Source organism: Alligator mississippiensis, chromosome 14, assembly GCF_030867095.1.
Source record: "Alligator mississippiensis isolate rAllMis1 chromosome 14, rAllMis1, whole genome shotgun sequence".
NCBI classification, from domain to species: domain Eukaryota; kingdom Metazoa; phylum Chordata; order Crocodylia; family Alligatoridae; genus Alligator; species Alligator mississippiensis.
The window spans coordinates 43,537,963-43,671,749 of NC_081837.1; the positions used below are offsets into that span (position 1 = coordinate 43,537,963).

A 133,787-nucleotide genomic window follows, 5' to 3' on the forward strand; every position below is an offset into this window, starting at 1 on the left:
CAACACAGCTCTTCCCATATTCCAGGTTGTTCAAGCCACCCCTTAAAATGGTCTGGGGTATAAAACAGAAGCACATTACCTCCTGAAGTACCCATATTCTTCAGCCCTGAATTGGGGTTTGCAACTGGATCTGCCCCAGAAGGGGTTGGGTCTATGTGGTTCTGGCACAAGGCATTTGATCCATTCTAGTGTCTTGCCAAAACTTCAACCAGACAAACCCCAATGAAGCGGGCAGGAGGTGAGAACTACTTTCCCCTGTTGAGCTGCTGTATTTGTAAAGTTAGTCCTTACAGGCCTTACAAATACAGATGCTGTCTGTCTACCTCTATAGTTAAGGGCCTATATATGGAGGGAGGGTTGGCTTTTTTAATACTCCAGCCCTAGGAGTCTCAGAGTTTGACTTCATCACTTAACTCCTGTTTGCAAACCATTAGCATATAGAACTGAGAAGCATCAAGTGATGAAGCCAAATTTCCTTTTGGAACAGGTGAAAGCAGTTAGAGAGGTCTGCAAGGGAGTCAGCAGGTGAGGAAGGTGGTTCCCTATTGAATTAATTACAGGAAGTGATAAAAGGCCCCTTGAGAGGCAGGGTAGGGTTGCTGCAGTCAGAACTTGAGGTAGCTAGCTAGCTTCCCCGTGGTGTTACTCGTGAGTGATCCCATCTCCTTTTCTGGTGGTAGCAAAACCTGAGCAGGGAGAGTCAAGAGTCAGATTTCAGTCTGGTATCCAGGTTGTAGCCATACTGGTCTAGAGGAAAAAGCAATTAGGACTTGTGGACAGAGGTGAGATCTTTAATTAGACCAACAAGATTTTTGCAAAAAAAGATGCTTAAATTGCATAGGCAGAGAAGGTTCTTTGGGTGAATCGGACATCTTTTATTAGACCAACTTAAAAATCTGATAAAAGATATCTGATTCACCCAAAGAACCTCGTCTGCCTATGTCCTTAGACCAACACAGCTACAGCCTACACTTCTTTAATTGCAAGCTTTTGGGCACAAACACCCTTCATCAGGCATTAGAGAAAAGGTTGTAAAAGTTCTCCTAGGGAGGTTTCAGTCTCTTCTTTCAGCGTCTCCAGCTGCTCAAAGCCCTAAGTAGTTTCAAGCTTTCCCTCTTCTCTGAATACATTCCTTGCTAAAGTGCAGCGAACGGAGCAGCTCACTGGTGTAGCCCCTGTGGCTTCAAGGAGAGAGGAATTTAGTCCAGGGAGTTTGTAGCTCATACACCTGCTGAGGTTGGCCAAAAGCATCCCCACAGCAGAATAACAGGGTTTTTCACAGGATGAATTTGTCTCGGTGGGTTTATATCTTTGTTCCTGCTGGCTCCGCTTCTCCTTTCATTGAGCTTTGAGAACAAAGAGCCATTCATTCAGTGGAAAACGTCATTACTGTACCAAATATCTTTACTGGATTTCACTTGGTTGTAGGCACTGCTAATTTAATAGAATACTCTACCAACTTAACCTTTTAAAAGGGGGTGGGGGGTGATTATTGACAGACTAGTACACAGTCATTTACATTTCTTGGAGGGAGGAGAAAGAGGAAGAAAATTAAATTACTTTGCTTAGCGATCTTAATTATCTGGAATAATTACCTCTAGTCAATTCTCAAACAGGAGCTCTCCAGAGAACATAGTGGTTTAGTTTGTATAAAGAAAAAGGAATTTAGTCCAAAGGAACCAGTTTTATAACTTAATTAGAAATCCTAATTAACCCTCTCTGTGAAGAATTCAACCACAGCTTTTCTATTAGATTCAATAATTTTGTTTAACAGAAAAAAAACTCTCGTTTGTGCTATAAAAGCTGTACATGTCTACGCTCCCCAAGCTGAGCCTTGCAGAAAACTGAACACGGGAGATATTATTAGTATAAACTGCTGTATAGAGGCAACTTGGTCCCTAGCCACTTCCCCGGACTCTGAGTTTGGCATACAGTTGTGCTAAGAACCGAATCCAAAGTCCTCTAGACTTTCCCAGAAGCTGGATAGACCAGCGCTGCATACTTCACTATTGAAAAGCAAAACCCTGTTCCAAACTAGAGATAATGGCTACATAGGCTTGCCAGCCTAAGGTACTAACCCCATTGCTACCTTAAAGAAGGTAACGAAAGGTATCCTGATAACTGTGCATGTGAATCTTTGCTCCGACTACAGCCTTAGGTTTCCAGGGAGAGTGTGACCACTTGTGGTAGCTAGATGTGATTTGCTTGCTTAGCTGTAGCAATTATTAGGCACAGGGGATGGGAAGATTTTAGGCAAGGGTTATTAGCCTCTGTTCTGAGTCACAAGAGCAAGGCAATGTATACCTGGGTAGCTTTTTCTTTGTTTCAATCAGTTTTTGAAATAGAAGCATAGCTCTTCCTTCCCCCTTGTATTCCCCCCTGGCCTTCCAGAGAGACGGTTGGTGGCAGAAAAAAGCATTGTTTTTATTTGTACTTTCATGCTTGAATACATTTAGCAAGACGAACCCTTTCCACATATGTAACAGATTCACATAGGCAGCAGGGTGTGTCAATTCCAACTCCTACTCAGTGGGTGTGTCTACACATGCATTTACGCTGGCTTAAATTGACTGCACGGTAAGTTACTGTGCAGTAAGCAGGAATAGGCCGGCATCTACACATGCAGGCATTAGGGTGCATTAACGCTGTGTGTGGGCTGTGACTTGGGACTAAAGTTAGTTCCAAGTCAGCCCACACACAGTGTTACTGTGCAGTGTGTCTACACGTGCGTTACTGCACAGTAATTAATTAGGCGTAAATTTGATACCTGCATGATGCAGGTATCAAATTTATACTCGAGTTGGCATGTCACCATTGTTACTGTGCAGCATGGGCATGCATGTGTAGACGTGTGCCTGTACTGCGCAAGAATTTTGGTTACTGCGTAGTAAATGCGCACATGTAGACACGTGCAGAGTCTCTGAGTTAAAGCTTGGCCCTCTCTCCACATCCTGTATGGAGGAGGACTAGCTCAATAGTAAATGAGAGCTGGGCTGGATTCACAGTCCATCTGCAACAGGGAGCTAATCATAAGAGCACCACTTTTAAGCAGAAAGGTGCAAGGGGGTTGTACAAGCTCATTAGAATAAAAAGGCCAGGATAAATATGTCTGTTGCCCCCACACAAAGGGGAGTGTGCCTGCTTTCAGACTAGGAGAGGCAAAAGCATTGACTCTGCTTTTTTTCCAAGTTGCAAGAAGAACTCGGGCTCTACAATTAATATGGGAATGTTTTGCATCACAGGTGATAGTCTACACATTCATTAATGTGCTGCATGCCGGCATGCTACTGCTCAGTGTTATTAGGCTACTGTGCAGTTAGCGTCTCGTATAGATGTGCCCAGCATCAAACGGCTGCAACTCTCTTCAGATGCAAACTGCTTTCCTAACAGACAAGCGTGTGTCCCAAGTCACAAAAAGGGTCACCCTAGCTGTGCAGAATCATCAGGGTGGGTCATGTTCACAGAGTCCTAGAAAAGTAGATCTTGTAGGGATTCCTAATCTAGTCTCCCGCACAGAAGTAGAAGCAATATTCCAAATTACACTACTTCCCCATTCTCAATTAAAACCTACCCATACTCCCCAAAAGCTCAGCCTGGATCTAAAACTTGTGGGTTAGGAAATGTTGTCCAAACACTTGAGTGCATGCACCAAGCAGATATTTATCTCCGGGTCCGTGGCGCTGCTTCTGCTTCTGCCCTTCGGGAGAGCTTTGCTTAGTGTTTAGAGGTCTGGAGCCAACATTCAGTCCCCTTCCTCCTATCGTCCCTTTTGCAAACAGGATAACAATTCATGGGCATGGGCAACAGCTAATATATGTAAAGTGCTTGCAGATGCCTAGCTGAAGGTGTCATAGATGTGCAGAGCAGTGGAGGTGTTATACACCGGAGGAAGTCCACTTCAGCCTTGGTTACTCTTTGCCAGGCCTCCCCTTCTGCCCTGCATGCAGGCTTTTACTCTTGAATATACTTTTTCAGAGAGCTCCGAGCCAAACTGATTAGTCTCCGAGGTAGTTCAAGGGCTTAAATGCAGGATGCTTTTTTAAGGGTTCACTCAAAGCAAACAAACTGCTAAAAATAAATTGGCATCCCATCTGCTGCTGGGAAAGGAATGTAGCCTTAGCATTCAGCGGAGGAGATGAAAGGCTGGGAATAGGCACCTTGAAAAGGATATTCTTGAAATGCTCTGGCCTGGGAAAGGGAGTCTGAATTTTTTTCCCTTTATCATGTTACATAAAAAGGCCTTTATTTTTTTTTTCCAAGAGAAACACAAGTCTTTGCAGTGTGGGAAGGGAAAAGAACAAATATTGAATCTTGAAAGGTTAATAATTTACAAATGAACTATAGCTGATAAACTTGATTTTACTGGCAGAATGTGAAACACCAGCGAGGGTGTGATCTGAATGCAAGGCAAGCTGGACTAGCAGGTTGTATCTGCAGATGGAATATATCAAAGGGCATAGCTGGTGACTTATATAAATCACATTCCCATGACACCCTGGGAGATTCCTTTCCTTATCCTTTCTGCTCTGGCAGTAAAAGCAATTCTATGGCAAAATATTTGCCCAGAGAATAAATATTTTGTAAGCCAATACAATTCTGATGGAATCTGGCCTGCTCCAACAGAACATACAGCCTGTGCGGACATTGGTCTGTCATGGGGACACAGGTAGCAAAGACAAGGAAGTTCCACTAGAGCTGGGACGAAAATAACCAGCTGTGCCAGATACCTCTGAAACAGCAAAGCAAAGACCACAGAAGCTAATTTAGGGCCAGCTGAAAGGTGTCAACCTGAAAACAGACAAATGCCCCAAAACGCAACGACTGCTCAGCAAAACACAACATTGCACGTTAGTTTGGGACAGGAAGTGAAGCAAACTCCCTCTTCTCCACACATCAGCCCAACTGGAGAAGGGAATATTTGCAAAGGCATGTGTATAGCAATAAAGGAGTTGGTATGCCAGGGCCAAATTCCAATACCTATACAGTACGAAGACATTTTTCAGTGACGGTGTCTGATCTGCATTTAGGAATACAGCCCTACTTAACAGCTTGCAGGGTGCTAGGTCTAGTGCAGAGTGAAAGAGAGATGCCATTGCAAAAGCATGAGGCAGTGGAGGTGCCTGTCTCTCTTCTACTTTCTTCCTGTGGTGCACTAGCACTTCTTGAGGCCCTGGGGTGTCCTGGACTGAAGACTGAAGGCCCCATTCAGCCCTGTATTCCCAATTCTCTCTGCTGTACCAACTCACACAGAGCTGCACCTAACATCTCTCTAAATGTCTCATGCGCAAGTCTAACCGAGCTCAACCTTGCTTAACTCTACTTAGGAGGCTAGAGTCTGATCCAAAACTCAAATGAAGGGTCTACTGCCTACATATGGGTTTTGAATCAAGGCTTTACGCTGAAAAACAAGCTGTCCATTTTGGTTGTAATGCTCCAAGTACATCACTAATCTATTCACTCGGATGCACCAGACAGCCTGAATTCCATCCCATTGCAGCACTTTGATTAGTGACATGCCATTTCATATGTCATTCCTGTAATGAGAACATATTAAAAACCATCTTTCATATCTGTAAGGTTTTTATGACCTGATGTACACTTCTCACAAAGTCATTTAATGATATATATATTGGTCGGAGATAATTATGCTTCTATATAAATGATGCATCTGCCCACATTTGTATTTTAAGTATGACTAATGCCTTGTCCAAGCTCAGCTTTATGAGGAATAGGCAAATAATATGTAATAAATAATGAACACTTTACGTGTTAGAATCTAAATTTTATAATTCACTGCAGATGATGAGGAGGAAAGTCTAGGTAATACGTTAAGAATGATGGAAGAGAGGCTTGGTGACGGGTGGAAAGCTCAGCTTTCTCCATGCAGTACAAACTTAGCTTAAGACAGCTATTTTATTAAGCAAAATAAATACAAGTGCTTTGTACTGAGCCACTGGGAAAAATAGGAATACAACAGGGAAATGGCTTTTAGACTGGTGAGATGTCTGGACATTTCAGTGGGGGATGTCTCTGTAAGTTCATCTCGGGGTTCAGAAAAATCTCTTTCCAGTGAGCCTCCTCTGCTCTAGTGATTAGTCTGCCATTATCTGTATTGATGTGGAATATTCCTGAATATTGGTTTGATCATTATATAGTGGTGAATCCTGGGTTATCCCCCCTTGTATTCTTGATTCATTCACGTATTGATGTAATATGCTAAATCTTTTAAGTATTGCCTCCAATTAAATTAGCACATGCAAAACCTATTCAATTTTAACCTCCTCCTGCCATCCCCTATCTTTCTCCAACGAAACCAACTGGCCAATTTTGTTTTCCCTAGCCCTGCATCTCACGTCTTGATCCACCTACAGGTGTCCTTCTGGCTTTTGACCATCTGCCAAGGTCCCTTATTCACAACATACCATGCAGGACGATAGTAATGGCTTAGATCACAAAACAGTCATTGTGCAAAGTGTTCACACTAAAACTACACGTGGCTGGTTTGGTGTGGAGCTTTCTAACAAGGACAGCATAAAGCGCGTGTATGCCAAGCTTGGTGAACCTCTAACAGCAAACTTAGCTTAAGTTTGGGTGAACCTACAGTACATTGGGTTTTTTCAACACGTGCAAAATTTCCCTGTCATTATTTTAATACCAGCCCAAGTGAGGTATGGTCATGGCTCTGTTTGGATTTGTGGGACGAGCGTGAATTATATGCCTGAATGCATTATACAGCTGTGCAAGCCCCAAGGTGTTCTGATATCTAAATGATCAGTGGAATTCAAAACATAGACACTGTCTTCAAATTAAAGAAACCAAAGCACTAAATTCCTTGGAGCTATCTAGGAGCGTAGGGGCAGTGATTTGTGGTAGGAAGACTACAGCCCTGTTTTCTTTATTATTCTAGCTGCAGAGATCAAGTTTCTGAACACCTTCTTGGGTATAAATAACACATCATAAACTTCTTCTTTTGTTCCCATCTAAAATGGCATCTTGGATGATCCCCATGCCTCATATCTCCTCCTTTGATAAGGAGGCTTGGTGAATGTTGCCTTGCTTTGCCAGTGTCAGCTGTCTGGAAATGGACATCTATTCCTGCAGCTTGCCAATATAAGTAACGAAGGATTTTTATTTTGGGTGGAATCCAATGGCATTGGAGGACTCTAGCAATAAATAAGACGACAGCCGGTGGTCTCTTGGCTGGCATCTCAAAGCTGATGTGCAGCTTTTATAAGGAAGGAGGTGGCTCTGCTAAGAAAACCCATCAGTATAAATCTTAGCTGCTTAGAAGTTACAGCATTTGGCAATGCCATTTGCAGGCCCTGTTGTAACTCAGGCTTTATAATGAAATGTCCTGGGTGGGAAGATGAATTTATACACTCCTGTGAACTACCCGAACTCTTGTTTTTATTTGCATAATTGTACACTAAATTAAATGTAGTTTAATTCACCAGGACAGCACTCGCTTATTGCTAATCTAACCAAAAGAAAGCTCCAGTAAATATCCAAGCATTTGCCAGTGGAAAACTGGACTGAAAAATAAAATAACTACATCCACTCCACCCCAGGGGATCTCTTGGAGAAGAAATGTGGAGCACATGAGCTCTGTGTGCATGGGTGCTACTGCCCTCTGCACAACAGCTGCAAACCTGGTCAGCGCGAGGATGCTACTGGAGTTAGCGTAGGGTCTGCTGATGTCCTTTGTTATTCCATACCCACGGTTGCACAAGCAGATCAACCCTTAAAAAGTTGCAGATGACCCCTGGAGCTGTGAGGTGCTGGATTTTGAACTCTTGTGATCTCCAGATAACCCTCACCCTCCCATCACTTAGAGGGAAAAAACCCATCAGCTAAATGAATGGTAAAAAACTGGGGGCCGTGTGTCATTCGTGCTGTACTGGTGAGAACTGAAGAAAACTCTCCAAATGGAAGGATCGCGTGCCATTTAGAAAAGGATGACAACTGTCATTTGATTTGGGCAGCACAGAGGCTACCGTTGATTAAGATGAGGTTTGATGCAGCATCTTCAGCTGCATGGGAAAAGCAGCTTCATAATTACAAATTTTCCTTTGTTTTGGACTCCTGAAAAGAATGTGAGATTCTGCAGTGGCCACATGTGTCCTTTCTAAACTGCCATAAATAATGATGAGAAACTACAGCAGATGAACTGTTTTTCTATTGAGCGTTGTGGTTTGTATGCTCTAGCTAGCCATGCTGAGTTCTGATTCTTCCCATCCCAGTGACATTCAGCACATGCCTCTATGATTTTTTCCTGCCCTCCTTCAGTTACTCCATCAAATTCTCTAAGCTACTTAGACTGCATTTTCAAAGGAAAAGAAATATTTAAGATGTCACAATCTCAATTATCCATTTACGCAGTGTAATTTAAGGGAATGTCAGGTCACCTTAACATGTACAGTCATTATCTGTCTTGTATGCTGTCAGATTTTATAGGAGGGAGGCAGGAAGATTACTGCAGGAAGGTAAGAGGTGTTGATTTAATGATGCTATAACTAACTGGATATTTGAAAGCTGACACACTACCTGTAAGGATAACAGCAGTCTATTTAAACAGTGCAGAGAAGAAATAACTTAAACAGACTTGGATGTGCTCCTTATGCCCTAGCTGATATGCTAGCTGCCAAAAAGTATCCCGGAAAAATGTCTAGATGAACGAAGAGCAGATATTGTGAATAATTACTCCTGTCTAGCAGTAACTGAGGGGAGGTAGAATTCTCCAAGCACCAAATAGCAATAGGGGTTAATTATGAAGACTGCCACCTTGGAAACCATTTGGATATGTCTATGTGCTTTTCTTGCACATACATGAATAAACTGAATGGTCCCAAAGGCTGATGGCCAACTAGATACCATAGGGGATGTGCAGGGATAATGCTCATGAAGCTTCAGTCCTGGCTGCTAAAATGCAGTTTACAACTACAGGCAGACCTAGGTTTTATCAGTACTCTTACAAGCTGAGTGATGGACTCTGCTACTGTCTATAAAATGTTTTGTCATGGATCTTGTAGCTATCAGTAGGCTGCTGAGAAGAAGCATAAATCCATCAGATGAGTTGTCTCACCACCTATTGATACGTGTTGGCGACTTGCACAGAATAAGACATTTTTCAGAGCAAGATGTAAAACTCTGATCTTGTTTGTCATCCTGCCCACACGCATCAAATGGGGATGATCTCATAAACATTCAATCCTTATGTCCCACCCAGAATCCAAAGGGCTAATAATTTCCTGCCTTCTTGTCTTGCCTGTGCAGCTTTAATTTTTAAAAAGTTGTCATTCCTTTCAATTCATAAATACTGCCTGTGCCTTTTTATCCACCTACCGTATCCTGGCACACAGAGGTCTGTATTGCAGTAGTGAGCAATAGGGGTGTGCGAAGCGGGCCCCATTTGATTCGGATTCAGATTCGGCCCAAATCAGGGACAGTGATTCAATTCATTGATTTGGATCGCTGTCCCTGATTCGATTCGGCCGAATCCGAATCTGAAGCTTCAATGCTGATGTGGCGAATCAGCGATTTGGACACAGGCACAGCTTTAAAAGTTTTTTCTACATACCTTGACGTAGCAGGCACAGCTTGTGATCACTGCGATGCTGGGGCGCATGGAGAGTCCCACAGGAGTGTGGGGGGTCTCCAAGTGCTCGGCGGTGGACCCGAAAGTGCTTCTGGTTCACTTCCAGGTCTGCTGCCAAGCACATGCTCCTGCGAGATGCTCCATCCACCCAGCATCACAGCGTTCACGAGCCCCTGCTACCTAGAGGTATGTAGAAAAAACATTTAAAGTTGGGTCTATGGCCGAATCTCCAGATCTTTCCAAATCTCTCCGAATCGATTCAGAAGGTTCCAATTTGATTCAGAGAGATCAAAGGGTCTCCTGATTCGATTCAGATTCGGAGATTCAGCCACCGAATTGGTCTGAATCTCTGCCAAATTGAATCAGGTACCGAAGCTTCGCACAGCCCTAGTGAGCTATGTGATTATTATAAATTGGTGCATGAATGTGTATTTGTTAGAAACTCTTGGGGTGGAAAATAATTAGAATTATTGTAAATAATTATTTATTGGAATTATTGGAAAATAAATGTAAAATGTCACGTTGGCAACATATATCTTATGGTAGGTAGAGCTTGAAACAAGCTTACTTCAGAGTTGTCAGGAGCAAACCAAATATAAGATGCACATAAAATAATTGTAACTGCAATTTGTAGACTGGGTAAGGAGCCCTTTCACTGTTTTCAAGAATCTCTTCCATGTGGAAAGCATCCCTAAAGCAATTTATTATGCCGTGGTAGAATTTCAGGAACCTAAACATGTGCAAAGAGGACAAAGAGATTAAATCACAAATGGTCAGAAATTCCTGCCCATTAACCGTTTGTGCCCTGCAGATTTTGGATGCATTTCTGGGGTACGGACGTCATTAGTTTCCTTCAATCAAGAGAGACAGAAAGAACTGAAGTGATATCTGCTCTTTGCCTGCCAATTTGTAGATACGTTTAAAGCAAACAGTCTCATAGGCCACTGTAAGTCTCCATTGCCTTTTCAGTGCTTCAGCATATAGATCTGCTTCTCAGAGTCACTGTACTTGTGCTGAGCAGCCCCGGCCATACCCAGGTGTCTCCTACATGTAAAGCTCTCTTTTTGTACACCCCACGGTCTCCTCTAGCATGATCAGGTGTTAGCATCAGAGAATCACTTGTTTTGGTTTTTTTGGGTTACTGTATTCACCATGTAGCCTCTTGTAATTACTGTTGTAATAGCGTTTAGCTTCAAACTGATTTTTCTATCTTGAAGAGAAAACAGCTGGACTAAACAGGCAAGTTTCTCCCCTCCCAAATAAGCACCAAACAACCTCCATCTAATTAAAGCTCATCCAAACTTTGCAACTCTGTTAGCTTTCCAACCATCTATTTGCACACTTCAGACAAAATACTATTTAAGTGCTTTTGTGCAGATTTCAGTTGCCTAAAAGAGTTTTGCTACTGAAAAAATGAATCTTGACTGGGAACTTCCTTAATTTTGTGGTTTCTAATAAATGCTTGTAACCTCACCACTTTGCAGGAAGAGTAGCCCGGCAGAATTGATATTTCCGAAATAGCTGCCAGGGGTTATAAGTTATTGTACATATACAGATATAATTTAATCAAAGGATGTCTTCTCCACATGATGACTGCAGAGCATATAGGTGTAGTCTTGAGGTACAAAACAGGTGAACTTTCCTTTTTAATAGTAATTTTCTTGCTGCATTTTGAAAGATGCTGATATAAATAGCCCCTCTGTTTGAAATATGCTACTATATAAACTCCAAGCTGAAAGGAATCTCAAGATGAGTTTCTAAATGACCTATCTTTCTAGGAGTAAAAAAAGGCTCTTTTCAAAAGCAACCTCATTGCAGATTTTAAATTTCTCATGTATCCACGTGGGGGAGCAGCAGACTAAGGAATATCCACAGCTAGTTGGCGATGGATACTCAGAAAGATTAAGTCATCAGGCTATTGAGTGAGTACAATAAATGGAGTTTACAATTGCATTTGGGCCACTTTATGTGCTTTTGGGGCATCCATAGATTAAGGAATCTCTGCAAGGGTGGAAATTGTAAGGAAAAAAGCCTATAACCTTCTGTACTTTGGTTACCACATTATTTTCTGACCATAGTTTCTAGCACTGTCCAGGCAAACAGATTGTATTGCTAATCAAGGACAGATTTGGGTGGGCATCCCATGGGCAGCAGCCTCCACCATGGTGTATTGTATTGCTTGGGATTCCCTCCCGTTGTGGTTCAGCGGCAGAGAATCCAACTCTCGGCATCTGCTTCTATTTATGACTTGGTCTACCACGCTTGTAAACCACGTCTATTTTCCTTATTTTCATATCTCCTGCATCCCCATCCAGTGCCTCCTCCCAGTGATGGAGCATATTCATCATCTCTCATCTCTTAGCAGCCAGAGCACTGTAATAGAGACCTTTGCAAAGAGGGCAAAGAGCATTAGCTCTCATCATAATATGACTGTGCATGCTGTACATTAGATAGCCCAAATTGTATATCTTCCAGAGCAGATAATCTACATACTCCCATACAAACACATGCACGTTTTCAAACTCCTAATGCCTATCACCAAAAACACTACGCAGCAGCACATTCCCTCAAGTGAATGTATGGCCAAAACTTAACTAAAGAAATTCTAGCTTCATTTCTTAATCAGTGTACACCCTTGCTCCCTGTGGAAGGCTGTGTGGCCACAGTTCAATGCAGATAAGGGAGTGCATGTGTACAGTAGTTCTTCTTTAACATGCTTTGGCAGATGGGTGAGATTGGATTTGCATAGCACCAGACACAGACTGCTATGTCTCTGTTGTGCTAGAATCAGTGGTTTCTTCCTCTTGGTTTATTTTGTTTGATACATTCAGCTCATGTAAGAGGGGCAGATGCCTTTCAATGCACACTATTGTAATGGAAAGTGGAGGCAAAGATATGGGGCAATGGTGAACTGTGTGATAAAAACATATTGCTAGTCTCACATCATGTGAAGTGGGTCGGGGTTGCAAAAGCTAAATCATCCAACATATATCCACTATAGGCTGGCATGATTTTCTGATGGTTTAAAGTGAGAGGTAGCAGGAAGACAGCAGTGAATCAATAGCCCTGGTTCTAAAAGTCCCTGAAGGGAGAAGTACTTACCCCAAGTAAAAATGAAATGTTGGGGGCAGGGGGTTAACAATGTAGATATTTTCTACCAACTAAAAACAGAAAATGCAGGGGTCAGCAGGACAAGACTATTCTGAATCAGCATACACAAAAGAGAAATCAGCTTAAGAGGCCGATATCTGGTATTTCAGCTGATGGAGCTTCAAGTCATTTATAGCATAGTTTTTCAACCTGTGGTCTGCATACCCCTGAGGAAACACAGGCAGGGGGTACACGGGTACCCCAACACTCTCTCTCTTGCCCTCTTTTCCTCTCTCTCTTGCCCCTCTCAAAACTATGGCAAAAAAATTCAATTCCCTGGTAATAATTTGGTGTGCCACGTTTTGGGCAGCACTGGGGTCAGCTCTCCTAGCTTTGGCCAACATCACCTCTAGCCCAGGTACTCACTTAAGTTGTGCATCCCTGGTGTAAAAGGTGGCAACTCTACCCACACCAGATCAGACATCTGTCATATCACGGCCTTATATGCACAGCCCTTCTCCCAACATATGGCACACATTAGTCTGTAAATATAAAATCCCCTGGAAACATTGAGTGTTGGAGTACTTATTAAAATTTTCAGAAGTTGGGGGGTACTTACTACTTAAAAGGTTGAGAAACACTGATTTATAGGACTTTTATTTCACTGCTATCCAATGAACTTTCCTTTGAATGAATGCCCAAAAAATCAGTGCTGTGTACAAACACCAGAATGGTAATCTTTGTGCTTTGAGCATCTTGCTGGTGTCAATATGATAACGGCAAGGTCAGTTTAAAAATGGCACATCAGAGGTTCACTCTCCCTCTGGGAAGGAGAGGAAATAAATAAGCTTGATGAAACTTTAAACGTGGCTGTAAGGTAATTTCTTTCTTCAAAGGCATATTCAGGCTCTTCAAAGATATTGATTTACTTGGGCTGAACAAAATGTCTATACTTTTAAAGCACTTTTGGCACATTTTTCTTTTACTAACTTGGTGCTAATCAAGAGGCAATTGTTAGTGCCAGTTTGAATTAATACAGCCTGACAGGTGACTCTTTCATGGTGCTCCATTCACACTGAAGGAGCTCATGTGTTCTCCTTCACAGTATTAGGTTCGCGGTGTACGTCTTTTCCCAGAGGGGGAAGGGCCCAGGCATTATCCCAGCATCAGACAGTTACTTACTCCATGTACCTGACCTGTTTAAAATTCTTAATTTTGAAAAGTCCCTTAATTTTAAAACCCCTCAGTCCAAGCTCAGTCCAGGCACTGGCTTATAGATGGACACTAGCCTCAGAAAGAGCCACTCAGGATGTTTTAGGCAATGTATATGCTTTCATGGATATATATACACTTTGCTTCAAGGTAAATGAACAGCTTCGTTCCCAGCCCAGAACATGGAGATGACCCTCACAGAGCTGTCTCCATCTAATTTCCAAGTTACACAGCAAAACATCATATGTGGCCTGGTCTGTCGCAGGTATTCTAGTCCATTGATGTACATTTTAAATTGATTAGACTTGATGATGTGTTATATTTTACTATGGGTAATTAACTCCAAAACACTTATCCTAGCAAACGTGGAGAATTCAGTGAGAGAGAGGCTAATAAGTGAAATGACTGATTTGACTTGACACTCTATTGCTAAAGGAAATGGCAAGCTACAGGTCGTGATTTTTGCAGGACAGTAAAATTGGAGCTGGGGATGCACCTTTCGCAGAAAGGAGCTGTGCTTGCTCCCTTTGAAAGCCAGGTTAAACTGATGTTTTCAGGTAGCCTTTGCTCAAATGATGTTCCTTGCACACTTCCCCTCTGCCACCTCTTCAGCATGTCTATCGTCAGCCTCTGCAAGTCATCTGTTCATCTAGGCTGGCTGTTTTGAAGCCGGTCATCCCTCTATCTCTGACAACCACGGGGATGCAAATGCCTTTGACATTGTAGTCCCTGACCCAGGTACTATGTATTTCCCTATCAGCTTTGTCAGCTTTTTTTTTGGATTTACAATCCTAAACATTTACTTGCAAGTTGGGCAGAGCCATGTCCGTAGGCAGGTTGTTCTTAGACTGCTATGAGGGTGTTTCCTTATCTTTCCCGTCCAAACTGGAGATGGCCGTAAAACGTAGTGAATCAGAAGCCAGCACCAGGCAAATTCCTTCAGTTCTTGTGCCTTTAAAACTACTCTGTGAGCTGGTTGTATGTTTCTAATGAGTCACATCCTCCTGTACACTGAAGTCTCAGGAGCCAAGATGCAGAAGTCCCATTTGCACAAGTAGGAGTTGGAATGAAATATATATTATAAGCCCCTGCACATGAATTTCTTATTGCTAATGAAAAATAAATGATCGCCATGTTTTAAAACATAACAAGCAACCTGTTTTCAAAGGGACTGCTCACATCTCACAGGGCTTCCCATTTTACACCGTTACTGGGTCATGCAGTCCTCCAGCTCATTTGAATTGCAGGTCAGCCTGCTGGGAATCACAGTCGTCAAAGCGGGTCCTGGCAACTGTATGATCTGAAGCAGAGCTAGCATCCATTCATTTCCCCGGGGTCCTCTGGCTAGTACCGGCAGAGGCAGTAGTAGGATGCTGCTGCAATTTCCAGTAGGAAACAGCCACCACAATCATCTACCCTGATCTTTTTGCTTGAGGGAGATCATAGCGGCTGATTGAGGCAATACCTATAGACCAGTGCCATAGTTCATGGAAGGAAAGGACGAAAACTGAATGAGAGGAGAGATGGGAGACCCATGTAATGATACAAGATGACCTCATTTGTGCCTGCTGATACCTAGGTATGTTCAACTAGCGTGTGTGAAGAAAGAACCAAGCGAGAGGCAGATCCTGAGCTGGAAGCTGCAGCACACACTGGTCTAAGTTATGCATAAACTTCCGTCCTTCACCTTATTCCTGTATAAGAAAGACCCATGTCCCATAGCAATGGCTGTAGTGGCTACAGAAGTTATTGTGCTACTAGGGCAGTGCAAGTCGCACCCCAGCCCTGGGTGAGAATAGTGCCTAATGGCACAACCCGGATCTAAACATCTCATATTCTGTCCCTTGCCAGCTGTATTGGAGCTTAGCTCCCTGCCTGCTGCAGCTCCCACCTGCCATGAGTGCAGTGCTATAAGAAACAGTCCTTCACAGAGATCATGCACATCTCCACGGGGAAGGCAGCGCAGAACAACGTGCTTCATCCTTTACACCATTGTTTCCTGCTGCCTTCCCCCTGTGCCTCTCCAAACCAGTGGAAGGAGAAGCCGCAAAGAAAGTTAAGAGAAAATAAACTTTAGAAGCTCCTCATCATGTGTCTGAGTCGACTGCAGATAATATTTGGATTTCATGAGCCTTTGCTCCCCAGGCGCACAAAATCCACTTCTGGTTTTTAATGAAGCCATAATTAACCCCTGGAGTCGGCATCTGCTTAAACCTCCATAATTAGTACTTAAATTCTCAAAAGGTAATGAAAGGCCCTTTTAGGTTCCTAATTGGCTGCTCCTTCTCATCCGAGTTTGCTTTGAACATGAATGATCAACATGGGAAATAAGTTACTTCCATCGAAGTAATTCAGTAGCTGGAGAAGTGAGCTGCTTCTCGGGCTGTAAGTAGCCTGTGAGGGCTTCTGATCAAGGCTGTTTCATGTGCTACAGCCGCAGAAGACAAACTGGACTTGCTGCAATGGGTCCACTCTAGGCATGAGTGTAAACTGTGTTTAGCCACGTGCTGTAAACCCTGTCAGGGACATATATACTGGGTCAGTGAGAGATGGTGGAAGTTAAACGCTTGCACCTAAAAGAACTTGAGGAATCCTGCAACCTATATTGCCAAGTCCTCCTCCTTCACGATTCACCCCACAGCAGCAGCAATTTCCCAGGATTTGGGCTTAAGAAGGAACTTGTTAGAAAAGTGCCAATTATGGGGAATTTGGGGAAAAAAAACAGTTTTTCTAGTACAGCTACTCATTCTGCAGGAAACTGAGAGTTTTCCAGAGAAAGTTGATTTTGGAAGCTAAACTTAACAAGAATTTTACCTGTTGGTGTGCTAAGCCATTTTTCATTTGAAAATTTAAAAACTTTGACCTGGAATCTACTTTTGCCCTGAGTTAATGCATACCAATAACCAAATCAAGATAAAGTGCTAAATACTGATAATAGTTTTTGAATGAAAATAGATAGTAACATATAGATAGCATACGTGTTTCTGCTTGCAAGGAAAAGGTCACAGACCAGGTGAAAGTTAATTGGCCCTCAAATCACTACCTAATTTACCTCCCAATAACTCCAAATCCTGCCCAATATTCCCTCTGACTGTGTGAACTATGACTCTGTGTCAGACATTATCCAATTAGCTATACAATCATTAGGCCAGATACCTTTAAAACCTTGCTTTGTAACGCACTTTGAAATGGCTGGTGCTTCAAAGGTGCTAGAGAAAACGAACTCTGTATTAATGATCTGTGCAGGTAGGGTAGGGATTGATAATGGATGCAAACACACGCAGCGCTGAAAACTATCTTAGCATTTTCCACAGGAGGTCAAGCACTATGGATGTTAGCATTTCTTCAGAAAGGGTTGTTTTAATAGCACTGAAATGAAACCTTCTCAGCACCTAAGAGAGATTAATCTAGTCCAAGCTTCAGTGACTCTTTAATGCACTGATTCAGGTTGCAATGGCATTTTCTGGCCTCCCCCAAAAAGAAGCTAAACTGAGCAAGCTTGTTCTTCATAAATAAGCATCGCTCTTGCAAGTCAGGGCTTGCAAGGCCTCCGCAAACAGAGTGGCATCAGAAGAGAAACACTATTTAGATTTATTTAGAGAGACTTAATTAAGCTCTAGAGTAAATGTACCATCCAACAGCTTAATTAGCAGCATGTGTTTATTAAGAGCTAATTACATGATCCCATAGCATTTTTAATTAATGATTGCCACTTAGCCCATTGAATTTAATTGACCAAGGGTAAGGAGAATATGCAAAATCTGTTGCCAAGACCTTTGGATAATAGAATTAACCATTTGCTGTTGTTTTCATGATACAACCGGAGTCACAGAAAGAGCTGCATATTCCAACAGACAGAAGTGAGAAAAGGACCTGATTAATGCAGGTCACTGTGGAAATAAATGAACTAGCTTTTGCTGTTCGTTAGCATCTAAACATTTGGGGGGTTTCCACGTTCTTTTTAAAATTACTTCTCATAACTAACGTGCAAGTGGTGATGCCCTGCTTTACTAGAAAGTTGAGAGCTAAAATGTTTTCTTTACAATGTTGGATAAGACAATCGATGTTACAAGACATTGAAATGCCCATGGGGTGGAAAAAATAGTACAAGATTATTTTAGCTTTTACAGTAAAAGCTATGAAATTCCCAGCTATTTTTCAGTCCTGCCCCCTCCGCAGGGTTCCTAGATACTACCACAAAATATATAAAAATACCTGCCGCCTTAGGTATGTGCTTAGAAAAAGGAAGTAAGCAACATGCTTGCAAACCCAAATGTTCTCCTAATAGCAACTAAACAGCAGACCTCCTCCCCACCTCAGCAACACAAGTGGCACATGTTAGTCTGAACAAAAGTTGGAAGCATGATCTCAGGTTTGGACTCTTATCAAGTCTTTGCCTCTCAGCTTCCTCTGTGAGCAGATGAGAATTAAATTCCGTATCACAGAAGACAGATTGGAGTATTAGTATCCCAGTATTAGGAGTACAAACTCTTTTAAAACATAGTCCATGTCTGGCTATAGTTGTCTCTAAGAACCTGGACTAAGAGTTCAATTACTTTCATATGTGCACGTTGTCCAAAGCAAGTTGCAGAAAGGATTCTGGAAAGTTGATTCTCATCCAAATGCTGCTTCTCCAGCTGCCCCCCAAGAAACGTCTTGTACATGTTTAACCAAGATCTCTCTGCTCACCTCGGGCTCTGGAATCTCCTTTCGTGTTCCTATAGAGTAATGCGGTATCATCTTGCCCTTTTCCTATTCAGCACTAGATGCTTCAGAGTCGCTTAATACATCAGGAGGAAGCTAGAGCAGCCCTCAATGAAAGGGCACGGCATGTTCCTATGTACAACCAAAAGAACAAAGCTGTGGGATGGACAGGACCTCTGGATGCAAAAGATTACTAGTTCTGTTCCTGTGATTCACAAGCCATGACATCTCTGCTCTCCGCCTTGCATGGGCATTTGCCAGCTGGTTGTAGATTTAAATGTGGCATTTGATTTTTTTAAACTTTTTTTTAAGTTAAAATAAAATGGAAACTAACTACAGTATTTGAATTATCTGAACTATCATCTGGCCCAGGCATCGATCCAACTACGCCCACATAACAGAGTACATGGGATTAATACCTCACACTTGAACTCTCGGTGGAATTACCTGGGGTGGGAGTGGGGGAAGGAATATAAAGAGGAACCTGTCTTGTTCAGGCTCCATTCTCACAGCTGGGACTCATGAGGAGGAAGAGATAAATGAAACAAGAGCCTCTTTATCATTTCCTAGAGAGACAGGTATTGTAGAATAATATTAAATATTGCATTGAATATTGTGGCTGTCAGGTAACTTTCATGCATGTCCTGTTTTCAGTGTCCATACGGCCTCTCTTGAAAAGGCTCTGACCATTTTGAATACTATTTTTTCTAACACAAGCAAGAATATTATTGGCTTACACACACAGATGCACACACAGACACACGGATCCAATCCTGCTACAAGATATTGAGTGTCCTCCTCAACTCTTAAGATTTAAACAGAAGTGGAAGGGACTCAAGTATTTTGACTTGGGCCTTTGAGCTATACTCTGAGCTATGCTGCCTTCTCAGAAGGGGGCAGGTCTACAACTCTTGGACATTTGAAGCATTCAGGATGCAATAAAGAGGGGTGTATTCCTATATCTAGTCATGGTTGTTCCTTTTACCAGTAATCTGCAGAGTACTTTTTGATGGAAAGGCACCTGGAAGCTCTGTGCACAGCAAGGCCAAATCACTAACTTTAACAAAGCTAAGGCCTCTTCAACATCCCTCCCCCACCATAATTACAAAATATCTGTGTTAATGCAGTGGGAGCATCTATATAAGATGCTGTGAATATCTATTCTACATTAAGGAACACATTGTTAGAACCATTACTGGATGCTAGTATTAGCGTCCGATATGCATAACATGTACTGTGTACATATTTGTCCTCTGCTGCTACAACACGTGCGTGCTGCAAAGCATTTGGTTGTGAAAGGCCCAGGGAACCTTATGCTTGTGCACATATCCTTAACTGTGCTCTGTAGACTAAAACATTATGTTTGGGGGTGTTTTCGTTTTTAAACCTTACGTAGATCTTTTTTTTTTTTTTAGTATTTTTCAAATGCCTCCCTCCTTCCTCAAACACCAGATTCGGTGTTTGCTTCTTTTGTATTCATCCGAGTTACCTGAAAATTACTATAATGAACTCTTACCCCTGAGGATCTGAATGCTATTTCGGCAGCTTGTGCTATCTTTGCATACGGTTGCTCCAGCTCTGGTAAATTAACCTTCTTGAAATTGGTGTTGCTGGGTAAGAAGATGGAGGCAGACATACTAAAATAGCACGTTTCCTGCAGAAACTTGACTCTCTGCACTGGAACAACCTGAAACATTTCTGCCTATCATGTCTGTCTTTGCAAGAATATTAGCAAAGCCCAGGCTATTGTGTCTAAGGGTTTTAGTGAGTGCATTCTCATGTTTGCTCTGGAGCTTTTTACCTTCATCATTAAACAATACACCTTAATCCCTTTTGATTCAGTTCAAAGTCCTGTTCCTGACACAACTGTTTTCAGATTTCACAGGATCTAGCTGCTCGCCCACTCCTCAAACCATGTCGGTATGCTAAGAGACTTACACACAGGCTTTGATCTTCGCTTGGCAGGTGTTCAAACAACAGCTGGAGGGAATATATTCCCTTGTGCAGAAACGGCTGTCGGGATGAGGCAGCGTGTGCTGAAAGAGGGAGTTGAGGATGATTCCCCTCTTACTCCATGGCTGTGAACCAGTCACTCTGGCTCGCCAATGCTCATTCCCCATAAGAGCCATGAGGCTAATCTCAGTTGCCTTTCAGGGCTGTAATGTGAATTTAACTCATTAGAGTGCTATGGAGATGATCATTTATTTGACAGTTGCATACTCTATTTCAGTCTGTGGTGGTTAGCACTCTGCAAGAATCTGCATACAGATTGCATTAATTAATTGTGCCAGGTGGGTGTTGGCATTATGTCCAACACATAATAAGGCTCCCTACTAAGAGAGAGGCTCAAGCCTTCTCTGAATGATGACTCCTGCTATTTTCTCACCTGGTGACCACTGCTACGGAGAGCTGAAACCATTTTCTGCTAACAGTTAAGCAGATCAAAGTCTGTCTGAATTTAGGTTATGCACTGTCCCCCTGAGGACCTGCATCCAAGCTTGAACCCACAACCTTCAGGACTGAACCTCAACCTGAGTTTTAATGCACAAATTAAAGAAGCAACTCCATGAACCAGTAGCACGAATAAGTCACCTTCCTTTAGTTGTGCCAAATGCATGCCTTGCTAACCTTGTAGTTCTTCAGTTTCTAATGCACGGTGCCGTTGCCTTGCAGAATACGCACACGCAATTGCGTTCTTCCACCTGCCAGACTGATGGGGGCCCAGTTCATCTTTGACATACTTGGCTTCATTTTCCTGGACATGGTTGGGATCCCAGGGAATGTGGTCATCCTCTATGCCTTCGTTCACACGTTAGCGTGCCACCGGAAAGTCACGCTCTCGGAAATCATCCTGAGCAAACTCGCCCTTTCCAACCTCCTGGTGATCCTGAGCCAGGGGATTCCCTTCACGCTCAAAATATTTTGGACCCAGAACGTGTTCAACAACCTGGGGTGCAAAATTACCCTTTATGTTTATTGTGTAGGAAGAGCCATGACCATCTGCGTCACCTCCTTGCTGGGCTGTTTCCAGTGTCTCCTCATCATCCCCTTCCCTTGCAGGTGGCTGCATTGGAGAGAGAGCCTGTTGAAAAATCTCTCTTCCATCATGATTTCCCTGTGGTGCTTCAACCTCTTTGTGTGTAGCACCCGTCTGACTTACGGCTCTGCCCAGGGTGATGAAAACTCCTCCACTCTTGGAAATTACACCGAGCTTTACAACTTCTGCTATGTGATGTTCCCCACCCGCTACTTTTACCTGGGAAATAGGCTGGTGTTGGTCATCAGGGACTTGTTCTTCCTTGGGGCAATGACTCTTTCCAGCTGCTACCTTCTGTATATGTTTTATCAGCATGGGAAGCAAGCAAAACACCTTACAGGGTTGCATGTGAAGCATGCAGAGATCCAGGCAGCCAAAGCTGTGGTGGCCCTGTTAGTCCTGTATCTTTTCAGCTTTGGGATGGATAGCATCTTCTGGATCTTTACCCTCTGTGTGGCCCCAGGCTCAATGAGGCTTGTTGATGCTCAGATGTTCTTTGCTTCCTGCTACTCGGCCATCGGCCCACTGGTGATTATCCTGACCAACAAGAAGGTGCAAACAGGCTTGAAGTCTACACCCAACAGGAGGGAGTTTGCAGTGGCAGAAAGTATCTCAAAGCATATCCATTGAGTAGCAAAATGGGAAAACTAGCAGCTTCCAGTCCCAGGCTGGGGTCTGCTCTGTTTGACTAGTATAGCCATTGCTGTGTTTCCAAACCATCTAGGACATTAGCCTTTAGACTCCAAACATCCCAGAGAATAATAAAACAAGAAAGAAGAAAAGTAAAGTCTCTATCAGCTTCCTGCTGGGCGTAGGGACAAGAATCTGTATGTGATGGCACAGCCCAGCAACGACAGGGGAGGAACAATGATTTTTTGATTTAAGGAGCTGCATGCGAGAGAGCCCGATTCAATTCACCATCCTATCAAATCCATCTGTGACCTTGTGAAGTCCGTCGGTCTCTCTGGACCTCGGTTTCCTGCCTTTAACAAAGGAAGAATTGTTTCTTCTGCCACAGGGCTGTTTGTGATGTGGAAGGATTCAGATTCAGAGATACAACTTGCAAGCAAAGCTGATTCTCAACATTTCGGTTTTTTTAAATACAAGCTGATATTTAAGATTATCCTGGTTTTCGTTACTGGGAACGTAGGCTTCTTGAAACTGCACTTTAAAATATTTTTCTCCCCCAATCAAACACATGCCAGTTTCAATAAATGTACCTAGAAACATTTATGGGTTTTATGAAAAAGAAAATCAGAAAGTAATGTATTGCAAACAACCTTGCTACAAAACTCATTTTCAGATTGACCCTCAATGCCTGGCAAAGGTGCATTTTATCTTTGTCTCAAAGGCCTGAACCCCACAGAAAATGTAACAAGCTTAACGGGCATCATCTTACAATGTAATATATGCCACGTACGTATTTTGACATCTAGCAATGAAAAGGCAAAAGCAAAATCCAGTGTGTGCAACCTGTGCAGCATTGCAATGTATAATGTTTACAGCAACAGCCTTATTTTCAGGTACCAGACTCTAAGCTGTAACCTGTGGCTCTGAGGCCTCATTTTCAGAAGGACTGAGTATCTGCAGCTCTCCCTATATTGATATGTGGATGCACAGCACAACTCAAAATGAGACCTGATTGCATGTCAGCACTGTGAATCAGCTCTGTGGTATGTGATTCTTCTGAAAGATTAAAACAAATCCAACAAAACATCCCTACCAGACCAAAAATTCTGTTCTATTAGAAAGTACACAGACAACCCCCTAATACACTCTTGTGTTACTATAACTAAATTCCCATTTCTTTTAAGCAAAAGACTTTGGTGCATTAATCATCTTCGATTACAGATTGGAAAGCAAATCTACCCATTTTTTTCATACTAGCTCTGATGAATCAACTTGCATCTCAGTGCAGTTGTAGGCTTTACTAAACTGCCTTCTTAAGCTCCTTGTGCAATATCTGAAGGTTGCTGACTCTGCCTCTCCGTGCTTTTCCCCATTATACTTAGTGTTCAGATAACGACGCTAATTTAAACGTTGAAAAACGGGGTGTCTTGCTGCAGCAGGCTGCTGTGATTGCAACGCCATCCCCTTTGGGGGTATGGCTAAGAACAGAAACGTTGGCCCAACCTCAGTGAGATGCACGGTATGGGGGCATCTGCTTGCATATTATTCTACAGCAAGGAGAAATGTCCATGCCCCTTCCCAGCGATGTGACCAGCTGCCTAGCTGAGTGCTGTAAGTTTTAATGGTGAGCTCTTTAAAGTCCTCAAGGGAGATGGTCTCATGCAATAACTTAAATGTAAGTGCTGTCTTCAGGAAAGAAGCATACTGTACAGGGGTTGCGTTCCAAAACCTGTCAGAGAGTATTCATGATAACTTTTATTTATATGTCTAAAAAATTATTTGTAGGAGCTGCATCAGGCTTTTGGAAATAAATGGTGATGTTTGGGAAGTTTTCTGCTTATGATTTATTAATAAATCTGTAAAAATGTCTGGAGTGTGATGGTTCAATCCAGAACATAAGCAATTCCTAAGCAGTCTCCAAGTCTGACTGAATTTTTCTGCCGGCCTCCAGCCTATTAATATGGACGCAAGATAACTGTTAAATCTGAGAGTATCCTTCTCCTTGCCTGTCAAGCGTACAAATACTTCCACATTCAGGACTCACTATTTGAAGAAAAGCCTTTGCAGATGTGACTGCAGGATATCAGTCTAACTGAATCCACTCACAACACCACCAAAGCTTTTGGCAATAGTGGTGGTGAGGGAGACACCAAAAAGGGATCCGGTCAAAATAGCGCTGCCCACAGTGACCATCTGAAATACGAAACACAAAGTGTCCCTGCTTTGCTCAGACAGTAAGACCTTTGCTCAGTGTGATCAGCCGTCTGAAAGCATGAGCCCATGGGATGTCCTCTTCCTCCAAACTCAGATGTCCTGCCACAAGATAAAGCCCTTACAGATGTCAGCGTAGACCACCTGACATTTGTCAACACCTCAGAGTCCCTCATGAGAGTAATTCTGGAGACAACCACAGTTTTCAAGCTGCAGAAAACATAGATATGGCAGCTTCTTGACAATGGTTTGAAAATAATGATTTGCCTTTAGAGGCACCTTTCCTCTCTGCTACCTGAGTGCAATTCATGCAATAACGATCAAGTCCAAACGCCAGCAAGTGCCCAATCCTGGGGGGTCGAGCTCCCAGTGTACAGCTCTGCTGTCTTTTGGCTAATGGGTTTATATCCTCTTGAGTCCTCCTGTGACTCACTTTAGAGCTGTGAAGAATGACACCAGGTCAGGACTGCTCTTAAATTAGATGCTCTTTCCTTCACCACTGGCAAATGCAGTCTTTACTGCACTCATTCATGCTGTTTGGGGACCTTCCGTCTGTGGCCTTCGCTGAGTTTTCCCAATGGTAACGAGTGGTGGATCCTCTTACATGGGCATCACAAATAAGTTTGACTGAATTTCTCTGCTAGTCTGTGTCAGGCATATTGTGCCCCACTCCACTCCCATGGTCACCAGTCCTGAGTAACATTACTCCCCTTCACCTCCGCTACACACATGCTGAAGTAAACGTACTAGCCAGACTCCGTGATAACCCTACACTGACAGTGTATTGGGACATATTCCACCCACTGATGGATGTCTTGAGAGGAGCCATTTATTATGGTCCACCCTTCCAAAACCTTTTGACTTTTCCTTGCTTGGTGGCATGAAGAACGGTCAGCACAAGCACCACTCGGTCACCACATCGTCTCAGACCCTATAGTCAATCAACTAGAATTTAACTGGCCATGCTGCTTTTAGGCACTTCTCCACTGTTTTCCAACTGAACAGGGGTCACTGTGCCTCACACCTATACCAATAGGGCCTTCACAATGACAACAAATGTCCTGATGAACAAGTTCAAACCATGCCCCACGCAGTTGACTCGTGTCCATTTCCTATGTGACCCAGCAGCTTTCAAGCTCTTCACGCTGGTGACGGCAGAAACAATACGCCAAAACCACGTACACTGAATAAAATCAGAAACAAGTGCAATGCATTTGCAGTATGGCCTTCAGGCTGAAAACAATCCCTGCAATAAAAGCATCTCCAGTAGTCATTACAGTGATGACTCTCTGTTTCTATGGAGCTGAGGCTGTCTTGATATATTTTCTCTTTCCACAAGGAAGATTTCACCTCTGATTAACGAATAACCAAATATTTTTGGCTTTCTGCTACTCTGCCAATTATCCTTTCCTGATGATTTGCAGTAACAATATAATGACTAGGCTACAGGGCTACTGTAGGGAGCACAGAGAAGTCTCCATGACACTATTTTTATCCTCTGGGCAATAATCTTCTTTCTACCTGCTTTGACAAAGCAAGCTGCTGTTTTATTGGGGGGTGGGAGGGGGTGTTAGTAGTTCACTATATGCATGCATTTTGTTAATCAGCTCAAACGTTACAAGGGGGTGTAATAAAATCTAATGTAATAAAAAATAAAATCACCCAGGCCGAGCAGCACACAATAGTTTCCAAGGATGTTAGCATGCCCCTTGCAAAATATGTAGAGAGTGAAATCCACGGTAGTCCTGGATTCACGATTCTCTGAGCATGGCCAGAAGCAGGAACAAAAATGGAGAACTTCACATTCTTCCTATAGTCAGTATTTGCTGCAAGAAGAGAAACCGAGGAACTAATGCTAAGAGAAAAAGGTGAAATGGAAAATAGGAGATTTTTTTTTTCCTTGTCACTATGTGCTTTTCTTGAGATGAAGTTGCATTTGTTTTTTTCTTCATTTGTTGCTTTCCTTAATATGAAATAAATGTCCTAAATGACTGAGCAATAACATGTGTGTGGCTCCTTGTACTTGGATGCAGAGGAAACTTTAACGATTTACATACCGTTTTGCTGGGGTGAAACATGCAATCTCAGCTGCTGCTTCTACCTCCTAGAAGTTTTGGGAGCAGGGCAAGAATAACTATCAAACAAGAGTCTTTCTCCTGTTCCTTCCTGTTGCACAACATAGGTATCCACTAAGTTAGTTAGTGGAATGGGAGTTAAGGATGAAACACAGATGGCCAGCCTGACTCTTCCCCTCCCCTCCAAAACAACTGACACTGGAGGAGAGTCTCTACTGTGCTTCCAGGATAACAGAGGTAACTTTATAGCTCTTCACTTCTGGATACAAAGCCCCCAGGCCGGGGCGGGGGCAAGGAATAACAAAATATCTGAAATGGATTTAGATTAGATTTGCTTCTCACAGACAGTGATGCTTACAGGAAGCAGATCCAACCACCCCATCCCTTTCTTCAAATCCAAGGTGTTCAAAATACCTAGCCTCATGTGGGGAAACCCCAACCTCAGTGCGATATCCAGGGCCCACTCTGAAACGGACTGTGCAATCAGCACTTGGCTACAGGTCTTCAGGCAATTAACTCATAGGCACCGTGAGTACATGCTTGACTTTATAACTTGCAGTTAGCTCTGGGTCCTAGCCAGGGAAGCCTGATTTATTGCATGCTCAAGTAAGGATCTGCATGTGAGATTGTGCTTTCCAGGCATTAAAGATCTCACAAGAGCCTCTATGTGATATCACTGGGTTTTCCAGTGAATAGATAACACATCCAAATTGTGGTTCTCAGTGGCACGTGTTGCTTTATCACTCAGCCACCATTATCTGATAAGCTGAACTTCAAGGAGGGAGCGAGCTGTGACCAGAAGGAGGTGCAGACACCTCTATGGGCAGCTCAGTGGCCTTGCTGACCAGGTGCTGAGAAGCACTGCTTTTCAGAAGCAGCATAAAACATAAGAGCTTTAACACCTGTAGTGAATAAAAATCTCAAGGCATTTTTCACAACTGTGCATACAAATCCAGGCAACCCCTGCCCAAGTCTCTCTGGGCATGGCATTCTGCCTCCTTAAATCTCCCCAGAAGTTTCCCACGTATAAAACATCCGTTCTTCCTGTTTTTCCACTATCTAGGCCTTGGATTTGAGTGGCAGCTCAGCCTGGTCCAGATCATTTGTACCTGTAACTCTCTACCTCCTCTCCCTCTTCTGTAACATATATAGGAAGACGTAACCCACCTATTCAGTAGCATCCTCTGTACCTTAGGAGCACAGCCTCTGTTGGAGTAAATCAGGGCTTAACTGATGCCAGCTGAGGACCACAACGTGCTACAAAGGGTCTTACATGTCATCACGGTGGCTGCTTCGTGTCCTTTTAGAACCACAAAGGAAGGACAACGTGAAATTAAAAAGAGAGCGAGAGAGAACGATTAACCTTCTTGGACCCTCTCTAGTACAGCTGGGGGTGCTGCCTTTGCGACCACAGACGCATAAGCATCTTCTCTTCATTTTTCAATGCAAGGCTATTGGAGCGACAGAGGGATATCAATCATGCTTATAAAAATATTTTATTTTGTAAGAAGCCCATAATTAAATTAGACTTCACACAGAGGAATTGATTTAGAGCCATAAAATCTCCCTGCCAACTCCTCTAGAAATCTCACATGCATTCTTGATAAAGGTCCTGATTTTTGTCCCCCCCAAAATGCTTGTTTCATTGGTTGTCCCACACTGCTCTCTGCTGGCACCAAGCTGGGATTTCCTGTAGAGATGCAGCTAAATAATGATGATGTGACCCACAACCCAAGTGTATGCTTTCAGTCCACCAGCTCTTGTAGGGCAGGGAGAGTTGGCTTGGACGGACTCAGGTAGGACCGGTCAGGAGCTGCCGGAAGGATTTGTGGCACTGCGCCTCGAGTGCGAATAAACAGAGGGCTCACTTCCCTTCACAAAGGTCAGATACTTTCACCAGTTACAGATGTGTCAAATAAGGAAAGTATTTGAAATAAGGAAAGAATTTTTCCGACTCTTTGAGTTGGTCTAATAAAAGATATTGGATTTACCCAAAGAAGCTTGTTTGAAATAAGTAAACACAGACATCCACCAAGCCCAGTATCCAACTACAGAAATTGCCATCAATTGGGAAAGCAGGAATAAAAATGGCTTTGGGCTGGGGTATAGATCTAAAAGAAATAATTGGCATCACTGCCCATATTCTGAATGGTGACTGAGATGTTGGGATAGTCCTTTCCCTAGCACACAGTATTTCTACTTTCTGTTTGTTAGCATGGCAGTGAACCGTGGCTGACACAGCTATCCTCAGCTCCCTGTTGCCAAATGCTCAGGCTTCTCTGCAGAAAGTCAGATCTGGTTCTGAAGGCTGCAGCTGGCTTCCACCTCCAAAACGGACATGCATGAGCTCCAGCAGGCACCCCAGAGTCCAAAAAACAGCTAGCAACACTTCTGCTATGCTTTGTAAACCACAGTCAATCCCTGCATGACACCAATTGAGGCAACTTTCAAACTTCACAGCATTGTCCAGATCCAAGGATGGGGTCTGACCTCCTTTATTACAGGCAAAATTTGTGTACGGTTTGTGTGTTCACCTGGAGAAAGGAGGCATTTCTACTCCCCAAAGTAGAAGTAGGCTTTGAAAAAAGCAATGGAGTATGAAATAGAGAGAATGGTGGAGGAAGTTTCTTGTGAATGTCATAGTTTGGGGGGGCTAATTTTGTTCTCCACAGTTACTTACACAGCCCTTATCACCAAGTGTATCCAAGTGCCTTGCAGTCTTGCATTAAGCAGTGTGACTAAATGACTATCGCGTGTGATTCCCTTTCTCCTAACCTATCCTCAGTGCAAGAATTGTGTATGCAATGTCAGGTTTGGTTTATACATGTTGCTTTGTTCTGGAGTGCACGAGGGAAGGTGGCAGGAGATGTGTGTGGCCATGAAGTTTGAAATGGTCCTTCACTCCTATGGGAATTTGTTCCACCTTTAAGTTCCAGCAAAGATCCAGCAGCAGTTGCCTTCTCAGTGGTGCTATCTCCTGCTAGCGCGCGCTGCTGTCCCACTGCATTTCTGTTAATATAAATTCATATTGGCTTCTAGGAGAAAGTGACATCAGCAGCAGAATAAGTATTCTGCTGGGGTCCTTAACAAGCAAATTACTGCCGTCACCATAAATACTGATAACCAAAGCTGAGAGGGGTTTTGGACTAATTATCAGCTAATTATAAACAATTCTGTATTCTGTTGATTAGAAAATCAATCAACCGTAAGGAAACACAATTTTGGAGTGACATCTTTGTAATAGACTGCTTCAAATTACAAAACTTTAAATACAGATGATGGATGATGGTCACAATAAGTAATGTACTAAACCTTGCTTCCTGCAGCCTCATTCCTGGAGTGCCCTCATGGTTGGGAATTAGCTTCTCAAGCTTGAGTAACTAATAGGACAGACAAATCCTACAGGTGTTCACTTGAATTAGCCTTTACGTGCCCAAAACGAGCAATCTGGGGGCTCCTCTCTTGGAATGCCCATGCCTGAAATTGGACCTGATATTCTGAAACGTGGACAGACTGGCACATCCAGAGACGTGTGGACACAGCTGTATACCTAACTTGCAAACTCAAAAACCACAGCCTGTACTTATAGCTGTGGCCACAGAGTATATAAATTTACTCTCTGTGTTTAACAGTTCACTTAAGGAGTGCAGGTGGTGGTTTCCATGCACAACTATGGGTTCCCTCTTGGTGTGTCTAAATCTGAGGTCTGTGGTCATGCTAACTGTATCCCCCTTGAAAAGGTTGGGCCTCCTGATTCCTCTGATGCTTTTCAAGTAGCAGCATAGTAGAATTAAATGGCCCAACAAGAGACTTGAGGGGCCTGTTGAACTGGGGATGAAAAAGTACTCTGAAATTTCTGTAGCAAGGAAATGCAGTGTTCCTGTGACTGCAAGGTCAGGTCATCCCTTTGACAAACACAGCACAAGCTGCTGACAACAACGGAGAATGCAGGCCTTAGAAAGTGCTTGGTACCTGGAAAGACGTTGGCTGCATAGGTGATATTTTGGCAGGAATGCCTCATTTCTGAGTCCTGTGTACACTATGGGCCCTCTCCCCAGACCAGGCTGTACGGGCAACTGTGCTTTGCTTTCAGTGCCAGTATGTTCAAACCCATGGATGAAAGGTGACTTTTCCTAAGGTCAGGTGAGGAGTATGCTGAGAAGCCCAATCCTTCTCCAGTCACACGGGCCAAACTAGACCTTCACATCATGACGGCGAAGCCAGGAATTGCTGCCGTTTCATACATGGGGCTGCCTCGCTCATCACCCCCTTTGCTATTCCTCATTCAATCCTTTCACCAAAGTTGTTTAGAGAAAGTAACACACTGAAACAGTCAAGTTTCTTTTAACAACTGCTATTTTTACTTAAGCCTACTTACTGCTCAGCCAATGTCCCTGACTTCAACTGCCTATTGTCCTCGATTTCTATGATGCGGGGGTGAGAATCGTCATCTTGATTTCATTCCTTTCATAATAAAGCACTCACCCTGTATTACTGGTGCTTGTCTTGACCCATCTCTGGGAGCCAAACTTGAATACAGATGTTGTTGAGAACCTTGTATCTCTTGTGCACTGAGTCTAAATAGACCCATTCTGCTTATTTTTTATTTAATCGGCTTTGTTCCTACTTTCAACTAATGACTGTCGCTAATGTTCCCTTGGTGCATTCTTGCTTCTCTTATACTAGCTATGATAGCTCCATCGTGGTCCACACAAAGGAAACACAGGTTGATCATGTGCACACTGTTCAGTGTCATCATGGTTTCTGCATTGTTTCTGAATACCAGAAGCCCCAAAGACTGCACTGCGGCAAACGTTTGCTTCTTGCCTGCTGCCTTGATCCTATCTTTTATCTGTGTTCCAAGGCAATTGCATTAGTGCAACTTTTAATTGCATTCGCCCTTCATTGCCATAAAATTCAAGTGCTGGCCTGACTCAATGCCCTGCAATACAGGGCACTCTGCCCATCAATCTGCAATGACATGAAAGCAGCACCAGACCCCCTCCAGGCAAGGACAGCAGGTACAGACTGAAGCCAGAGAGGAGGTCTGTTGCCCCCATCCAAGAAGAGATGGACAGGTGAAACCCGGGCTGTCTCGGGGGTGTTATTTGTTCTGGCTTGCCATGGCTTGCTGTGAAAGGGGACTTCCAAAGAGTTGCTCCTGATAAATGACCTTGCTGCTTTGCTCCTTCGTCTCAATTCTTACATGTCCACCTGTCAGCTTTACTTAAGCATTTATAGGACACTTAATGCTGTGGTGTCTGAGACTACAGCTAAGCACTCCCTCCATCGCAAGCTGTCCTCATCTTAAGCAGAGCATCGGCTCAGGAAAGCTAATCCCAGCCAGTCCAGGACAGGGGCTGAGGCGCCAAGCAGTGTCCTGTAGGTTGCACTTTTACATTTTTCTGCTCCTTTTCCTGCACATATGGACTGTGCAAAGCTCTGTGATTCTCTAGCTTCACTGACTACACCCCCTTCCGTTGCCACAAACATATAAGGAGCCATGAGTATGTCTCCAAGGTCTGCAGGGAACTAGACCACACGCCCCTGTGATGTAAATCTCAGTGTGCATGGCAAGCTTTCTATTCCTTCTTCACAGTGTAAGATCTCTTGAGATCCCAGTCTAAAGCAAGGCCCCATATGCTGGGGGCTGTACATGCATGAAATCAGAGACAGTCTGTGTCTTAAAGAAAACTAAGAAAAGAGCAATGGTGTTAGGAGCTCTTTACAGTTGGGGAACTAAGGTTCAGGGGTTGTAAGTGACTTGCCCAGGGCCACTCAGAAATGTCCTTGGATCTTTGGGCAAGTATCCAGGTTGTAGTCATAATGGTCTAGAGGAAAAAGCAATCAGGACTCGCAACTTTTACAATCTTTTCTCCGATGCCTGATGAAGGGTGTTTGTGCCTCAAAGCTTGCAAATAAAGATTTTATTTTTTTTCAAAAATCTAGTTGGTCTAATAAAAGATACCACCTCTACCACGAGTCCTGATTCCTGGATCTGCTGAGCCTTCATGACCCAATCATCCGGTCTGAGCTGGTTTTGAAATATATAGTTAATCAGAGCAGGGCTTCTGCCTTGTCTTTCCTTTCATGAAAAATCAAACTTCCAAATGAGTAAACCAATCATAAAAAATAAGTCCAGAGAGGAGAATCGGGAGCTGAGCCAACAACTGAACACACTCGAGATAAATGGCAATTAATAATGGCATCGATCTCTTCTCTTGAAGATGAGATTAAGTGAGGGGGAAAGCAGCATGAAAAGCGGGAGCTGGCAGCGTTTGCTCACACCTCCTTCTTCTGATGGAAATGAGGTGCAATAAGGAAGGACACATTTTAGGCCAGTTGCTCGCCGAATCAAAGCAGTTATGCGGATTTGCCCCATCCGAGCCATCTGGCTTTTCACTGAAAATGTCCGGCTGGAACTTGGCCAGCATCTGACACTAGAGGGCAACCTGTGCTCACATTTAAAGAGTGAGAGAGTCTGCAGTCACAGGTGGGAGGTTTCTAGTAGGAAACCCATCTTCCTTTTATTATCGGCATGAGGTAAATCTGTGCGCTAAAGTGCGACTTATTTTAGATTAAAATACAAATGCTCCTGATGGAATCCCCCCCAGCCCAGCTGAAACCCAGCGAGGATCTTCTGGCATTGACATACGGTCCAGAGCTGTGAGTTCAGGAAGGAGGGCTTGGGATGGACTTGGGACGGTCTTAGCTTTCTGTACACGCATGTTTCTGCTGCTGGAAGACTTGCACGGTGGTGGAGAGCGCTGGGCCTGAATTGTGCTTTTGGAGCATCTCTGTATCAAACCTGACTACTGAGAGCAAGGAGTGCTGGGGTCCCGCAGCAGTCATTGCAACGGGCTCCTCATACCGGAAGAGGAGTTGGCTACTGGGCTACTGTACAGAGCACAAGGTTGGGGCCAAACCCTGGACTCCAATCCCATCTCTGTCACCGAGACCCTTTGTGACCTTGGGCAAACCACTGCTCTATTTACGAGCCTCTGTTTTCTTACCCAATCTTTACCTCATTTTAATTTGTGAGTTTCTTGAAGCAGAGACGGTCTCTTCCCATATGTATATACAGTAGCCAGTAGAAGAAGAGCACTGGTCTTGTGTAGAGCCACAAGGCTGCTGAACTGATGTAATAGTTTGGGAAGCTTTCAAGATTAGATCCATGCAAATTCTACCTCAAACTGAACACACCTACACATTCATTAATTCACTGTAATGATGGTTCATTCAATTTAGTACCTGTAAGTATAGGCACTAAATGTACCATAATTGGTGCTACTGTGCAGTAGTGCTGGCGCATGCTTTTTTGGTGATGCCAAGTCACAGTAGACTAATTCTGCTGTGCATTAGTGCATTAGCATGGTTTTTGCCGGCCACACTAATGCATAGGAGAATTAGTCTACTGTATCTTCAGCATCTCATGTAGATGTGCCCATGGAGACACGTAAGGCAGAGATGCCAGATTCAGAGGTGCATTCAGAAATGAACTTCATGTTGTGAGAGGCTACAGAGCTGGGGTTCAGTCGCCTCCGAGACCATTTCCTAAATGCAAAGGACCAATTCACAGCATTTGATATGGAGTTTAGACCTTACGTAAAACCCCTCCATCATTGGGGTTGCAGTGGAAAATATTTCCTTGTCTTTCAGGTCCATCTCTGCTATGGCACGTTGAATTATGTCGTCCAGAAAGGCACTCGTTATTCCTGAGGGTGTTTCCTTATGCTTGGCCGTTATGAAACGCCTTGTTAGAAAAGTGCTTTGAGCCCATTAACCTGTTGCTTGACAAGGACACAGGAAGACAAGGCTGATCCCATAGATATGAGGGTCTGTTTTCTTTGTGCATCAGAGGCAAAGAGAAACAAAGAAACTGTAAACCGAAGCAAGAGAAGCAGCAAATGAAGACAAAAGGAGAATGACTCAGAAGCTCAGAGGGTGGAATCAGCCACTATCCCAGCTTCTTCCACAGGGGTCAAGCCTTGTGTAGAGCAGGACTTGTGGTGTTAACATGGGCCACCGTGCTGTACGTCTTGGTGTAGAACAGCCACCGCAGCTCTAACCTGGGATAGCCAGGCTGCTGCTTGGGATTTAACTCAACTGCATTCACCTTCCAGGCCTTCAGGGTACTGAATTTACCAGCTGAGCAAGGGTGGGGTTCAGGTGGTTTTCTGGAGTTGCCAACTTGTCTGAAATCTAGACCCATATGAGAGTGGGGAGGGCAGAGGTTTTCCACTTGACTCTGTGCGTCTCAGCACCAGTTCAAATAAAGGTGGAAGAGAGCTGAGACCATCTTGACCTCTGCTGGGGTCCTGGCTCAGTCGGAGTAGCAGTAGGGTAAATTATACAAGGGCAGAATAGTGTGACTGACGAATAGCGATATTGCAAGTGTGCATGAGAGACAAGCATGGTGGTCACGACGGGGAGGGGCAGGAAAAGCATCACAGCAGCATGAACCTGGTAAGAAGAAAAGGGAAGGCTCTGAGCCCGGGACTCCTCCTTAGCATGGGTCTTTGCAGTGCTTTGCACAATGGGGTCACAGTCCTCAGGGGAACCACTCCCATCCTGGGCTAACAAATAATTATGGGAGAAAAGGAGGGTGTTTAATGGAAGCCTTTAAGTTTGTCATGGACTGAAGTGATTAGTACTAAACAAAGGAAAATAATGTGACTAGCCTGCCTTAGAGTTGATTTATTCCTGAGACGGGGCCAGAACTATGCCCTGGTCCATAACCTGTTTGTCCAAGCAGTCCCAGTCCCTGAAATTAGGGCACAGATCAGTTGGGATGCCAGCCGTACGTGTGTTTCACTATCTTCCCCAAATAGTCTAAACTAGCTGAAACATTTAAACAACAGCGAATGTGCCCTGTTTTTCTATTCACTATTCAAGATTAAAATATACTGGAGGGCTTCTCCAGGGGTGCAGAGCTCTCATTGATAATAGCTGGCTCCAGCTTAAAGCCCTTTCTGCCCATTCGTATCAGAGGGCTCTATTAGGGGGCCAAGGTGGCTACCCCAAACTCACAAGTGTGCCTCAGAGGGACAGAGGACTTGCCTAAGGTTCGCTGGTGAGTCGGGAAAAGCCAGGTCTCCTGAATCTCAGTCCCTAGCCATTGCGTTACGTTGCCTGTCCCTCCAACCTTTCCACATGGAAGGAGAAGTAGGTGGGGCTACATTTCCCCGGACAAGTGTTTGGGAAAACCAAATTACTTTGCATTTGAGACAGAAAAGCTTTGCTACTTCATGTTTTCCTTGAGAAAGGCACTGCTGCTACCACAGCCGATCCGTTTGAATCCCCGGTGCACAGAAGGAGGGGAGGTTTTAATAAACTTGTGTCTGCTGTTTGCTCTGGGGTCCTCAGAGGAAAGATGCCAGGTACCGTTGCTGGCACTGACAGCACAAGCAGGAGGGAGCGAGCGTGGAAGAGATACTCACACCCACGAGAAGCATATTCCAGTGTCGATTTACTCCCCTTTAAGTGCTGCCTAGTTACCATCTCATGTAAGAAATCTCCTGCATTCCTCCCCTTTAATCTCCATTGATGGTTAGCACCAAACCCGTCTCTAATCCCCACAGACCTGTAGGAGCTGAACAGGAGAGTCAGAGAACAGTTGCTGCTCCATTTGCGGTTCCTTGGGTAAGCTAAATGTATTTCCTTAATAACCAGATGTTTTTCTTGGCTGTTCAATGCAAGCTGGGGTCTGGCTAGTCGAGTTTGAAATTACCCTTACTCCTATGTTTATAGCAGCAAAATACTAGAGTACCGCTTTGCAGAGACCCCTTGATGAGTACGGCATAGCGATCCCATGTGATGTATTTCTTATAGTATGTGAGTTTTTTACTCTTCAAAGTATTTTAAATGGATATTAAAATGTTTACCTGGAAAAAATGTAATTCTGCATGAGTTCATCCCTGACTCCAGGTGAATGCACTGCTTCCGTATCGGCACAGTAGCTGGGTGAATACACAGGGCTTTCATGTGTGTTTGGTTTTAACTGCTTCCCTTTCTTCTGCTGGCCCCTAAAACACATCAAAGTCTGCATTAGTTTCTCCATTCACAAGCAGAGTGCTTGCTTTGTTGCATTCTGCAGCATCAGTCTTTTAACACTGTATTCCCTCCTTCCTTTTATTTTTTTTTTAAAGAACTTCTTGCTAGTCTTAAAGACAAAGCCATAAAAAAGCTTTTGTCATACCCTCCTCATGTAACTTGGCAAGATCATTAATCGCACCGTAGAGCAATTTTGCCAATGCAGTGTATCCATTCAGAAGCAGAAATGCCTGTCTGCAGATGGATCTGCTACTGGGGGATATGAAAGCTGAACAAAGGTCATAATGATACTCATTAAATTCTAAGCAGCGATGTGTCGTTGCCCAGATCTGACAGAACAAAGCGGCAGTCACGTTTATTGATCTAGTCTCTGATAAATCCCTAAGGTTAGATGTGAATATTGAAACTACTTGCCACTTAAAGGACAGATGCTTGTCAGTCTGAAGTAGCATAAGTGATCCAAGTGATACAGTCCTGCATGCCGCTTCCTTCACTGTTGTGGAGGGGGCTAAACAAATGAAAATCCTTTGCATTTTTTTCAATAGCCAAGCATTGAGTGGGGAGCAGATCCATTTTATTAGGCAAAACCAAGACACAGTAAATAAAAAGAGGCAGAGGAGCCTGATTAAGACAAACATGCTTGGTCTTTCCTCCTCCTGCCTTGTAGGGTTCTCTAAGTCTGTGGGTTTCAAGCACTAGCTGAGTCCTGGGCAGTCCAGCGAGGTACCTGGAAGAGCTACATGTGAAACACATGCTAATTGCATGTCAAGACACAATGGACAAATGAGGTCTGCTTTTTCAGTCAAGCATGCATAAGGATATGGAGAGAAGACACTCAGGAAAGACTGTTGGGCAAATATGCCCGTCTGAGCCCCAAATCGACTGATCTGACCTCTACTATGAAATTCTGCTTCCCTGCAAAACATACTGGAATCATTAGACCCAGTCATTGGGGTTGGGGGAGGTAGAAGACCTCATAAAGGAAAGGTCACCACAGTGCCAAGCTCTGAATAAGCCATTAAAACAAAGGCAAGCCCTGTCCCAAGCACACTGTTCTCTAGACTTCCAGCAAACAGCAACAGGTGGATAAATGGGCCAGTGGTAGGGGATAAGGAAATGCAGAAAGGTGTCTGAAAAGCATTCTGTGCCGGGAAGAGGAAGGCAGGCAGCTGCTTATCACTGCGGTTCTTATATGCCCCTATACATAGGCACTTCAAGTCTTCGACCCTCGCAATAACCCCATGTCTGTCGCTACTTATCCCCGTCCCTGTTTTTGTAAAGCAGGGGACTGAGAGGCGAAGGGATTTGCTTAGGGGCAGAGATAGTCCATAGGAAAGAGGGAACTAAACCCAGATCTTTGATCCCAGTGACTACGTGCCCCACATGGAAGTAGGGGGCAGCAAGGGAAGCTGCACTATGAACCAATAAATAAATGCATGAATGCCTGGTATTGGAAAGCTGTATCCATTTACAGGAAGAACGGCTGTCCGTGGACACGTAAGCCAGCGTCAAACTACTGTAAGGTTTCATCTGCGTTCAGAAATACCCGACCCTACTGTACTTGTGTTCTAACGGAGCAAAGCAATGTGGCGAGCACAGTTCACACAGCTGTTGACTTGATCTGTTAACAGAGAGACTGTTAAGTGGAGCGGGCAGTGTATGAGCACAGAGAGATCAGACATGGCAGAGGTGCCTTCCCATGCCATACCTTCTGCGGTTCTTGGTAGGTAGGAATGAGACTATGGCTGGGAATCACGGGGAGCCCCCGGGCTCTTGTGAAGATCACCATCATCCTTTGTCTGGCTTCTGTTTCTTGCTTGGGGGGTTGTCTCTCTTGCTGTCTGTCGCATGCTGCTGGGGCCTGCAGGGAGGGCCCCTTCTGTGTTGCATGGTTCTTTCTCCCATCCTGGTGCCATCTCCCACATTTTTCAACAACTAAATGGAGGAAAAACTTGAATTGCTGTTCCTGGGCTGTTGCTTTTGATGGCTTGGTCCATCCAGCTCTGCTTAGCTCTTACCCGCTGCCATGTGACCTGGCTGGTTTCTCCATGTCGTAGGATAAAGCGTGCTGGGTAAGACCAGTTTGCATAGATGCTTCTCATACGCTAGCTGGTCAGTGGCCTGTGCGCAAAGGAATTAGTAGCTGTCAGTCTACTCCCCTTACGGATAGGTGGCAACATCTCAAAAGATCTTCTTTATAGCTGGAGCCAGCTGACACATTTGCAGCACATTGACTGGATAGGACTGGAGACAGAATCGCCTTGCCCTTAGAGGTAGGTTGCTCCAGGATGGATCTGACCATACTGGAAGGCATGATGGCAAGGAAGCTTGAATTGCTGCTGGCCAGCAAGTATCTGACCTGTTGTGGAAAAGGGGTTTCATTCCAGTTCCATACCAAATAGTTCAGAGCAAATTTGTGCGTGCTGTGAATTGTGGGCATGTGTGAACTGGCTGGAAAGAGATCATTGTATCACTTATATCTATTCCTTGGAATTTATTCTGGCATCTGAAATGTTGCCTTTGGATACAAAACTCACTTTCAGCCAACACCTGAGTGTCTGTGCTTGACAACCGATTCTTGCGCGTGAGTTGAGCTCACGAGTTTGCGGAGAATGAAAGTGTTAGGGTGGAGGGAATGGTCTGGAAGGAAAACTTGCTTTCAGACGCAATCCAGGCAGAGGATGGTTTTCACCATTTCTGTGACTTTGATTAGCTTTGATAGGAAGTTCTTAGTAAACAGCCAACTGGAGCACCTTTCCATCAAGGCTTGCATTTCCAGCGGTCACAGGCACATCAGAATCCAGAAAGTAGCTAAAGGTCAATTCTGACTTGGCCTTTAAAGACCTTGTAGACCAAAGCTGACTTTTTATTTTTTGCAGCTGAGTCAATTCCTCTTTCAACGAAGTAGAATTAACCTTTGGGATGCTATGCTGGGGATCCCAAAATAATACAACCATGATCATAAAGGTGACAAATTAGGCACCGTGAGAATTAAAAATCAACTCTGTGTGTTGTAAGACATAGGCTTTCAGCTTTGTTTCAGCTCCAGTGCTTTCTGCCTCTTCTAAGCACTTTGTTTTCCACACAAAATTTGCTTTTTGTCTCCCAGCGACTCAGCCGTGTCTTAAGGGCTTTTCTAGGATGGTATAATTGCTCCCAAGAAGCAAGATGTTGAGTGTCCAAAACAGTGTTATCAGCATCCAATCCCATTCTATTTAAATGAAGAATTTTCCTTATATCCAGGCGAGAAAAGCCTCCTCCAGGGTCTAAAACTAATATTGTTTCCAAATACCTCTTCTCAGCTAAGTCAAGAGCTTCTGAGAGGGAGAGCGGGGTTCACCTTTCAATATATATTCCAGCTCTGCATTGTTAGATTTCCTATTAAGAGTGCTCAGATTTAGTGTTAATATGGCCTTTCATAAGTGGTGGTGTTATTTGTCTTGCAACAGTGCTGTACAGCCTCTGCCCTAATGAATTTAAGGACAAGAAGGAAAGGGACTTGTCCAAGTCGTGGAGCCTAGGTCTTCTGAGCCCCAGCCAAGTGAACTGGAGAAATAGAGTCAGAGAGGTGAAGTCCAGCGTCTTCAGCCATGGGTGATAAGGTTAAGCACTTGAATCAATGGCCTGATCTTTTGGATGACCAGAGCACCCACAGCTCCCAGCAAAATGTCTGGGCACACCTCAAAGATTATAGACCCAAGTCTACACATGCTAGACACAGTGCTGGCAGGCCATCCAGAAAGCTCATGGCAGAGCTGGCTTTAGAGCGCAAGAGTTGCTGGTTCATAAGAAAGTAGGGCTGGAAGGGACCTCACAAAGTTGTCTAGTCCAGCCCTGTGCTCAATGCAGGATCATCCCTGTTCATGTTCTGGCCAGGAGAAGGTGCTGCCTACTTGAAGTTTACAGACCGACAGCAGAGCAGAAGTTTATAGACCTCCGTGGGGATCAAAGTTAGGTCTTTCACTTTGCATGGGTCCATGCAGGCAGCAGCTGATGCAGCAGATGAGGACTGAGCTGCATGGGGGGCAGCAGTGGAGTGGAGTAGGGTCAGGGGGTTATGGTGGCAGTGGGTTTCAAAGGAGCTATTGATCCACCAGTGAACACCAAAAAACTCCCAGAGGGACCGCTATGAGTAGATACTGTGCCAAGTACAGCGTGTTTGCTGTGCTGCCTGTGTGGAATAGGAGCGACAGCTGTTTTCCATCCTGCCTTTGTGCTGTGACTAAATGCAGTCAATGCAACACCTTTCATCAGCACCAAATTCAAACCAACTCTGAGAAAAAACAACCCTATTTCTCCTTGGGACATCACAGTCTCCCCTGTAGCCAGCACTGTGAGGCTATAAGAATAATCACAGTCCTAAGCAACAGCTATCCAGTTTCCACATGCATGATAAGGTCAGAGAGAGAGAGAGAGAAGTAATGTACTAGCTAAACCAGCAAAATGCCTGATGTGAACTTCCTTTGAGGCAACCTTAGCTCTTTTGACCTATTTTAATGTTCAAGCAACTAAGCAGCTCAAGTTGTAAGCTGCCTGAATCTTCAGCTGTACCTAATTTTTAATCCATTAAGTCAAGGGTGCCTTAGTAGGTTAACATTAGCAGCCACCCAGCAGTCTAATCACAGCTTTTATCACTATATATAAAGCAAAGTATAAACATTTATAATTGCCAGCATGTCACTTAATGAATATCCCCACATGGCAGTGTCACCATCTGGGCACTTGATTTTTATCCAGCCTTTCTAATATTAACCGCAGTGCACATTTGCATTCTGATAATATTTGATACAGAAGGTCCAGCGTGACTCAGTATCGGTTCTGGGGGTGGCAGTGAGTTGAGCGTCCTGGTAGTTTTCAAGAAGGGTTATTATTGTGAGCCATTTTCTCCAAAAGACCATTTTTCTTGTGGAGGAGGACATGTTGCATTTCAAAATCTAGCATCCGCAGTCGTTTTGTGAGTCAAAATCTTTCATGTTATACCTGCATCAGCAGTTTATTGTGTGGGTGTGAAATTCCATCTCCCTGCTTCTTGCCTGTGAAAGATCCACAGCAAAAGCCTGGGTCTCCAAGGGAGAATCTGAGCATGCACATATTCATGAGGGGTTATTGATGTGTGGCCTCATCATCCTCCTGCTCTGGACTCTGAGTACCTGACTCAACCGACCAGCTCTCTTCCCTCTTCTTGGCAGAGTTCCCTGCATCAACTCTGGAGAAGATGGGCCGCATGGAAGAGGATGACAGCCGTTCCTGGAAGAAGCAGACGAGCAACATCCGGAAAACGTTCATCTTCATGGAGGCACTGGGATCGTAAGTACATCAAGTAGCATAGGGGCTTTCTGGCCAGGGCCCCCATTGGAAATAAGGGGCTAACAAGGGGAAACAGGGATACTATTTAAGCAAGAAAGAGATGCACACTTAAGAGAGTGAGTAAGAAAATAGTTCACGACAGAGAAAAGTCAGCCGATCTAGTGGGAATAGCACTTTTACATAATAAAAAGGTGATAGTAGAAGTCCATCCAAGTATTTATCATTTTATTTATATTACTGTTCTCAGTGGAGCTACTTTTCAAATAGGTCCCTTCTCCCTTTTGCCAAGCTTCACTATCTTTCCATTTCCCATCACCTTTCCCTGTCTTTTGACCGCTACTATGTGGCCGCAGTATAGTCGTTTGATCATATAAGAGCCAGCAAAACTTGGGGGACAGGGTGGGAAAGCCCTACGTTCCCCACCCTGGAAAATCTTGGTTTGATATTAAATAAGTCCCTTAAGTTCTTTGGCTGCTTCCCTGGAGCATATAGGGTAGTTGTACCCTCACAGCATAGGTAAGTGTATATGATAGTGGAGGAAAAAGGATTTGTAGGAATACATTCACACTGCTTTCATGCTCGTTCCAGTAATGGTTTGCTTGCAAAAAGCTTTTAACTACTCTGAGAACGTCTGCTACAGATGTGCTGGGGATTTGATTATATTAATAGGGGATTATTGCCTATGCTGCACGTCTGGCCATACATGTGCTCCCAGCCCTGCATCCACTCATGCATGCAGCTGTCATGAGGCCAGCAACTCCTTTCCAACATGGAGCTTCTCTATTTCCACCTGCAAAGGGTAGGAGTCGATGGCCATCCCATGCACTCATGCAGACACTGAGGCTAGTTTAAAATTACTTTGATAGCAGGGCCCTGTGTCTTCAGACAGAAAACCACAGACATTCCTGGAGGCACGCACTCAGCTCTGCACGGCAAGCAGATTTGAGTGCAGACTGTCGGTGGGCGCGTGCAAAATACACACAAGGCAGCTGCCCGACAGTGAAGGCCTGGACTGAAAAGAGCATTTCCACTGAGCTGGAAACCACATGGGCAAATATTGAAGGCAGGAAGGGAAAAAAAACACCCCTGAGGCAGTGGCAGTGCCACTGTGGCACCGAATGGCTGCTTCTGCACAAGGACCCTTGTGGAGGGAAAAAAGGCCCCTCTGTAAAAGCTGGCAGAGCTGCAGCAGTGGTAGGAGGCCTGGTGTGGCCAAGGCTTCTGATTTTAAGCACCACATAGCCTAAATCTTCTCTGACAAAATCTGTCTAAGCTGCACCAGTATTAGATCCCAGCTCTGCTCTATTTAGAAGAGCTGTTCTCAGGGCATGCCAGGGCCCTGGGTGCTCTGATCCTTGGAGACAGCTGGAACTCAGCTTGTTCTATAAATTATTTGGAGAAAATCCTTCCTGCCTTTTGCTGAGCCTTTGCAAAGCCCCATCCGGGCAGGCACCGAGTGGCTTCTCTGAGTTTTTTGTCTGGGAACTCTAGTATGTCACTGAGCCTTGCAGGGAGATGTCCTTTGCTGCTGTGGTATGACTCGACCTCTTCCCCAGAGGGGCTTCTCACTGGAGCACCTGCGCCCTTCAGAAATGTTAGTCTGCTGCATAAAAGACATCTCTGTTCTACCCCTGCCCCTGAGAAGAGGATGCTGTGCAGTGGTTAGAGCAGTGAGGTGTTTGGGACACGGGACTTCTGGGGTCTGTTTCTGGCATTGTCACTGGGCTGGATGTGCAGATGCGAGGAGGACACTTGCTTCAGTGACATGTTACCTGTGGCTCAGAGGTATTCATACCATGGCAGTAATGGTCAAGATGTTAGTCCCTCTACTGTCTCTGTACATACTGTGTGGTTAACTTGGCCTGTTTCTCTGTGCCGTGGGGTCTAGACTTGGGAACCCAGCTGCTTTCCCTGATTCTTCATTGAGTGATCATGTCTCATTTTCCCCATCTGGGATACAGGAATGATACCTCTTATGCAACTGGTTCAATATCCAGACAGGTCAGTGGATGCTTCAGTTACTCTGACAGTGCCCAAAAACTTAATGCACACACCTTCCTGCTCCTCAGGCCTGAAATATGCCTGCGCAGTGGGTGCAGGTGAGGGGCTTGCGACCATGGCACCTTACCCGGGACAGCGCAGCCAATAGATTGGCTGGGTCTGAGCTCCACTAGCCTCTGAGCCTTTGGAGCTGCACCAAATGAGGAGAAACACATACTTTCTGCCTATATCTGGCCCTTCCTTTGCAAGGCCTGATGACTACCCTGTCCTTTTGCCTTATCCCCAAGCTCAGAGCTCTGCGCAGCCTGTCTGGATGGCTGCTTTTCACTTGTGTCCTGTTCCCTGGCTCACGCCTGCCATGGATCACTGCAGGAATCCCTCCTCCCCCACCCCAGCTTAGCCCTGCATTGCAGCACTCCAGGAGCTCCCCTGTGCCTGTCATCTTGCCTGGCCAGCTCTCCTGTTCACTCATGCACTTCAGTCTTACGTGATTCCCCTCTCCACTCTGAGCACCCTCATCCTGCAGTGCTGCAGGCTAGGTGAGAGGGGAAAAAGCCTGATGGGAGCACATACATGTAGTAGTTATGTGTCTCATCAGGCCCTGTATAAAGCCACGGAGAAGACACATACTTCTGCTTTGGAGCTAGGACAAGAAGCAGCAGCTGTTCTTCTACCTCCCAGCTTCTGCTTCTCCAAATAGGTGACACCTCCTGAGGCCTCGGCCTGTCATCATGGGTGGCCAAGTGACACATCTGCAGTCACTGACAGCCTGTGAGCACCCTGGTGGGTACCAAATTGAGCTGCGGCGCTCTCATTCTGTCACCCGCGTAATGAGGAGAACGAGCCAGACAAAGACGACGTCCACGGGGTTTGCGTCCCAGCCAGCAGATGCCACCATACGAATCGGGGATGCAGGGAGGAAGAGGAGAAGCTGGGGTGAATGCAAAGCAGGCCTGGTAACCAGAGCATGTGCTCAGTCTTCGTTATTCCCCTCCCGACTGCTGTCTGGAAGGAGGGAAATAAGTGTGTATGTAAAGCTGGTGGGAGAGATTCCCCCGGCAGTCAAGATCAATCAGTCCTTGGCCCAGCACCAACCACTGTGAGTGCCCCGACTGTCAAGAACTTGGATTGGAGTATCCCCAAGTTCTTGGGAAAAGCTCAGATCAGTACCTAGCTCCCCTGAGGATCTGGATGGTCAGCACACCTGATTCACTGTCCATGGGCTCAGAGATGCTGTTTCACTTCTTCCCTCCCCACTTCTACCATGCACGATGGTTTTAGCCACCTGCTGTAACCAATTCTGCCAGTTCCCTGTGACATAAGCTGGCTTCAATAAATTCCTACTGCAATAGGGCCCAGACTTCTGACTGGCACCCATAGATATTGTTATGCTACAGGTGCATGATAAGATAAGAACAGCTGATGAATTGGGGATTGTGAATGGAAAGTTTCCAGAAGTCAGAAGGATGCCTTGCTCCACCCCTTCACAAACCAGAGCAGCTGGCATCCAAGTTTTATCTTGGCGGCTTAAACATTTTGCTTTTTCTTCCCCCTCCCCTTCCCACCATGTTGCACATATATGCCAATGACCTATTCCAACACATACACTTTTCTCTCTCCGAGTGAACAGTCTGACACGTTCTTTAATGTGCTCAAAACTGACAAAACTTTTTTACGGCCACGGAGGAGGAACTGAATTGTTTTTCTGAGCTTTCCTGTGAGGAAAAGCTGCAGCTGAGCTCTCATGCAAGCATTGTCTGCAGATTTAAGCTGCTTTTTTGAATCATATGTGGCTAAGGTCAGCTCAAGAGGGAAGTTTGATTATTCAGCAGCTCAACTTCTGAAAGGGTGAGGCTGGAGAAAGCTTTGCTTTCTCTTAGCCAACTTGCTGATTCATGAATTTTTAATATGGGGGACATCATTATTTTAAACTGTTTAGGAATGATGTACAGAACAGATGCTCTAACATCTGATCTGTAGGCTGTTCATTTCCTACTCGTGTGTTACAAGGAAAATTTGGTATTGGAAACTAGGATTCACTCAGCCTGCAGGGGTGTTTCGGCAGTAATTACTTCCCTGGCTAGTCACATTAAACAGGAGACTCGGGGGGGAAAAAAACAACAAATTGAGCGACCAGTACTCTAGGAAATTCCAGGGATGGCAAGCACCACGGAGAACCAAAGACATCAGTCACACTATTTTACCAGTCTTTGGGGGGAAAGCAGCTGGCAGAGTTGATCCAGAAGAAGGAAAAAGACAAACAACAGCTTAGCTGTTTTTGTGATTTCTTCCCCCTCAAACTCTCATGACGAAAAAGAGCCATTGCTAATTCAGTGCTCAGGATTGGCTTCTCCGTGTGAACCTTTTGGCTGGAAGGGTGGACAGCCATTGTGCACGAGGGATCGCTTGGTCTATCGGGACGTGGATGAAAAGGACAAGTCGGAGCTAGAATGGGGAAACAGGCTTGGAAAAAATGTCAAGGGCTGAGTACCTGCAAATCCAGCCATGCTTTTCGAGGTGCGTGGTGATGAGTAGATGTCCGGGGACTGGGATGTTTTAGAGCTAATGGTGTGTGGAACGAAGGACTCGTTATTCACTCTTGTTTTACTAAGAGGAGGAGAAGGTGGACAGATACGTCCTTGGCACTGCTCCAGTTGAAGTCAAAAGGGAATTCCACTTGCTGGTGCCCAGGCTGGACTTGACCTTGAGTCTGAACTATCTCCCTTGGGAAACATGCTTGTTGTCAGCCTTAACAGTGCCCCATGCAGCAGGAAGTATTCTGCCTCCAAACTGCTGCCTTCTGCAAGGGATTTCCACCAAGCATTTCCTGGCAGTTCGGGCCAACAACATTGCAACGACTGTCACCGCATCACAAAAGCAAGTCCCGTAACTTCAACAGCTCTTTGAGAAAAAAGCCCTTTCAGTGCACGTTTCTCAGAAATTATGGCTGGCAAAGATCCTGTGAATCAGCTTGAATAAATCCCCCCAAGTTTGCACCCTGAATTTCTAGCAAGTTCCTCAGATATTCTGGGAACGGGCACTCTGCATACAAATCCCCTTGTTTTCTTCTTCCAGCATGTCTCAGATGAAATTTGATCCTCAGTCATGCCCAGGAGCTCACATTGCCTTGGCAGCTCAAGGAGGCTCATCTGCAGGAGGAAGGAAGCAGAAAGTGGTGCCAGGGCCACTTAATTGCCACTCTTTCTTCTGTGTCATGAGCAGCTGCCACTGGCTAGCAAATATAACCGCAAGAGCAAGCAGCTGTGCACCAGACGGGTACAGCTCTGTGCTCAACTGAGCTATCAACAGAGAATCATAGAAAATGATGGTTGAAAGGGACTTCAGGAGGTCACATCTAGTCCACTCTCCTGCTCAAAGCAGGACCAGCCCCATCTATCTCATCCCAGCCAAGGCTTTGTCTACTCTGGTCTTGAAAACCTCCAAGGATGGAGAGAGAGTCAACAGCCTCTCTAGGTAGCCTATCCCAGTGCTTCACCACCCTCCCAGTGGGAATATTTTTTCCTAATATCCAACCTCAATTTCCCTTGCTGCAACTTGAACCCATTGCTCCTTGTTCTTCCATCTGCCACCACTGAGACCAGTGCAGCTCCATCCTCTTTGCAGCCCCACTGCAGGTGCAGAGAGACTAGGACTGACTTCCTGAAAGCCAGAGAGGTGGGAACAGCATCTGCTCCCCTCTCCCCCGGCTCTTGCTTGGTCTCCAATCACTCTGCTCTCCTTGCCTCTCCTCCTCTCTTGCTCCCATAAAGATTTGCAGCTTTAATGACAAGTCCCTCCATTAATAGCACCAATTAGCGTGCTATTAAGGTGCCAAAAAAGGGCACCAATTAATCTGCTGCTCCTTTGATGAGGATTACTTGAGACCAACGGGGGAAGGCAGGCAGCGACACCATCTCGGAACACGAGTTTAGCTGCCTCGGTAAAACCGCTAACAGGATTGTGAGCCCTGAGGCCGATATAAATAGTCACCCTTCATCGCAGTGAGCTGCTGGAAGGGATGTACTGGATGCTCATCAGTCACATTCTGAGTTGGAGTGTACTGTTCGAAGCAGGTTTTGCAAAAAGCCTATGCAGGGGAGGTCAAATGCCAGGAACAAACTTTATGTAATAGGCTGGGTGTGCCCAATTAGTTCATGTTTAAGCTTTGCAGAACTGTTTCATGCCCCCAGACAACATGCCAAGTAATATCTCACACCTCATGAAAATGCAGCCACCTCTGCAATGGGGTGCTCCCAGCTATGGTGAGCTGGGAGAGTAAAGAATAGCTATAACTGAAAAGGCAGAGGTGTGCAGGGGAGACCACATGTAATTAGGCACTCGAGTTAGACTTTGGATTCTGCACTTGGGAGAAGAAAATGGGGGACCGGTAATCACAGTGGGCTTTGGATCCTGTCTCGTTATAGTTATAGCAAAACGCTCTTCCAGCTGGGCTCACGTTAGGATTTAGATGGGAGGGTCCTGCACGGTAAAGGAGTACGGGCTCTGAGAATTGCAGCCGTGTGCCATCACTTTGAATCCTTCCCCATTGAGATCCTGCTCGCTGGATGCACGTGCTGTCGACTGCATGTGGCATCTGCTTCCCCTGAGGTGGGCTCTAAATCTGATTGACACCGCTGAAGATATCTCATGGCCTGACATGTGCACGGGTAGCTGCGTGGTTGTCTTTACTGGTGTGTTGTCATCCTGAGTGGCGGTATGGCTCTATATTTAGTCTCGCTGCTGGGGGTCCTTTTCAGCTATTGTTGAAGAGAAAAGCTGTGAATTTAACCCTTTCCCTATTAAAGGCTTTCTCTTGTTACAAAATGGGTGCAAAGGCTGGGGATTTTCCTATTCTCTAAATGAAGTTAGCAAACGAGCTCTCTGTCTATTGGGTCCAAGCAGGATTCTGTCAGGCCATACCCTCCTTTTGGGGTGCAAGAAATTCAGAGCCATATTTACAAACGGTTTGTGCTATTGCATATTTGCATATTGTCTTTGCCTTTTACTTCAGCTTCTTGCTATGCATTTGCTGACAGCTCTGTTGTCTATTGAAACACGTTTGGGTTTTGTCTCCACAGAGGTGCCTTTTCAGAAGTTTTCTTAGTAAAACAGAAGGCTACTGGCAAGCTGTTTGCTCTGAAGTGCATCAAGAAGTCTCCTCTCATTAGGGACTGCAGCTTGGAGAATGAAATAGCAGTGCTGAGAAAGTGAGTGCTTGGTGTTTTGTATTTTATTTTTTAAATGCAAATACAGCAAACCCAAGAGGGACTCTTCTAGAGACAAAATCATGAGTTTTCCTGCTAGGGGCCATTAGCTATTGCTGCTGCACAGATCTGCATCACATTACAAAAAGAAGAATGAGGTGAAAGGAAGAGAAGAAAAAACTAGCTTATACTTAAATGTATTTAAAATCAAAGATATTTGTAAAGTTTCTTTCCACATTCCCCTGCTCTTCACCACCCAAACATAAGAGGACAACATGAGAAAAGGAGAATAACACGGACTAAAACCAAATGCTGTCAGGTGTGAAGTGAGATCAGGTGTTCACTTTTAATAAGCTAAGCAATGCACAGAATGAAAAGCGATGGGGGTTGGTCCTTTACTGACTGGCGGCACATGTGACTGCATGCAAAATGCTCCTTTTCTGGTTTGTGCTAGTGTTAATATGATGCAGTGTTCAAGGCATGGGAGAAGAGCCATGAGCAAATGGGCATGAAGTGGGAGTTGATGGGATTTTGCCCAGAGCAAAACTGGTGCAAAGCAAAAGGAGTACCAGGCCCCAGACTTCCATAGACCTGTGTTTTCTCTTTGCTGGTTGCAGAATAAAGCATGAAAATATTGTGACTCTGGAAGACATTTATGAGAGCGCAACTCACTTCTACCTGGTCATGCAGCTGTGAGTATCAGAGGATTCCCTTCATCCCGGTCCCCTGGGGAAATGTGCCCATTTCAGCACCCACAGAGGGATTCATTCCTGTACGTCTGAAATAGCCAAATGTACCCACTTCCCAGTGTTCCTCATAAACCAAATGAGAGCAAGGAGGTTTAAAATTACCATGGACACTTCCCCCTTGGGCCCAGGCATGGCTGCTTTTTATTATGCCATTAAAATGAGAGAGCGTAGGATCCACCTGTGCAAACTAATTTGTTGCAGTTAATGGTGCAGAAATACGCATATTTTTCATTAAAGCTATGCTGTGCACTGAGCCCACAAAAGGGAAAATAGACAAGCTAGCTGGAGAAAACAGCTGAGAGCATCCCGGATGAGGCAGCTGAATTAAGTGTTCACTTATAAAGGTGTTCTCACACAGATTGACCCAGAGCAAATCAGGCTGTGCAGTGGAGCCTGAAGACCACTCCAGACACAAGGTTGAAAGTCATAAGGGAAACTCATCTGAGCCTTCAGGGTTTCATGAAGAGCATTAGAGCACTGTGGCCATTTGGATTTACCAAGCTTTGCCATTCAAATGTGTTGGCTTCATTGTAAGCAGCAGTTCTCTGTGTCAAAACTGCCCTGCTATATGGGGCAAGCCAAAACTTGCAAAGCTGTAGAAGGGGATGGGTCTTTGCCAGTGGGAGTGGACACAGACATGGTCTCCAGGTTGATGAGTATGATCAAAGCAGGGAAATGGAGGAAAATTCACTGATTCAGACATGAAGACAAGCTACTGCTTTCAGTTTGGACTCTGTGCTCTGTAACCAGGGGTGCTGTCTCTCTCTTACAGGGTGTCCGGTGGGGAGTTATTTGACCGAATCTTGGAACGAGGTGTTTTTACTGAGAAAGATGCGAGTGTTGTGATCAGGCAGGTCTTGGATGCAGTGAAGTATCTCCATGAAAATGGAATAGTTCACCGAGACTTAAAGGTATTTATATATGGTGCTTCCTATAGATTTTGTGGGTCAGTGGAAGTAACTGCCCCATGGAGCTCTCTAGGACACATAACAAAACCCTACAACACTCCGAAGCTCAGGTTGATAATGCTAGTCCTACCCCCTGGGTCAGCCTTGAGGCCAGACCCTCCACTTCTAGCACCAAGACCACATGCCTCTACCATTTAACTGAGGTGGCAGCTGCGTTAGCTTGTGCAGTAGCAGGTCACAGCAGCACATTTTTCTGTATTATGCTCAAGGTAGGCTAACGTGACTCCTCATTTTCTTCGAGTCATTGCTGTACTTTGACTTCCAAGCCAGTGGGACAAACAGAGGGACAACCTAGGGGTAAAGCCTCCATGGTCACTGCCCAGACTTTAGAGAACTTCTTGGAAGAGCAAGGGAACTACATTTACCTGCTAACTCACTCCAGGGGCTCTTTTATTGGGTGCACTTGTTGGGCAGGTCTTGAGTGGGTGAAAACACAGTTTTGTGTTTATTCATATACATCTACAGAGCCAGCGATGTATAAAATGGTATACATATCTAACAGGGTGCATGCACAGCGTCTTTTCTGGCCCACGTTCTTTAGCCATTTAGCATTTCACTTCTTGAGGAGAGAACTAAAGGTCTGGCTCCCCCAAATCCAGGCTACCACAGTAACACCAAAATATAGAACCACTTTGGACTGGAGAGTCCAACATATAGGTCAGTTTTAAAATAAAACCCTTATTGTGGTAGGATCCCAGGGTCCCAGAGAGGATGAGGGCCTCATTGGGATGGACTTACCATACAAAGTAAGATGGGTTCTGCCCCAACCACCCCAGGGCCTAGATGTGTGCTGACATCCCCCTAACACTCCTGTGCGGCAGGGAGATATTACCATCCCTCCCTGCACCTCTTACAGAAGGGGACTGCATTACAGGGGAGATAAAATGATGGGCCAGGAGTCCCACCGGGAGTCTATGGCAGTTCTGAAATAAACCCAGGTGTCTTGAGCTTCCTCTACCCTAGAAGGTGAATGGGGTTTGTAACTGGTCAGCGTAGCAGGCAACGGCCCAGGTGAGGGGGGCACAGGGATTCGTTTTGGCTCAGTACCAGCCAACTTTTCACTAGTTTTGTGCATGAACCTAAAAATGACCCAGTCACTTGTAGAACATAATTGTCACGCTTAATTATTGTCGGTACAGTATTTTAAATTCGGACCTCTTTGCGCACACAGCCAGAAAACCTGCTTTACCTGACTCCCGAAGAGAACTCCAAGATCATGATCACTGACTTTGGCTTGTCTAAAATGGAGCAGAACGGCGTCATGTCCACGGCTTGTGGGACTCCAGGATATGTTGGTGAGGAAAGGCTTGGGGGTGGCTCTCAATGACAACAGGAGGAAAACCCTATGCTCTTTTTAGAAGGAGGCAAAGAAAACAGCATGCAAATAGCAAAGTAAAGACTTGATAATCTGGCCTATAAGCAATACATTTTGGTATCTCTCTACACGTGGTTTTCACACATGGCGACAGGTCAGCAAGACTTCTGCAGTGGATTCTGCATTACTTGCCGTGTATGAATTGGGCCAGGACATCTTTCTGGGCAGTAGAAACAATGCATGAATCACAGGATGAGGGTCCCTGGCCTGGGTTATGCAGGAAACCAGGTGACTAGATCATCATAATGCTTTTTTCTCACCTTAAAATCTGATTCAGTCAGCTTGTCTTTCTGATCCTTGCAGTCCAGCAGGCAGGCATGCACTGACTCAATGTGGCCATATACATGGTACTCACTCTCCCTCCTGGATAAAAGTTTGATGAGACCAAGCCTATGGGAGACTGATTTTTTTTTCCCTCCATCAGATCATTTGCATTCTTCGAATGCTTTATCTTGCCTATAATTCTGAGTCGCTTTTTATTTCCTGCAGCTCCAGAGGTCCTGGCCCAGAAACCGTACAGCAAAGCTGTAGACTGCTGGTCTATAGGCGTCATTACCTACATCTTGTGAGTATAAAGCTAACAGGATCCTTGCTTTTCCAATAGACCATGGGGGCTTCCACTTTTCCCCACGTGTATCTGTACAAAGAGGGATATAATGAGTGTCCCCAACTCACTCACACCTCTGCACAGGCTCAAGTGATCGCACCAGGTGCCGAGCAGCGGGGAATCAGTGCATCAGCTTGGAGTCCCATTCATGTTTCTTTATCACATCCTGTGCACTATTCCTCGAGGAGCATTAAAAAATCATTCAGCCTCCCCTCTCGGCTTCTTCGATTCACCTGCTCTCTCATTAGCATACCACTCAGCTGCATGCCAGCTGTGGCTTTGTTTTCCTATGAAGCTTTTTAACTTGTTTGTGCATTGTCACACGTTCGCCGAGCTGCACAGGATGGATATGGGCAGCATCCTCCCCTGTCCCCATAAATGCAGGCTAGTGTATGTGTGGAGAGGTTGGAGGGAATTGACCCTTCCTTTTTCTGCTCTGCTCCAGGCTGTGTGGATACCCTCCTTTCTATGAAGAGACAGAATCCAAACTGTTTGAAAAGATTAAGGAAGGCTACTTTGAATTTGAATCTCCCTTTTGGGATGACATCTCCGAGTCAGGTAACTCTCTCCTCTCATAAATGTGCCATCTGCAGTACAGGGTCTGCTTGCTTTGAATGGGCCAAAAGGGAGAGGAAGTGGAGAGTCTCAGCGAGTTGATTGCTGCTCTGCCTGTTCTCACAGCATCGCCCTGTCCCCACTCTCTCAGGTAACCAGGACAAGCTTTGCTCAGGGAAGGCTTAGGAGAGAAGTAGCAAAGGGTGTGAACTGAATATGAATTGAATTACCCCAACGGAGCAACTGAACTGCCAGGGAAGGCTGTAAGTCAGCAGTGAGTTATGTTGGCAGAGCTCTGAAAGGCTCTTTGCACTAGGATAGCTGAAAAAAGGCTGCATTGGCAGAGCTGCTACAATAGCTCTCAGATCTCTTGCCCGCAATGCAGCCCCCTTGGCTCTTGCATTCCTCCATGCTGTAGCAGCAAACAGCCCTGAATTTTCTTTCCCTTTCACGTACTTTTTTCTGCATTGATACGATGTTGAGTTGCCTCCCGATAGCCACATTCAAACAGAGGCTAGAAAATGCTTGTTAACAAATGTGAATGATGCTTCTCACCCCTGAGCACAGCCGGCCTGTGCAGCTCACTGCCACAGGGTGCTACTGAGGCCATGGGCTTTGCAGGGTCCTACATAAAAGGACTGCATGTTTCCATGGATAAGAGGATATTTACATGGATAGCGAACATACTACTAGAATCAAAAGGATTTGCAAGCACAGGATTTGGGGAAGGGATATAAATAAACCCCCCTTGCTTCAAGGCTTAGGCCAATGGAGGTTAGAGAAGAAATTGCTGGGGTAGGGAGAGGAGGGGAGCAGGTGTTTCCATCTCTGCCCGCTGCAGGGTGTCTTTCACTTGGCTCTGCAGCAGCTCTCAGAGCCTGGATGAGATGGTCTCAGCAGTGATGGAGCCCAGCAGTTCCCATAAATTTGGGACAAAGCCTGGCCTGTCTCCGGTTAAGAGCTCCATAATTCCTTGTCATTTATTCTCATCACTGACAGCACATCCCCATTCCTGTGTTGTTCTAGCATGGTGCTAAACACCAGAGTTACATGTTGTGGAACAGGACGTTTTCTTCCCAGCGTTTGCCATGTCAGCGTGAGGGTTATTTCCTAGAAAGTGCTGAGACCTCTTTCTCTCTCTCTGCCTTTCCCTCAAACAGCCAAGCATTTCATCAGTCATTTACTGGAGAAGGATCCAAACAAGAGGTTTAACTGTGAAGAAGCCCTGAGGCACCCCTGGTAAGAGCGATGTGGGCCCTGCAATGGGGACCTGTGTAGCTCTGCAGCTTTTATTTACCAGCCTTGGCATTTCGTGCCACCTTGCTAGCATGCTGGGGTCTAGTTCGTCCCTGCTGTTTACCTTGCTGTCTGCCTTGGAGAACACCCTGTTTCTGTCGTCACAAAAGAAACAAAATGATGCTTAATTAAAGATGCAACTTGTATACTGTTTGCCTTCAAAATAAGGGGAAAGAAATCCCGCTCTGATATTTTCCAGACTTTGAAGTGTGTGTTTGTATTATGTTTTGTTGCTGTTTTTCCTTTGGGTTTAATTATTGCTGATTGAATGTACAAAGCAGTTAGCTGCCTCCAGAATGTAGAATGCCTCACAAATGCCATCTGCCTACAAGCCGGTTTCTTCTTTCCCCGTCTGCAGGATTAATGGAAATACAGCCCTTCACCGTGACATATACCCATCTGTCAGCGCTCAGATTCAGAAAAACTTTGCAAAGAGCAAATGGAAGGTAAGTTGTTTGCTGCTGGGAGCCTAGAACCACTTCCAAAGCAAATGCCAATTGCTGTCATCTAGCGATGAGCAAACCTTCAGCTCTGTGAGTAAGCACCCAAGAATATGGACCATTTTTCTCCAGAAATCAGACAGGGATCTTTTGCAACTGATATTATTTTTACTGCAGTTGCACCAAAGGTTCTCTAGTGTGACAGTCCCCAGCATGGTCTATGATATATATAGTGAGACGTTAAAGTCTAGACAGGTAGGGGAAAGGATGGTTTGTAGTGCCCATGGCACTAACAGCTAAACTGGCTGCTGGTGGGACAAGAACTGCCTCTATGGGACTTTTACTGCTCGGTTCAAAATGTGGATTCAGAGCTGTTCAGCTCTGGCTAGCCAGCCGTAGCCATGTCATGTCCCCGCAGTTGCCTTGTCTAGGAAGCAGGATGCAGTCAGTGGCTCATCTTTTGTAGGGCATAAACTAATCGGTGCTAGCCAACACAGCCCTGTCAGCCCTATTCTTGCAGCAAATCATCGTTCCCGGAGGATGCAAAACCCGCTCATGCTGTAGCTTCCAGGCAGCTCAGAGCAGGAGATGGTCATGGCTGTGTTTTCTTTCCTCTCTCTTTTCTCAGCAAGCCTTCAATGCTGCAGCTGTCGTACACCACATGAAGAAACTCCACATGCACTGCCATGCAGAGGCTGACAACAACGTCCCCCTCATACAAGTGGTGGAAGCATCCCGACCCGACAGCCCCATAGTCGCCAACTTGGAGGCTGTCAACCAAGACAAGAACACGTTGCTGCCTCTCATCCCCATGTTGGCTTGTCAGAACTCTCCCGCTCAGCTGGACCAAAGCACAGTGGGGACAGAGAGGAAGACGCAAGATTTCTTGGTTAACGGGTTCCTGCCAATAGACAGTAGCTTGATCCTGCCAGAAAATCAGGGCCCTTTTAATAGAACTTCTTGGGACTGCAGCCCAGCCTGTGTTGGGCATGAGAAAGCGAAGACGGGCTTCTGCTCTGAATCAGTGCTTCATAAAAAGGCAGTCAAATCCCAGTAGGTATCTGCGCCGCTAGCTGTGACTTCCGAGTCCCGTTTATCTCCAAAGCCCTATTCCTACACGTGGGACCGGGCTTGCTAGAAACATGTGATAGCTGCAGCAGGTTGCACTAGGGGTGGGAAGGGAGGAATAAGAGAGATGGAAACTCATGAAGACTGGATGGAGAGTGGTGGCCAGTCAAATCCTTTTTTTGCCCTTGGGGTGCCCTGAGCACCAGCTTGGCCAGCTGACATGGCAGAGCTTGCAATGGGCTGATGTATTATAGGGTATCAGTCTCCAGGATCTTTGACATGGTGCCTTCCACCGGCTACAGCAGGTTCCCACCAGACTGCAGGGCAGGAAGGACTTCCCTTTTCCCCCAAAATGTCACAAGGATCTTTTGAGATGTGATGCGCCTACTTCTGGGGTACATGGGGGATGGCTCTCAGCTCCTAGGATTACGTGGGCATATTTTACCCAACATAGACTCATAGATGCTACAGTCGGAAGGGACCTCAATAGATCATTGAGTCCGACCCCCTGCACAGGCAGGAAAGAGTGCTGGGTCTAGATGGCCCCAGCTAGTTGCCTATCTAACCTCCTCTTGAAGACCCCCAGGGTAGGGGAGAGCACCACCTCCCTCGGGAGCCCGTTCCAAACCTTGGCCACTCGAACTGGGAAGAAGTTCTTCCTAATGTCCAGTCTAAATCTGCTCTCTGCTAGCTTGTGGCCATTATTTCTCGTAACCCCCGGGGGCGCCTTGGTGAATAAATACTCACCAATTCCCTTCTGTGCCCCCGTGATGAACTTATAGGCAGCATGTTCCTTGCTGTTGCAGGGGGCCAAGACATTTGCAGACCTTTGGTCTCTGTACCAAAGATCTTAAGTTTCTAATAGCATTGGTGGGTGGAGTGTGGGCATCTTGTAATGTGTGTGATTGCGGGGCAGGTTGAAATGAACTTTCTTATGGATCTTGTCCATGGTTGCCTGAGACTTTGGGGGATAGACTCCATGGCCCAGTTGCTCACTTAAAGTCCTGGGTCACTTCTGTCTTGGTTAAAGCAGTGGTCCTGGTGTTCAGCAGGTGTTACTCCCCCAAATCCACTGACTTCAGCCTCTGGCTTCAAGAGAGATGCACTGATTTACACCCACTGAACACTTGGCCCACTCCATATATTAAAACATGTACGGTTTTGGGGGTGTTTGTTTTTTTTTGCCCAACTGAGGAACTTTCATGGATTTTTTTCCTTCTGTTTACTGCCTCGTCCTCCACAGCCCCTTCAGATCAGAGGTTCTTGTTCCCATGAAATTTGGTACCCGCCCACACTGTGGCACTGGACAAACTGGAGTTTGTTCGATAATGTGATCAGCCAATCAGCATGGGGGTCGCCACATCTTTAATGGTGAGTGCATCCCAGTTCCTATGACAACCGTATCAAGGAATTGGGGAGGGAAAGTGCATGTCTAGCATGGCACTGGGAATGCACTAGGTTTGTTGGGTTGTGCTTGCACTTGAGGCATGCCAGGATACAGCAAGCATCTTATTTTCCCAAAGCATGGATCTTTCAGTCTAGATTAACAAATTGTCCTTAATGAATTTCAACGGGTGCTCCATAACTGGTTCTACACGAGGACGGACCTCCCCGCGTTTGCGTAATTGACATGGAAAGGAAGTAAAACACAGTCCTGCTATCCTGAACCATACAAGCTAGAAAGTTAGAACCACCAGGGAAAAAGACAACTCCATGAGCCGGATCAGGGGCCGTTCAGCTGTCATTCACCATCTTGGCAAACCCAGGCATTGACAGGAGGCCATTGACCATAAGGCCTGGACAAATGTGATTTCGGGGGGGGGGAGTATATGGGGATGTGTCCGTGTGACAAGTTGTCAGCAGTAACCGGGTCTCTTGCTGGCACACACCACCCAGCAGGAGCAGCAACATGTACTCGGGGAAGTGGCTTTCCTGCTTTTTGAGCACAGATGAGATTAACTGCAGATAAGCTGAGTGGATAAGGCTTGCGCTGCAGTCCAGGAGCGCTAAGAAGCCTTACTGTTGAACATTGCATGGACGAACGTTCCCCAAAGGTGAACGTCAGCAGGTTCAGCTCCCCTCCCGAGCGCAGCACATGTTAAGTCAGTCACGTTTTGTGATCACCAAGGACACCTTCTACTGCTGCGATTATGCAGCTCCAGTTTTATAAAGGATTACTAGATAAGACGGGCATAGTACATGCATTAGAGACTTCAACAGGTGGACTAATATGATTAATCCTCTATCTGTTGCTCATGAAAGATTAAAAAGTAGAACTGAGCGGTTCCTATGTCCAGTGGGTGTGTTGAAGGGGAGGTAGCACTTGTCCAGGGAAACCATTTAAACCATTACTTCGAATTCTCTCTCCCATTCAGAAACAGAAGGGCTGTTTTATTCTTTCTGTGCTTCAAAGCCAGACATCAATAATGCAAGCAGAGAGAGAGGAGACTGGATCCTGCCAGCAACAGATGGGGAGCAGTTTTCTCAGGGCAGTGGCCGTTCATCAGCGAGCTGCCTGAATGTAGTCCTGAGATTTCTTCAATGCAATGACCTTGAAGTGTATCTGGATCATGAATACGTGCAGAAGGTGTTTTAGGAAAGGGGAGGTGTGTGGGCATGATGCTTCTGCTAGCACCTTCTCAGTGTATTACACAGTGCTACAGCTTTGTCCTGTGTGTGTTGTGTAGTCGTCCAATGTGTAACGAGTGTGCTGCACAGCAAAAGTCATATAAACCAAAGCCATACAGAGTTCTAGTCATTGCCGTCTGGGTCGTTTTTGCAGCCTGTGACCCTTCCTGCTAGGAAGTCTTTTTATTCCCAAGCTTCAGTAATTTAAAGTCCAGTAGCAATTGCCTGCCTTGGCTGTGCAGTTTTTATTTAAGCTGTAAAAGGCAAGAGCCTACTAGCATCCTCCATATGTCTAAAGATAACTACAGCGAGGTCTGAATTCCCTGCTTCCAAGTCTGTAATTGTGCAATAAATACTGTGCTTAATAAAGCTGACTTTTGTTTTGTAAAGTGCCTGTTGGTTATTCATAGAAACTAGAGATGGAAATGACCTATTAAATCCCTTTAGTCCAATTCCAATTGCAAATGCAGACTGGCTACCCGCAAAGCGCTAGGTTGTAAATAAGCAGGTTGCGGCAGGAAGTCAAGCAAGACATTTTTAACTCAGTCTGGGAGTTGCAAGTTCTAGTGCTTTTATTTGCAAAACTGTTGACTTGATGGCTGATAACATCATCCACTCCTGAGCATGTCCTTAAATATAGTGACGGCTTTGTTCCTGCCCCTGCTACCTATCTTTTCAAAGAACAAAATTACAGTGTGTTTAAAATGTTACAAAAGGCCACATGTGATGGTTAACTTGAAAGGTGAAGTCCAGGTAAAAAAAAAAAAATAACTCCAGTGGCTGAAGCCAAACAACCTCCCCCATTTTGGTTTGTGAATCTCCTGAAGGATTAATCTGCCTTCCCTTACAAATAATGAAAAAAAAAGCCTCTGCAAAGAGTTCTCTCTCCCTTTTCTCAAGCCATTGGATGACTTCAACCCAAGCAAACATTAATTCTGTCCAGGGGTTTGCTCTTTTAGCTCAGTGCTAGCTCCCCCACCCCTAGGTAAAGTGATTCTATTTACTAAAAACAGATACTTTGGGAACAGGAAAACTCCAGCCAGGAGATGGGGATAAATACACCAGACAGTGTCTGAGCAGAAGGCAGACAATGCAATTACCCAGTGAGATGGAGCCCCAGAAGTTCATTTATTAGCAGCTGTTGTAGTATGAGACTCGTTTGTTGATATCATCTCGTATCTTTTCCACGCGCTCTTCCAGGCCTGCCAGCCTGGCTGACTTCAAGATGAATGCTTTGTTGCTTGCCTGAATTTCTTTTTCGATGGCTGAGGATAGAAACAGGGTTAAGGGCTGAGAAAGAGACAAAGACATCACCCCCAACCATGCCCTAGGCCTGCAGCACCTGTCTGAAAATGCATTTTTCAGCAAATATTGTCAGCACTCAGCTAGCTGCATATAGGTTGTGCTGAAACCCACTCTCTCAGTGCCTCATAAAATCAAGCCCAACCTAGGCTATACAGGGTGTTTGAGCTCCCTTGCATTCAGTGTTTCTAAGCTCCATCTCGTTCAGACAATGCCACTGAAGTTGCTGGGAGTTTTGCTGCTGACGTCAATGGGAGCAGACGCAAGCTCATAACGTATGCGCATCATGTTTGGGAAGGGAAATTGCACGCTGGCCTATTTAGCAACATCAAGATTCCTTGCTGTGCTTGGCAGCCTACAAACAGCCCTAAATGCCTGGCATCAACAGCAAGCAGCAGTATCGTGCGAGATCCCTGGCACAGAGAAGCACCTTCGATGAAAGACATCCACTTGCTTTAGCAATGAGGGTGATGCCCAGGCCCCAACCTGATAACTGCTTGGACGTGGGGCCAATTGATCAGTCATTCTCCACCAACTCAGAAGGTCCCAACCTCTTGGTGACAGCACTAAATCTACCCACTGGCCAGCACCTTCTTTGAGCAAAGTCACTAGATTTGAAAGCTTAAAATGGAAGCGAGCGCATGGAGCAGGAGAGCATTAGAGGCAATCTGGGACTGGGCATACATTTACTTTGAAGTCAGGTGTTTCTTCAGCACATCCTAGACTCCCACAAGGTAGCTTCTGTCCCAAAAGAAGTGAAGCATTCATGCAGGGTCCCCGGAGTACTTCACAGCCCACGCTGGCATAGCGTAGCTAAGCTAGCCAGGTAGGTCACAGTTCCTGACTGCACTGCATGACCTGAATGAAGTGCTAAGAGGACAGGCTGTGGAAGGCTGTTTGAGATCCTGGTGGCAGCACACTAGTTTTTCTCTCCAGCTGCAAGCTCAGATCTCAGCAAGAATCCAAAGTACCTGTGCGTTTGGTGGGTGCTTGTCCCAGTGCCACGGGCTCATAAAATGCCCATGTTACTGGCATGGAAAGTACATATAATGAAATTATAACACTGAATTCACCCCAGTGTGGCCAGGGACAAATGTAGCTTCCATTACACAGCAGACTTATATAGCAAAAGTAATGACTGGAGCTGAGAAGAATGCAGTACAATTCAGTGAACTGGTAGAGACAGTAACCAATCACTTAACTGCAAATGGCAAGGATTAATACAAGGCAGGTGATTCTCCTTCACGGTTCTCAGAACCAGCATACCCAATTTTCTAGGTTTCTGCGGGCAACATTTTTCCTCCAAGCTCTTTGCTTAGCAGGATATTTTGTGCATCTGCAAAGCAGAGCTTCTGGTTCAAGACTTGATTAGATTGGGAAAATCTGCACCAGCGTAATTGCATCCCATGCCTCATGCTAAGCAAAGCTCACATCAGTATGTGATGCTGCTTCACAGCCTCTCACTATTGAGTACACAGCCCCCGCCCCCGGGCACACTCCCTCACTCAGGAGTCGGCAGCCCGTCTTCCCCTCTCCGAATCATGTTCTGTCAATGCCTGCACAAAACCTCTTACTTTCCATCCTGAGCATCATGTCCAGAGTTTCTTCAAAGATTGCATTTGCCTCCATGCCGATATCCTGGATCCTGCTGCCCTGTACTCCCTGGACTGAAGTTTGGCCCATCCGCCTCTTCAGCTCGGCATACTTTTGTTTCACCTGATCAAATCCCTGTGAGAAAGAATGAGCAGTGCACACGAGTTCAAGCAGATACACAAGGGGTCCAGTGTTGAATCTGCCTATGGAGCTTTGCATCGTCGATTGTCCTCGTTACTATTATATAAGAGCACAATAAATTAATGTGATGCTCTACACAACAGTCAGGCTGTGTCTTGATCTCAGGGTATCCCTAAGCCCGTGACTGAGACAATCTGAGATGGGCTGGACAAGCCCTGTTTCTTCTGCTCTTCCTCTAAAGCATCTGTTACTCCCTGCTGTCAGAAGCAAAACACGGGCCATATGGATCATTGGTCTGACATAGCGAGGTAGTTCTTACCTCTTTATAACCTTCACGTGTGGCAGTGGTTTGGCGTTACCTGGGGCACAACACACAATAGGGATCACCCCCTCTCAGAAATGACAGTGTGAGTGCAAACAGATGCTGCATTTACCCTGGGATAAACTCTTTTATCCTGGGGGAAAGTGAAAGTGTATACACATCCATGCCCGTTGTCCCAGGATAAATCCTAAAAAAAGTTTCCCGGCTAAGCGGTAGTAACAGGTTATCCTGGGATATTGCAAAATACGTCTGTACAGTTATGCTGGAATTCCACCATTGAATCAACGGCAGAAAAGCAGTAGTGCGTTCAGCCACTCACTGATTAGAAAGGTGATGTATGTACACACCACTCCAGGAATATTTTTGTTCTGAGACAAACGCAGCACCGTTATCCCGGGACAAACGCAACAAGTCCTTCCTGGGCTCCCCAGGATCTCTGCATACCTGTTGTGCTCTCCAGGCTTGCTCACTGGCACTTGCTGCACTGTCTCGTGCATCTGCAGCCCGCAGCCGGTTCTGCTCCGCCTTGTGCCGCAGCTGGCTGAGCCTCTCCGTGAAGCTGTCCAGCTGAGCCGTAACCTGCCTCAGGTTCTTCTCAGCTGGGCCAAGGACACTCTGGATCTAAAAACCCACAAAACTGGTTATTTAAAAGAAAAAACTCATCCCAGAAACACACAAATGAAATGGCCAGTGTTGTGGGCTGCTCTTAGTACACTATAGCTGATCTGCTGGTGACTACAGCAGCTACCGGTCAGTCATCCAGGGGCCTTGTGCTAGGCAGTGCACAGCTGAGCACAGAAAAGACAGCTTCTATCTCTGGGTGCTCGGAGCCCAGGACTGTGATAAGATTTACTAGGGGGATATGCCAAGAAACAGAGCAAGGATGCAGGGGAAGAAAATGTGGGGGCTAGGAGGAAATCAGACTTGTTACAAGTACGCCAGCTTCTTGGACACACTGGTGGAGTCTCATTTTCCCAGCTGGGTGGGATGGAAAAGGGCAGTAATCAAGGCTGCCTGGTAACCCACGCGGGGCGACACGGCTCTCAGCTGGGGCCTCCACAATGAGTTGCAGAGGAGCAGCCCTGAGAACGTGAGAAATTCTACAAGTATCGGTCACCTCATCTATGCGATCCTGGACGAACTGGAGGGAGTAACTGGAGCCCCTGATCATGTCCTGGGCCTCCTGAAGCACTGTGCGTGCTTGTCTCAAGTTCACCACCACCTCTTCCACGTTGCCCTCGACTGCATTGGCCCGGTTCCTGGGGAAATACAGCAAGGAATCGTGAGCGTGTCATCATTAAAGACAAGCAAGCCAGTCAACTATGGTTGCAGGTCTGAAGTGAAACTGGTACCACTGTATTTAACAAATAAGGGAGCTGTTATAAGCTTGTAACAGAAGCTAGACATCCCAAAGCCACTGTTCCTTTACCACTTGATCAAACTTCCTTTCAAGAGCAGCCCTGCTTTTACTTTGTACCATTAGGTAGGAAGGGAAAATAAAGCTGTCCTTGGAAAAAAAATGCTGTTAATGAGCAATGTGGGGCAAGAACAACAATCTCAGGGAGAGCATCTTTTTCTGCTGCAAGTCAGTTCCACGTGACGCTGTCCCAGTTTGAAGTGGGACCCTGCAGAATAAGAAATGGTAAGTAATAAAACCTTCCTCTAGAAACGTTCATGCAAGTCTGCCTCCCGTGTCTCACCGCTCTCAGCAGATTACATAGGTATCAGATGCTTCAGGAGGTTTATGCTTTTATCTTGCTAACCTTCTCTCCAGGTTATTGCTACAACAGAGTCGCTAGAAGACGAACAAGATGTTCCAACTTCACAAGGGCACTCCATGACTATCTTTTTGAAAGGACTATAAGACAATCCTCCCAAGTTTCACCACATAATCTTCTTGTTCTTCCCTCCTTAAGAATTGTGCAAGTATGATGTAGGTCACCAACAGTGAAAGACACGTGACACCAGATACTTCTCATCACAGGAGCTCAGGAGAAGCAAAGTATATGTGTATATGCACCCTCCTACTTAGACACCCTGCCCCTGTACCTATAATGAGAGGGTGTCAGACTTATAAGCAACCAAATGTAGTGTGCGTATTGTGCTTTCAGGTAGAGATACCAGGTGAGAGCAGAGGCCCCTTCTTCTAGGCCCTGTAGAGACTCACAAATCTGAGGCTAGAGCCTCAGCTGGTGTAAGTCAGCAGATCTCCACCAAAGTTGCTTGTACCCACAGAGGAGCTGGCTGGAAGTTCAGTGAAAAGGGACCCTGGTTATCCTGGCAGCAGAACACACCTTGTGCCATGTAACATGGGACAGGAGCAAGAGAGACAGACTTGGGGAGTGGGGGGGAGCACCCCAGTGGAAATGGGTCTCCACAAAGACCTCCCTCCCATTCACAGGGGAGTGCAAATGCAGGACTACCCCCACCCATCCCAATGGATGTCTGGCCCAGCGCGCGTCCAGTTAGCCCAGTCACAAAGCCCAACTCACCTGGCTTGTTCAGCCTCCTGCTGAAGCCTCTTAGCCCTAGCAATGTTCTCAGCTGTTTGAGCAAGGATGCTCTCCGGGCATTGCAGCTTGGCAGCCAGGCTGCGGATTTCAGCCATCTTCCTCAGGATGGCAGCAGTGTCAGCCGGGAGACGCAGCGAGAGCACGTAGTCGCTGACCTCTTGGATGGTCGCGGGGTTGGTGTCTGGGTCTAGAGAATTTGCCAAAAAAAACAGAGTCAGGAATGGGGGCCGGAGTAGAGGAAGGGCAAAGCATATCATTTGGGGCCAGGAGAGTGAGGGAGAAGGCCACATAGCTGGGAAGTGGAGACACCAGGGTTGGCTTCCTCTGGGCCACGCTGCTTCCTCCTCTACCAAGAACTGGCCAGTCCCTAGAGCAAACTTAAGCACTAGCACGGTCAGACTCAAGGCGTCTGACTTGACCCACTTGCACCTGTGCTGAGATGGCACTGGGAACACTCCCCGCTGCTACTGCTCCACCACACATCCACTCACTGATGGACAGACAGGAGCAGTGCTGCGTCCCTCAGGACATCCACGTTGGTGGGTCCTACCAAGGAGAGGGGTATTTAGCAATGTGTCCAGATGGGTTCAGCTGCTCTGGCCCGTGAGCCTAGTAGGTCTTGCTTTTAGAGAGACAACAGGCTGGACTGTACTCTGCACAAGTTAGCAAGTTGAGCTGTACACACTAATAAGTCAAGCCAAGTCAGTCCCAAGGCTGCTGCGATCATTGGACCACCTTAGATGCTGTGCATCATTAGTGATTCTTCAGGCTAACAACAAGTCTAAATTTGTCCCATTCTTTCTTTCTCTCTCTTTTATTCTGAATCCCTCAATTGCAGGTGTGCAGCAAGCTCTCCAGCATCTGCCATGCATTACAGACTTTGCTGCTCTTTTCAGGCTGTACAGCATCATGATGATGGATGGATCAGGCTTCTTTCTCTGTGGTTCTACATAACCTTCTCCAGGTTTCCCTCCTCTCTTCCTGGATGGCACCTGTGTTCTCATTTTACATGAAGGTTATGCCAGGGGCTAGGGTGTCCCAAGAACACCGTTTATTGTCATCCTTCATGTCTGTTCCTCTACTTAGAATTTCTGATGTTGTAAAAAACTCCAATGGACTCTGAGCATCTTCCATGAACACTGACTTTGGGAATGAGCTGATCCTCTTACCCATTTCTGCTGTTAATCGCCATAAAGGGCAGACAAAACTTAGGTGTTCAGTATGCATTTTTTTGCCTCAATGGTGAAAATTTGCCCCTGCTGCCAGGTATAAAACAAGAAAAGGCTTACATTTACAGAGAACACTGCAATGAAGTCAAGGACAAGTGCTTTCCTACACTGCTGCTAAAGACAACGAATGACAGGGAGAAGAGATGTACAAACACCCAAGGACATCGGTTTGAGAACTGGCTCGTGCTCAGTTAGATCTTCATTCATCAGTAACACCAGGCAGTACTACATGACCTGATTTTCTTGTTCAGCTAATGCTCATAAGACTGATGGGTTATTAAAGTTTGTGAACAATAAGGCAAACCACTAGCTTGTAGGGTACACATATATTCTTTAGCTCAATTAATTGTCTGTTCCAGAAAAGATTTGTTTGAGCATGTTTCTGGTCAACAGGTATCATTGGAAAAACAACTTCCCAGGGTCTGAATGGTGAGGAGAAGTTCCCGTCTTAATGGACAGTCATTGATAACCCTTGAAGGTAACTTCCGCACAGAAGTCATGGAGAATATCCTCTGCTGTAACTGCCAGGGGCCAGGATGGGCCAAGGCAGCTTGCTTGGAAATCTCTCACTGCCAGGGCCCAGGCTACAGCTCAGTCCCTTGGAGCCATCACTCCAGCACCTTTCACCAATGCTGTATTCAGCTGATTTTGTTAAATCCCTGAATGGCCACCGGAAGCACAGCCACATCTTTCATTACTGGACTCTGCAGCACAGAAGGCCACAGTGGAGCAATTTCTACCTTTGCTGCAGCCCATTAAAGTGACTTCACAGATGGCATTTACAGGCCGGAAAGTGAATGGGCCGAGTTCATCTCTGGTATAAGGCCCTTGGAAGTTGCTGAACTTACACCAGAGATTAATTTAGCTCTGTGGGAATGGCACAATCAAAACCTGAGTTGGCTGCTCAGGTCATGGTCATGCTGCAATTTCATTCCTTGAGTGCATTTCCGTGAGAGCTGATTGAAGGCTCCCACACACATCTAGCTGCTGTCAAATACCACTCCACTCCGATTCCTTTGCAATTTTCCTTGTGAACATGGTTCCACTGTATGAGTTCACCAGGCATTAGTCACAGTTACACCCCAATGGTACGCGCTCGGGCAAAGCAAAAGTATCGTTCCCTTTAGAAGAGGTCGTATCAGTTCAATAGTGTTAGACAATGCATATTAAATGCATTGAACCCCTCGACAATTCAGTGTGAACAGATACAAAGATAGTGTTGGGAACTGCAAGGTGTTATTAGAAGCAGGAGAAACTGCTCGTAGAAAAGCGCTATACTGTTTAGATCTTGTTCACACTCGGGCTTTAGTGAAACAATGCATGCAATACTGACAAACTTTTGAGAGCTTCTGGACCTGTTTTCCTGCAAATCTGAGGCAAGAGAATGATATAAAACTAGGGCAGGAAGGGACCTTAAGAGGTCAAGCAAGATCACTCCAGTCTGAGGCATCCCAGATAAATTACTCTCACCTGCATGTAAAAATTCCCAGTGACCAAGATTCCACTAAACACCGTTTCCAGTGCTTGTGTATCTACTGAGCCATTGCAAAAAAGTAAGTGAAAAAGTCAGTATGACTTAGTCTGGGGCTTCATATGAATCCTGACTTTAAAACAGAACTGGGAGGCATGAATACAGCCAAAGAAAATAGCCAGGCAGTTTTCTCTGCGACATCCACAGCAGTGTGGAAATCCTGCGGTTCTATTTCCCTGCTCATCAGAAAATGTTGCATCTAGGTGAACAAATTAGGGTGATCCCAGGGGCTAAATAAATCATGCAAATCCTTTGCCAGGACACTGCATGAGATGTAAAGACCAGGAGAGATTGCCTGTACATTTATGAAGACAGGCAAGCACTTGTCCAGGTAAATCAGGTACCAATTGGGCTCATTCAGTGAGAAGAGGAGTTCTCTAATCTGCATGCCAGGATCCCTGCCTTTGTACCACCGTGAGGGCTTGCCATGCACAAGCAGATGTGTATACACCAGTAAGGAGCCCCTCAGAGCCCTGCCCTCATGCACACAGGCTGCTGGGTTTACCTGACAGAAAGCTGCGCACTTGCTTAATGAATTGCTGGATGCGTCGGACATCTCCTTCTATCTGGGTCCTGGTCACGCTCATCTGGTCCCCTAAGCGCCGTGTGTTGCTCTGGATCTGGTTTGCAGCCGTCTCTGCTGCCCTGATCTGCCAACAGCAACAGCCCCATGGAAGTCAGTTTCTAGCGGGCACAGGGCATCCTAAACTTGTCACTGTACCCTCCCCACAGCCCTACCTGCTTATCCTCATATCTGCTTCATGAAGGGACCTTCTGTAGTACAGTATATTGAACCCAAGGGCAGCTCCTTCTTGCCATTGCCTTATGTCCTGGGGAACCAGCCCAGGAGCCCATGGCTCTGAGTGCTCTGTACCTACCAGCTGAGTGGTCTCCTGCAGATGAACGTTGAAGCTGCGGAGCTCTCTGGTGGCTCTCTCGGCTGTTCCAACGGCGCCGCTGGACAGGGAGAAGATCCCTCTGCAGGCAAGACCTTCTCTGCACGCAGTCCCATTGCCCCGTGGGCAAAGCTCTCCCTCGCACTCCCCAGGTGTGCAGGGCTCCACTCGGACCGTGCTGCACATCTAAACGCAGAGAGAAAGGACAAGGTGGTAAGGAGACCACTCTCCTTGGTGCTATTTGGATATAACGGTGCAAAGGCCGCAGCACCGTCAGAGAGATGCAATTCCTAACGCTGACTGAAGAGCACGCATGCATGCACTGGTCTTGCTCAGCTACTGCTGTACCCTTCAGTAGCGATGTCAGTGAAGAATCACAAAGGTATAGCGCAGGGTGAGCCAAACTTCTCAACCCTTCTAGCCACAGGCCACAACCCAGACCCCGCCCAGCATGCCCCAGAGTCAGTGATCTGTGCATGACTCCTCTTGCTTCAGGACCTGCTTTTTACTGCCTGGGAGCTGCCTGAGGCTCATGAGCTCTGGTTCAGCCCCCACTCCCCCCCAGTACATGCCACAGAGGAGTGCGCTATAGCATGTCAGAGAAGATGTATGCTAAAATACTTTGTGGAGCGTGATGGAGGGCATAAGGCGTGTCTGTATGGAGCAAACACGCTGTACTCCATGTGCGTATATCACATGGAGCGTACGGGGGTGTCTGCACAGCTGTATGTGCTGCAGGGGTGGATGTGGGCACAGTATGGAGCATAGTCAGCTCTTGCTTTGGGAAGCGGGTATGTATAGCCTGTCAGCTTTCAGCCCAAAGGCTCTAGTGATTCCTGTCCCTTGTCTGTTCAGACTGCTGGGAAACAGAGGAAGCTCTGCACAGCCCAAAGCAGTCTCAGAGATAACCCACATACTTCAGTAGGTCTCAGTCCCCAGGCCTGAAATAAGCTGTGCAAGATGCCCATCAGTGTGCGTACCCTACGGGACTGGCTGACACAGGGGGTACCAGGTGGAGAAACTTTGGCTACTCCTTTATCCGCAGCATTGGCCACGGACGGCACATCAGTGTCTAACAATGCCACTGATGTCCTGCCAATCCGGGCACCCAGAGCAGGAGCGCATGCAGATGCAGAGCTGGCCGGCACTGGCAATCCCCGCTTCCCTGCCACAGGCAATGCTATCACTCAGGACTGCTCCAGTGCTGTGAAAAGCAATGAGATGAGTGGTCGGTGGTCTCCACAGCAACGGTTCATCAGAAGACACTGAAGGCAGAGGATATTCTCCATGAAGGGGGTCTCCATGGCAATAGCAAGGCAGTGCAGGGAGGAGAAAGAAAGACAGACCTTGACCAGACCAGAAACCAGGCAACACCTGGGTAATGGCAGGTACCAAAGCACTTGGACAGTCCCTGCACCAGAATGACACCTCCCTTGCTGCGTCCCATTGCACTGTGAGCTGCTGTGCCGTGAGCAAGCAGCACTCAGATTATGCTCCAGTGATGGCCTCAAGCAGCAACCACCCAGGAGCCAAGGGACACACCTGGCTATGGTGCATGAAGTGGGCACAGCACCTTGTGCTGGGGAGGGCAGAGGCCAAATGAGGCTGCTTGACTGCATGCCTCTCCCCCTGGGCACTTCATATCAAGGCCCATGTCATTGTCACCTTATTGAGGGTAGGTGTGAGGTTGGGGGAGATGGCCATATCATCCCGGAGTCTCTTCAGCTTCAAGGTGTGCTCTGCAATGCCTCTTTCAAGCTGCTCTGTCATTCTCTGGCCTTCCCTGGCCTGAGCCAGCAGGCCAGAGGTGCCCGTTATGCGGCTGCTGGCATTCACGGATGTCTGGTATGCGGTACTGATGGTCCTGAAGGCTCCTGCAGGAATGAAACCAAACAGAACGTGAATGGCTTCATGACTCAGAAATGCAGCACTGTGAGCTCAACCACTGACTTCAGCCTGCGGAGGGGGAGGGGGAAGCTGCACGAGTGATTAGTCACCAAAGCACAGATTAAAAGCCCTTTTTCAAATAAATACCTTGTATACATTCCCTCCCGGGGAGCTGCAGAGCTGCCTGCAAAAGCTCACCTCCACGCTTGAGCTACTGGCTTTGAATGAAAAAAAAGAGTCCCAGGCCCCGATCCTGGCCTGGCTGCTTCCCAGATGTGCTCAGGGCATGCACCAGAGCAGGTGGACTCCAGAGTGGGTAGAGAGATAGGGACCACAGCTGTTCTCAGAGACACCCAAGCTATTGAGGCCCCCAGTGGCCTGGCTTCATAGCTCAGGATGGCATATAAATTGCCCTATCCCAACATTGGGAAACGAGAGAAGGGAGGGCAGAAATGTTGCTAGTGCTGTTGCAGGGGCTCTGCACCATTCAGTGACTGCGCTCTGTTAGTGCAGGAACCCCCCACCTGAGAAAAAAGCCTGCACGATGGATCAGAGTTGTTTAAAGTGACTAAAGCACGACTAAGGATCTGCTCCAACAAGCAAAAGCAGAGGAGTAGCACCCACGGGGGAGTGAACACACTTGAACGAACTTTCATTTCTTTGTTAGAAAAGAACTCATTTGCTTCCTGCTGAGCTCTGTTCGGAGTTGGCTTTGTACCTGAAATCACATCCCACTCAGTATCCTCCACTCCCCCAACCCCTCAAGCTTTTCTGGGCTAGGCACTGAATGATCTGGATCTTCCCACCCCAGAAACTTAGCCCAACAGGTCTGCTGAAGGGATGAGGGGAGGTGGGGACTCCATTGTAATTGCTGCAACTCAGCCTCAGACCTGAAGAAAGGCACATTGTGCCCAAAAGCTTGCATAACGTCTCTCCCAACTACACAGCTAGTTTGGTAAGGCAGACTGGCAAACAAACCTGGCTTTCCAGCATCCAGCAGCAGGACAGACCCCCTCCCCCCCCAACACACACACACACACACACACACACACACACACTCAATGCTGCTGCAGATCACAAGGAGAACAGCAAGGACTGTGCTGTAAACCCTGCTCAGACAACTAGAGACAACTGAGAGACATCCAGCGACTTAGCACAAGCACGTGGCAGCCCCTGTAAGCCTCAGAGGTCACTCTCCTGCTCCTCAGCTCAGCACAGAGAAGCCAGGAGTGGACTGGGAAAAGTACGGAGGGAGAAGAAAATGAGACATCTCCGGGAATCGGCTACCGCAGAGGGGTCACGGCAATTCAGCACCGCCACCCTCATCCCCATAATGCTTAATTAGCTCTTCTTGAGGGCTTCTGACAGCACTTGGCTCTCGCCCGTACCCCGCCCCTTTCCCATCTGTGCAAAACTTTCATCATTTCAGCTCCCTGCCGGTCTCAGTGACAAATTCTCACATGGGCACCCCCTGCTTTAGTTAAGCTCACACTGAGTCTTGGGAGGAGCAGAGGCACTTCTACAACACATTTGCACTTCCTGGAAGACAGAACAGCAGGCCTGGTGGGATAGCGCTGCCCCAGGATAAGCCTTCCAAGTCCAGAGCCTTTGAGATAAATTCTAGCATCAGATAAATCAGAAGTGCTGCTGCAAGCATAGAGGTTGAGCAGCGAGTGCCTCTTATTCGCATAACCATTTGCTATTCCAAAACTGGCTGGGGACTTAGGGATGCTCTTCATTCATCCAACTGCAGGAAAGTGGCCAAGAGCCAGCATCATTATGAACAGTAAAGCTAAATCAAATACACCGTGGTGGCTGTGGTACAAACGGCAGAGAGCCAGGAGCAGGTACCTGAAAGGTCTGTGCTGCGGCTGACTTCGAACTCCGTCTTCTTAGTCTGGTACTGGGTGTTGATGAGAACCAGGCTTCGGTTCAGGACATCCAGACTGTTGAAGAGGCGGCTGGTCTCCTCGCTAAAGCCCAACTCAGGCTTGGTGGCTTGGACCTGCTGCCTGCAATCCAGAAAGTAGAAACCATGCTGAGTGGTATTTCTTGACCTGTGTTGCACCTAGAGGAGCCAGCTGAGATCGGGGCCCTTAGGTTGGGCACTGTGCAAATGCACAGCGAGGGGCAGGGCATGCTCAGACTGGCTGGTTTAGAGACAAAACTGACCAAGGGCCAGAAGGGAAATGGAGACCCAGGCACTTCTCAAGGGTGTGCAGCAGAGACCAGATTAGACCCAGGTGTCCTGAGGCCAGGGCCAGTCTCGAGGCCAAGGGTGTTGGTGGGAGGAGTATGTACAGGAGACTCTGCAGACTCCCCTTCATATTCCCTTTCATGATCATTCTCCTAAGAGCCAACCAACATAGGATAAAAGCCTCCTACTGCCACCAGCTGGGGATATTGGTTCAAGTGTGAAGGGCCCAGACAGAGCCTGGGTGCTGTCCAGATGAGAGGTAGGCTCTTACCTGATTGCAGTGAGTGTGCTGGATATCTGAGCCAGGCTCTGGTCTGTCACTAGGGGTCTGCCAAGCATCCCTTGGAGTTGCCGGACGTTGCCTTCAGCTTCCTGGAGGCGGGTGCTGAAGCTGCCAGATGCCGGCCCTTGCTCCAGCCAAGAGCTGGAGTTCCTTAGGCTGGCACAGCGCAGGCTGAGCCGGCGGATGTCACTGTCATAGGTCTGGAAACAGGGGTGGCATGCCTCGCAGTGGGCAGAGTTGCTGCAGTAACCCCGCTGGCACTGGTCACAGCGGGGCCCAGTAAAGCCAGGGCGGCAGAGACAGCTGCCACTGGCCTTGTCACACCCCATCTCCTCTGTGCCCTCGAAATTGCAGTCACACGCTGTCGGGTGGATAGAGGAAGGCATGGTGAACCCATGACAAAGGAAAGGCAGTCCCCCTCAGCCCCCTACCCCCTGCACGGACCATCTTGCACCCAGGGTGGCTGCCAAGGACCCAGCAAATATCTGTGGGAGGGAGGGGAGATGCAGGCAGGCTGCTGCAGAAGGGCAGTTTCTCATGCTCCAACAGTAGAGAGAGCTTGTGGAAGAGGCTAGTACCAAGACCAGGGCCAGGAGCTGTCGTCAGATGCAAGCACCTTTAATTGGGGCTGAAACCCCCCGTGACAAAACTCTGCTGCCTCGTACCTCTGCATCCTGCCTCACTGTCTCCGTAGAAGCCATCCAGGCACTTCTGTTCCTGTGTAGATGAGCACGTCAATCCCCCAAAGCCTTCCTTGCATCGGCACTGCCCTGTGAACTGCACCAGACAAGCACATCAGTGACGGAAAGGCTTTGACAAGGGTCTTGGAGGTGGGGGTGGGATCCCTTGCTGGATCTCTTGAATCCAAGTCACTTTGGAAACAGCACCCTCTTGTCAAGTTCCCACTACTAAGATCGCAGGAAAGCAGAGCTAAAAGGGATCACGTGGATCTCCACTCTCACCCTTGGTAACAGCTGGATATTTAGCCTAGGGTTTTCTCTAGTAATTATAACCCACTTCTCCTTGGTAGGCATGTCTGGCTCCCAGTAAGTGGCCTGATTCATGGAGGTGCTTGAGCCCTTCTGGCTCCTGCTATTTGAGCACACAGTTGGGGGCCTGAAGATAAGACACTTACATCAATAGGCATGTGCCTATGTTTGTCTAGAAGCAGCAGCTTGGCCAGCCTTGGCAATGATATACTGAAAGTCCCCTCCCTGTAGCCTGCCCTGTGCTCTGATGTATGAGCAAAGAGTTGGTTTCTTGCCCTTTGGCTGGAAGAAGAACCGTAGCATAGGGGTTGATTTTTCTGCCATTGCTACAATTGGCAATGCAAATGCAGGGACACTGAAATACTCCCATGTGAATTATGCAGGGAGAAATGGGGGAGCATTTACTGCCTTTCAATGGGGGGGTCACAAAGTCCCTCATTGCTCTGACTGATGACCCCCACTTTGATCCATCTCAGGGTTCGTATTCGTCCCAACAGTCACTAAAACAGTGGGGGGGAGTTGACACAGGGATTTAGTGCCACTTGTTCTCTGTGACCTTGGGTAAGTCATCTTCTGCATCTATGCCTTGGTGCATCGGGTGCTGAGTGGGAACCACGAGCCTTTTCTTTTCCTCCTGTCCTTTGTCAGCTTTGTCTGTTTGTCCTGTGCACTGCCCTGGGCAGGGGCTGGGTCTTACTTGGTGTCTGCAGGGTAGCTAGCACAAGGGGACTCCTCACCACTGCAATACAAGCGCTAAAGAGCTTCGGGTCCCGTGTTAAGCACCCTCATTCTCAAGATCTGAAGCTTGAGGTGTTGCACAGCAGAAGAGGAACCAACCGCAAAAGTTAAGACCTGGGCTGAGGTCGCAAATCGCTGCCAGAGCTGAAGCCAATCTCTAGTTGGTCTAGTAAAAGATATCACCTCCACCACGAGTTCTGATTCCTTTTAGAAGCATCACTTTTCCTAGTCTTTCACCTGCATTTTCCAGCCACCTGGGATGAGTTGCTGTGTTCTCACTGACTAACAAGGATAATTAGTCCCCCTTCTGTTATGCGTTAAGATCTATTTGGACTGCCCTTCTCAAGAGCAAACCTACAAGACAGCTTGGTCTTGTCTCTGTAGTTACTGGTTTCTCCTCCCTTCCAGATCCACACAGTGCTCTAGGTCAGAGATGGCAGGCTACAAACAACAGTGAGATGCTTTAGGAAGCACGCTGTCCTTTTCTAGCAGGGAAAGATGGTTGGACAGAACAGCAGGCAGGACGAAGGCCTCTAATGAGAGGCCTCAGGGCTGTGATTACGTGGTGACAATGGCACTGTGTCACCATGCTGCACAGCAGGGGCTTGGGCTCTGGCGGCTTGTGACTTTCTCAACTGTTTTACCACATCAACCAACCATCCCCTTTCCCTTCTCGACAAAGACCAGCCCAAGCCCAGCAAAGTGCAAATGGCTCCACCCATTGATCATTAGGACAGGCTGGAAAATTGGGGAGGGAGGGGACATTGCAAAAGAGGGTCTGAAATGCATTATTTTTTCTGATTTTTCCCCACAAAAACTATGTCCACATTTTGGCCAAGTCTGTTAAATACTCATAATGGCCCCTGCCCACACATATCCTGCAGCTACCCTTTTCCACCTTTCTGTGGTACTATCCAAGCACCTCAAGGCCTAACATATTTACCTTGTACACCCCTGAGTTGGCTCCATTTTACAGATAAGCAAACAGAGTCACAAAGTGGCTGAGTGAACTGCCCAAGGACATGCAACAGGTTTGTGGAAGGCAGGAACTTGAACCCAGGTCTTACAAGGTCCAGGCTAGAGCCTAGCCATGGCACACCATCGAGTCACTCTGTGCCATAGCATGGGTCCCTAACACAGCGGGCGCAGTCTAACCCTGACCCTTGACAGCTCCTGAAAGGGTGGCTGGAGCTCTGCAGCAGTGCAACATAAAGGACGCTGACCTGCAGAGCTGCTGTGCCTGCTTCCTAGAGAGCTCCCCAGGACAAAGCCTTGGGCCAGTACCTGGTTGCACTGGGGGCTGAGGGAGTTGTGAGGGTCGCAGCTGCATGGCTGGCAGCCCTGACCGCTGGCAATCTTCCAGTGGTTGGCAGAGCACTGGTCGCAGTTGGCTCCCACCACGTTGGGCAGGCAGAAGCACCTCCCGGTCTCGTCATCGCAGGGCTGGTCCTGGCGTGTCCCCTGGAGGTTGCAGGTGCATTCTGCAAAGCAAAGGGGCTGGTTTAGGCAGAGCTCTGGGGCCAGGAGTCAGCCTGGCTTCCCACAGGGCACAGATTCCTGTGCCTGGCATGCAGAGGTAGGGAGGGAAGTTTTGACTACAGGAGAGCAGCACGGGGCAGCTGTGTCTGCAGCACTGCCCACCCCCAGCCAGTATCTTGCACTCTCTGGAAAGGGGTAAAGGCAGCTTCTATACCACTTCCCTTCCCCTCCCCTCCCCACCTGCACCTCTTTGCCCCTGGGGATGCAGGTGCTATGTATCTGGTTTAACGCAGTTGTGCACCATCAGATACTGCACCCGGACTCTGACTCTCGGGTCCCAGTTCTCCCTGTCTGTGGCATGGCAGATGCATGGAAGCGATTCCATCGGGGAGTCGGTGCCTGAGCTTGCTGGCTAGGACAGCGATGAAATCCAAGTCCACACTGCCACCTGCTGTAAAACAGCTCCAGCCAAACCACTGAATAAGCCTGTATTTTAGCAGCCTCTGAGGCACATCGCAGAGCCCAAGGCAAGGGCCAGCAATGGATGAGTACCGGAGCCCAATGCCTGGTTCTGTCCTGACAGGCACACAAAAGCCCACCGGAGACTCCAAACACCTTTCCAGCACCCAAGCTGGTGATGCTCCTCGGAACAAGCCTTCCCATGCAACCCCAGTGACTTCTGCTGGCTGCCAGACTGGAAACAGCTTCTCATGCTCAAGAAGAGGACTCGTTTTGTGACCAGCTCCTCAAGTAGTCACCCCATAGGGTGGTGCTTAGCAGTGCCCAAATCTGGGCTGGTTTGGAACCAGATCCCATCCAAAGCTCTCCAAGAAGCCAAGTAAACAAGTTGGCTTGTTCCTGCAACCGGGCAGCAAGAAGGCTCCAAGAGAAAACTATGGGTGACTTGGATCTTATATGCACTAACTCATCTCCCTTGTAAACCCTCTCCCAAAGCCAGCTTGCATCTGTTTCCATTGCTTCATAGACTTTGGGCCTAGAGCATATGGTTCGATTGTCTAGCAGCCGCCCTGCATCTCTCATCCAGCACCCCCGTCCTGAGCTCAGGACTTCGTGTGTGGCTCAGGCAGACTCACTCCTGCATCCCTGGGGGTTGGAGTTGGCGAGCTGGGTGAAGCCGGGCTTGCAGAGGTGACAGCGTTCCCCCTGCACGTTCTCCTTGCAGACACAGCGCCCTGTCAGAGCGTCGCAGATGGAGCCGGGCACGGTGCCGTCCGGGTCGCACTCGCAAGCTGAAAGCACACACCCCTCCCATCAGTGACAGCAGCCAAGGAGCTATGGGGAAACCACAGCTTAAGGGGCTACACTGGTGGAGGGAAGCCAGGCCCCTGCTAGGGGCCACTTACGTAGACAGGCTTCTGGGTGGGCCAGGTCTTGCCGGCGGTTGCGAAAAAAGTTGGTTTTGCAGCGCTCGCAGTTCCTGCCCTCCGTGTGGTGCTGGCAGTTATCACACACACCCCCGCTCACCCCGCCGCTGGCTTGGTACACAGCTGGATCAAAGTGGCACGTCTCCGAGTGACCATTGCAGTCGCACTCTAGGGAGAGGGAGAGAGTCCCGGTTGAAGGGCTGGAGTTTGCAGAAGCCAGCAGCTCCTGGCACTCTTTTCTCTTGCCGCTAGATGGGGCTGCGGCCTCCCACGTGCTTGGAAATGCAGCAGCCTTCTGGAGCCGGCATCCTCCCCGCCTGCCCTTGAGGGATGCTGCTGCTTAGCCCCAGGCACGGACTACGTCTGCTCCCGTGTGCTGAGGGCCCCACTCCTTTCATAGTGGTCCCTCCTATAAAATAATAATAGGCATTTCTGGGAGTGGTTCTGCAATGCTCTCCTGGGCTAATGCATATGAAGGTCCAGCACTATCCTGATCTCCAAAGCTGTCTGGCTAGAAGGACCCAGACCTCCCCACACCCACCGCCCATCAGCAGTGACTGCTTCAAATGATTCTAAGGGATTGTCTCCATGAACCATCAGCAGCCTGCTGGTCCAAGCTGAGACAAGGTGGAAGACAGACACATTGATACTGAGTCAGGTCTACCAGCCAGGACCTCTCATTTTTTCCAGCATTCAAGTGAGGCAGAGCCGTTGTGCGGCAAATGCTTCAATGACTATAATCTTAGCTTGTCTAAGTCGAGGGACAGCAAAGGGAGGGGGCAGCAGAAAAGAACAGGCAGGCAGAAGGACAGACGTACTCCGGCATTCATGGGGGCTACGATCCTCCGCAGGTCTCCAGGGCTGGTCGTTGTAGAAAGCTGCACAGCGACTGCAGTGTGGGCCGGCGGTGTTGTGTTGACACATGCAGTGTCCGTGAGCCTAGGAGAGAGACAACTGTCACACCCTACATGCTGCAGCTTTGCAAGGTCGGGGGTTTATCCCTCTCATTCCCCATCTCCTCCACATGAACAAGTTTCCTAAGAGGCAGGACACTGTTAGTAAATCCTGCTTGACACAGAGCCAGCTGGAAGCATTCGGGCGTCTTGAATTTGTACCAAATGAAGGGTCCCCAAGGCCCAGCAGTGAGAGCGGCCGTGGTCCCAGCCCTTCACTGCTGGGACATGCTGCCAGTAGGCACTGGGGCAATGCACAAGTTAACCCCCCTCCTCTCTGTGCAGTAAAACATCTGGCAAAGTGGGTTTATTCTTCAAACCCTGCAGGGCCTGAATAAATAGCAGGGTTTTTGCTCCCTGGATCCTGTATCAAACCCTGCCACCTCCTATCTAGCCCCCGCAGAATGGAGAAGTGCATCCCCTTCGCTAGCCTGGGATGAAGCACTCCCACCCTCTTAAGGGGTGTCATGATGCCAAGGTAATCCCACCAGGCCTGTAAGACCACTCTAGGGAATGGGACAGAGACCAATGCTACCGCAAGGACTCAGAAATCACATGGAGGACATTTCCCTGCTTCACCCTGTGCTCTAACCCTCACCACGGTGCTGGTGTCTCCAGAGGGAGAGCTGGAGGGAGCACAGCGGTCAGCATGTCCGTGGCAGAAGCAGCTTCCTTGAACTTTCATTTCGGTCACCGCGTAGAAGGAGCTGGAGGCACGGTACCCATTATGTGGGAGGCGAGGCAACTCGGTGAAGTTGATTCGCAGGCTGGTGAATTCTCCCAGATCTGTTTGGGATGAGAGCAGACATGGGGGATGGCAGAGATGGAGACACAGGCCAGCAGGACCGAGAAGCATATGGTTTGGAGAGAACCAGCATCACGGTTGCCATTAGCCAGCCCCATCAGTACAAAGGTCCACGGGGGAACCAGCAGCAAAGACAGCTATTGTCCTAGCTGCATCTCTCTCCCCCTGTAAGGTCGGCAGCATCTCTCTGAGGGAAACAGCAAGGGCCAAACTGGTGCCTGGGCTGGTACTCCCTCTGTGGAGAGACAAGGGCCTTTATTGATGCCAGCACAGTGTCTACAACTAGCACAGAAATGTGCTTCTGAAACAAGCCTTTTTTTGTCACGCACAGCTCGGCAAAAGATGAGACATCTCGGAGGCCTAGGACTCGATTAGACTTGTGCTCTACAATCTCCTTCTCCAGCAGCTACCAAAAGCAGATGAGTCTGGGGGAACCCACCATTTCTGTGCCCCCTAGGTATCAATGAGAAAAGGTACGTACGATTGATGCTCTGGCTGTGGGACGTGGTGATGCTGGAACCAAGGGCTATGGGGTTGAACTCCACCTTGGAAGAACGCAGAAGCAAATACGTTAAGCGGCTTAAAAGGATGAGGACGGAAAAGCCACTCTCCTTTCTTCCCACCTTGACAGAGAAACAGCTGCTCTGGAGCTGCCTCTGCTGGAGAGCAGTAGTCCCCAAGCACTGTGACAAAAGGTCAAGTCATTGCTGCTGAGGAACTAGGAGGAACACCAGCCAAATAGCCAGCCTGCCCACAGGCCTCTCTGTGTACAGGAGCACAAATCTCCCCAGGGACAATGCCGGATTCCCAAGCTGATCTCACTCCCAACACCACTTGCTCTGCACAGTGTCTGTAGGATGTCATCTGGACTCATAGTCCAGGGACAGAGACAGAGAGAGGGAAAGTTATGAGAGAGGAAGTAAGAGAGAGAGAGAACGCTGCAGGGCAGAAAAGGTGTCTATTCTGGCATTTGGAAGGTAAAGGTGGGACTGGAAGGGGCCACAAGATTCAGTCTCTGTCTCTTGTCCACAGAATCAGAAAACTACTTGGCCTTATGCCTTGCATCTCTATATTGAGCAAAATGTTTTATTAGCTCCCTGCGCGGAGCAGAAGAGCCCCTTGGTTTCTTCCCACAGAACTATACAGAACTCCGAGCATAAAAGCTGCCCCTGCAAACTTGCTGTTCATTCATAGCAAGTCCCTTCGCAGCAGCCATTCCTGGATGGAAATGCTATGGTCCATTGCACTCAGGAGGCCCAAGGACTGCGGTAGCCACTTGTGATCTATACATGTGTCAAGTGCTCAAACTCTAACCCATGCACCATAAGCAACCACAGGTTCCTACAGAATAGCCGGCTCCATCCTTGTGTGGAAGAGAGAGGTGTAATCCAGACACTCAACAACTCCTGGCATTCAGGGCTCCCCAGAGACCTTCTGCTTGGCCACAATGAAACAGCACATGCTGGGAGCTCTGGTCCTCAAGGGACACTGCTCCACGTGCGGTTGAGGGTGGCTGCTGTCTGCTCTGTTTTATGGGGCTGTGAGCACTGGCTGGTGGCTGATGTTGCCCTGGGCTGGGCAGGCTGGAAGCAGTGGGTACCCCATGAAGCGTACCTTCCCACCATGCTGAGGATGCCTGTGCTGGGTCTGCAGCTCCTGACAGCGCACATCGTGCCAGCGCTCCGGGGAGCCTCGTGGGATGCGGGGAAAGGAGGCTGTGCAGTCAGAGGCCAGGTACTGGTAGATCCTCCAGGTTTTGCCGAAGTCCGTGGAACGCTCGATCAGCATCCCGGCAGGCAGAGGGGACTGGATGGGGAGAGTAGAGGGTGGGGGAAAGATGCTGTCACCCACTTGGGAAGCACAGACAGCAGGAGGAACCCATTCCTTTCCCCACCCCGTGAATGCCCACCCTTCCATGCCTCTCCTCTTCCCTCCCAGCAAAGCCTCCTTATGCCTCCCCGAACAGACCCCTTGCAGGACCCTGCCCAGCCAGGAATCAGCTCCCCAAGGCCAGGAGTCTGAGCTTGGGGGCAGGCTCCAGCCTGCTGCTTGTGCTCATAGCCTCCCTGGCTTGCTAGCTAACCCAGAAGCCTGCAGATCACTGAGATTGCCCATTGGGCAGGAGGCTGGGTGGGATCTCACCTCTCACCCAAAGCTCTCTGGTCTCTCCAAAATAACCCTAGAATACAGCCAGGGCTAATCAAGGAACTGGCTGCACAAATCGAGGGGAAGGAGACAGAGGAGATGCACTTGTATCCTGCAGTGGCTCCTTTCACACTCAGTTTTCAAATGCTCTTTTCAAAGCCATAATAAAGCATGACCGCAGAGGAGCAGGATGCAATTGCTTCCTCTGTCTCTGGGGGAAGGCATGTGTTTGCCAGCTGGTCTCAGCTGGAGCCTGCGAGGGGCTGTGGATTCGCATTCCCCCGCAGCTGGTAGCCTTGTAAGTGATGTGTAAGCTCTGCGAGTACCCTGAAGTCCAGCAGGATGCTGCTTAGCTGGAATTTTCTGTCGAGATCCAGCTGCAACGAGACCTGGTTCACGTCTGAGGGGAGACACAGAGAAGCAGTTTTCAGAGTGGCAGGTCATGTAGTTTGGAACAACAAAACCTTTACCCAGAGACAAGCTGTTCATTTCCCTCCTTGTCTGCAACTGCTGAAACTACACACTTCCCTGGTCCTTTCCATCATCATTAGTCGCTGAAGCCCCAAACCCAGTCCTGAGAGCATTTCTGCCCTACCCACAGAACAAGAGGCGTGGAAGCCCTTGGATCTCCTTGCCAGAGGTGTTTGACGTGGCAGGGCACCAGAGCCATGGGCGCTGGGAGCCCCCTCCACACACATGGCCAGGCAGGTATCTGAAGACACATCTGTATCTTCTCTTTTTCACTAGAAAATACCCAGCCAGCTCTAAAGGAGGGATTCTCCTCCTGGAAAGCTCACATAGCCTGAACCTCTCCCGTTTGCTCTCGTCAGGGGTGAACCCTGCCAAAAGCTCTGGCGCTGACCCAGCCCCTTGGGAAGGCTCACACCTAGGAGCACAGCCAAACCGGGCTGATCCTCCGCTGTCCAGTCTGATCGTCCTCAAGGCAACTGATCCTCCACTGCCCATCCATCCGCCATTGCAATAGCACTATACAAGCTCATGCCAGCTGTGGCCATGAGCACAGATCTCCCGGCTTTGCTGTATACTATGCTAACCTGGAGCATCTCGACTCCATCAGAGAGGTTGTGGACTTTCCATCCTTGGAGGTTTTTAAGACCTGGCTAGACAAAGACTTGGCTGGGATGATGTAGTTGGGGCTGGTCCTGCTTTGAGGTTAGACTAGATGTGACCTCCTGAGGTCCCTTCAACCCTCATTTTCTGTGATTCCTATGATTCTAACTCCTAAGGCAACTCTGGCTTTGGGACTTGGCCGATCTTTTCCTCCCATTACCTATAGCTTGTCTACATGGACAAAATGACTACTGTGACCATACCAATATAACATCTGTGTTAATCCCAAATAGGAATGCCTTTTTCTGGGTTAGCTTATCTGGCTTTATGTGATGTAACTACTGAGGTGTAACTGTGAGTAGTTCACTTTTGTCACTGTTTTGCCAACCTCTTCCTAAGTATGATGCCACGATGATCAAGTGAGTGATGAGATCAGTATAACAAACACACATGCGAAAGTAGGACTTGAAACCTTTCCTTCAAAGCTTTCCTGTCTCCCTAATGGAAAGTTTGGGAATTTCTCTGGATGTTTGAATAAGGTCAAGGAAATGTCTCTTTTCTTAGAAACTTTTCCATTTTTCAGTTAAAAGTCAAACGCCATTTTTGGTTTTCAGAGTAAGCTTTTAGCCAAAACTGGAAAAAAACAATTGGTAAAATTATTTGTTAAACTTCTGAGATGGTCAGAAAATAGGGTTTTCACTGGAAAATGCTGACAAAACAAAATAGCTGAGAACGTAGCACAGCAGAGGCCAGGTCTTCTAGCGTGAAGGTTTTAAAGGCGTCTGTAATAGAGACTATGGCAGGATTACCTAGCGGCTTGATGGCAAGCTCCGAGAGCAAGGAATACCAAACGCTGCCCCAGCACATCCCACCCAAAAGGGGCCTGTGACACCGGCTGCAGTTTCTGGGAGGCATACTGCCATTCCCAAAAGGCAATCTGGTGCTTACTATTCTGAGACTGCCACCAGTGCAAATGTCCTCTGGAAGAAAGCACGTTGTCCACCCGGTGACTGTTGTACGTGTGAGGCACCCGGGAGTCACATCTGCAGCACTTCATCTGCCACTGAAAAAAAAAAAGGGAGGCAAACGTTAGGCCCGACAATGAGTAGGGCCTTCAGGTGAAGTGAACCTCAATTCTGAAGATGCCAAGATACCGTAGCACTTTGTAGCCTATTCCTGTGATCTCATGATCAGGAAGAGATGAGTTAAGTGTTGTGTTGACTTCAGATTTACTTATGTATCGGGGACTTGCAGAACGTCACTCAGTAAAAGCATTTTTGTTTTGGATGTGCTATCACTTATGCCCTCCAGCTAGGGCTTGTCTTACGGGCAATGCTGGACGACCCCTATACCACTCAGACCTAAATACAAGTCACCCCAAGCTAGTCCATGGGACTGAGGTCAAAAGCCACATGACAGAAAGCACCTTGCCAAGTACTTGAAGGACCATGGGGCTATGCAGACAATACAGTCCCAAATTTTCAGAAGCATCCAGCATCTAACCTGGAGTGGCCTGCTAATTGGGTGCTCATCTTGAGTTGGATTTCAGAAGAGCTGTGCAGAGGGCCAGTGGCCTCGGTCATTCTCGAGCCTTTTGGAGGTGGTTAACAAAATAACAGATCTAGACGTGCGCTATGGGAACCTATCCAGGCGGTCCATCTAGAAACAAAGCCATTGATCCCATGAGGCTAGGAGAGAGACAAGGACTCCATCTACAACTCCTGTTGTTTGCTGGCATCCTGGTGGTGCTTCGAGGCCCCAGTCAGAGATGGAGCCCCATGGCCCAGGACACTGTAGCTGCATATCCCAGTATCTGTGCTGGAAAGCTTCCAGTCCCAGTAGCCTACAAAACTGCACCTGGCAACATCCCAGCTTGTTTTTAGAACTGGTAAGTGGAAAGGTGGGCTGTGCACCCCCATGATCTCAACGATGCTTTTTGCCAGATGGTTCCTCCTGTACCAAGCCTAACCATGGTCTAGCTACCTCTGGGGTTGAGCATATGCCCCTCAGAGCCGCTATACCACCCATGCCCCTGGAGAAGTGCCCATCAGGCAGAAGTGATCTGTTTTGGCCAGCTAAGCTGGCTTTGCAGCAGCACCAGGCCGGGTCTGCAGCTTCCCTGCGCTGAAAAAACAGCTGTTTATCTCAGCTCTGTCAAAACAAAAATTTGTGCCCGTGGGCACAGCAAATGCAACCTCAGATCTTAGCCTGAGCATCTGCATGGCAAGGACAGGGGTCCTGATGCCAGGATGTTAGCAAGGATTCATGTAACTCAAACTCACCAGGAACCAGCTTCCTGCGCCAACAAAATGGAAAAGCATTCATTTTACAATGCTGGAAAATAGAAATATGGCTTTGGGGTTGCTTTCTAAAACTCCACATATTTTAACCAAAAAATAGAAAACCTTATTTTTCTATTGAACAAAAAATCCACCCACTCTATACTACAACTCACTGTCCCTTTGTCTTTTCCATATAAGTCAGTGAAGCTGTTTGCTTGGGTGAACAGAAGGGCCTTTATCTACCCTCTAAATATGTTAAAACCTAGCCTGGCCCTCGGCCGGCTCCTCTCTGAGCAGAGCAGAAAGCAAACAGCTTAGTGGGTAAAAGGTGACTGGGTGAAAAGCCAAGCGACACAAGGTTCATCCCTGGAGCGGAGTGAGTAATTCAAGGAGCAAAGTGAGATGCAGGGGAACTACAGCCAGATCGTGCAGGCTTTGCATGGAGATCCCATGTCTGGCTGCTTTCCAAAGGCTGGAAATAACAGGGACCCCAGGGGGCAAAGCAATCTGTGGGTTGTGACTGGCCAGGCAATGCTTAACTCAGTTACTTTTGATACGCCTTTTGCCGTCTGCGCGTGGAGCTCCCGTGGGCTAGGAACTGCATATATGGAAATCCACCCAGCCGAAAGCAGACTAACGGGCCGTGGGATGGCAAAAGTTTGAATCACGATGGACAGGGGTGACAGGGTTGAGAAATGGGTCACGAGGTTTCAGGGTGGACGGGAAATGCAACTGGCCTGGGCAGAAATACTTTGCAGAGGGGGATGCCACGGGTCAGACAGACGTTAACAGGTGATGGCAGAGGCTCCAAGAGTGGGGACTGACATGCCAGAAACCCCTTGATCAATTGAGGGCCAATGACCCTGGCAAATATAGTGTTTAGTGTGAAGATCATGGGAGATTTTAGAACCCCATTTTGATGGCTAGAATAATATATACATGAAAGTAAATGGAAAACAGTATAAAACAAAACACATGTTTATCATGACGGGTCATACCTAATTAACCTGGTATCTTTTTGTGATGAGAAAACTACTTTTACCAGGAAACAAAATTCACTAGAACTAATCTGTCCAGTCTTCAATAAAGCTTTTGATAAGTACCAAATAGGAAATTATCAGTAAAATCGGAGAAGAGGAGGATTAGTAGAGGAATTGTGAGATGGATTAAAAACACTGACTAAAGCAGAGACAAGAAAGGGCTGGAGATAGATGACTTGTGATGTTCCTCAAATATTGGTCTTGAAACTGAAATCATTTAATAGTTTTACTAGTGTCCTTGACATAAAAAGCAGGGATGGGTGCAATTAAACAGTATAAAGTGCAAGATCAAGCGCTTAAGGACAAATATTTGGAACTTGGACTACAAGCTGAGGGCTCACTGGCTGGACAGGAAAGAGAAAGAGGACGGCCAGAGCGCAAGAGTTAATCACAGACTCAATGACAAACCACTAAGGTGATGCAGCCATGAACAAAACAAATATGATCCTAGGGCGGATCAGGGAAGGTGTTTCCAGCAGGGCAGCTTCGATGCCTTCTGCCCACAAGACCTCACTTAGAATACGATGAACGAGTCTGGGCCCCCTTCCCAAAAAAATCAACTCATACTGGAATAGCAACAGGGCCAGGCCACGAGGGTGATGAGAAGCAGGAAGAACCTGTCTTACAAAAGCAAACTCAAATCACTGGGCACATTCAGCATAGAAGGGGTATCCATGAGGGAGGGACAAGAGCTATTTAAGTGACATGACAGTGAAGGCACAAGAACAAATTAGTATAAAATGGCCCAGAATAAATAAGGACTGGATTGTAATATAGTCTGGAAAAAAAGAAGATTGAGTGGGCTGGGGTGGGGTGGATTTAATAGCCACTTCAACTCTGTGAAGTGGGGCTCCAAAGTGGATGGAGCTGGGCTGTTCTCAGTGGTGGCAGATGACAGAGCAAGGAGCAATGGGCTCCAGTTGCAACAAGGGAAGTTGAGATTAGATATTAGGAAAAAATCTTTTTCACTAGGAGGGTAGGAAAAACTTTTTCACCAAGAGGCTACCCAGAGGCGGTGGACTCTCCATCCTTGGAGGTTTTAAGACACAGCTAGACAAAGCCTTGGCTGGGATGATGTAGTTGAGGCTGGTCCTGCTTTGAGAAAGGGGGTTGAACTAGATGTGACCTCCTGAGGTCCCTTCCACCCTCATTGTCGATTATTCTAAGGATGATCTGACATGGATGCCCATAATAGCAGGGGCCAAATGGCATGGCTGACAGCGAGGGGACTCAATATAGTCGACTCAAGAGGAAACAGGGATCAATAGGAGAGAAAGTGGGGTTGGGTGGGGTGTACTAGGTGGCAAGCATAGCTCTCATACAGAATAGACAACATGAGATTCCCCCCATTATAAGGGCCAGGGAATGTCCCTGCACGGTATGAGATAGGGCTAGCAACACCGTGCCTGTCTGGGACCCATGTGACAGGGGATCAGCTTTCCGCTGGAGCTTCAGAGAAGATCAGCTGCCTAGACTTAGCAACAAGGATCCTCAGGCAATTGTCTGAGCTACAACAAGTTTATCCTCCCCTTGTCAGCTTTGCCACATAAAATGACAAGACTGTCCTTCCCTTTATGTGCCCCACAGGCTCACAGCTTCTTCTCCTTCAACTGAGCCTAGAACCCAAAAGAAAACCAGCCCTGCATTGCCTGGGTTTGTCAAGAAGCACACACATGTAACACATACATCTGCAAAACTAGGAAGCAAACCTGGGTGAATTTGGTGTGGATTTATGACTTATCTTCAAAACCAACCTGTGGTCACGTTCAGACCTGCCATTAGCTGGTGGAAGTCAGCTAAAGACAAGTTGCTCAGCCTTAATGGAGCTGCAACAGCTTGTGTCACTTCTAAACAGCCTGTGGCTTGATTTCAGATTGACCAAATCCTGAGCGAGGTGAGCTGTGGGGGAAGCCAGGTCCATGCATATTCCTTCCCATTTTGGAGTGGATTTGAGTCCTTCACATTTACCTTCTATAAGCATCTGAGCACAGGAGTTTGCTGGCAGGAAGACTCCCAGCAGCAGCTAATTTTAAATGCCTGTTACAGATAATCACAGAAAGCCATGGTCCGGTGCCTAAAGCTGAGAGTTCCCATTTTCTACAAGTTATACTCATCCTAGCAGGGACCTAGAACGTGACTGCTTGGCCCAATCAAGCCAATGCATTTTTCAAATGCTGATTGCTCCTAATGAATTGCTCACCAAGAAGCCACAGATGAGTAATTATCCACATAAATTATTTAGAGAACAGTTTGCAACAAAGATTAAACTTGAGAACACTTCTGATGTGATAGCCTTCTCTCCACTACATGCATTGTCTGCAAAGTCATCAGATGCCTTATTTATTATTCATAAGGAATTATTCACTCCAAGCATATAAGGCCATTCACAAAGCCCTAGGCATAAGTGTAATCTAGCCTTTAAGAAATTTCGCCAGGTGCTGGCAATAAAGCCTCATTGGCTTTTTAAAACACAGCTGCCACTAAAGCCAAAGTAAAGGATGTCTGTGTCAGGATAAAACCGTTCAAATGCAGCAAAGGAATCATGCTGGGAGCTGTCTCCTTAGCTAAGCTCTGTTTCCATTTCCAGACAAAGTCTTCCCCGTCCATCCCATGGTGTTGAAGCAATCTGGAGCCATTTAAATCCCACCTGTCTCAGCATCTCGCTTACTATGTAAAAGGGTCTGCCTGTTGCAATCCTAGCTGAGTTGTTGCTTTGGCTAGTTCTGCCATGAGCCATGCCTGCCAGGAGGACTGGACACGTCTGCACCTGGGGACTGCTCGCAGCAGCCTGGAGTGTTGAAATCTTGACTGCTCTTTTTTTTCTTTAATCGCATTGCTGTTGGAAAGCTAAAATTAACCTTGGAAGCAAAGCTGCATTTTGCCTACTGTGGGCAAATTGTGTAACTGCTCCATTGCACAAGAGGAGAATTTTGCCATTACAGAAGCTTGCGTCGCAAACAGAAACTATGTGTCTCAAAGTTCCTTAGGATAGAGGGAATTACCAGAAATCACAAGAGGATTTTTGGTTAAAGGGAGGCTTACTCATAAAAAAAACAACAACAAAAAAATCCCTTTCTTTCACCTTCTTGTTAACAGCACAGTTAAGAGTCAAGGCAGGTTCATTTAAGATGGAAGTCAGGCTGCATGGTCCAATGGACAGGGAATAGGACGGAGAATTATGAGATTCCAGTTCTATTCTAATCTCTGCCATTAACCTACCATGTTACCTTGGGGTTATGACCTAACAAGAAGGAACCATACATGGGAAGTGAGCAACCATCTCCTCTATCTAGCATCATGGGTCCCAGCCTAAGTTAGGATGGTTGTGCACTAAAGTAATGCATTGCGTACTATAACTAGATATTGGGGCAGATATCAGTGACAATCAGTAATTTAGCCTTTCCCAAGGCAACCTCAGGCAGAGAAGTGTTGGCATCTCCATCTCATAGTCAGGCACCTCGGACACAGGTTGTGGGGCAAACTCTCAGCCAAGTTTGTGTCTGCAAGTGCAAACTGTCTCCATAGTTTTGTACTCATTAAACTAAGGGTGGGTGTGAACCTGAGCAGTTATATGTCCAACCTATGCTCCAGCAGGGCAGATATGGTACTCAGATCCAGGCTTGCAATTGAATTACAGGTGTAAAAATATAGGCTCAAGTTGTGCTCACAGATGGAGACCACCAATGTGCACGTTTACTCCTAACTGGCCCATAATCAGCATGAGTTATGGATATAGCCAGAAGAAGAAGGAGGAGAAGCACAAAATCAGTGTCAGTGCCAAATATAATACCCCAGAACCCCATTTCCAAGCACCAGTCTCCATCCACTGTTGTAGAAGAATTATATATAGTACATTATAGCAGACAGAATCAACTATGTGCTCTTCAGTGTTTCATACTTTAATAATCTCCTCCAAGAAAGCATTATTACATTCTATCTTTTCTTGTCATACTCTGTAATTTATTTAAAAAAGGCTCTTTATTTCAGTGTACCACAGGGCATGGGATTTCTTCAAAGCTCGTTTGAGATCATTGAGTACAACTGGTGTATGTGAGATGTAACCCAGTTTTGGATTATGGAGATTCTTAAGAAAAAGGAAATTTGCTGCAGTCTATTGCTATGCCCTTACAAGGCATCAGTCCTCAGGTAAGCTCTGCCATGCTTAAAATAAAAAAGAGACCCATGTTTTAGATGCAAAAGAAACATATTGTTTTGAGTTCTGGGCGCCATTTGCAGGTACCAGCAACCCTCATCAATAAAAAGGTATTTGCACCAGAGGGCAGATTAGATAAAGTGATGTTTTGCATGTGTGCAAAATATAGTCAGTACGTACCCATGGCTAGTTATGGATTTGTGTGCAACTGTGTGTGCATTCAGGAGTGTGAATTCACTAACTCCTTCCCCTCAAACACAGACACACTTACTAAGGTGCTGCAATCTTTCCTCACCTTTAACTTTGGCTCTTGGCAATGACTTTGTCAGTCAGCTGCTGCTTATCCTCAAAGGGGCAGGCAACATCAAGAGAGGAGGTTATCCTATCGCAGAGAATTTTGAGCTAATAGCTGCCAACCAAAAGTATTTTAAGTAGCTTGAGCTGCCAGTTCGATAGGAGTTCAGAGCCCTGAAATAGATTCTCCTGGCCTGGGTGCCAAAACCAAGATAAACCAGAACAACTTGTCACTCAGCAAGAACAAAATGCTTCCCCCACTCTGGCCATTGTATGGAGATCTTCAGTGCGTGATAGCTCCTACATGGTCCTATATTTGACTCAGCTTCCAGAGGCATCGTGTCAGCTTGGCAGCTGAAATCCAGTTTCCCAAATGGAAAGCTCTTGTGGCATTGCAGAAGGGCTATTAAGGGAATAGTTAGCACTGCTCAGAGCTTTATTTGGGGAGGAGCTGGAAGACCTCAGGGATATTAATTTATAGAGAGATATATTAAGGCTTGTCAGGACCAGTCTTGGCAGCCAGAATAAGTAACCTTAGAACAAGGGTATCCATTAAAACTAAATTATGCAATAGCTTGTTTCCCCATTAACAGCAATTATATGGATAAGTTAGCTGGTGCGGATGGCATTAGGAATCACCTCACCATTTTATCTAAACCCCAAAGTGTGCAGGCAGTTGGATTTGCAGGGATGTGCCAAAAGTACAACCTTACGCCCATCAGCCAGTCACATGGTTTTGATCTGCAAAGCAAACTTTGCCCAGGCTCACTGAAAATTAGGTTCATATTTGCTGAGCATTTGGCAGGATCTTCAGCAAATGACACTTGAAACCAAGCTGTACTCGCTCCCTTCACAGGATGAATTTTCACAGCACCTTCAACAAGAGAAAACTGTTTTTTGGGGGTGGAGGGAAGTTGCTAGCTGATCTACTGACTTGGACCAGTGTGTCCTCCAGCACAAACAGAAAGCACTGCTGCCTGCTAGCCTGAAGTGGAGTTCATTAAGTGACTTGTCTGGTTCTTTGCTGGCAATCCTAGCAGAAAGAACAAGACTGGAATAGATCAGTGATAAACCTCTCCCCTGACTGCTTGATATAATTCCTCAACCCTCCAGCTGAGACGTAACATTCAGCAATGCCACATGTGGGAAGCTTGCAATTGCTGCTTCTTTTGCTCTGCAGAGTCTATAAATCCTACCAGTAACCATCACTCAGTATTCGGTGACACTTGCATCAAAGACCTGGCCTTGCTTGTTCTCAGTGGAAAATTACAGCCACGCCCAGGTTTTGTCTGGAAGCACTATTCCTTCCCGCAGTAAATAACCCAGTGAGTATTTGACATTCACTGCTGTGACGAGTTATACCCTCTCTCAACTAGTTTAATTTGGGGCCTGGTTTGTTACTGTGCAGTTTAATCAGATGCCACTCAAGGACCAGAGAGAAATCACCGAAAACGATGGCAGTATATTCCTCTGGAGAACTTAACCATCTCTACACACTTTAGTGTGAACACTGTCTGCCTTATTACAATTCACACAGCAGCAGCCCCAACATGGTTATTATAACCCTCTGCTAACTGAGAACCTAGTAGAAAACACCTTTGGCAAATGTACATCTACACTACAGGGCATTTGGGGACAGGGTGAAACTTGCTGGCAGCAAGAACATTTTGCACAGAAATGTTCTAATTGCCTAGGGTCAGGTCTCCAAACCCTTGATCACCCTCGCAAAGCACCTTACTCCATGAGTGGCTCTGTTCATTGTGACACCAAGGCGGAAAAGGGTGCGGGGTAAAAAATGAAACCAAAGAAGAACATGTGAGATTGCCCTTCATGAAGATATCACAACTGTCTGACACCAGCACTTCAACTAAAAAGAGAAGCAAATGCACAGACAAGCACACATCCTCATTAACCACCTGGTGAGGCAAGCAGGCAAATGTGTAGTCATTGCTCTAAACCAGTAACTATTCAGAAGGCCGATACCAGCACCTGTGGTTCCATGGTCTGCAATAAGTAAATGTAAGGTTTGCATTCTGGGGTCTAAAACATGGCTTAGATATACTTGAAACGGCTTCTGCAAAACACTGAAGTGGCAGCACTTCTCCCTCTGATCCAGGAATGTGGCATCCACACTTGTTCCAATAAGTTAGGGGTTTGTACCAAGGGAGGAAGGGACCCTTTTATGAACACTGCAAGCATTTATATGGCTATCACTGATGCAGTACCTACAGGCAGAGAGTGCGTGACTAAAGTTCAAAGTAAGTAAACCCAGAAACAGCCTGGAGCACCTGCTGAACAAGTGTCCCATGGAGAAAGTGCCTGTGGTTGAACAAGATCCATGTTCAGCTTATCTGTCCTTCTGAAGAGCAAATGTGTAAAGGCTAGTTTTCCCCATGCAGTCTGTTCAGCCAGTAGTTCTCCCAGTGAGAGCTGGTTTAAAACCTGCTACAACAGTCTGGAAAAACAAGACGGTGCCATTTATCTGCACACAGTAGTGGTTAGGGGATTAACCAAAAGTGTTACTCTTCACCACTTGCCAATAAAGGGGCTGATGTGATGTCTCAGAGGCATATGCAAAGGTTAGTATTTCTGCGACTCAGGGTAGCCAAAGTGAGGAAAAACAAAGAGAGAATGGGAGCAGGGAGAAAATAGTGGCTACCACCATTCAGGTTGGGACCTATCTCTTACAGGACTGAAGCCAATATTATGTGCAGTAGTGGAAGAATAAGACAGACCACAGCCACTGCAAACCCCAAGGCCAAGTTCTCTGGGAAGCCAGTCACAAGTGCTTGTGCTCTACCTTGAGGAGGACAGACAGGAGAAGGCAGACTGGTTTGTTCCACAGCCAAAAAGCTACAAACCAATGACTCAGAAACACGCTTTCTCCACAGATGGGCCAGGCTTGAATCCTCCTTTGGGTCAGAAATTAAAATGAGCTTGTTGACTCGGGGTCTTCTGTCACAAGGTCTTTGATCCTAATCTACCCAAGGGCTGTAGATCTGCCCCAGATGGCCAGAGGTGGGGGAGAAATAGTAGCATGCTTTCTAGCCTCCATTCACTGCTTGGTCAATTTGGGTTGTGCTTCCCCAGTACAGAAACTGTGCAGAGATCCACAGTCAGCTCATGCAGACTGCACACCGAAGCAGCCCTCAGGTGGTCACAAAACAGGCAGAAACACGGGCATTAATAGGATATTCCTTCGCCAATTTTCTTCTGCTTATTTGGAATCCACCTAAAGGCCCCAAAGCTACTGAGACAGGTACCAATAATAAATCTCAGACAGGGAGAGGAGAGTGATGCCCCCTTATGTAACTGTCCTGCATTTGGAGGATTAGGTGCATCTGGTCACAGATGCCACTTCCCACTTCCTCACCTGGCTTAGCCACGTAACACTGTCCTGTTATCACTCCGTATCTTGGGATGATTAAGATGTCTGCTCCCTTGTCATGGCTACTATGCGCTAACTGCTCCCTCCCCCCACCCTGTGCCAGCATCCTTGACCTCATGCAAACATTTTAATATCCAAGGTCTGTCATGTGATAACCTCGTGAGAAAGTTGGAGTGGTGAGGTCACCTGTAATCCTCTAAGATTATCTGATTCACCTGAACCTTGTCTGTGTACAAGTGGAATTTATTTTTTTACTCCACTCTTCAAACATTTTTAAAATATTTGCAATGCCATGAAGGGCACTTGGGGTAACTCAGAAACCAATTAGCCAGAAAGTAAGCAGAAAAATTGCAGGTAGTTTTATATCTAAGCTATGTTTTAAGTCTACAGTGCATTAGCTACAGAAACAAAGGTTGCTAAAGGAGCGTTGCTGGCCTTGTGATCCCATCCCAGCAACTCTACCTCTGCTCTCATATCAAAGCAAGCTGAAAGGCATTTCCACCTGCCACGTCATCCTGGACCCACTCACACGACAGGTGATCTTGTGATTAAGGGGTCTATTTCCCAAGATAGGCAGACACTGTTGGCCAGGTTTTCTAACTCCTGCTTCTCTCTCTAAACTCAGATCTGGAATGCAAATGGTGGGGAGGCTGTCAATAGCCCTTTCTGCCATAGATCTGAGACCCTAGATAGCTCTCTCAACTTCTCTGAGCCCCATTACCTCTTCTGTAAAATAGAGGTCATGATCCTTTATTCCTTTGTCGGCTTTGTCTGTGTAGACCATAAGCTCCTTATGGATGGGAGCATCTCCTTGCATGGATTTGCACAGAGGACAGTATCTCAGGCCCCCAGCACAAATATCATGTCAAAAAAAGGAGGGGAATTAGTTTGAAGCCTTGAGATTGAACGTGTCTGGGATCAGACCATGCAAAGTAGGGTGAATGCAGGAGAAGACAACCAGAGGATTGTGCAGCTGAGCCCAGTTACCCACTTTTCATCCCAGAAGCATCCAGGAGCTGCACATTTCTGTGCAAAGGACATAAAAAACCTACTGAAGTCATTGTGACTGTCATGTGCTTAAGTACTTTGCTGGGTCAGAGCCCTCAAGAGCAAGAATGAAACTGGGACCATTCTGCAGTTCATGGCACAATTCCCATGGACCTCAACAAGGCCAGGATTTCACCCAGATGCCTGCATCAGACTTGGCCCCGTTGTAAACTGTCTCCACAGAAAGCCAAGGAGTAAGGAGGATGGCCCTCCCCGTCACTCAGACACAGCCTCCCAGGGCAAGGAGGGAAGCTCATAACTAGGGAAGGATGTGCACAAAATGCAGAGGCCTCCGGTCTTCATGGGGAACGGGTTGCGTTCTTACTATGCCATAGCCATCGTGTCACAAAATCCTAGTGCGCAGACGGCCATGCGTGGTTTTCATACAAGTCATCTGGAAGGTAAATGCCAGGCTCTGCGACAATCTCTACTTAGACCTACTAATACACAAGGGAACCACGCTCGGCCTTGTCACCCCTAGGATTTTCACTGGTGCTGCCTAACACACGGCAACTGCCACAATGTTTTGAACATGGCATTTTCCTAGCAAATTACTGCTCAGCGTTTAGATAAATAAATGGCAGCTGGATTGAGCCTCAGCACCAGTGTTTGCTTCTAGCATTCTTGGGTTTTTTAATTCATTTTCTCCAGCTTTTACTTGCTGTGCTGACTCAGACTTAGCTGTCCCAAGCCCCAAATGATTTTTCAAGAGAGCTCATTTGTTGTCCAATTTCTACCCCCTTCACTTTTTAAATTGTTTTCATATCTCCCTTTGCTATAAATGGCTATACCAGCTTCCTTCTGGACAGCACCCTAAGCCAGGAGGGTACAAAGTATAAAGGTTAGAGGGCCTCACAGTCAGGGCACTAGAAGCAGACAGTGACCTGGAGATTGCCAGTAGCAAGTGACCTCTGAGGATTGCAAAAGAGCGCCCTTTGGGATAATTTAAGCTGGCACCAAAGGCAGACAGCTAACACCAGCCAGCTGGCAACAGAGGACCAGCAACCCCTCATCCCATGCCCTCTCTTGATGTTGCAAAATATAGATGCTAAATTTGCAGCCATTTGCTCTGTGACTTGTTTGTGCTGTGCGCCAAAGTGGACTGAGGAGCCCATAAGGGAATGCATGGCCTTTCCCTGCAATCGGAGCCTCCGCAATTAAGATGAGCCCTACTTCCCTCCTGTACAAAAAAAAAATAAAGCCAAAAACTCACTTGAACAGAGAAAAAAACATTAGGGAATGCTGAATGAGTGGGGAGGTCTCCACCCAAAAAACACTGAGCTGAATAATTTTTGCACTCATTCATCATGGTAGGTGCAAGACAGGAGTGGGAGCTGCTGGGAATGACAGTCAGCCTATGGTTTCAGGAAGAGAGAGATACAGATATATGCTGGAGAGAGGACATGCAAAGCTACGAGCAGAGGCTCTCCTCTCACTGTCCCTAGCCTCACTTACTTCAGCTCGCACGCGAGGCTGAGTGCATGCCTGCCTCTTCTTTATGCCAGAGCCACGCAGTATCTTGCAGAGCCAAGCCTTCAGGCTCATTCAGTCTGAGCTACTCTTAGAAAGGAGAAATTATTGACCAGTGGACTCAACTCTGCTCACCTTGGTGTTAAATTAGGCAGTGTGAAGGAACACAGAGACTGAAGACAGAATCAATTCAAAGACTCCATGGACAGACAGGACCTTTGCCATCATCTACTCTGATTTCCTGTATAACCCAGGCAAGAGACCCTCACTTGGTTCTGCCTCAGACCATAACTTCTGCTTGAGTGATAGCATGTCAGCTAGAAAGACATCCAGTCTCAGCTTCAGACTGTGAGAGGGCATCTGCCTTATCCTAAACTACAGCAATCGATGCTGATATAATAGGCTTGCCCTCTTTTCGTTAAACCAGGATGCCCCCTCTTAACCAGGCCACTGATATCACCCACTTGGATTAGCTTTTGAGAGATACTTACGTTCCAGGTAGGTAAAGCAAGCTTCCCTTTTGCAGAACACATAGAGACTTCAAAAAGTCCAAAGAGCAGGCAGGTTCATGCATCCCATTGATTTTCAATGGCACTTTTCTGCCATATGGGCCTACGAACATTTCTTGCTAATGTATTAAAACTGAGGGGTTAAACCTCCAGAATGCAAAACCTATAAACTCCACAAAATCTCAAGTCACAAAAGACTGCTGCCATCCCTGCTCTGAGCCCACTTCAGTTTGGTGGAAGCAGTCCTTGTATTACCCTGTGCCTCTTCTATCTGCCTGTACAGACATTTGATCTGTTCTCCGGGGATCCACCTTACTTAGGTTGTTCCTGAGTTTTTTCTCCCAGAGTAGCCACTTTTACTCTAGAAAAAAAAATGTGGACATCTGTACACATGTGATTTCTCCTGAGAGAGCAGGGACATATACATTTAGCTCACACCTTCACTTGATTCATCTCAACTTTTCTGAAAGTCCCCATGTGGACAGACCCAGAGATGGGATCGGATAAACATCCTTGGTTTTCATTTGGACTGCTTAGGCCTGTCAGGTGTCCCGTGAGTTTTCCTGCATCCTTCTGGCTCCCAATGTCACAAGAAGAACAAAGGATGGATATTGTGGAATAAACCTGCAGTCAGGATCATAAAACTGAGGATGGGAAATTTACCCTAAAAACCAGCCTGGCAGCATGTGGCACAGTGCCACGGCTGTGCATTAACAGGAACCAGGGAAGAAATCTACCTAGGCCAAACCAATAAAGATGTGCACTATTTCCAAAGGTCAAAGTGACCTTCAAAGTGGCAGTAGGTTGTTTTGCATAAAGCGAACCTGCCGTACCCAGAGCTGCAAAGCAGCTCTGTAAAGAAGGCACTTCCCTGACAATGCCACGAGAGGCTGAGACTGAGCTTTAGAGATGCCCAACCCAACCCAACAGCCGGCAACACAAAAAATAACTTAGAAACCCCCAAATCTGTCCAAAGCCACAAGTAATACACCAGGTGCAAAGGTTCGGGTTAAAAATTCCTGTGACAAACTCCCAAGCAAGGAAGCAGGCCCTTTTATATCTTCATTACAGAAAGCACTTGGCCAAGAGTTTCCAGTTCACAGCTGATTCAAGTGGCTACACAAGTGTGGAAATCCTACTGAGCCAACCATCAGGTAACACATTTATCATTGTATCATGCCCTTCAGATTGGACAGGACTTAAAGCCAGACTTGTTGAAGCAGAAAATGTTAGCCAGTAAAAGCCTGTTGTTCTGTTCAAGCCCTCGTCCCTCCCTCTGCTTTTACACCAGCTTACAAAGACTCGAGTTTCCTCGGCTGCGTTAAACCCAGGTTTATCGCGCAACCATCACAGGTGATTACTGAGATTATAGATCACAAATTAATATAACAAGGCTTTAGGCCACGGCTGTGCTAGGGGAATTAATCCCACAACATTCTCAGTCCTTTGCACAGATGGTTTTCTGATGCATCCTAACTGAGAGTCAGGGCTGGTTTCAGAGGCCAGGAAGCTGCAATTAGACCTTTACACCCAGAATTTTTTCCTTTTTCAGCAAGGCTGGTTCTTTTCCCCTCTTCTCCTGACAAACTTCAGCAGATGTAGCCAAAGTGCTTTCGCTTGCAGCTAGTTTTCTCTTTTGTTTTTTGGGGATGAAACCCAGAGCCAACTCATTTTTTGTCAGAATCTTTCTTGGCCACTTCTTAGGAATAACTTAGCAAAGGAGTTTGACCCACCAGAGTTAACTTGCATTCGCAGCTAGGAAGAGAAACAAAGTTGGAGCCAACCTTGGAGTCAGAGGGCTGGCCATTCTGAGGAAGCCTGGTATCATTCAGGAGTTCACAAGTACAACCAAACAAAATGTAATGGTTTCCTGTAATTTTGATCTGAAAATGTTGCTGCTACAGATTATTTGCACTTTGAATTTTGCTTTCAGCTTTGGGTTCTAACCGACCCTAGACGAATCAGCCTCACTACACAATGCTATGTCTACACAAGCTGCACCACTCTTTTTATGCCCTGAGTATAGACACAGTTCAAAGGGTAAATACACTTACCATTACCAAGTGCTTTGATATTCTGGGGAGAGGGCCATATGAATGAACAGAGAGAGGGTGAACTCAGCACAGCTGATAGGGAAGGGACAGGACAGGCGCATGGCTATTAAACTTGCTATGTAATGTTTGTGAATGCAGAGATAAGAGTTGCACGTACTTCTCCATATGGAGTGCAGTAGGTCTCAGCTTGAACGAGACCGCAGGTAGACGAGGCTTTCAAGTGATGGATTCTTCCTACAAGCAGGTCTCCCACAGGTGGGTAGCAAGCGCCATGTGAACAGGTTCCCTGGGCAGCCAGCATCTGTGGTACAGCTAAAACACAAGAACTAGACTTTGGTAACAGAATATATAGGGGGACACAATCATCACTGCTGGTGCCAGAAACGAGCCTCATTCATTGACACCATCTGACATAAGGGGAAGGGTACATTGGACCAACTAGGTGAGCCCAAGCTTAGTGCTCAGGCACGAAGCAAGCCCCTGGCATAAATGGGGGAAAACAAAATGCATCTTTTGTCCTAAATTGCATTCATTTTTGAGAATAGGAAAAGATGCTTTAAAATCAGGGGCCCCAATTAACAATCCCTTCTTAAGTCCCTTCTCCACCATATTGCATTCAAAAGCCATTGGTGTTTAACCTGCTGATGTTGCTGAGATCACTGTGTCTCATGCTGATTAATACGACATCATTGCTACCTTGCACTGCCCTGTCTGCCCAGGTCTGTCTGGTGTCTCTTGCCTTATACTTAAATTCTGATCTGTTTGGGACAGAAACCTTTTTTTCTTAGCTTGTACAGCACCTAACACAGTGGTCATGATCCTCCTGCCTGCTACCACAGTACAATTATTACTGCAGCATGCTGTGTTTCTAGCTGCTCATGCATTAATCACCTTAGCAAGAACCACTGGTAGATTTTACCATGAATTCACTTCATTTCAGGTGTATGCAGGGCAATAGGTTTGTCCACCCCCTAAATATCCCAGTAGAGTTAAACAGAGGAAACACAGGCCAAGTCTCCCCAAGGCCATCTTAGCAGCACAAGTAAGGATAGTAGAGCTTACCTAGGAAAATAAGGAAAGACCACAGGCTGGGGGGGTGGGGAGACTCCATGTTGCAGAAGGCTCACCTGAGGGAGAATTGGAAGAGTGAATTAAATGGTACCAAAAGCACAAATCATAGCCCCTTGCTCTTCATGACTATTTTACGTCAGGGTAACTTCCATGACTACAGTTACTCCTCATTTGTGCTTGTATAAGCAAGAGAAAAATCAGCCCTTCGGGCTAGATGCAGCATAGATTTGAATTACATAATGCTAGAAGCAAATGCAAAGATCCTTGGCTTTTCTTTTTAACTGGTTAGTACAACTACCTGCTCATAAACATGGAACCTTGTTTTCTCCGGTTAAAAAAAATCCCCAAGTTTTGGTTAAAAAAAAAGTAACCCCAAATATACATTTTTCCATGATTAAATTGTGGATTTTTTAAGTCAGAGAAAACCAGGATCTCTGCTCATAAACTATAGCTAGGATCCACGCCCCCAGGGCACTGACTTCTGGGATCTTTGTATGTTATTTCTACTGTCTCTGAAGAACCACAGCTAGGATAAAGCAACCTTTTTTTAAGCAAAGTCCGAATTTCTTTGGGAACCTGAGCTCTTCTCAATTTTAGTCAAAATCTTGTGGGTATCTCAGAAAGCAAACACACCTCAGCAGCGACACCTTACAAAAGACTACCAACCAGGCAGGCCCCTTCTTGCCCTGCCCACAGTGCATTCAGTGTTTGCCATCCCAGTCTCTGAACCCCAGCAGGGACTGCAGTTTTGACCTGGAACAAGGCTGAGAATGCGGCCGGAAGGGACAGAGTCCTCCACAAGTTTGGGGGAAGGTGGAAAGTGCAGCAACGCCGACGTAGCATACAAATGTTTTCCGCTGCTGCAACTTAATCCCACGAGACTGTTCTTGTTGCCTGCCCTGAGCGAACACCAGAAATCCTCTCCGGTACTGCCATTTTTCCTGCATGACTGTGCAGGGGGACCAAGCCCTGGCCCCTGGTGCCTGTGCAGTGCTGTACATACCTGACTAGGGGCTAGCCTTTTCTCCTCTCTTCCCCCGTTATCCAGCGGCTGATCTGAATTCTCTCCTGAAATAGCAGGGCAGTTTCCTTTCACTCTCAGCTTTTAAACAGAGCCTCACCTGAGGAAGTAAGTTCCTGTGGGTGTAGTAATGATAAAGGGAGTGATTCAGGGATCTTCAGACGAACACACCCATCTGCCGAGCAACTCAGTCGACATCCCAGACAGTGCCCACAGCCGGAGACAGAGCTCACTGAGCATTACCGTGCGAGCAAAGACTCCTACAATTAATCAGAAAGGGAATTCATATCTAAAAGCACAGGGTGGGTCAACACTGCAGTCAGAAGTATGACTTCACCTTGCAGACATACCTGAGCTAGCTGTAAAGCCGCAAGCTCAGGTAACAGTCAGTGTTTACTCAGTTTCTCAGGCAAGTTTTACAGTCTGTGCTATGCTTCACAGGGCGACAGCTATGCCACGGATGGACACGGGAGCCGGCTGCTTTAAAGCTAGCCTGAATTTGTCTATGGAGCTGTCGTCACATGGGATTTGTCACTATACTCAGGCGTGCTTGACGTCAAAGTTGCACCACTAAATTCTATATAACTGCATGCCCCTTCCCCATCTCAGTGCATCCAAGCTCCTCAGAGTCAGCACAGAACATACTCTCCCAAGAATCTGGATAGCTATTAGCATTATCCCCATTTAACAGATGGGGAGTTGAGGCAGATGCATGAAAACCCACATTTTCAAAGGACCTGGCTCTGAAATAAGTGGCTAGATTTTCCAGGATGCTTAGCACTTGAAACAAACCACTTTACAACGGTCACACAGGAAGACTATGGAAGGGCTAGGATGAATCCAGATCTCCTGACCCTGAATGTAATCACTCATTCCTACACTCATTTACATCAGTTTAAGTTCAGCAGAGCGACTGCTGAGCTACGCATCAGTGAGAGTGGCGTCCTCATCCTTTTCAGCCTGCTGGTGAAGGGCATGTGAAAGCGCGAACGCCTCATTTTCCAAGTCTCGTACTGCTTTGGCTATTCTGCTGGAACTGCTGACTGTTGTGTGGATGCTGGTTTCCTCTGGCCTGGATTGCAACCCACCAGCTGACTGCACACACAGACCACCCACCTGCTCAGAGCACAATGACTTTCAGGCACCGCTCGCGTGCGCTGCATTTGAAATGCAGTCAGAGAGGTGGAAAGCTTGCCACTCGCTTGCCAAGTCCCCAGAGTCACACAGTTCCCATTAGAAACCAATGCAACCAGGGGTCTCTGCTCTACCCTCCTCTCTTTTGTGAATGCATTTGGATCAGGCCTGATCTCCCCGTAACGCTCATCCAGAATGAATTCCATACTCCAGCCCTTCTCTCTGTGCTGCTGGAAAGCTGTCTGTTAAAACAAACTACTCTGCTTTGGAGCTCTAGATTTTAATCTGGTGCAAAATAACTTCACTCCCCCTTCTGCCAGCCTGAAGTGCCCAGGGCCTGGAGAACATCAAAGATTAAAAAACAATCAGACCTCAGGCTACAGCATCTGAGTTCTCTTCTGGTCTTGGGTGTGCCAGTCGTGTGGCATCACAAGCATCACTCCGAGGTGTGGTTGCCTCTGGAGGAGCTCAGTTAATAATGTTGAAATACCACATTTTTTATCCTGGAATCTGAATTCTGCCGAGCCTCCTCCCTCAGCTAGCAGCTCACAGCGTGTCTGCGGGAAGTAACGGGAACACTGAAGGGGACTACGGGTGGGATTTATTCTATCAAACGTGCCCGAAGAGCAGCGACACAAAGAGGCCGCCGCTGTTGCTAGTGCTTGTGTACTGTTGGTGATCGTCTCCCACGTGTAGCGTGAATGCGTGTCTGTCTACACGGCTCCTGCACAGAGAAGAAAGGCCAGTCTCATTCTGGGCCTTGTGTTATAGTACCCAGGAGTTTTGAACGTTAATCTTCATTACAATTCTGTGGTAGATTATTCTTCCCTATTTTGTAGAGAGGGAACTGGGGTAAAAGGGGACCGAGTGTTCACCTCTGGGGCTTTCTTTTGGAATTGCCTCTTATATCAAAGCCTCTTCTTTGTCTCGCCGCTGGCAATGATTACCCAACTGGTGCACTGCTGCTTTATTTAAGCAACGATGCTCTGAATGCCCCTGTACCTGGGTACCACTCATTTTGGAACATAGGACTGGAAGGGCTTATCCTAGGCCATCAAGGCCAGTCCGCAGTATTTACAGATGACCATTCATCCAAAGAGTCCTAAAAACCATGCATTCCCAAATACCAAACACCTAAGTTAACTCCCGTTGACTTTGGAGGGAGTGGGATCTGGCTTTCCTGGTAACAGTCTCTGGGCCAGCCTTTCTAAAGGCCTCCCTCAAAGAGCTTGCATCACTGATAAGATCGGTCACCTCGGTGAGGCAAGAGCAGCCTCTTTGCCAGCACCCCTTGAGAAAGCTGCAAATGCTTTACATGCTCTTCCCATTACTTCAAGTTCTGAACATGAACTGCTAAACACACCAGGGGTTCACAGTCCGGGAAGGGATGCTAATGCAGAGCGTCGCAATTCTGTGGCACAGACCCAGGTCGGGCACGGAAACGCACCTGCCAGCTGCTCCGGGTTTATCCTGAGTGCTCTGTTCCTCACCCCTCTTGTCCTCCCCGCAGAGCTCGCAGACAGGGAGAAAACAAACACCTGGCCTGGCAGGCTGGGCAGGTTTAAACAAGAGCAAGAACAGGGAGGAGCCTGGTTTGCAGGAGGTAAAACAGAAGCAAACATGCTGCAGCTGGGGCTCACGGTAAAGCACAGGGCTGCGGGACGGGCTCTAGCCTCACAGCTGGGGGCACAGGCTCACCCCCTGTCCTGCTGCAGGCTGCCAATGAGACCCTCATTAGGGCTGAGTCCTGTTTCCCATCTAACGGCACATCCGCAGTCACACAACTTCATTTTTTGGCACTTAGGCAGTTTGCCATTCAGCTGGGCACCCACCATGAGCACATACAGCAGGCCAGTGTGGCCCCAGGGCAAGATGGGATGGCTCAAATATATACACAAAGCCAGGTAAGTCATACCATATTAGGAGCTGGGGCAGAAATGACCCTGCCATCCTTTATCCCAATGGTTAGGGCACTTTCCAGGGAGCAGGGCACCTAGATGCTCAACCCCCCCACACCCAAAAAGGCAGCAAACTGCTCTAATCTCCACGATGGGAAATGGCACTGCCCTGTTCATGCATTTTATTCCCCATCATTTAAAGATTGTGACACATTAACAGAGAGGCCACATCAGTGCCCGAGAAACAGAACTGAAGAACTGTACCGGGGGGTAATGATTGAGACAGCTCCCCACTTGGAAGAAGGGACATGCCTTCTTTTTTAAAAGTCCTTTTTGGAAATAGCACAGCACACTGCAGCTGAAAGCTGAGTTCCCGTCAGAGCCCATAGGCTGAGCCAGGACATTCCCTGGAAGCAGACAGAATCGCTCGTCCAGGAAGTGGGTTGTGTGAGTCACTGGTTAGTACTCTGCCCTCTGAGCCAGAGCTCTAGTACTAGGAGAAGCTCTGTTGCTCAAAGTGCCACCTTTGTGTTAGTCATAGCTATAGAAAAATAAGGCCGGCAAGGAGCTGGGTTGGCTAGCTAGTCAACTCCTAATCAAGGCAGGATCAGCCTGGTCTACACCCTTCCGGACCAATTTTTATCCAACTCGTGGGAGCAAAAGCATGATTCTGCATATAGCGTGTTGACTGGGGCTTACTAGGTACATGGATGTGACACACTTTCAAGGCAGAAGCAGTAGGGGAGGTTCCTTGCCGCCTTCATTTCAGTGTTTAGAACAGTACCTAAAACATCGTTTAACTCAAATCATTACTTGAAAAAGTAGGAGCAACATGGAAGGATGATGATGTGCTGTTTGTAGTAATCTTGTTAGGGAGCAAATTGCTTCAGACCTTAATCTTGTGCGTGAATTTTGAGTCCTGCATGACATAAGGGGGAAAAAAATACTCATTTTAAAATAGATGCTGAAACCCCAGTTTTCCCTACAATAAGATGTCTAAGACGTCATACAAAACCAAAAACCCCGCAACTTCTGTGACCATCCCAAAGCTAATTGGCAAAAAATTTTATGTGAGGTCTTTTACTGGACCAGCTGCCTAGTTGAGAGATCTGTTCAACCATCTTTTGGGATTGTCAAACTATACGGTTGGTCCAATAAAAGATAATCACAAAACATCCTTGACACTCATACATCACAACATTGCAACAACACTCCCAAACTACTACAACATAAAAGATAGCAAAGCCAATAGGAAGAGCATAGGATGCAACACCAAATTACTCTGCACTTTGTAGTGACGGAGTTTATAATATAGAGATGCTCCCTAGGGTAACGCAATGAATGGGAGTTGGTATACTCTATTTTTAGAGCGTCTCAATATTATATCTCCTATCTGTGGCCACAAAAGAGCTCAGGGCACTTTTTCTATGTGTCGTACCCTGACTGAACTGCCCTATGGATGCTGCCTCCAAGGAAAGGATCGTTTGGATGAGACTCGCTGGATGAGACTCGCTTCACCTCCTGCCCTTTAGTGGTTGCACTGCACTGGGAAGCTAAATGCCTCTCACATTTCACTCCGCAGACAGCAGTTCATAAAAAGGAGAGATCTCAGCCTTCAGAGGGGGGACCCAGCGAGCACTGCAGAGCATCTGAACCTGAGCTGTGGTCAAGGGCAGCTCAATTTGTCCTGCGCATGCCACGCTGGCAACAATCAATACAGCTGCTGCTGGTTTGGTGCCAACCTTAACGTGGAAAGGGGTCAAAGTGGCCTGAACAAAACTGCCCCACAGCCTTTGAGATAGAAACCAACCTCCCCACCAAGACAACTAGCTGGTGGAGAGCCTGGAAAAGGGATCGCAGCTTCAGAGAGACATGCACATACACAGACAGAGCTCTTCTTCAGCGATGTTAATATTGTGTGCTACCAAGATAAAGAATAATACCAGTGTGCCAAACGTTCAAGGTCTTTGACTGCTAATTATAGTTCCAGATCTAAAAACAAGGGACCTGGGCAAATGATCTGGAACAGCATTTCACTACCTCCCAGACCTAGTGTCAGCTCCTTACACCATTTCCATGGTTGGATTCAGTTGACAAACACAGGGCCATATTCATTAACTGTGACTGCAATGATGCTGCACAGAAAATGGGGCTTCCCCATGAATTTTTAAAGCTGATGGTGGCTGATGTGTGAGAGTACATGGCCTTGTTCTGTTTTCCATCTCTGATTCAACCACAAGTTACTAGTAGGAATAAGGCACATGAGTTTGTGTTTATCCTTTGGGGAGTTCTCTCAGGAATACTATCCGAGTTCATAGCTTTTGTTACAGTTGTCCAAATGTGAAGCCGAAAAGTTAGAAGTGGGCAGACTTGCATGATTTTTAATCACTCCTTTGAATTACAAGGAAAAGAAGGGAGCCAGAGGTGGTATACAGCATGGAAGAATATTTAAGGATCTCTTAAAACCCCCAAAGCTCTGTAACTGTAGAAAGAACAATAAATGAGAGTCATTTAAAGCAACTCCACTTGGAGATGTAATACTGCCTGGCTCTGTACCATCAGTCATCAGAGGAACTCAAAGGTCTTCACAAACATGGATCCTCAGGCCCTTCCTAGCATGCAGACAACTGTCATTACAAATGGGGAAAAGCAAGGCAAGAGAGGGGGTTTGCTCAAGGTCATAAGTCATCTTCTTAGGAAAGCTGGGAAAGGAGCTCAGAAACCCAGAATCCTCTTTGCAGCTCTGATCAGGGGACCCCACTTTCCTTCCAGAGCTGGGAGACAAGGCAACTCCCCATCCGTCATGGGATGGGGTCCCTAAGGATGGCCATGATCTCCTAAGGCCCCTCAACCATGCCAATTCAGCCCAATGGGCACCCTCTTTTCTCACCCACCACATCTTGATGCAAAACGTAATATAGGGAGGCTGCCTTCACATCTGGTCAGACACGGTCCTGATGGACTTCCCTGAACCCAGTGGGTCCCAGACCCCTTGTGGGTCTCATTTCAAAATAGGTGTCCCAGGACACTCCAACCTGCTGGGCTATACGCGTGGCTCCAACCACCCCTTTACCATGCCCCAAGCCTCACAGATGGCATTGACATTGTCCAGTCTGGGCCTTGCTATGAATTGGCCCCCTTGTCCTCTCTGGGCTCTCCGCAGCCCTGTCTCTGCATCTCACTGGCACCGGGGGCCTGTGCACCCCAAATGCCACACCCTCACTAGCACCGGGGTCCCCACTCTGTCGTGGGCCCCCAACGAGGCCTCCTCCTTCCCCAAATAGCCTCACCCAAACCACCGGTCTTATAAAACTACAACCAAACATAAGCCCCTGGGCTATAACACAACACCAACTGCATAAGGCGTGCTCTGCCCCTTTACACGCTAGGAGCAGAACTTAGTCATGCCCCTTCTCTTCACTTACTCCATGAAGGCTCCTTCCCCCTTGGCCACTGGCAGAGAACTACCCACCCCCCCCCCCCCCCAGCTCCAGCCCAGGGTTTATATGGGCCCAGGGCCCGCCCCTTCTGGTCAGCTGACCATGTGCAGGTGCAGGCTAATTTGCCCTCTGGCTTGTTGCCATGGCAACCTGCCCCTGGGCTCCTGCCTGGCTCTTTGGGCTCTCCCCAGGTAGTTTCTGCTCTTCTAGGAGCAGGGCACCTTAGTGCCCTGCGACACACTCCTTTAATCACCAGGCGGTACAAATATGCTCCCCTCTATCACCTCTTCACCGGAGGCTGTTTCACAATCTGAGAGTAGTATTAAGGTTAAGATGTTTTTCCTTCATTCCCCAAGCCTCTGTTTTTCTCATTTTTTTCCCCCTCCAGAAATGTTTTCATTTTCTTTAAAGATCTTTTCCCAGTTTTTCAAGGTTTTCATTGAAAAAACAGTTGAGGGGGGACTCCAAGCAAAAATCCAACGTTCCTCAACACAACAACTGTTTCCTACAAAAGTTTCATGTTGACCAAAAATCCCTTTTTTCTTTCCCCTAAGGAAAATCAGTTAGAGTTAGGGCAGATCAAACATTTCTAGGTGGTGTCGCTTCCACTAACCAGCACGTGCAGTCCAGAGGGCAGGGAAACACGCCTGACACAAGGCACGTAGGCCGCTGTCTTTACTGAGGATCTGATGGCAGCATGAGTCAATAAGCTCAGACCGGAGGCATCTCAGGCTTGTTTGTTCACCACTCTGGGCAGACAAGCTAAGGTATGATCCACCTTCCCAGGTAGCGAGGGCTCAGGAAGAGAAGCAACTGGATTGTAACTGGTCAAATGAGAAAACAACAAATTAGATATCAGCTCGGTGATTCAGGCAGCTCAGCTACCTGGAAATGTGCTAGTTAGTTGTAAAAGCTAGAGCTCCTTTTGGAGAAAGCAGCAAACTTTGTTTTGCGAGTTCTCTCTCAAATCAAAAAACAATTATTTTATTTTCAAACAATTTTTTTCGAACTTGATATAAAATTTCAGTTGTTATCAAATGTTATGAAGTGTTGAACAAACTGAAAAATGCCCCATTTGCTTCCATTTTTTCATGATATAACTTGACCTTTTCCACCAGCTCAGTTGGGGGCAAAGATTGAACTTGCAACAGATTGATCTTGACTTAAGCCTCACCCTAAAAAACATTTTAAAATCAATTATAGGTTCTTTTCACTCATAGCTGCATTTTTATTTAATGGTTTTGCTCTTCCAGTCTTCCTGATACCTTCATTAACATTAAGCGGAGAATTTAAAGCATTAAGGAATCAGCAAGTTCAAATGCTAAACTCTGCCTAGCATATAGTTAAAAGAATAAAGTATATACTTTATGTTCTACACGGTATGTGTCACTTCAGAGTGAAAAATCACCCAGTTTGTGGCACAGATATGACGGCTGGGTAAATTTTCCCCAAATTTTTCAATTCAAAATAAACAAACTAGAAGGAACAGGCTGGGGAATGGGCATAAATGAAATTAAGTTGCCCCCATAATCTAATCAAAATGTATCCTGGTCATCTAGTGGCAGCATAGCACACCTCCACCTGGGGTTTCTGGCCAGCATGGAAGTGGAAAGGAGATGACTGAAACTTGTCTTTTTTTTTAAGGACTTTTCAACCAAAATGAAAACTTTCTCCACTAAAATTCAGCCTGTTGAGCCTGGGAAACCTGCTTGGTTTCTTTCAGAAAGCTGGAGGAAACTTATACTTTTTTACAGAACAATTGGGTTTTGTTGTATCTCCATTTTCTAACAGAAAAATGTGTTGTTCCTCTCAGCACCAGGTTTCTGGACTGGGGAGGTGGCAGTGTTCAAGAGGGGATGGCAGCAATGGACAAGATCTCTGTTCGCTACTAATTCAGGCGCGGTATTGCACCAACCTGCTCCCAGATTTCCCCACCGGTATTTTTTTCCAGACACGGCTGCATTTGTTATGTAACTTCTACCGCATGCTGGAAGTCTCCAAATCATTCACCTCTGCGAGAGCGTGTCTTTTTTTCGAGACAAAGTCCAAATCAATCTAACCCTTGCCCGTACATGGGACATGTGGAACTGGGAGATGTAGCAATGAGCCTTTTTCTGCTTTATCAGTACAACAATGAAAACAGAGCTGTGTAATATTTGGGGAAATCTTGCTACCTGGCAGAAAGAGGGCATTTCTATACAGATGATCCCAGACTGCTTTGGAAAATGAAAACTTAGCAATGCAAAAAGACTGATGCCAAAGAATACTGGGAATTTGATCAGACTGGAGATTTTCCATCCATCTATTACATCATAATGATAATAAAAGAAGAATAGATTTAAAGGAGTTAGAACTCCTAAACACTTTCACCACATTTACCAACAACACCTGTCACTATGCAGAGCCATTGCTGTCTGACACAGGATTCAGGGATAAGAGTCCTAGCATACAAACCATCCTCTAGCTCACAACTACTCTATATACTTCTCTCATGAACGCCAGCCCACATTTTCTCCTCCTGGCCTAGTTAATGAAGATGCACCAGTTTACCTATAGGTGAGAGGCTGCAATTAAATGGGTGCAACTTTATAGATGGACTGATTTACATGAATTTAGCCTGGGGTTACGTATCATTAGCTTCCACTGATGTAAGGGAAAATTGCATGTTGTAAAATTGCACTTAGTAAAGTGAATTGGTGCAATGTTGCCTTTAGTTCAGCCAGTGCAAATTTGTGCATACAGCAAGCTGTGGAAAGCTTTCTTCCATGTATGCTAGAAGCTCGGTTCCATTTAAAAATGAAGGTCAAATTGAGCAGGCAGCAATGGCATGTCAGCATGATTGGACTACTGACAGCTCATTCCAGTATGTGATATTGCACAGAGGCCAATATACGTCTCTCACCCAAAAACTGGCCTGGAGCTTGCCTACTTAGCCTTAGAGCTCCTGATAGGATCACAGTGTAACACAGTGCAATTTCAAGCACAGCTAAACACGTACTCACATCCTTTTAACAGAGCTGACGGCTGGATCATAAATGAAACCAAAGTGTCTAGCATCCCAAGGACTCTACTACAAGCTGCGGAAATATTTACAGACATAAAGGGTCACTAAAGATCATTTCAAAGAGCTCAACACAGGCTTTGATAGCTCATATAACTTTACAACTTGAGATAATTAATAAAGCGCTAGCGCGGTGTTCCTGGGGCATGACCTGCGCTGTCTGCAGACACGGGGGACTCAATGAGCCGCCCGGCTATATCACAGCAATAAAGATCACACAAGGACACTTTCCTTATGGCTGCTTTGGTTTGCAAAGGTCTCTGATAAAGATGCAATATTTCCTAGCTGGGATGGAAAGAGAGGAAGATAGGCCCAACTTCAGGAAAAGGTGGCAAAGGGGAAATGGAGTACTAAGATGAACCAGGTAGGTTTAAAGGCAGGCTGTGAACAGGCAATTTTATCGTTTTCTGGCCAAATGAGTGCATTTGGGATACATGAAAACATTTCATTCAGGCTTTTAAATGCAACATCATCTCAAAACAAAAGCAAAATATCCTAAGGCATGTCATTTACAACATTTCAAAAGCAAACATTTGGGATTTTTGTCATTCTTATTTCACCTGAAACTCCTGGCCTGTCACAACCTGGATTTAAAAATGATATATTGGCCAAAACCCCACAGTTTTGTGTGCTTACCCAGACTTTGCTGGCACTGGGGTGAAGACTTTAAACCTGTACTCAAGGGCAGGGGACAGAGGCTGCAATACTGCACTGGAAAAGCCTCCACCATACCTGCTGCCTGGCCAGGTCAGATCACTTCCCCCTTCTCTCCTTTTCTTTCTCCTCACACTCTGCCTGCCCCTTTATTTAGGCTGTAACCTCTTTGGGGCAGGGACTGTCTTTCTTCTTACATAAGTGCAAGGCACTGGCACAATGAGCTCCTGGTGACAACTGTTATTGTCAGGCATAAAAAGGGATGCTAGCAAACAGGTCCCGAGCTGTATGGGCATGTATTACCACCACACCACCATGGCTTTGCTGTGTTATTCCCCTTTTTCCTCCCCCAAAGCAAAGACGTGATGCAAACGGTGCCAGTCTGGAGTCTAGCTTTCCTTAATCTTCCTTTAGAAGGTGCAATCGTGGTAACGACACCAGGGCCACAGACTAGAAAGAGCTCTCAGTTCAAAGGAACACCAGTCTGCTGATTAGAGCACAGGCCCGCTAGTCAGGAGACTGGGGCCTGCTCCTACAACTACCACGACTAAGGAAACCATGTTCCCAATGTGATCTTCAGCTTCCCATCTGTAAAATGGGGATAATCAACCACTGCTTGTGAGGCCTTAAATCATGCATGTTTGTAAAGGCTTTGAGATCTTTGGCGGGAGCATACTTACTGCCTACAGAATGCACAATATCTAGGCACAGAGTCACTGTCAATGTGTGCATTTTGGTGTACATAACTACTCCACTGTAGGATAGTACCTGTCCTGGACAGTACTATCCGACAGCAGAGTTAATTAATTTACTGTGCCCTAATACAGGTGCATGTGTAGATGGTGACACTTTATTGCAGAACTAGTTAGTCAGCTCCGCGGTAAAACACATGTGTAAATGCACCCAGAGTGCTTAGATACCGGCCCTACAATGACTGTGTGCCTTATCTAGGTGTTTAAATGGGGACAGGAAATTGTTAGGTTTTCCACCTTCACAAGCTCTATATATAAACACACAGCACCTGCATATGACAAAGCCTTTTCCTTTCTATTAAAACCTCTTTATTGCAATACTTAATTGGCAGAAGTGAAAAACAAAATCCCATAGGAGGTAAGTAATGCAATCAGCTATTACACACTCCCAGGTTATGTGCATACATCCCCCCCAGAAATACCATTGATAGTTTTAGGAGTGAAACCAGACTGTCCAGTGGACAATAGTCTTTGCAAAGCATGGATGTAATCAGATGCAGAATACTTCCCTTCTTGCTCAACACATTTTTGAGATGCATGTGTTGACTTTTCTGAGTGAGACACGTATTTGCTCCCGTTACCTCTGTATAGCCAAGAAAGCCATGGAACACAGATCTGGATCTTGTTCTGCCTTGCATGCTGCTAACAAAATTTATCACCTACTACTACATCCTTTAGCTATGAGATGTGCATGTCCCAGAAAATATCCTCCACAAACTATGAATTCCCTTCCATATTTTAGAGGCAGGACTCTTTAAGTTTTAGCTTCCAGTCACTAACTCCTTTTCAGCTAATCTCCCTGTAATACTGAATGAAGAGGGGTTGCTAATCTGTTTCCATAGCAATCATTTCAATGCCATGCAACAGGACTGTCATTTTAGCAACAAATGTGAAACGCATCTGATATTCAGATTCATAAGATTGCTTTTCTTTCTGCTATGTATGAAATCAGCTGTCCCTGTCACTAAAGAATCCGTAGTAACTGCCAAATACAAGAAATCAGTCAAACGGATAACTTATTAGTGTCTAAGGGGCAAGCGATAGGTCTTACTGGTCTAGGTGCTGTATAAAAACAGAATAAAGAGATAGCAGCTGCCCTGCTGGCAAGAGATACAGAACAGAGTAGAGAGACAGGGCACAGCAGCACACTGAATAATGTGATGGCTGCAACTTTGTGGGATTTCTGCTGTTCTTTTTCTCGTGTCATCTTGTCATCTTAATCTTTTCAGCGAAACGATGTCAGAATCAGCACGGCGGAAAAATGGATAAACTCATTGCACTGAAACTGAACTTTAACTGCCTTGCATTTTCCTATATTTCCCCCCTACACTTAGGGCCAGATTCAGCAAAGCACCAGTCCCAATGATTTCTGACAGTTATATAGGTGCATTTGAATGCCTTTGCCAGACTGGGGCATTATTTCTGCCATAAGTGTGGGGTTTTTTCCCCACCATCTGTATCCATAGCCTAGCTGAATGGGTTCAGTTCAGCTCCATTACTTAAAGGGACAGATTTTCAAGTGCTGACCACCCACTGGGTATCTAACTTACTAAACTCCTCTGAATATGCAAGACTTAATGCTTCAAAGCGCTCTGATGACTTTGGATGGAAAGTATTATCCAACTCTAGCATTTTGTTAATATTGTCCATGCATCGCTGTCAGCTAGGTCAAGTTGCTTCTCTGAAAATACTTTGCAGGTCTCAACGTGCCAGGTGTGAGAGCAGGCCGCTCTCCGAAGTGGTTGGCTCTGGAAAGAAAGGAAAATTACTCAGAAACCTAATGCTGAGGAGCGGCCCCTGCCAGAGCCCAGAATACAGGCCGGGCTGGCAGTACGCCACAAGCATGCCATTGAACGTTGCCACTTTCCACTGCCCTGTCATCCTCCGACAAGAGAGTGAAACTGCGGACAAAGAGGGGGACAGCCAAGAGGAGGAAAACTCAGAGCTGATGAAAAAGTGAAAGCCAAGCAGAAGTCTGGGTTTTGTTCTGGATACATCTCTCCCAGGGAACCTTGGGCTTCAGAAATGAAAGCTTTGCATAGGAAAATTAAGTGTGTGTGCTATTTGGGGTCTGGGACTGCATTTTTGTTCTGTGTTTGTCCTGTGCCTAGCACCAGTAGGCACTGGTCGAGGTGGGTCGTCTCGGTTCTGCAATAATGCAAATAAGCAATTAAAAATAAGTTAGAGAGCAGGGAACAAAGTTGTGTAGTTGGCTGATAGTTGTGGAGGTTTCAGTTTTGGGGCATGCGATATGAGGCACACTGGAGCTGATTTTCACAGCTTTCACTGACCTGTGCTTTGAAAGAGAATTCGAGTGTTTGAGAGGTCATCTTCTGCCCGTGTCATTGCTCTGCTCTCAGACTAGCTCTAAAAATAAAATATAATCATAAATCATATGCTTTTTAATTAACTGGATAGCAAAAGAGCCTGCAAGGAGTTTTTTAGGCTGTTTCTTTGCTTGGCGTGTTTTTGCTGCTTTCTATCCCATTTTGTCCTCCCCCACTGGTATTTCTCTACTATTTTTCTGTCCACAAATCCATTATCCTGCTTACTGTGTTTTGCTCAGGAGAACAGCTTACTAGAGACTTGCTTTGATAAATCTTTTCCTTCAGCGATTCCACTTTACCAGTGCATGTATGGTAAAACCACCCCCAGCAGCAAAACAAGCTATACTGGTCAAAGTCTCTAGTTTTAGTAATACGGGCTTCTGGTAGCAAGCAGAGCTACACGGGTCAGGGATCATGCCAGCAGAAGTCAATGGGGTAAACCTATCTTATATTGATTTAGATCTTGTTATTTCAGTTTAAGGACGGCTGAGCAGCTATCCGTTTAACCTGTACAATCCCCTCTTGTGGACACAGTGAAAGCAGAGCAAGAGTGGCTAATATCAGTTTGATTAAACACTAAGGTAAATCAGTCCGGGCTACTCCTAATCTGCATCAGGTGTCCACACAATGACCTGCGCAGATAGAACTTCCTCATGTCAAAGCCTGAGTCAAGTTTAACATAATTAGTTACTCAATCCCTTGTGCGGTGCCACTGCAAGGTGATCGATTCAGTGTTGAGTTGTGACTCATTTGGTGTTTTTCTGTGAGCTCCCAGAGTTGCTTGCTTATGTGAAAACCTCCACTTTCATTAAACAAAGTTTCTGCCCCTTATAAATAATTTCTTCCAACTATTTGAGTTGGTCTAATAAAAGATATCAGATGTACCCAAAGAATCTTGTCTGCTTATGTCCTTAGACCAACACGGCTGCAACCTATACCCCTGCCCCTTATAAAAGCTTTTGCATGTGAAACCTAAAGGCCCGAAAACCAGAAGGCTCAGAAAAAGAAACTAAGTGGTGTTACTGTTAAAATGACCGGTTGATTTGTTTCTAGTAGCACTTGTGTTAAAGGCCCTTCACAAACACGAAAGGACATCCTCGGTCTCAGACTGCTATACTGGAAAAGCAATCACCATTGCTCCCTTTCAGTTCAGACCTTACTGCTCCACGAGGCAGTCCAGTCTTGCCCTGCCAAGGCACGGGCTACACAGCTGTTAAGGAGTCTGGCAGCAATTGCAGTCCCCTTGAACTTTCCCTGTCTGATTGCTGTCTTTTTGGCAGTTATTTTCTCTGCAATGCTCACTTCCCAAACTATTGCGGGGTGAAAATGCCTTGAAATACAGTAACCAGCTGTAACCTTTGCTGCCAAGTTGGAGGAAAAGATAAGGAACATTTTAGAAAAAAAGTGGCAGAAGACAACCCACTGATTCTTTAGCAACCTTTGCAACAAATCCTACCATTTAGTCTGAAAAGCACTTGGGAAATCTGTGTAAAAAATAGCCAAGTATTTTCAGGGCTGTAATCTCTTAAGGACCCTTTCCCAACCAAATCCTATGCCCCTTCTGTAGCGCAGGGAGGAGCACCAGCAGTTGCTTATTTGCTCTTGAAGAGGAAGAGGAGAGTGTTACAATGGTGAAGCAACTACAGCTGGCTACGTGCAGTATGTGAGGAGAGAGGCGGTGGCTGACTCACGGTGACACTTGCTCACATACTCAGTGAAGATCTTTCCCCAAAAAAAGATCAGATTTAAGCAATACTGAGAGCATTCTGTGCACGAGGCAGACCTCCAGCTTACTTTTACAGTGTTGCCAACTTTTCTGTAGTCACTTATTTTGCACCTCTTGCCCTCCTAGGTGTGTATTCTTAGACGCTCAGGTCACTGTGACAATATAGTAAGAGGCAAAGATTTTTTGGTGGTATTTTCTATTGGATCATGACTACAACAACACTCTAACCCCCTACTATAATAGCTTGAGTGAGGAGTTGTGTGTTCATTTAAAAATATATGCTGCAGAGAAAAGTTTAACGTATGATCCGCGTGTCAGCTAAAAAAAGAGGAAAAAAAAGATGCTGACGTGTGTTTAAAACAACAAAAAAAATGCACTTATGATTCTCAGACCAATCTCATGATTTTAGGAGCTGGCTCAGGATTTCTGGAGCATGTGAGGTCGACAGAGCAGCCTCTAAAAAGATGCTCGGAGAGAAGTGAGTCATATAGCCAGTTCCTATAATGGGTTTTAATTCCCTATGTAAAGATGCATGACCTAGAGCCTGAACCCCAGCATTTCCCAAACGTGCAAATACCTCTGCTCTCTCCCTACCCCGAGAACCAAACTTCCCCCCTTCACACGTTGGTCACGGCCAATTTATACAACGCCAGCTCACCCTCTGCGTCACCATGGAGAGCCCTGCTCCGCGGCATATACAGAAATGGAGGCAGCCTGGAAAGCATCATTACGCAAAGAGGTTTCCCCATGCACGGGGGAATTTGCTTAGCGCCCGGTGACTTTTTAGGATCCAGACTAGCATCCACCGTAGAGACATGACAATACCTAGGTATATAGTGGTAGTGCAAGAGCGATGATCGTGATGGTCCGGCAATGATGCGAGAAGCAAGGTAAATAATGTCACTCTGACACACAGACCTAGGTGCAGCTCCTTTTGAATGATTCATTACTGCAAATGACATTTTTCACTCCACTTGAACTTTGTTTCCACTATAATCAGTCACTGCTTTGGGGCAAAATGTCTCCCCTGGATCACAGAGTGGATCTTCACTTCATTATTCAAGTCTGGCTCTGTCATATGGATCCAAAAGGAGAATTCTGCCCAACTCCTGTAAGCAGGTCTAGGGAAGGCATAGCTCTTCCTCCCACCTCTGGGCTTTAGCAGGTATATTTAGGTCAGGAGCCAGCTTTTTCAGACAATGAATGCACATTGATGTTGTTACTGGCTCCGGGTTCACCGAATCCGTGGGTGATGTAATCTGCTTTACAGTGCTGATGCAACAGGTCTTATGGTGCAGGCAGGAGAGGAAATGTGAACAGTACAGACCGTGCCATATCTTCAGTTTTCCCCCAGTGGCACACACTGTACTTTACCTTCATGCTGATTGCAAGAGAAAAAAAAATCTGTACGCCACGGGCTTTCCCATGGCTTCAGCATAGAACGGAAGACAAGATGCAACAACCAACACATGACTATAACGATAAGTCCAAAACAGACAGGTAGTCACTAATTCCCAATAAATCAAAGATCCATCAAGCATTTATTAAGAGGTGCTTTGAAGTAACGTGCATGTATTTAGCTGTGTTATTCCTTCCTGGTTCAAGCTGCACCGAGTCATCTATAGATACTTTAATGGAAATCTGACAACGATCTGTTTGGCAATGTCCCACCTGACTTTTGACCTACAGCCCTGTCACAGGAGACACTTAGCACATGGTTTATGTAGATCATAGTAAGCAAGGTAATGCGGCCCAGTCCACGGGCTTCATGGGGAGTAATGGCAAGCAGGGTCTCTGCCACTGGAAGCCCCGGAAGTACAACCTGGGAGAAGATGCTCCCTCATCACTGGATCCTACTGGTCCCCCAAGATCAGAGCTGGTTTGAGACTCTAGTGCAGTCCCAGGCCTTAGCAATCACCTATGAACATATAAAAAACCAACAGACAGCGAAAAACGGGCTCTGTTTAACCTTTTGCTTGAGGACTAAGTGCTTCCACCCGTGGCGAGGAGTGGCAAGGAATCTCTTTCCTGGGCACTGATCCTTTTTATACCTTGATGAGGCTGAAGTTCAGACCACAGGAACTGCCCTTGACTGGGTCAGACCCTAGGTCCGTGTTGCCCAGTCTCCTGTCTCACAGGACGGCAGAAGAGCAGGTGCTGCAAGAGAGCAAACTGGGTCTGAGCGGGGCTTCTCCCCCATCCCTCTCCACTTGCAGCCTCCAGCATTTAGTCCAGGTACTGACATGACACGTCTGCTGGTATAAGTGATCAGAAACCAATCTATACCCATAGCAGAAAACACAGACTATGGTGGAACCCAGTCTAAGAGTTACTCCCCGCACCAAAGGGAAATGCACGCTCTGTTCCCTACCTATCCAAACTACAGAGGCTCCCTATGCCTGTTGAAGGGCGACTGCACCCAAAAGCTAAGAACTTTTTCCCCCAACTACTCAGTTGGTCTAATAAAAGAAATCACATTTACGCAAAGAGCCTTGCCTATCCAAATGACGCTGCTTGTAGAAAACCGCATCACTTAGATCCATTCCACCTCGGTCTTTTTGAATGTCTGTAGGTCTAGCAAGTGCCCCGCGACGATGCCCCTTTCCTTAGGATGGCTCCTTCTTCCTTTCGTGCCCACGAATGATGAAACGTGAACGCTATGGCACGTCCGCTCCTAGCCTTTACCTGGGGAAAGTTGGGGCGGGGGAAGAAACTGGGGAGCTGGAGGGGGGAAAGAAACCAAGGAGATGGAAAAGAAAAGATGAAAGAAAGAAGGAAGATGAAAGAAGATGAAGAAAGAAGATGAAGAAAGAAAATGAAGAAAGAAGATGAAGAAAGAAGGAAACTGGGGAGCTGGGCATCAGGAACCAACTGCAGCCGCTTTGCTCCTGGGCTGCCTGCTGCGGGGACAGAGCCCATGCAAGGGGGGAGAGATGCAGGGCTTGGGCCGGGCGGGTCTTGGCACGGCCCCTGCAAGGGCAGTGCGGGATTGCCGCTGCCAGGGTCAGAGGGAGGGCCGGCCCCGTGCAAGCGGCGTGCCCCGTGCATGCCCCGGGGCTCGTGCCCGGCCCGGCCCGGCCCGCCCCGGAGGCGGAGCGGCTGCGGCGGGCGCTATAAAGCGGAGCGGCGCCGGGAGCGGAGGCAGCAGCTAGGAGCGGACAGCCGGGTGCAGACGCACAGCCCAGAGCCAGCGGTAAGCCGAGCCGGGAGCCCGGGACCCGTGCCCAGCACCCGGGGGAGCAGGAGGCAGAGAGCCCTGGACTCACAGCCTGCTGCTTTCTTTCCCCTTGCAGGTTGTTTGCCCTTGCAGGAGTGCTGCAACAGCCATGGAGACCATGCAGGAGCTGATCCCCTTCGCCAGGGAGATGCTGAGCCAGAAGCCCAGCAGGAAGATGGTGAGGCTGTACGTGCTGGGCAGCATGCTGGCCTTCTTCGGCGCGGTCATCGGCCTGGTGGAGACCGTCTGCAGCCCTTTCGCCTCCCAAGACAGGCTGGAGGAGGAGGAGGAGAGGGAGAGAAACCCTCAAGAGCAGACAGCCCCCCAGGCGCAGGGCGACTTGGTGCTGGAAAAGAGCAAAGAGCCGGGCGCCCAGCCCAGGAGCTTGGTGAACAGGCAGCATGCCTCCTAAGAGCGGCCACCAGCCTGGAGATGGACTATGCCAAGGGACTGAACAAGCCAGGGGCTTGAGAGGGACAAATGCTGTTTTATTTGCTGCTGTGCAGCAGTGATAAGGGTGGGGTGGGAAACCCAAAAATGCCAATGTCCCCTTTTGTGGGGGTATGAGCCGATGCGAGATGCATAGCCTGGGGTCTTTATTTTTCGTACTGATAACGTTTTCCACAAGTTTTTGCATTTTAAATAAATATTTTCTATGCTACAACGCCTCTCTGGTCCAGTCTCTTTAAAGAACAGCCTGCCAACCCCTGTTGTGCTCTGGCCTTTGCAAGAGTGCTGTGGTGCTGCCTCCTGCAGGGAGTACGACTCGGCAGCCAGGAGATGGCTAACACTGGTGCTATGAGATTCCCCCACTTCCCGTCCCTCTTGCTTTGTTTTGGGGGGGGGGAGGGGGGTTAAATCTCTAGTTAGAGGGCTTTCCCCACACTTTCCCCTCCTTCTGCAAGGGAATGAATGCAGTGACCAGCTGTCACATCCCTGTATCTGGGGTAATACAAATCTTTCAAAGAGTGTTCAAGGTTCTTTGGGTGAATCTGAGATCTTTTATTAGCCCAACTTAAAAAGTTGGGAAAAAAAGAGCGTTTGGGATTTGGCAAAAGTGTGTTCTGTGCCAGCCTGACAGAGACCTGCTGCATAGATACGTCTCCAGAAACAGGAGGGAGTTTGGTCCGGGTCGGTCTGGATTTTAACACGCTATGGGTGCTGCAAGGCTAACAACAAAATGCTTGGGGGAAATCCTGCCTCGGTGGGCTTGTGGCAGAACTATCAAGGTTATTTAATAGCCGGCTAGCACACCTCATCAAGAGATCTCAGCCTGCTTTATACTATGAACTTTACCTTCTAGCTTGAGAAACAGGTGCAGGGCAATGAAGTGAAGTGGCTGGAGGTCACCTAGCAGGCCTGTCACAGATCCAGACGTAGATCCCTGAATCCCAAGTGTTAACCCAGAGCTCTGCCCTTTGGGATGGGCTAGTGTTTATGATTCCCTACAACTTTTCACCTGCTTGCTCTTTAGGGCATGCTTTCACTCGCAAGCTACTGCCTTGGCAGTGTTGCCACTACTTTTTAAACATAAATACCAGCATAGCAAACACACAGGCACCAATAATGTGGGATATTGCACAGCCTGGTTAAGTGTTGGCTTCTTGCTAGGAACTGGAGCTGCAAAGACATTTGAAGCCTCTCCAAGGGGAGAAGGCCTCACAATTTCCACTCTAAGCCCTGCTTGCTACGTGCTCTGAGTACCAACAGCCAAATACACAAGCAGTGTGCCAGCGCCTAACAAAAAGCAAAAATGCTATTATCTAAATGAACAGAGAGTGGAGATAAAGAAAATCAAAAGGGGAATGCCCTTAATGAAATGAGAAGAAATATTCTGCAGTTACCAGAACAGTCACGCCTGGATTTCCAAATGCTGGTTTTAATTTAAAAGTGAAAGCCTTCCTAAACTTCCCTCTTTCATCTTTAAAGCTATTATAAGCTGTCAAAAAGCACATATGGGGAGAATGCCCCCGAGCCTGGAAAATCTTTAGGCATTGTATTAAATGCATGAGACCACACTCCTCCCGCTTGGAAAAAAACTGAACACGCGCACACATGCTGGGATGGATTTCAATGTAAAAATGGTATTTGAGAAACACTGTGTTTTAGGTTCCAGTTGAGCATTTCCCTTGTGTTTAAGTTGTCTTGGCAAAAGCAAAAAGGTCCAATGCCTCACTGACTTCAACAAAAGCTGCATGTGCAAAATAAAGGCCTGTTTAGACAGAAGGAAACACTACTTTGAGCCATCCCCCTGAATTATGCCATATCCAGAACAATATTGGCTTTGCAGCATTCGCAGGTCCTTATTTTGCCAGATTTGCTGCAGTGGAAAGTGTAACTTTGGGCCGTATTCGGAGCCCCTTTACTCACTCTGTACAATGCCTTTCTCCACTGAAGTCAATTTTATGTGGGCTTATAAAAAAACACGCTAATGCAGTGGAGCCCTGCTCTAGGACAGGGCTCCCTCAGCACTGCCATGCCTGTGGGAGCAAAGGGGAGCAAAATTGGTCTTTCTCTCTCAAAATGAAAGCTTAAAATTCCAGCCAGCAGTGGCACAGATTAAAGATGCACTTTTTAGTCCTCCCAGTTCATCTTGTCAAGAGAAAAATCAGCCCTCCATTTCCATGTGAACTCAAACCACCATCCTGTGCCCATGCTTAATGAAAACATTATGGGGAGATGCATGTTCCAGTTCCCCACTTCTAACAAGCTGCTACAAATGGCATCACTGAGAACAAAGTGGTTTTTAGTTTAACGAGATCATGTCCATTGTCTTCTCTGGATCATTCTGCCAGCACGACTGATTTGCTTTTGTTCCACGCCTTTAGTGTGCACTATGGAGATGGGGAGTAAGAAAAAAAGAAAAAAAAAAGGATAGCACAAAACTTATGTGAAAGACTGCCAAAGCATATTTACATTTTTACCCAGCAGAAGAACAGTCTTCAGCTAGGACCTAATGGTAAAAAATACTCTTGTTCAGTATATTCCAATCAGTCAGTGACTTGCTTAATATCATTCTACCATATTCATGTTTGTAACGTAGCTCAAGGGGTGGGATGAGATAAAATGCTAATGGTATGAATCTCGGGGCTCATTATTTAGCAGATGTGCAAAGCTCTGAACATGTTAAATGCTGTATAGGCGCTGTATCAGTAGTCTTAACGTGCAATAGAAATAATATCTTTTCATTTAATTTCAGATAATTTACCTAAGAAAAATCTATTTCTTAGTGTTACAAAGCTATTTATCATTGTTTTAAATATTAAGCACAAGTATCTTCTCTTCAGAAACCTAAGTAGTGATGTAATAATAGAACAAAAATAACTGCTTTTCAGTCTTTTTTATAAAATAAAAACTGTCAAATTATAATATTTTACTGATTTTTTGTACTTTACTGAAAAGTGCTCTTGAAATTATAGACCAAAGGTACAAAAGGACCCTAAAAAGATTTAAGTACCCAGAGTGTAACATATTCAGCAGCATCTAGTGATTTAGGAACTTAAGTCAAAAGTCAATCAGGGTAAGATTTCTAAATTACTTTGGTGCTTCTTAAACCTTACCTTAACTTGTTATTGAATTTGAAAGGTTTGGGGGGTGGGAGGGGGACGGTTGGCACCTGCTTGGAAATTTTTAACGCTTTTCTAGTCTTCTTGGAAAATCTCCAGTGCATTCTACAAAATAAAGGGACATTGATGACAACAGTATTCTAACTACTTTGATCAAGTGCAAATTTGACTCAGTCTCTTATCACAGCAGATTGTGAGAGCAAGGCTAGTTAGTTGCTTTCTATGGTGTGTTTGTTGCATAGATAAATCAAGGACTTACATGTCTATTTAGGGTTATCAGCAAGACACTTTTATAAGGGGTTTGAGAACAAAACATAGGATCAATCTTCTGTAGGAGTCTCCTCTCTCTCACATCAAGAGTAATTCAAATTCACCAATACTTCATCAGCCTGGCCTTGCTAAATGACTGTTGTATTTCTAAGGTGCCACCCTGTCCTAGGTGCCATTGAGTAGAGATCGGAGGTTTGAAGTAATTTTATCAATGAAGACATGTTTGGAGCCAAGAATTCTTGAATAAAGGAGAAAAAACTCTCTCAACCATGTATTAAGAGACCTCATTCACATTATACACAACTGGTTAACCTGCTGCGGGATAACAGGCAAATTTAGTAAGTGAAAAGAAACTTTTCTTCCCCATTGTGGCAACTAAACATCATTGAGGCTCTGAACTAAGCTACTGTCAGCAACCTGAAACAACTTTTCTTCATCAGGTTCAAATGGACAATTCATATTGTCTGTGATAAATAAGAGGGCACCTCTGCCCTCTGCCCCCTCCCTCTTTAGAGTTATCCGATTTCAAGGTTTATGAACTTAAAGCAACATGGTTTTGTGGAACAGGCAGAATTGTTGAACTTTAGGATTAGAGACAGCTCAATTAAAAGTGATGATGCCAGGGCATTCAGGACCTTTGCTTGGGCCTTGGTATTGTGATGGACCTGGTGACTGCTGAAATACCCGCACCTTCTCTGACCTGCCAGTCCACCTCAAGGGCACAGTCTGCTGGCTTTTAGAAGTTCCTGGCTTGCTATTTGCAGGCCAAGAGCTACATACTTCAAATCCTCCAGGCTAAATTTAGTACTTCAGAGATAAACATATCCAGAGAGACAAGCAAGGATTTTTTTTTCCTTTGAGGGTTTTGGGAATTCAGCCAACAGCCAAGACTCAGAAGACAGCTGCAGTCAGTCAGGGTCCCCAAGATAGTCTTTCAAAGAGGTAAGTGGTGTCAGGTCACCCAGCAGAAGTGAATATCACCGATCCCATGCCATGAATACTACAATCCAGTCCCCTTGTGCTAGCAATGTACAATCTCCAGTGATGTTTGTTTTTGGCATACTCTTCTTGACACTTTGGAGGACGTATACCCTGCAAGCTACACTGTACTCACCATAGAGATTTCCCATGCTTCGTTTTTTTATGCCCTCACTATGCCAAGAATTGTTCTCACACCTATCCTCTTAACTGGGCTGTGATTTGCCATGTGAGATCAATGAGGCTGAATACTGGCATGAGGTCTGTTACTGTGGTAAAGTGGATGCAGCTTGGTGCTCCACTTCAATCGTCTTGGGATAGTGCCCAGTGAGCTGCGCACCCCTCCTGTGGCTTGTCCTTGGAGTACCCGACTGGCTTTCAGAGGGCTAGAAGTTTGTGTTTTGTTTTGTTTTGGGTTTGTTTTTTGTTTTTTGTTTGTTTTTGTTTGGGGGGGGCAGTTGTTAAAATATATATAAAGGTTTTATATATATTTATCCCTTCTAGTCACTGTTCATTACCTCCTTAACCTGACAGAGGAAACCCCACGCACTCATTACAATATACGCTCAAACAGAATGGCGCTCCCGCGCACCTGTCCGCAAGGCATTTCTCCCTCAAACCTTTGTCTCTTAGTCTGGTTCCCAAGTACGAGGTCTGAAACTAGTTCATTCAGCGTCACTTCTGCTGGAGGACCCACTGCTGCTGTCCTCGTCACTGTCTTCCAATCCAGCTGTCTCGACGTCCTCTTTGCTGTCACTGTAGAAGTCTGCCACCTAAATAATGGTGCCCAGTTGAACTGCTCGAGTCCCAGTGACTTCATGCCAAGATACCCCAGAGAATGAGGTTCTTGTACTTCACAGTGCTTGCTGAACTGAAGCCCCGCAGAAGCGCAGCAGGTTTTCTCAGGCATGCCCCTGAGTCCCTCCTAAAGAATGCTATCTGTCAACCTGTTTTCCTCAATGCCTAACTTGCCCCTATTGCAGATCAGAATTTTCCAATCTACCTCCAAAGATAGTCTGTGACCCTGGGGGCTGAGTTCACTCTGGTTTCAAGCACACACATACCTGAGAAAGCTTGACAAGCTTCCAAAAGATAAAGGCATCATGTTTCTTTCAGTCCTGTACATAAATAGGACTGCACAGGGATCTGAGTTCACTCATGGGACAAGCGCGGTAAGGGGCTTGGGCTGCTGACCCTTTCTGTAGGGCCGCTGCCGACACTCACTCTACAGCTGGATCTTGAGACAACGCCTATGGGGCAGGATTTATCCCAGTAAGTGCAGAACTCAGTTTTCAGTACAGGTGCAGCTGTTCCAGCGTCAGTGTCTACAGGGCTCAGCACTTTCAGCACGCCATATCCCAGAAGTTAGAATGAAGTTGTACAAATGCTGAAAAGCAGACACTGGTCTTTGGCAGACAAGGTCCTTTGGGTCAATCTGACATCTTTTATTAGACCAGCTAAAACAGCTGGAACAATTCTTCTTTGAAAGCTTTTGGTTACAGACACCCTGATGCTCCTTCTGTCTGAAGAAGGATGTTTGTACCCGAAAGCTTGCAAATAATTTTTCCAACTATTTTAGTTGATCTAATAAAAGATATCGTATTTACCCAAAGAACCTTGTCTGCCTATGTCCTTAGACCAATAGGGCTACACCCAACACCCCTGATGCTTGTCTTTGTAGCTCAGTACCATGCCCCATCAGTCCAGACCCCGACTAACAGCTTGCACTAAATAGTGCCACAGTGATTAGCTTCTCTGGCCTATACGAACTGCACTGAGACCCACCACCCATAATGGAAACAACTCCCCTATAGGAAAGTTGGGGGCAGTGGTACATAAAGCAGTCTGAGACCCCGTGAAGTACAGCACTCTACAAGAACGAGGTCCCCTTGCTCTTATCGTGGGTGACTACTGGCCAAACTGGATTGCAAGCCACAATGACCAGGTAATGCAACGTCCATATCCCATTCCCAAAGTCAGGGAGGAGCCCCCTGGACTAAGCATAGAAAATTTAGCTGGTGACATGAATGACTTGAAAATGCTGCAACAGAAAGAGCTCTTGCTCTCAGGAAAGGGAAGGGCGCTTTGCTCCTGCCAGGCTGCTGGAATGCACTGGTTTCACCATGCATGCACAAACCTGCCCCAAACCCTCTCCCCTCCACTGTTTGCCTGGGGCACTCAGGCCAGGGGTGGCTGGTGTGGGGGGAGAGAAGCTGAAGCAGCTCAGACTTGCAGCTCCACTGAGCATCTGCAAGGATGATGAACAATGAACCTCTGAATTCACAGCAAGTCATTTCTCTGACAGGCTGCGGGTGCCAATAAGGGAAAAACAGCCTCTTTGTAAAGTGGCCAGCACAATGCCGAGGCATCGCTCATGCCCTCCAAGCAAGGTTTCAAATCAGACTTAAGCAATGCAGAGTGGACAGTGCGAACACACGAAGCAGCTTAGCCCACCTTAGAGCTAGCTGTGTATGCTCAAGGCTGCCAAGAGATGCATTTCAAGGGCACTCTTCACTTGTTTTCCTGCATACTTTACCCATTTGCCAGCTGTTTGCAGGCACTCATGAGCCTGGCCAACAGTGTAATTTGGACGCTGTTACAGGTGACAAAATAGCCGGGGTCCAGCTTGGGACATGTGCAGGAACTAGAAATAGGTTATCACAGTGGCTCCTTCTCATCGAGCTGGCCTTGCTTTCAACTGAGGACGTGTGCTCGCAACCGTGGCGGCAGCCACGTCAGCTGCTCATGAACAACACTCTCCATTTGGAGAGCTGATCTTGCTGCAGTGGCTTGGTCTCCAAACATGTGAAAGCAAAGTCTCGCTCCTTGGCAGAGGCGGAAGATGGCTGTGAAGTTCAGAGGACTGACAGCAACCGTGGCCTCTGAGAAATGCACTTCCACGGCCCTGAAAACAAGCTGTTGAATTGTTTACAGAGAAAAGTCATCTGGAGTTTGCCATGAACCTTGTCTTTGAAAACAAATGTGTGCTTGTGTGAAATGTGTTGTTTGTCAGGAGCTCAGTTTACACAGAAATTGTTGAGATGGGGCCGGGGGGAAACTACTGCTGCTAAAGTCTAGTCCAGCATGAGACAACAGAAAACTAACAATTTCCCCATACATTAGATGGGGCAGTGATAGACAGCTGTTTTATAAGGCACTTTGAGATCCAGCCCCCCACCCCCACAAAGTACAGCACTCTACCAGAACAAGGTCCCCATGCCATTGTACTGGGTGACTACCAGCCCAGACTGGATTGCAAGCCACAACGACCAGGCAATGCAATATCCATATCCCATTCCCAAAGCCAGAGAGGAGCAGCCCAGACTAAAAACAGAAAGTTTTGCTGGTGACACAAACTACTTGTGAATGCTGCAACAGAAACAGCTCTGCTCTGAGGAAAGGGAAGGAGACTTCACTCCTGCAGGCTGCTGGAACGCACTGGTTTCACCATGCATGCACAAACCTGCCCCAAACCCCATTCCCTCCACTGTGTTTGCCTAGGGCACTCAGGCCAGGGGTGGCTTGCGGGGGAAGAAGCTGAAGCAGCTCAGACTTGCAGCTCCACTGAGCAACTGCAAGGACGATGAACAATGCCCCTCTGAATAAGCAGCAAGTCATTTCTCTGACAAGCTGAGGGTCCTGATAAGGGAAAAGCGGCCAGCGCGATGCCCAGGCATTGCTCACGCCCTTAAAGCAGGATATAAATGAGACCTAAGTGATGCAGACTCTGCACAGCAGTGTATTTCTCACCTGGTGTGAACACACAGCCCAGTCTAAAGTGACCTAAACTGGATCGTGTATTCTCCAGGCTGCCAAGAGACTCATTCCAAGGGCATTCCTCACTTGTTTTCCTAAATACCTTACCCATTAATGGCTGGTCCTTGGCCAAACACTGTGCATGCCTCTGGATTAATTTGGAAGCTGTTACAGGTGACAGAATAGCAAGGGTCCAAATTGGGACATGGGCTAGTGCTGGAAATAGGAGGGCTGTTTATCAGAGCTGCTCCTTACCTGGCAGGCCTTGTGCTCAAGCAACTGGAACGTGCTCTCACAACAGTGGTGGCAGCCACGCTGGCTTTGCTCATAAACACCGCTCTCCTTTTGGGTGGTTGATCTCCCTGCAGCAGCTTGCTCTCCAAACATGTGAAAGCAAAATCCTGCTCCTTGGCAGAGAGGAAAGGTGGCTGTAGGGAACTGGCAGCAACCATGGCCTCTGAGAAATTCATTCTTCTTCCCCAAGAACAAGCTGTTAAATTGTTTGCAGAGAAAAATAATCGAGAATTTGCCAGGAACATTTCCTAAGCAAACAGGTTTACATGCACGTGTGCAAGCATGTGTGTACACCCATGTAAAGTAACTGTTTTGTTGAAAAGGCATTGTATGTAGAAAAAATATTTACATAGAAAAAATATATAACTACTTCCAAAGCCCAGGCCCGTCTTTCCCATCAGTATTCCTGTGCTGGGTGACTGGTGCCTTGCCCAGAGGTCTGGTAATGCCCGCAGACCACAGGAGACAAAAGCAGACCAAATGGCCCAAAATAAATCATGGTGGGATCTGGAGAGGTTTCTTCAGGGCACAGGTCTAAGTGCTTCAGTCCTAACCCCTTGGCATAGCTGGCTTGCTTATTCTTGAGCAAGTCGCTTCCTTTCTCTTTCTGCATCACTTCCCATTTCGTAAAATGGGAAACAGTAAGCCTTGCTTAGCTAATTAATTCTCACTCTCCCCATCCCCATACTTCCTTAGCAAAGCAGGCATGGCTGTCCCATGCATCAGAGAGGTGCCTATTATGTTCACTGTCAAGGGAAAGCTTGCGAACCCTTGAGAGTACAGAGCACAAGCACTAAAGGACCTAGGGGAAGATAGGTCAGAAACACGATGAGTGCTTGACCCAGAGTCTGACCAGCTTCGGGGAATGGTGAAAGAAAGCCTATGCCACCACAAGAAGGACCAGCCTCCCAAACACTACTTGGAGGCAAAGGAAATAACCAAACACCACTAAAATGGCAACTTTGCCCCAGACAAGACTGCAGAGGAGAGCCGGCATCGGCTATTGGCATTATGTGGCAGGCACTCAGATACGGAAGGGATGCATAAAGTTAAGAGCAAAATTATTTAATGTGTCCCTGGTGACCTGGGGGGCAGGCGGGGCACCTGCTAAGTTATGTTCTCCAAGCAGGAACCTGCCTTGCGTGACACCATTATACCAGACAGGCTGGACAGGGCTGAAAAACCAACACAAACGGCTTTGCAGTGGGATTTGGAGGAGGTCGCACAGGAACAAACAGCAAGGACCAAACCCTGCCTGGCTGAACAAAACACGGAGCAGCTGCCAGTCCTCCCTGTGCTTCAGGAAGGCATGCCATGCTGTGGACAGAGGAGTGCAGCTGGGGAGGGGGAAGTTTGGCGACACTAAGAATAATGGGAGGAAAATTTAAAAAAAAGAGACACAGGATGTTTGGATGAAATAGCAGGAAGAAAAAAATCCTGAGCGAGATCCAGACCATGGGGGAGCTTTGCAGGGAAATGACTGAAAGATGCAGCATTTGGGAGTGTAATTAGACGGGACAAAGCAGCGGGAAAACATCCGGTTAGGGACAAACCTATATTGCTGGATAAGGGTGGGAGCTAACAGGGCCTTTCCCATTTCTAGATCTCACGCCCTTATTGAAAATCTAAGTCACTGGGCACACACAGGTTTCCACAGCAACTGCTACCATTAAATTTCTTCCCCCCCAAAACTCAAACAAAACCCTGCTGGTGCTGGGAGAGCATGCAAAAAAGCGATGGCAGCAGCAGCAAAGTCCAGCTTTGCAGTGGGACAGCTGGATCTGTGACCTCAAAACAGGGACCTAGACATAGCTGGCTATTGCCCAAGTGAAGTGGCACTATCAAGCATGCTCTCTCTAGTAGTGCCACCTTTTACATTGCTCTCCCTGTAAAAAATCTCTGGCCCAAAGGAAAACCAGGGTGGTGGAGTGGCTCCCATCACTGGACCGGAAAACAGAGGACCCAAGTTCCCTTGCTGCTCTGCCACTGACTTGCCGTGACCCCTTAAGCAAGTCATCTCTTTCCCATGCCTCAGTTTTCCACCCCACCATTTGTCTGTCTTCTCTCACTTATCTATAAGCCTGCTTGGAGAGGAACTATTTCTCTCTACACACTTGTGCTGTATGAGGTACAGTGGAAAATTGATGCCATTTGGGAAATACAGTAAGGCAAGGCAAAGTGTGTCGTGGGAATAAATTACCTGCCAAAGAATTACTTTCTGGTGGTCAAGTGAAACCATTAGGAAACTGGTTTTAGATGTAATGAATAATGTCAACTGAAAAGAGTTTTTAGAAGTCAAGCATCTCATTTTAACATTTAAAACCCCCCTGTTTTTTCCCCCCAAATCATTTTTTCAACATTAAAAAAAAAGAATTTTCAACCATAAATTTAGATGACTTCCATTTTTTAAAAGAGTTTAAAAACCTGATGATGACATGGGGCATTTGGTGTTGAGAGAGGCTAGATGCTTTGGGTAGCCTGCAGAAGATTTCCATATTTCAGTTCAGCCTCAGAACTGACACATCAGTGTTTTGCCTGGCCCCGGCCTTTAGCTGCTCCTGTCACGGAGATGATGTTAGCATCTGACAAAGCAGGCTATTGCTTATGAAAGATTATGCCTTGCTGAACAAATCAGCCAACAAGGTGCCTCCCTGCCTTGCTAAGACTTCATGAGACAGGGCCTTGCTTTTCCCACACACCTGTGCACAGGTGCTGGTTGTGACTGAGGGTTAATTATTTCATGTATTCAACTGAAACCATTATGTGGCCAAAGCCATGACCTCTGTGTTAAAACAAAGAGGAAGGAGATTGGGAAACAGCTGTTTCCCCAAAACAGGGTGACGTGTCCTCCTTACCAAAAGGTACGCAGCCTCCTTACCGAAGAGCATCGTTCAAGTGGAAACAGAAAGGGAATATCCACATGGCACGAGCAATAGCACCCTGGCAGCACACAGACCTGCCAAGCATATTATTAACCCGTACCCTCTTTAATTTCAAAGCTGCACCCAAAACCTCACTGGGGTTCATTACTGTAGGGTTCCTCCAGAGGACTGGGCTGCACGCATTTTAGCTTGCCATTATGAGGTCGAACCTCTCCATGGGACGTGAGAAGAAAGCAAGGCATTCCTGCTTTATTCTTTGGCTGGTTATTTCTGCTCTGTTAAGCAGGGAACAGCCTGAATGTCTCTAACCAGCATTTAGAAGGCGTAGCATTTCAGAGAAGATGCCAAAATGAGGGGGCATGGGTTGCACAAGTCAACCAGGAACAGAGTGGAGCCCCCGGGTTGCAAGAGCTCTGTGATCAACTTGGCTGCAGCCTGCGCACACGGGGACTCTGAATATTGCTCTGCAGCTCTCTTGGACTTCTCCCTTTAACTTGACAATGGACATAATGCTAGTGAAAGATGCCAGCAGCAGATCCGGACGGCAAAGATCTTTATTTCTCTGAAGAACAGGTACAGCCCACATAGCAGTCAGTCAAGCTGCTCAATCCTGGCCCTTGCTAAGGAGCATTCACCCAAAGGTGGGGTGATGGCATCAAGGGGGGCAGTTTGGTCCTCTACTGATCACCCAGTCTCCACTTGGACAGCGAGCCAAATCAAGAAAGCATCTAAGATCAAGTGTAATTGTTGCACTGGTCGGTTGCCCAGACTGAATGGCATAGTATAGTGGAGGGTGCACCCCTGTCCAGCGCACTGTGGACAGGACATCCCATGAGTCTTGTTATTAGCTTCCCAGTGGCCACCTTCCAGTGGGAGGATCTCGGCTACACGCTGACTTAATGGAAAAGGGGGACTCTTCTTTAGCTTGCTCCTGTGGCCGTTGGCTAAGGGCAAGTGAGACTCAGGGGCATCCAAAACCCAAGGCCTCCGGGTTTGGACCAGCATGTAGCATGCTTGTCAATTGATATAGGAGTATCTGAAGCCCCAAGCTGAGAAGGGTGGGGTGGAGGATACCTGCCGGCTGTAGCACCACATAGAGTGTTTGAATGATCGCGTTTTGCTCAATCGAGAGGACTTGGAACCGGTTTGGCTCATTTGACCTAGAATACAAAAAAATTTCCCCCCCCCAAATCTCCTGGACTCTGTGGGGTAGGTGGCTTCCACAGCTCAGCATCCACAAAGGCAAACATCTGTCACTTCAAAGCTTTGCAGCATGTGAAGTGAAGAGCTCCCAGCAGCAACACTGTACCCCAGGGCTTCAGTGGCTTTCCCCGTGTCCAAATCCTGCAAACTTGGAAACACCTCCAAGCTAGAATGGCGTTTTCCTTTCTCTCTGCTTTGCATTCAAGAAGCGGGACGGCTCAATGGCTAAGCAAACACATCACAATAAAACCCAGGGCTACCACACCTGCAGGAGCCAGTCCCTAATGTTCTCAAAAGTGAAACTTGATGCTTTTTAGCAAGGACACACCTCTTCCAGGGTGTTGTGCAAAATTCCTTATTTTGACGTAGGGGCAGGAAATATGAAAAAGAGCCAGGCAGAGTCCAAAACAACACGGTCACTTAGGCCGAGATTGATCAGCTCCAGAGCGGAGCAAATGAAAGCTTCCGCTTCACCCAGCAGCTCCGGCCGTTGCGATTTTCCAAAGGTTTGGGAGTTGCTTTCGCTTCACTGACACATTTTAAAGGATAGGCACTGCTGCTTCTGTCTGGAGCAGCTTTGCAGACCGTTTTTCTCCCTTCTCTTTCATGTTTTATTTCCTGATCTTACAGTGGGATGGGTCGGTTGCGAAAGATTCTCATTCCTTTTGCGGGATTGGTCCTGGCCTTCTGGTTTTATTCAGCGAGGGAGGATTTCAAACCTGGTAAGTTATTAAAAAGCGAATGTGTTTTCAAATAAGACATAGCGAGCTGCGCCAAGCCTTTTGCACAGGATCGGTGCGGAGCTGGGAACAAAGCATGTCCTGGTATTTGTAACAGTGCTGATAATCGTCTGCTTCAGCAGAGCTGCCACAGTACATCAAGCAAGGGAATACCCAGGAATGGTAATTTTTAAGTTTACAGCCAGGACTTTTAATCCTCAGAATCAAATGCCTTTTCCTTTGCAAAAAGAGCTAACAAAAAAAGTAATTTAAAAATAGATTTTACAAACCTTTTCTTTATTTGTGAAGTTGGAAGAACGTATGTTTGCCAGATGGCTGGAATGGTTCATTACTTTGGGAAAAGAAAAAAAAAAGCCCGTGGCCTATTTTCCTGTCTGGAGATGTGATGAGATATTTAATAAGGCACTGCCAGAGTTTTTTTTAATCTTGCTGCACTCCCTTAACAAAGTTAACTACTCTCTCCAGAAGTTTTTCTTGGAGAAGGAAAAAAGAGATTGCTTGTTGCAGGGGGAACTGGGGCTCTCGGCTGCCTCTGAGCAGGCTTGCTCAGTTAGCAGGCTGGATTGGCTTGTTCCCCATCTTGATTTCATGACTGCTGTAGGGCACTAGAGAAAATATGTCTCTGATGTCCTGGCATGTCCTCCTCCTCATGCCTTCCTCTTCAGAGATGCTGAAAGGGAAGCGAGTGATCGTCACTGGAGCAAGCAGTGGAATTGGAGAGCAAATGGCCTACCACCTGGCACAGATGGGATCTCATCTTCTGATCACGGCACGGACAGAGGCCAAGCTACAGAAAGTAAATGGCAAGCCGAGCACTCACATATGCATGCCTATGACACTACACACACTTACATGCCAAGGTTAGTCTCGTGTCACAGGTACATAGGTATGCACGCACTCAGACTTGCTGCGGGAGAATCGCATAACGTGCACATACAGGCTCACAGATGTGCATGCTTATGGCTGCACATCAATAGATGCACTCTTGTTTGCACACACTTGCTCCAGTCCTGCTCCCAGATGTTCCTTTTGTGCTGCTTGAAGGATGCATGTTGCAGTCACTGTATCCCCCAAGCCACAGAATAACCCTCAAAGACCCCCAGGGACGTGACACCAGGCTCTCGGAGGGTTGGCAGCGGGAAACAGGTTCCTACAATGTTCCGATCACGTTTCAGGTTGTTGCACGGTGTCTAGAGCTGGGCGCAGCATCCGCGCGGCATGTGAGTGGCAGCATGGAGGACACGGCCTTTGCTGAGCATGTGGTGAAGGAGGCGGAAGAGTTACTGGGTACGTTAA

General features: G+C 46.6%; 5 protein-coding genes across 7 annotated transcripts in view; 4 read left to right on the forward strand and 1 right to left on the reverse strand.

Annotated features, from left to right (window-relative positions):
- The first annotated feature begins 21,290 nt into the window (after positions 1-21,290).
- Positions 21,291-24,086, forward strand: LOC102569259 (olfactory receptor class A-like protein 1). Its single transcript, XM_006273626.4, has one exon. It carries the CDS (start codon positions 21,315-21,317, stop codon positions 22,266-22,268), a length of 954 nt encoding a protein of 317 aa, XP_006273688.2. The 5' UTR covers positions 21,291-21,314; the 3' UTR covers positions 22,269-24,086.
- An 11,734-nt stretch (positions 24,087-35,820) lies between these two features.
- Positions 35,821-59,194, forward strand: CAMK1G (calcium/calmodulin dependent protein kinase IG). Of its 2 annotated transcripts, XM_019499873.2 has the most exons (14): positions 35,821-36,196; positions 38,239-38,330; positions 41,797-41,914; positions 48,994-49,122; positions 49,737-49,811; positions 50,641-50,779; positions 52,008-52,131; positions 52,701-52,776; positions 53,264-53,376; positions 54,534-54,612; positions 55,028-55,115; positions 55,738-56,162; positions 57,421-57,548; positions 58,553-59,194. In XM_019499873.2, the coding sequence occupies exons 2-13, from the start codon at positions 38,267-38,269 to the stop codon at positions 57,509-57,511; spliced, it is 1,521 nt and encodes a 506-aa protein (XP_019355418.1). In that variant the 5' UTR covers positions 35,821-36,196; positions 38,239-38,266; the 3' UTR covers positions 57,512-57,548; positions 58,553-59,194. The 2 variants fall into 2 exon arrangements, with proteins under 2 accessions (XP_019355418.1, XP_006273687.2); XM_006273625.4 differs by lacking the exon at positions 38,239-38,330 and having other exon boundaries at positions 35,823-36,196.
- A 159-nt stretch (positions 59,195-59,353) lies between these two features.
- LAMB3 (laminin subunit beta 3) lies at positions 59,354-100,858 on the reverse strand. 2 transcript variants are annotated; one of them, XM_019499872.2, is made up of 23 exons: positions 100,694-100,858; positions 99,564-99,628; positions 98,659-98,813; positions 83,213-83,327; positions 81,520-81,593; positions 80,663-80,854; positions 79,530-79,593; positions 78,842-79,029; positions 78,109-78,229; positions 77,270-77,458; positions 77,000-77,155; positions 75,711-75,907; positions 73,365-73,476; positions 72,688-73,060; positions 72,071-72,231; positions 69,998-70,206; positions 68,315-68,518; positions 67,942-68,086; positions 64,656-64,863; positions 63,281-63,422; positions 62,608-62,784; positions 61,682-61,835; positions 59,354-60,070 (listed from the first exon to the last, which is right to left on the reverse strand). In XM_019499872.2, the coding sequence occupies exons 2-23, from the start codon at positions 99,610-99,612 to the stop codon at positions 59,937-59,939; spliced, it is 3,519 nt and encodes a 1,172-aa protein (XP_019355417.1). In that variant the 5' UTR covers positions 99,613-99,628; positions 100,694-100,858; the 3' UTR covers positions 59,354-59,936. The 2 variants fall into 2 exon arrangements, with proteins under 2 accessions (XP_019355417.1, XP_014454370.1); XM_014598884.3 differs by lacking the exon at positions 100,694-100,858 and adding an exon at positions 100,576-100,686.
- A 17,813-nt stretch (positions 100,859-118,671) lies between these two features.
- On the forward strand, positions 118,672-119,466 carry G0S2 (G0/G1 switch 2). Its single transcript, XM_006273623.4, has 2 exons — positions 118,672-118,778; positions 118,879-119,466. Exon 2 carries the CDS (start codon positions 118,912-118,914, stop codon positions 119,212-119,214), a length of 303 nt encoding a protein of 100 aa, XP_006273685.1. The 5' UTR covers positions 118,672-118,778; positions 118,879-118,911; the 3' UTR covers positions 119,215-119,466.
- Positions 119,467-132,132: 12,666 nt separating this feature from the next.
- HSD11B1 (hydroxysteroid 11-beta dehydrogenase 1) overlaps positions 132,133-133,787 on the forward strand; it is a 7,187-nt gene continuing 5,532 nt past the window's right edge. The window contains exons 1-4 of the mRNA XM_006273622.4: positions 132,133-132,257; positions 132,382-132,473; positions 133,157-133,287; positions 133,667-133,778. Coding sequence (XP_006273684.1) covers positions 132,386-132,473; positions 133,157-133,287; positions 133,667-133,778 — 331 coding nt within the window. The 5' untranslated portion in view covers positions 132,133-132,257; positions 132,382-132,385. The remainder of the gene's footprint in view (positions 132,258-132,381; positions 132,474-133,156; positions 133,288-133,666; positions 133,779-133,787) is intronic.

Excerpts from the sequence above, each read along its gene's own strand:
- LOC102569259 (XM_006273626.4), top strand. The coding sequence starts at position 21,315 with ATGGGGGCCCAGTTCATCTTTGACATACTTGGCTTCATTTTCCTGGAC.
- CAMK1G (XM_019499873.2), top strand. The coding sequence starts at position 38,267 with ATGAGCACAGAGAGATCAGACATGGCAGAGGTGCCTTCCCATGCCATA. Across the intron at positions 50,780-52,007 it reads TAGTTCACCGAGACTTAAAG|CCAGAAAACCTGCTTTACCT; the intron begins GTATTTATATAT and ends TTGCGCACACAG. Across the intron at positions 55,116-55,737 it reads TTGCAAAGAGCAAATGGAAG|CAAGCCTTCAATGCTGCAGC; the intron begins GTAAGTTGTTTG and ends CTCTTTTCTCAG.
- LAMB3 (XM_019499872.2), bottom strand. The coding sequence starts at position 99,612 with ATGGAGTCTCCCCACCCCCCCAGCCTGTGGTCTTTCCTTATTTTCCTA. Across the intron at positions 81,594-83,212 it reads CTGGTGGCAGTCTCAGAATA|ACGTGAACCAGGTCTCGTTG; the intron begins GTAAGCACCAGA and ends GTCTCCCCTCAG. Across the intron at positions 60,071-61,681 it reads CATGATGCTCAGGATGGAAA|CCATCGAAAAAGAAATTCAG; the intron begins GTAAGAGGTTTT and ends TTCTATCCTCAG.
- G0S2 (XM_006273623.4), top strand. The coding sequence starts at position 118,912 with ATGGAGACCATGCAGGAGCTGATCCCCTTCGCCAGGGAGATGCTGAGC.